A 107,053-nucleotide genomic window follows, 5' to 3' on the forward strand; every position below is an offset into this window, starting at 1 on the left:
ACTGACGTTCTTCACACCAAGCCTCCATGGACCCCACTGAATAAATGTGTTCAGGCAACACCAGGCAAAGTGGTCATACCAAGGAACCAATCCAACTGCAGTTCCCAACACGCATACCAACCATTCCCAGTGCCCCCTCCCTGGAACACCCTCCACCTGCAGGCTCTTCCTCAACAGCTCCATGCATCTGGATCATCCCCTTTTCACAGCCTTCTTGCATGCCTCAGCACTGCCCCATTCCTGTGTTGTCACTGGGCCCTAGTTCACGGTCTCAGAGACAGTGTGGGGGTCAGATTCTAGCACCACTACTTTCTAACTGGGTGGCCTGCAGTTGCTTCTCCATTTGCTTGTGAAAAAAAAAGGGTAACAGTTCTCATTTGTATGGCTGCTGTGAGAATTCTTTGGGCCGATGCCTGTAAAGCACATTCAAACACTCAAAAGCTCCCTTTTAGTTTACCTCCTCCTCCAACAGGCTACAATCATAAAAATGAACAAGATAAGCAAACTTTTCTGTAAAGAGCCAGAAGGTAGACATGTTCCACTTTGTGAACCATATAGTCTCTGTCACAGCTACTCAGCTCCTGCGTAGTGCAGCCAGGCTATGACCATATGTAAATGAATGCACAGGTTTGTGTTCCCATAAAACTCCATTGATGGACACTGAAATTTGAGTTTCATACAACTTTTACATGTTAGAAAATTTTCTTCTTTTGATTTTTACAACCATTTAGAAATGTTAAAATCGTATTAGCTCACAGGCTGTACAAAAAACAAGTGGCAGGCTGGGTTTGGCCCCCAGGCCATTGTTTGCCAACCACTGCACAAGACCAGCCTCTCTTCCTGCTTCTCCAGGCCTGCCCCTTGTTTCAGATCTTGGATGTCACCCAGACTCGAGTCCCAGCCGACCATTGGCCCATGGTCTACGTGAATTAAATTGATCTGACACTCAGAGCTTGTGATTTCTTGGTCTGCCGATCAATCTATTGATCTACACAGAATGCAGTGCCACGTCCCCCAACCAAGACTGTTCTTAGAACTCCAGAGTCTGCACAAAGATGAGCCTAATGTGTTCAGAACAAGAACTGCTTGCCCAGTTCACCCTCCTTTTGAGGGTAGGGGAAGGAAAGAGGGCAGAGGGTTGGTTGGCAGGAAGCTGGCAGAAGACAGGACTGGAGGAAATGGTGAATGAGGTTGACTGAATCCTGTTATTGTCCAGTCAGTTCTTTCTGGCTGCTTATCTGCCTCTGCTTTCTGGCTTTCCTTGTTGTTAGAAGTTCAATGCACTGTCCATTGTGCAACAGAGCCCGCCTGCTTTCTGGCTTTCCTGAAAGGCTTGTACTTAGAGGCACCAGGGATAAAGAGAGGGCGACAGTTTTGGCAGTGAATTCAGAATTTCAGTTCATTTGAGTGTCCCTTGCAGGAGTAAATCCCATAGTCAGGTCCTCTCTTAGGTTGATGACAATGTTCAGCATGCACCCAGAGTTATCACAGGTTTTTCAAATCCCTTCCAACCCCTGGAGGAAGCAGGCTGGTGGTTCCCCAGTGTACATAATCATGCCTGGCCACCGAGTGCTTGGCAGCAGGGCCTCCAGAATTCTAAGCCTTTCACACCCTACATCTCACCCCATCTCCCATGGCCACCTGTCCCACCCTCCTCTGGACCTCTCCAAAACTGGAGGGTGCCTCTTAGACCCTATGAGGCAGTTCTCACTGGGATTGGGGAGGAGGATCTGCATCTTTTGCTAAACTGCTGTGGAAGGAAATGCCAAATATTTATCTAAGAGACTAATCCATGCTAACAAAACAAGTTTCTTTTGAGGACAAGGCAGTGTGGAGGTAGATGCCTGGGAATAAAGCTTCTTTGTATTGCTGTGGATGGACAGCTCAGGAAAAGAATTTCTTTTTGCTTCAAGAAAAGCCTGCTGCCTTCCCTAACTCTGCTGCCTTACCCTGCGGCCAGTCCATACCAGGCTGAGGTCAAAGCCTGTGGCACACTGAAAAGAAAACTGCATGATTATTGACATTGCCTCCTTCCTTCAAGGGCATTTCTCTTCTGATTTTCTCCTCTTCTGAGTCAAAATCTGTGTGCCCTGAGCCTGCTGAAAGCTTTGTTGTCCTTGTTAAGGAGCACAAACTCCATGACTGGTGGGGCCTAAATTAAAATATTTTTTAAGCTTTTCTTTGAATGATGATATGTAGTTTCCTCTGCCTGCAAAGTGCTTACCTTTTGTTTATCTGAGAAATTCTTATTAAAAGCTCAGCTCAGATGGCCCCTCATCTGCACAGCTTCCCTTGGCCCCCAGAAGGCAGACGCTTTTATTTATTACATCACTAGTGATGTCAAACATGCCAGGGGCCACATATACATCAACAACTCTTTGTTTTATTTTTTCTTCACAAATGGGGTTCATGCAAAGGTAATGCATCTCTATATTCCCAATACCTAGAATAGTGTTTGACACTTAGCAGCCACTAATTCATTCAGCAGGTATTCTGAATGGCTACTGTGTGCTAGAAAGACTTAACTTCTGCTCTCAAGGAGCTTAAACAGAGTAGTACAGGACATGGGACATACACAATTGTCTGTAACACAAGAGAGAATGTGGCAAGAAAGGTGAAGGGAAATAAATTCTCCGATGATTTGGAGGAGGATGAGATGCCAGCCAGGTATGGAAGGTAGTGACATTAGAGTAGGACGCTGAGACATGGTTAGGACTTGGACATATAGGGCTGGGTGTGGGAGAAGCAGGGTGGCTCAGAGAAGGGAGGACATGAACAAACTTGCCCTTGAAGTCTAAATATCAGCTGATGATCAAAGTGATAAGTCCCTTCATGTGACTGAGGGAGAAAAGAGCCATTTCAGACCTTGTAGGAACTGTTGTAAAAAGTCAGCTAGCAAACAGCTGTGTAGAAGAGCTGGTCAGGGCAGACCATGGGGAGTCAGTTTAGGTGACTGACCCAAAGTGGGGGCCAGTTTGGGTGAATGACCAATGACAATTTCCTAAGAGGAATTCTGAAGCCAGATTTTTAAATAACAAATCTCATTATATAATTACCAGCATTTATTGAGCACACAGTTCTTCTTATTCTCATGATCATGACAGGTGCACTTGATTCCATTTTACAAATAAGAAAATAGGCTCATGAATCCAGCACAGAATAAAAAGCCTGATATTTAGAGTCAGAACATCTCAGTTGCAAGACTCACTCTTACTTTCCTATATTGATGGCAGGACTTTTAAAGAATACAATTTGCCTGACCTGTTGTGGCACAGTGGATAAAGTGTCGACCTGGAACGCTGAGGTCGCCGGTTCAAAACCCTGGGCTTGCCTGATCAAGGTACATATGGGAGTTGATGCTTCCTGCTCCTCCCTCCCCCTTCTCTCTCTCACTCTCTCTCCTCTCTAAAAATTAATAAAAGAAAAAAAAATAAAGAAAACAATTTGTTAGAAAATAAAAGAAGATAATTTGTTAGAATTTATCAAGTGTCTAAACATGTTCATATCCTTCAAACCAGTAATTCTACTGAAGAAAGCTACCTGACAAAGTTATTCTAAAAAGTTTAATTAGTACATAGAGATGATTATAAAATGTAGTTAATAGATAGCCATTTAAAATGTTTAATAATATTGGGGGAGCCCTGGCCAGTTGGCTCAGCGGTAGAGCGTCGGCCTGGCGTGCGGGGGACCCGGGTTCGATTCCCGGCCAGGGCACATAGGAGAAGCGCCCATTTGCTTCTCCACCCCACCCCCCCTTCCTCTCTGTCTCTCTCTTCCCCTCCCGCAGCGAGGCTCCACTGGAGCAAAGATGGCCCAGGCGCTGGGGATGGCTCCTTAGCCTCTGCCCCAGGCGCTAGAGTGGCTCTGGTCGCGGCAGAGCGAGCGACGCCCCGGAGGGGCAGAGCATCGCCTCCTGGTGGGCAGAGCATCGCCCCTGGTGGGCGTGCCGGGTGGATCCCGGTCGGGTGCATGCGGGAGTCTGTCTGACTGTCTCTCCCGGTTTCCAGCTTCAGAAAAATACAAATAATAATAATAATAATAATAATGGGGGAAATGTTTATATTAAAAGTGATTATGAAGAAATAACAGGCTATGTAAAAGCAAAATTGCCTAGGTGGTAAGATCTGAACAATGTTAAAAAGATGCATGGAAAATAGACTGGAAGAAAATGCAATTGCAACTGGTTTATTGGGGCATCTCATTCTCGACACACTTGGAGCTTTCTGATTTCTCTCTTTCTTTTTTTATTCAGTGAGAGGAGGGTATGCAGAGACAGACTCCCACAGGCGCCCCAATCAACCGACAGATCCACTGGAAGGCCCACTAGGGGGTGATGCTCTGCCTATTTGGGGTGTTGCTCTGTTGCATAGCAACCCAGATCTTCTTAGCACCTGAGGCAGAAGGCATGGAGCCATCCTCAGCACTTGAGGCCAACCCAACTTGCTCTAATTGAGCCATGGCTGCAGGAGAAGAGAGAGAGAGAGAGAGAGAGAGAGAGGAGGAGGAGGGAGAAAGGTGGAGAAGCACATGGGTGCTTGAGCCAACTGGTCAAGGCTTCTGATCTTTCTCAATACCTCTGATCTTACCCTCATTGACACCATGTCAAATTCCTTTTTCTCACTGTGTAACTTAATGATGGATGACATAGACTATGTCAGGGGTCCCCAAACTTTTTAGACAGGGGGCCAGTTCACTGTCCCTCAGACTGTTGGAGGGCTGCCACATACAGTGCTCCCCTCACTGACCACCAATGAAAGAGGTACCCCTTCCGGAAGTGAGGTGGGGAGCCAGATAAATGGCCTCAGGGGGCCGCATGCGGCCCGCGGGCTGTAGTTTGGGGACGCCTGCCATAGATTCTCAACTACAGTGTGTCCATAAAGTCATGGTGCACTTTTGACCAGTCACAGGAAAGCAGCAAAAGACAACAGAAATGTGAAATCTGCACCAAATAAAAGGAAAACCCTCCCAGTTTCTATAGGATGATGTGACAGCATGTGCGTATGCGCAGATGATGATGTAACACCGTGTGTACAGTGGAGCAGCCCATGGCCATGCCAGTTGAGATGTGGACGGTACACAGGAAAGTTCAGTGTGTTCTGTGGCTTGCTAAATTAGAATCTGTGACCAAAGTGAAACGTGAATATCAGCATGTTTATAATGAAGTTCCACCACATAGGAATAACATTACTCAGTGGGATAAGCAGTTGAAGGAAACTGGCAGTTTGGTGGAGAAACCCCGTTCTTGGAGGCCATCAGTCAGTGACGAGTCTATAGGCTATACGGGATAGCTACCTAAGGAGCCCTAAAAAATCTGTGTGTGAGCCCACATCGAACTGCACTGAATAGGTATGAAACTGGGAGAGTTTTCTTTTTATTTGATGCAGATTTCACATTTCTATAATCTTTTTTTTTTCTTAAGTTGGAAACGGGGAGGCAGTCAGAATGACTCCCGCATGTGCCCGACCGGGATCCACCCGGCATGCCCACCAGGGGGCGATGGTCTGCCCATCTGGGGTGTCGCTCTGCCACAATCAGAGCCATTCTAGCGCCTGAGGCAGAGGCCACAGAGCCCTCCTCAGCACCCGGGCAAACTTTGCTCCAATGGAGCCTCGGCTGCGGAAGGGGAAGAGAGAGACAGAGAGGAAGGAGAAGGGGAGGCGTGGAGAAGCAGATGGGCGCCTCTCCTGTGTGCCCTGGCCGGGAATCGAACCCGGGACTCCTGCACACCAGGCCGATGCTCTACCATCTATCATCTTTTGTTGCTTTCCTGTGACCGATCAAAAGTGCACCATGACTTTACAGACACACTGTACTTTCAGGAATTAGAATAGTCTCCTTCAGCCTAGCGTGCGGAGGACCCAGGTTCGATTCCCGGCCAGGGCACATAGGAGAAGCGCCCATTTGCTTCTCCACCCCTCTGCCACGCTTTCTGTCTCTCTCTTCCCCTCCCGCAGCCAAGGCTCCATTGGAGCAAAGATGGCCCGGGTGCTGGGCTCTGTGGCCTCTGCCTCAGGCGCTAGAGTGGCTCTGGTCGCAACATGGCGATGCCCAGGATGGGCAGAGCATCGCCCCCTGGTGGGCAGAGCGTCGCCCCTGGTGGGCATGCCAGGTGGATCCCGGTCGGGCGCATGCGGGAGTCTGACTGTCTCTCCCTGTTTCCAGCTTCAGAAAAATGAAAAGAAAAAAAAAAAAAGAACAGTCTCCTTCTGGTACTTAATATTCGTTTTAAATGTTTACACAAATAAAAACATTCATTTTTAACATGTCCATCTCAAGCTTCCCTTCAAAGCTCTTGTCCTGCCCCCTCTAGGCAGCTAGATCTGGCTGTGGCCATGGAGGTTTGAGTCAAGAGTAGGAGAATGTGGTCTGTCCTCCACCACTTCCTCACTCGTTCCTCTCTGTGGCTGAACTGGGGACAAGGCTGGGAGGTGCAGATCTTCCTACCTAACAGGTTAGGGGAAGCAGGTGTCTCTCTGTTGATTGGCTGCTACATTTCAAGACTAGCTTTTGTCTTCCTCTATGTGGCAGCATCTAACAAAAACTAGCTCTCTTGTGCAAACCTTTCTGAATTTGACCTTCCTTAACTGTAAAATGGAAAGAAAGCAAACTTCCTTAGGTGGGTGATGTGAAAATAGGAGTAAGATAATATATGCAGGGAAACCATCAACTGTAAAGCACTATGTAAACCTTATTGGCATGCTGAGGTCACCGGTTCGAAACCCTGGGCTTGCCTGGTCAAGGCACATATGGGAGTTGATGCTTCCAGCTCCTCCCCCTTTCTCTCTCTCTGTCTCTCCTCTCTGTCTCTCCCTCTCCTCTCTAAAAATTAATAATAATAAAAAAAAAAATTAAAAAAAAAAACCTTATTGGCTATTATTATATTCTTTTGAGAAGCTGATTGTTTGAAATGTCTATTATTACTTGAAGTGAATATCTCCACTTGGAGATCAAATATGGATTTCACTTAGTAGAAACAGAACTGGTGAATTTTCCATCAGACCAGCTCTTTTCCCACCTTGTAAAAGGCAACTCCATTCTTCCAGTGATGTAGGCCAAAGCCCTTGGAGGTAGTTTGGCTCACTCCTTCTCTCACATCTAACATTCAGTACATCAGCAGATCCTGCTGGCTGTACTTTTAAACTGTATCTACCCCATCCACGCCACATACACTTTGTCTAGAAACCATCCTCCAATTGGTTTCCCTTCTCCATCCTTGCCTCCCTGTGATCACTGCAGCCAAAGTGAGACTTTTCAAATATAAGTTGGTTCATGTTACTTTTGGCTCCATACCCTCCAGTGGCTTTCCATCTCACACAAAGTAAACCAAAAGCCCTTGCCTATATACATGGACAAGGCCTCATGTCATCTAGCCCCTGGTTTCCTCTCTGGCCTTGCTCCTGCCACTCTCCCTTTATCACCCAGCTCCAGCCACACTGATCTCCTCCCTGTTACTCTCACAAGCCAAGCATGCTCCTGCCTCAGGGCCTGTACAAGCTTTAGTACCACTGCCTGGAATGTCCTTTCTCCAGATAGTCACAGGGCTTGCCCCTTCACCTCAACAGAGTTGATTTCCCTGGCCAACAAATCTAAAACAATGCACTCATGCCCTATGTCTTTTCCTTGCTTTTCTTCCTTCTTAGTACTTAGTTGCCCTGATATATTATACATTTATTTGTTTATGGTCTGCTTTCTCCCACTAGAATGCAGTTCCTGCCCACTACCACATCCCCAAAACGCAGTACAGAAATAAATTCCTTCCAGCCTGACCAGGTAGTGATGCAGTGGATAGAGTGCCAGACTGGGACACAGAGGACCCAGGTTCAAAACCCCAAGGTTGCCAAAACCCCAAGATCCTTGGCTTGAGCACAGGCTCACCAGCTTGAATGCAGGGTCGCTGGCTTGAGCATGGGATCATAGACACGACCCATGGTCACTGGCTTGAACCCAAAGGTTGCTGGCTTGAGCCCAAGCTTGCTGGCTTGAGCAAGGGGTCACTCATTCTGCTGGAGACCCCTGGTCAAGCACATATGAGAAAGCAATCAATGAACAACTCAGGAGCCACAATGAAGAATTGATGCTTCTTATTTATTTCCCTTCCTGTCTGCCTATCCCTATCTGTCCCTCTCTCTGTCTCTGTCATAAAAACAAACAAACAAAAAACTAGCTCATTATGACCCCACATGGTCACAATATTCATGGTCTTCCCATGCTGCAGGCCCAAACCAGCCCTCCTGACTTGAATTGGCAGTGGCCACCTTATATCCTGCCCCTTACACAGAAAGCTACACTTCCCAGAAGTGTCCTCAACAAGCTGTTCTCTCTCTCCTCAGACCTGCCTGAACTGGTTAGGGCACTCCACAGCAATGTTCTATTTTTCCTTGGCAGAACTTGGCTCTGGCTCCAATCCTTTGCCATCAGATGCACCTATATGCAACTGCCCAGGAGAGACCAGCAGGGGGAGCCAGAAAGAAATCCAGATTCTTAAACAGACAAGAGTCAAGGATAAAAGCTACTACTTCTCAGAACGCTCAGGTAATTTTCTCCTCAGTTAAGATACACAGAACCAAATGAACAGCTGATTGCAAACACTCTGTTCAGGTGAGCAGAAAGCCAAATGAAATTCATCCATTCAGTCACCAGCGACTTTATTAAGCACCTAAAACATGCCAACTAGACTATGCATATAAAGAAGAAAAAGTCCCTAAGCTAATTCATACATTAGAGCTGATCAACTGGGATAATTAGTGAGTGGAGATCTAGCCACTTGGATCAAAGTGAAGGTGTGTGACAAGTTCATGGGACTCTGGGAGTGGGAAAAACAAAAGAATAGAGTTCGAGAACAGAAAATTCCTGTAATTCTGCCAATACAAAAAACTGCCAGGGAATAGATTTTGGGCTCAGTAAAACTGCTAAAAGCAATCTAAATGAGAGCACACATCCCAGAATCTAAGGGATATAACTTCTAGAACAAATGAAACTGAAAATGTGGTCAATATACTGACTTTTGGTTCAAAATAATCCAATGGGGACAAGGAAGGAGTAAGGGGGAGTAGAGATGAAACAAGATTGGCCATATGTTGATGACTCCACAAGCTGGGTGGCAGGTACCTGGTAATTCTATGTATTTTTGCATATGTTTGAAAATTCCCATAGGAAAAGCTTATATATAATCAACAACTTGGTCAATAATCACTATGGTCAAGTTGCATAAAAAAGACCCTATTTTTATGAGAGAAAACTGAGCATCTCTGCTCATCTAAAATTCCTAGAGTTCAGAACTCACTGAAGCAATGGAAAAGTTTTTCTTCTGTTCCCTCCTCTCACAGACCTGCTGCCAGACTCTACAATCCTGATCTTTTAAAGAGTGGTGCAATGTATGCAGTTATTTTGTTGGGGCTCTTTAAACCTCCCTTAGGAATAATATTGAGATGTAAGTTCTATCTTCTGCTGCCCAAAAGAAAGGAGTGTTTGGTAATGATGATGAGAAGGGAATCTAAGGGAGCAGAGGATAGATTCTGTTCCTAGGAACTGTGAAGTCACTAGGCAACCTTGAACAAATCCCATAATCTCTGGGAGCTCCTCCTTTCTAAAGACAGGGACATACTACATATAGAAACAGCACTTGTAAATGCTTGTTTTGGCACCATGAGAGAAGTTCAAAAGACAGGTTCTTTCCTGTGTGTCCTCTCATTAGTATAATATCTCAGGGATAATAATTTACAGAAAAGCATACAGCAGCCCTGGCTGGATGGCTCAGTTGTTTAGAGCATTGTTCCGAAGTGCAGAGGCTGTCTGTTTGGCCCCTGGTTAGGGCACATACAGGAACAGCTCGATGTTTCTGTCTCTCTCTTTCTCCCTTCCTCTCTCATTAAAATCAACAAAAAACAAAACAGAACAAAAAAACCTACAGCAGATTGTAAGGCTGGTGTCATTCTTGATCTCAGGAAACCTCTGCTTCTAAAAAAGAGGTTTTCTTGGCAGGCCTTCTACCTCAGAGGTTTAATTCATCACTGGAAGGAAGTACTGGGTCTGTGCTGAGGCAGATGGGAGTAGTTCAAGTTTTGGTGAGGGTGAACTGAAAACAGCAGCCATCATTACCTGACATCCGGGGTGGCACTTGATAGCCAATGAGTCCGGGTTCAGAAGGAACAGTGCAAACATGGCTATCTAAAATAGAAAGAAACCAACCCCAAAACAGTATAAAATAAGAGCATGACAAAACTAAGCACAGCATAGTAAAGCAATAAAACACTTTGTAATTTTAAATTATAAGGTATTGATTATATAAATGATTCACACAGAAGTGCATGCTCCAAAAAAAGTAAAAAGTGAAAAAAATGAAAATACTGATAATAATGCACAAATGTACTACAAATTAGAAGCACATCTGTTGTAATAAAAACAAACTATTCACAATGCTACAGTGATCAGAATAGTATGGTACTGGTATTAAGATAAACATAGATGTCAATGGGATAGAATTGATAATCCAGAAATTAATTCATACATCTATGGTCAACTGATTTTCCACAAGGGTACCAAGGTCATTCAGTGGGAAAAGGATGTTTTTTTTTTTTTTTTTTTTTTTTTTTTTTTTAAGGATGGTTTTTCAACAAATGGTACTGGGACAGCTGGATATACACATGTAAAATATGATACCAAAAGCACAAGTGACCAAGGAAAAAGCAGATAGACTTCATCAAAATTAAAAAATTTTGTGCATTAAAGGACTATAAAAAAAAAACTAAAACCCATAAATTGGGAGAAAATAGCTTGTATATCTGGTAAAAAAAAAAATCTAATATAAAGAATATATAGCCCTGGCTGGTTGGCTCAGTGGTAGAGCGTCGGCCTGGCATGCAGGAGTCCTGGGTTCAATTCCCGACCAGGGCACACAGGAGAAGCGCCCATCTGCTTCTCCACCTCTCCCCCTCTCCTTCCTTTCTGTCTCTCTCTTCCCCTCCCACAGCCAAGGCTCCATTGGAGCGAAGTTGGCCCAGGCGCTGAGGATGGCTCTGTGGACTCTGCCTCAGGCGCTAGAGTGGCCCTGGTCGCAACAGAGCGATGCCCCGGATGGGCAAAGCATCGCCCCCTGGTGGGCATGCTGGGTGGATCCCGGTCAGGCACATGTGGGAGTCTGTCTGACTGCCTCCCCGTTTCTGGCTTTGGCAAAAAAAAAAAAAAAAAAAAAGAATATATAAGGAACTCGCCTGACCAGGTGGTGGTACAGTGGTACAGAGCATCAACCTGGGACGCTGAAGACCCAGCTTCAAAACCTCGAGGTCACCAGCTTGAGTGTGGGATCATTTAGCTTGAGCGCAGGGTCACTGGCTTGAGCATGGGATCACAGACATGACTGCATGGTTGCTGGCTTAAAGCCTAAGGTCACTGGGTTGAGCAAGGGGTCACTGGCTTGAGTGTGAGATCATAGACATGACTGCATGGTTGCTGGCTTGAAGCCTAAGGTGGCTGGCTTGAGCCCAAGGTTACTGGCTTGAGCAAGAGGTCACTGGCTTGAGCATGAGATCATAGACATGACTCCATGGTCACTGGCTTGAAGCCCAAAGTTGCTGGCTTGAGCCCAAAGTCACTGGCTTGAGCAAGGGGTCACTGGCTTGAGTGTGAGATCATAGACATGACTGCATGGTTGCTGGCTTGAAGCCTAAGGTCGCTGGCTTGAGCCCAAGGTCACTGGCTTGAGCATGAGATCATAGACATGACTCCATGGTCACTGGCTTAAAGCCCAAGGTTGCTGGCTTGAGCCAGAGGTCGCAGGCTTGAGCAAGGGGTCACTGGCTTGGCTGGAGATCCCCAGTCAAGGCACATATGAACCTGACCAGGCGGTGGTGCAGTGGATAGAACGTCGGACTGGGATGTGGAGGACCCAGGTTTGAGACCCCAAGGTCGCCGGCTTGACCACAGGCTCATCTGGTTTGAGCAAAGTTCGCCAGCTTGGACCCAAGGTTGGTGGCTTGAGCAAGGTGTTACTTGGTCTGCTGAAGGCCCACAGTCAAGGTACATATGAGAAAGCAATCAATGAAAAACTAAGGTGTCTCAACAAAAAACTGATGATTGATGCTTCTCATCTCTCTCCATTCCTGTCTGTCCCTATCTATCCTTCTCTCTAACTCTCTGTCTCTGTAAAAAAAGAAAAAAGAAAAGGTACATATGAGAAAGCAATCAATGAACAACTAAAGTGCTGCAACAAATTGATGCTTCTCATCTCTCTCCCTTCCTGTTTGTCCCTGTCTATCTCTCTCACTAAAACACACACACACTGCTCACAAAAATTAGGGGATATTTCAAAATTAACATGAAGCTATAAAATATCCTCTAATTTTTGTGAGCAGTATATATATATATATGAAACTTTTACAACTCAACCACAATAAAGGCAAACAACCCAATTAAAAAAATAAGAAAAATATAAAAAAAAACAAAAACAAAAAAAATTAAAAAAATAAAATAAAAAAATAAGAAAAGACTGCAATAAACATTTCTCCAAAGATAAACAAGTGGCCAACAAGCACTTGAAAAGAAGGTCAACATCTTTTCATTAGTCATTAGAAAAATGCAAATCAAAACCACAAGATACCACTTTACCCCACTGGGATGGCATTAATTAAAAGGGGGAGGGTTGGATAGGAAATAGGTGTTAGTAGGATATAGAAAAATTGGAACACTCATACATCCCTGGTGGGAATGTAAAGGTTTAGCCACTGTGGAAAACAATTTGGCAGTTTCTCAAAAAATTAGAACATAGAATTCCCCAGCAATTCCACTCCTAGGTATATACTCAGAAGAAAAGGAGGTAAAGAAAAATCTGTACATGAATGTTCATAGCCACATTATTTGTAACAGCCAAAAGGCGGAAACACCTCAAATGTCAACCATCTGATGACTAGATAAATGAATGTAGTATAACCATATAAAGGGATATCATTCAGTTATAAAAAGGAATGATTCTATTGGTATGAAAATGTCCAGAATAGGCAAACTGTAGCAACAGAAGGTAAGTAGATCAAGAATTGCCAGAGGATGGAGAATGACTGCTAACAGGTGTTACGTTTCTTTCTGAGGTGATAAAAATGTTCTGCAATTAGATAGTGGTGGTGGTTGCACAACTCCGTGAATATACTAAAAATTCTGAATTGTACACTGTAAAATAGTGAATTTTATGGTATGTAAATTATAGCTCAATAAAAAGAGCATCCATAAGATTTTTATTGTTAATTACTAAAGTTCATTAAAGTTTGTTTCTAAATATGTCTATATCTTAATAGTGCAGAAATATACTAACATTTGAAGGCTTCTGTGCCCCAACTGCATACTGAACCTCCCCAGTCATTACCTGAACACAAGACTACCAAGCCCTTCAATACTTCAGCACCTATGCTCATGCTGTTCCTTCTGCCTGGAAGCATGTGCCCTCTGTCCACCTCATCCAGTCCTACTTTGTCTTTCAATTCCTAACACAAATGTCACTGGTACCTTGAAGCTTTTCTAACTTTACCCTCCCCAACTCAGAAAATGTTATTTCCTCTGTACCACTCTCTGTATTTTCCTCTATGGTGGCATTTCTTATACTATATTGTAACAGATTGGTCCCATCTTTGCCCTCTTCTTTCTTCTTCCCTCTCCATGCCACCCCACACAAGGACCCCAAGGAGGTACAACATTCCTACTCTATTTTGGGCACCAGTGTAGCACACAGAGCAGGAAGAGAAGAAACTAACATTTACTAAATACCTAATTAATTCAGGGCACATAACAATCTTCACAACCATCCTGTAAAGAATACATTAATCACCATCCCCATGTTATAGATGAGTAGGCAGGTTCAGAAAGCTTGAATAACTTTCTCAAGACCATTCAATTTGCTAAGTGACGGACTGGAGGAGTTGAGATCAGAATTGGACTTCTGCCTCTCAAATTCAGGATTCTCCCTGTTAGGATAGCAAGATAGTTATTAGCACAGCTATAGAATCAGACTGCCAGGGTATATATCCTGGCTCTTCCACTTATTATCTTTGTGGCTTTAGACAATTGTTTCTTCATTTATAAAATGAGAATAATAATAATAGTACTTACACACAGGGTGTTATGAAAAATAGATGAGATACTATATATAAAAGTATTTAGAATAGTATCTGGGATATACTAAGTGCTCACTAAATATTAGCTATGATGTTTATTACTGCCTCATATTGAGCTTTTTGATAAACACTGGAGGCTGGACAAAATGTACATCATTCTATGATGAGATTGCTGGATTATTCATCTCATTGTCAAATCAGGACTAGAATCTCCTAGGACCTTTTAAAGATTCTTTGAGCTGGTCCCAAAACTGAGAGGAAACCAAATACTATCAAGCCTATTTTCAAATAATTTTGATTTGCTTAACCAGCATAACAAGAACAAAACGAGAGGTTTAGCTAGGCTCTAGCTCAGGGGTTGGAAACCTTTTTGTCTGAGAGAGCCATGAACGCTTCATATTTTAAAATGTAATTCCATGAGAGCCATGCAACGACCCGTGTACGTTAGGCATTATCCAATAAAAATTTGGTGTTGTCCCGGAGGACAGCTGTGATTGGCTTCATCCACCCGCAACCATGAACATGAGTGGTAGGAAATGAATGGATTGTAATACATGAGAATGTTTTATATTTTTAATGTTATTATTATTTTTTATTAAAGATTTGTCTGCGAGCCTGACCAGGCGGTGACGCAGTGAATAGAACGTCGGACTGGGACGTGGAGGACCCAGGTTCGAGACCCCAAGGTCGCCAGCTTGAGCGCGGGCTCATCTGGTTTGAGCAAAGCTCACCAGCTTGGACCCAAGGTCACTGGCTTGAGCAAGGGGTTACTCAGTCTGCTGAAGGCCTGCGGTTAAGGCACATATGAGAAAGCAATCAATGAACTACTAAGGTGTCGCAATGAAGAACCGATGATTGATGCTTCTCATCTCTCTCCGTTCCTGTCTGCCTGTCCCTGTCTTTCCCTCTCTCTGACTCTCTCTCTCTGTAAAAAAAATAAAATAAAATAAAGATTTGTCTGCCAGCCAGATGCAGCCATCAAGAGAGCCACATCTGGCTTACAAGCCATAGTTTCCCGACCCCTGCTCTAGCTTCTGTTCCGAGATTGTGGCAGTAACAATTCATAGTAACAGCACAAGTTCTTAACATGTGTGAGGTACTCTTCTAAATGCTTTATATAGATTAACAATTTAATGTTTATAGGATATTTTCCTACTATATCCAAGAGATCAGAAACTCGGAGCAAAAGCAGATTACTAGCTGATGCCAGAGCCACTCTAGGAACAGAAGCTTTCTCATAAATCTGATGACTCATGAAGGTGACAAAAGGTTAGGTCACTTGGTATGCGAGAGTGTAACATCCTAGAAAGTGGAAATACTCCACCATGCCTGGGCAGCAACAGCTGGCTGCAACAGGGCAGGATTTATTATTTGTAATGTCAGGATAATAAGGAACCTGCTGCCAACACTGCACAAAACTCAAGAACACTTAGCAGTGATGGCTGACTTCCAACTGAGCCATTAACGTAAATGTAGAAGAAAGCTCCAGGTAGAAAATATCATTGGGAACTCAAAGAACAACTGAGTATTTAAAGTTGGTACTTAATCTTCTATTATTGAACTGAGAGTCTGGCCATGCTGGGACCAATCTGAGTCCATTTATGACACCAGCCATAACACTGCTCACTTCTGTTATGTAGGCTTCACAGGGTGTGAGAAAGGCCGCAATCAGATCTCAGGGCTGGGCCTCATAGTGATGTTGATTTCTCTCACTCTTGCATTTCCTTGTAGACACAATTATGATCTTGTTTGGAATTTTTTTTCTTCTCTCTCCAACTGACTACAATAGACTGAAGAATATATATTATAAAATTTATTAGTATTTCCTGGCATACAAATTCTTCAAAGTACAGTATATCTCTTAAGAGGAGACGGGTTGAAACAAACCATGGGAAAAGATGCGTGAAGAAAGTTTTGAAGAGAGTAATCCACACACAGTGCAGAATGGGAGAGACTGCCAGCATGTAGAGTCAGTAGCCGTGGCCACCATCAAAGCCGCCTTGCCCATGTAGGTTCACATGTAATTTGGACAGATAGTAAAGAAACTGTGGAGCCAAAAACCGGTGGTCCATTTTCCTTTATTCTAGACTCACACTTGACGAATGAGTAAAAACACAGTGGGGAAAACACTTCCCATTCCTTCCAGGGCTCCCAAAGCCACCGATTCATCTGAGTTTTCCTAGAATCCAAGGCTTCCACCTCACCAGTCTTATTCATCTCTGTTCCCCATCTCCTTCTCCTGCACAAACTGGCTTCTCCTTCACCATTCTGTCATTTGGGCTGCCTCCTCCATGTGGCCTCCCTGCCCTGCTACAACATGGCTCTTCCTCTCTATAAGAACGTGGTCACTCTCCCCAAAATGGTCTCCTAGCTCCTCTTTTTAAAACTTTTCCTGGACAATCCCCACCTCTAGCACACATTAGCATTACTAAGCCCCTTTCCAGGCAAGAGGGGCAATTAGCTGTATCACGTGAGGGTGGCGGCCATCTTTAACAATAAGAGTGAGAAAAACTAACTTATCTGCCCAACACAGTAGGAAACTGCGATGATGATAAAAGAGAAAAAATTCCCTGATCCAGAAGGTAGACAGGTTCAGAAAGACTGAATAACTATTTGCTGACTGAAAGCATTGACAGTAATAGTAGAATGAACTACCATGATTCTAAAGGTGAAAGAGCCCTGGACAGATGGCTCCGTTGGTTAAAGCTTATTTCTGACACACAGAGGTTGCTGGTTTGATCCCCAGAAAGGAATCAGTTGATGTTTCTGTCTCTTTCTCACTAAAATAAATCAATAAATTAAAAAAAGAAAGGTAGAAGAGATTTTCCTAGCTACTTTGTTTTCCCCCACCAGCATATATTTAATACATAAACATGTGATTTACATATTGCTTCTGTAAATATAAAAACTAACTACTATTGTGTATGGTAACTTAAAAGTAATTCACAGCAAACATCACAATCAGGGCTTGGCATACCTAAAATATACGGATAAGCATTTTTATATTAAAGATATAGCAGCCTGACCAGGCCGCGGCACAGTGGATAGAGCGTCAGACTGGGACGCAGAGGGGCCAGGTTCAAAACCGTAAAGCAGGGGTCCCCAAACTTTTTGCACAGGGGGCCAGTTCACTGTCCCTCAGACTGTTGGAGAGCCGGACTATAAAAAAAACTATGAACAAATCCCATGTGCACACTGCACATCTTATATTAAAGTAAAAAAACAAAGTGGGAATAAATACAATATTTAAAATAAAGAACAAGTAAATTTAAATCAACAAACTGGCCCTGGCTGGTTGGCTCAGCGGTAGAGCGTTGGCCTAGCGTGCGGAGGACCCGGGTTCGATTCCGGCCAGGGCACACAGGAGAAGCGCCCATTTGCTTCTCCACCCCTTCGCCGCGCTTTCCCTCTCTGTCTCTCTCTTCCCCTCCCGCAGCCAAGGCTCCATTGGAGCAAAGATGGCCCGGGCGCTGGGGATGGCTCTGTGGCCTCTGCCCCAGGCGCTAGAGTGGCTCTGGTCGCAACATGGCGACGCCCAGGATGGGCAGAGCATCGCCCCCTGGTGGGCAGAGCGTCACCCCTGGTGGGCGTGCCGGGTGGATCCCGGTCGGGCGCATGCGGGAGTCTGTCTGGCTGTCTCTCCCTGTTTCCAGCTTCAGAAAAATGAAAAAAAAAAAAAAAATCAACAAACTGACCAGTATTTCAATGGGAACTATGATCCTCTCACTGACCACCAATGAAAGAGGTGCCCCTTCCGGAAGTGCGGTGGGGGGGGGGATAAATGGCCTCAGGGGGCCTCATGCTGGGGGGGGCGTAGTTTGGGGATCCCTGCTGTAAGGTCACCAGCTTGAGCGCAGGGTCATTGGCTTGAGAGTGGGATCATAAACATGACTCCATGGTTGCAGGCTTGAAGCCCAAGGTGCTGGCTTGAGCAAGGGAGTCACTCGCTCTGCTGTAGGCCCCCCCCCCAAGCACATATGAGAAAGCAATCAATGAACAACTAAAGAGACTAAGGAGCCACAACGAAGAATTGATGCTTCTCATCTCTCTCCCTTCCTGCCTGTCTGTTCCTATCTGTCCCTCTGTTTCTCTATCTCTGTCACCACACACACAAAAAAAGTCCTCTGCTCAGTTTGTAATTATACACCAAAATACCTTTCAGCTAAATCTCAGTGGCTACTTGTAAAGCATATGATCTGAAGAGAATAGATGGAGCCAACTCTTTAGATCTTACTCCAACAATTTTTAACAACACCTTGGCCCTCTTCTGCTGATAAAAAGAATTCTCAAGCCTTTTAACAGCTTTATAGCTTCCTTAATATAGCTCTTCCACTAAGATAATGTTATCAAAATGAACTGCCCATCCTTCTTGGGAAAAGCTCTGCAGGCTATTTCCTGAGTTAACAGCATGGCTTTATCTCCCTGGATTAGCACTGATTTAATATGAGATCAATAGTCAAACTTCCCTGAAGAATTTAGTAAAATATGAGTACTATATTTCACAACAGTTTCTTCAGGGATATAAACAATCCAAAATCAGTATTTGAGTAATGTTGTATTATATTATTGTTGTAGTAATATTTCAAGAATAAATATGAAGTTTGAGGTAACTATGGGCCATAAAACATGGTCATATTGTACCAATACGTAAGCAAAGTTCAAATCTGGATCATGAGAAAAAAACCAAAACATCATCAACAATGATACCAGCCACATCTCTGAACTAAATCTGATTTCTCTGAGGAAGATAGGTATTGAATTTGTTATAATAGAATATGCCTATGAAGGACTGAGTAACAAACCCATAATTCCCCCAAAATAATCAGATTACACTGATAAATCTATTAGTTACACGGGAGAAAAAGCAGACATGATTAAAATCTCCTTTGGCCTCTCATATGTCTTTTCTAGGCAATGCTGTTCCTGATAAGACACATGGCACAAAATAGGGTTTTGCTACACACACACACACACACACACACACACACTCATGTCAAGGCACACACAAGTGTGCAATTTAAGGAAGATGGCAGTTTCTTAAATAGAAAAATCAAATGATAATAGCAACAGGTGAAGTTTTGGGCTTCTTTTTTTTTTTTAAAGGGGAAGAACCTTTTTCTTCCACCACTTCTTTTTTTTATTGTTACTATTATTATTTTTTTTACAGAGACAGAGAGTCAGAGAGAGGGATAGACAGGGACAGAGAGATGAAAAGCATCATTAGTTTTTTGTTGCACACTGCGACATCTTAATTGTCATTGATTGCTTTCTCATATGTGCCTTGACCACGGGCCTTCAGCAGACCAAGTAACCCCTTGCTGGAGCCAGCGACCTTGGGTCCAAGCTGGTGAGCTTTTGCTTAAACCAGATGATCCCGCGCTCAAGCCCACGACCTCGGGGTCTTGAACCTGGGTCCTTAGCATCCCCGTCCGACGCTCTTATCCACTGCGCCACCGCCTGGTCAGGCAATTTTGGGCTTCTGATGAAGAAATACTGGCACCTCTACATAGGCACAGCCTGAAAATGGTACAGTGCTGGCCTTTGTACAGCCTGTCTCTAACACAGCCAGAGAGAAAAATGTTATAATCTAGCAGAATTAGCCCTTCAGAGTCTAAGGTGAAGCATTTCATCAGACAATAATTGCACACTCACTGCATACAAAGGCAAAGGATTAGGTGCTAAGGGATCAATATAAAAGAACACCTCACTACTTTAGAATTAAAAACTGCATTGTCATTTTCTCAAGCCCATATGTTTTAGGATATGAAACAAAATATATATTATATATCTCTTGCAATGGTGCAGGAGTATTTAGGAACAGCAAAAAGAAATTGTGCCAAGAAACCCCTTCCCCCTCAGCCTTTGTAGAAATGCCCTACGGGTTCCGTGAAAATGATGTAAGATTTCTTTAGCAAGTTAAACACCACTCTGTTACTCTCTCCCTTAACTTTTTTTCATAACACTTAAGGCCACCTGACATTTTATATGTGTCATTTGTCTTTCCCAACTAGAATATCAGTTCCATGAAGGCAGAGATTTCAAATATTTTGTTCACAGATATATTCTCTAGTATTCCCAGCATAGACCAAGTCAGGAGTCAGAGGACCAGAAACTTGTTTGAGGAGACACGAGTGTGACTGCAAAAACAAAGCAACATATTTTATTAAAAGGACTGAAGGAATCAAATAGCTAACTTATCTTAAGAGTATATTATGCCTGACCAGGCAGTGGCGCAGTAGATAGAGCTACAGCCTGGGATGCAGAGGATCCAGGTTTGAAACCCGGAGGATGAGAGCTTGAGCGCAGGGTCACTGGCTTGAGCATGGGATCATAGATACGACTCCCTGGTCGTTGCTGGCTTGAAGCCCAAGGTCACTGGCCTAATTAGCAAGGAGTCACTGGCTTGGCCAGAGCCCCCTGGTTAAGGCACAAATGAAAAAGCAACCAATGAACTAAGGTGCCTCAATGAAGAACTGATGCTTCTCTTTTCTCTCCCTTCCTGTCTTTCTGTCCTTATCTGTCCCTCTCTTTGTCTCTCTCTCTCTCTCTCTTAAAAAAAAAGTAAACTAAATTTATCTGTCTTTTCCATGTCTGAAATCTGACCATAGACTAGTATTAGTTTTTCTTCCTTGATAAAACTTTCAAAACTTATTTAGTAAAGTTTTTTTTCTCCTGCCTACAAGATGTTAACACCTCAGATGGAAATGGTCTCCGATTTCTATTTTTAGAGTTAGCCTAGTCACAAGGTAGTCTCTACAAATCACTCTGCTCTATCTCTCAGTTTACTAAGGATGCCTGGGAACATGAATTGTCAGCCAAACAGGAAGAGGGTCCTTCTGCCTAACTCCAAAATGCCTAAGTCATATGGATGTGGTGAGGTTTAATGATGGATATAAACCACTGCAGATGGATTTCCCACAGTGTGGGGGTTAAAAAGCAAACATGTAATTTAACTTCCTCTGTATGAATTCAGGGCTGGTAGAAAGGACTGCCTATTAAATATAGCTGAGCAAATGTCCCAGTATTTGCATAACATGTTTTTAACTAAAGAGACCCCTTCTGTATTCCTGCTATAGATGACACACCACACTCCAAATATAAGCAAAGGGATGTGATTGATCTGAGTCTGGCAAAGTTATACTGTTAAAAAAAATGTCAGTTCATAAACATTTGTAACCAATAAGGCCTCCCCCCTTTTTTTCAGGAAGGGGTATAAAGAGCCCTGGCGGGAGAGCTCAGTTACCCAATACACTAAGGTTGAGGGTGCGATCCTTGGGTAGGGCACAAACAAGAATTAACCAATGAATGCATAAATAAGCAGAACAAATCAATGTTTCTCTCTCTCCCTCTCTCTCAAATCAATAAATTAAAAATAAACAATTTTAGCCTGACCTGTGGTGGCGCAGTAGATAAAGCGACGACCTGGAAATGCTGAGGTTGACGGTTTGAAACCCTGGGCTTGCCTGGTCAAGGCACATATGGAAGTTGATGCTTCCAGCTCCTCCCCCCCTTCTCTCTCTGTCTCTCTCTCCTCTCTCTCTCCCTCTCTGTCTCTCTCTCTCCCTTTCTCTCTCCTCTCTAAAATGAATAAATAAAAAATTTAAGAAAAAAAACAATTTTAAAGAAGAGGCTTAAAGAGTTATTTCCACCTGGATACTGTTATTTGTGCCTCCTCTGTGGTCTTGAGTTCCTCTTGGTTGTATATAGCTAGCATGTCCTCCCTAAGTTGTTCTACCTTAGTAACTATAATTCCAAACCTCCCTTCCCCCAGTGATGCCTCATCAGAATTATTCTTCCTGTACTCACACAAATGGAAACAACAGTTGAAAGCGCTGGGGGATGCAGCCAGTGCAGGTCTCAAACTCATTCTCTGCTAAGCACAAGCTGAATTTTTCTACCTCTCTTCACTTGGCAGAGTTTCTGTCTTGGCTCAGGGTTAGTGATCTTGCATGGCATATGAGGCTTAGGACCCAGGAGGCGCCTTTCAGCCGAAAAAACACCTCGCTGCAGCAAGCTAGCTGGGAAGCTCCCAGTTCTAAAGAGAGGCTGTTTACCAGAAGAGCAAAAACAAGGGCAGGTCTGACTGCAAGCCTGGGACCAGGAGGCAGAGCTGCTGCCAAGAGGACCCCGTTAGTCAATCACCTGCAAGATGAAAGCGGTGAGGATGCTGTTGGCTTGGGTGCAAACATTCCTCGTCAGCAACATGCTACTAGCAGAAGCCTATGAATCTGGAGGTAAGATTACTGTCTTTCTGCAGCAACTTAATGAAGCAGAGAGGGTAAAGCTTTCTATTTCCCAAGCATGGCCAGGCTACACAGAAAGATGACAGGAAAGGAAGCTCTTAGCTGGTTTCTGCTGTCCCATGGAAGCTTTTTTTTTTTTTTTCTTTTTCCTCCTTTTCACTGCCAGGGGCTTGCAGCTCCATTTTTACCATTAGGAACAAAGGCAAGTAGCTCCTTTCTTTCCGTTTCCTTGCCTGTGGTTTATGAGTGGATGGTACTTGAGGATTCACCTCCCCTACTCCCTAAAGTCCTGTTCTTTTCAGAGGCTTTGCATGTTGTGGCCAGAGCACAGCCCTCCTTCCAGCAGCCTCTTCCTGCTGAGGGGAGTGGGAGTTCGGAGTTACATCCAGGCACACGATGAGGCAGGTTCCCTCCATTTGAGGCTCTTTTGCCTGACTGAATAAGGCTTTTGTAGGATTCTCTCAGGAGGGAGTGTTCCCTATGGAAGTGTGGCCATATCTGAGGAGAAGGGAACACCAGAGTTTATGTAACATGGATTTACAACACAGGAATGAATTTCAGGCCTGACTGCCCACCGAACCAAAACACACAGGCCTCGTCGCACCCTCCTCCACGGGGGCCACAAGTTCCAGAATAGCAACGCTTTGCTTGTGCAGTGCTGACATTTAAAAAATACAAACAAAAAAATAAGTCTAAGCATTGCCGGTTTTCCACGTGAGTCAGGGATGCCCCGCAGGGTCCAGGGTCTTCCAGCCCAGGTGACGCGGGCTCCCCAGCTCGCCAATCAGTGTCTGAGGGGCTCCTTTCCTCACAGGCTGCTTCTGGGACAACGGCCACTTGTACCGGGCGGACCAGCCCTCCCCCGCTCCGGGCCTCCGCTGCCTCAACTGGTTAGATGCGCAGAGTCGCCTGGCCTCTGCCCCCGAGTCGGGTGAGTGTCCGCCCCGGGCGGCGGGCGGGCGGCGACCGCAGTCCCGGCCCCGGCCCATGGCGCCTTCTCTCCCCTCCCAGGCGCCGGCAACCACAGCTACTGCCGGAACCCGGACCAGGACCCGCGCGGGCCCTGGTGCTACGTCAGCGGCCAGGGTGGCGCCCCCGAGAAGCGGCCTTGTGAGGACCTGCGATGCCCAGGTACCCACCCGGGACCACCGTGGCCACGGCTGTGGGAGCGGCCGTTACAGCCGCCGCGCACGTGCGGCCGCACGACGGCGGCCGGCCCCGCCCCGTCCCACGCCTTCCGATTGGCCAGGACTGTCTCCAGGCCGCAGGGCCCAAAGGCCATTGGCCGCCACCGCCGCTCTCAGTGAGCTCACCCTCCGCGAGCTCCGTGTAAACAACCCAGGGCGGCGAGGCCCTGCCCACCGGCTGCTGCGAGCTCCCGCATCCGGAGCGCTACCTCCGGAAGCTCCAGCGCCCTGTCCCGGGTTCGAGGTCCTTAGAGATCCCTTCATAGTTTACTGACCAGTTGTGGAGCCCCCGTGGGAAGAAGCCCTTTCTGGGATCTGAGACCCAGAGAAGTTACAGCGGCTTACTGAGGCAGTGGCAAGGTTTAAATTTGAATCCAAGTTTCTTAGATTCCGGAGCGCAGGTTTGTTGCTCCTGAGGCAGCAAGACGGTTTTCTAGGACGACATGGAATTTGTAAACATGTAACATAGGGATTGGCACGAGGCGTGGGCTCAATAAATGTGAGCTTCCCAGAGGAGTCAGGATTGACACCTGGAGAAGATGGCAACTGAGCTGAGCCTTGGAAGACTGCAAGGCTTTGAACAGATGAAGACGTGGGAGGCAGGAGAGGCCCTTTCTTATGGGCTTTCCCTTACATTTGCCTTGCCCTAGCTATGGTGCAGCCTTCTCAAGCCTGGTCTTGCCCATAGGGCAGAGTTTGATTTCAGTGTGTATGGGTCATTTCAAGGGGGATCCTCCTTATCTCCCACAATATTAAGGACAGGTTCAGCTTGGAATTCACTCAGGCCACTCTCTGATTAGAGTTGTTTCCCACTTCACCTCCAGAGTCTATTTCCCAGGACCTGCCAACTTCCACCATAGAAAGTGAGGAGGCATCTGAAGTGCCAAGTGGAGATGAGGTGCAGGTGTTCGCTCCTGCCAATGCCCTGCCCTCTGGGAGCGAGGCAGCAGCTGTGCAGCCAGTGATTGGAATCAGCCAGCGGGTTCGAGTGAACTCCAAGGAGAAAAAGGACCTAGGAACCTTGGGTATGACTGCTCCAACCCTGTCCTTACAGGATTCATGAAGAAATATTTGCTGATTGTATGGGGTGAGGCTAATGGGGCCTTGTGTCTTGTCCTTGGCAGGCTATGTTCTAGGCATTACCATGATTGTGATCATCATTGCCATCGGAGCTGGCATCATTTTTGGATACACCTACAAGAGGTCAGTAGCATCTTTCCTGGGCTCCCTCAGAAAAGGGGAGAAAGGTACATACAGTGGAATCAGATTCCTTTGTTGTGATAGTCTTATCCAAAAAGAAAGTGAGGTGTTGCAAGGGGAAAGCAGCTCAAGATAATGGATACTTGGTTCTGGTTTTTACCAGGTGACCTTGGACAAACCCTTTCCTTTGGTGCCTTTACGCCTCACCCTAAAGCTTTGTGAGGTAGGGGTTCTTGTTCCCCATTTTACAGATGAGGAGATAGACCTTTGTTAGAGAGGTGAAGTGACTCAACTAGGTCACACTGCTTGGGAGTGGCACTGGATTCAAACCCAGCATTTTTTTTTTTTCCTGAGACAGAGAGAGGGATAGATAGAGACAGACAGACAGGAATGGAGAGAGATGAGAAGCATCAATCATTAGTTTTTCATTGTGGCACCTTACTTTTTCATTGATTGCTTTCTCATATGTGCCTTGACTATGGGGCTACAGCAGACCGAGTAACCCCTTGCTCGAGCCAGCGACCTTGGGGTCCAAGCTGGTGAGCTTTTGTTCAAGCCAGATGAGCTTGCGCTCAAGCTGGTGACCTCGGGGTCTCGAACCTGGGTCCTCCGAATCCCAGTTCGACACTATCCACTGCGCCACCACCTGGTCAGGCAAAACCCAGCTTTTTTGACACCAGATTCCCCCATGTCTAATCCAGTGTGTCTGATGTGGAAGTGAGTGGCCCCGCAAAAATCAAGTTGGGCACTCATTGCAGGGACCCTGGGAAACTCAGGGATATGCTCTGTAGCTGGAACAGAGGAGAAGGAATGCTTATTTTGAGAGGGCCCCTAATATACCATGTGACAAAGGCTATAAAAGTCAGTGACTAGTGCATGATGATAAGCCAGAGTTGCATTCATTTTTATAGGACTGTCTGACTTTGAGAAAATTGCCATTTGTGGGCAAAATCAGGGCATTTGACTTCCAGCCTGTGTGTGATATTTCTCTCCATGGTCTGAGAAGGCTTTCTGTAAAGGAAGTGACGTGATGGCCTGCATTTTCCAGTGGCGAGAGCCATGTCTGAACCCATAGCCTCAGTGGATCACCAGAATTAAATAATCTAAGGAGTCCTTAGAGGTTATATAGTCAATCTCCTCATTTTACAGATGAAAAAGAGGAAGCGTTTGGTAATAACAACAACAATAATAAAAAGAGCAGCAGTAGGGAACATTTACCATTGTTTCAAGCAGTTTGCATGCTTTAATTCAATTCTCTCAATCACTTTTAAGAGGCAGGTGTTATTATCTTCAATTTACAGATTAGGAAACTGGGGCAAGAGAGGATATGTACCTTGCATGAGGTCACACACCTAGCATTTGATAAGGGCAAGTGATAAGGGCAAGTCTTAGCCCTGCACCTAACTAGCTACCCACCTATCTTTGGGCAGGTTGTCTGTTTCCTGCTCCAGAGCATGGGTCTAAGGCATGTGACTGCTTAGCACAATGGTCATAAACAATAGCTTTTTCGGTTCTGTAAAATGTGGGTACTTTACTAGCGCCCTCCAAACCAAGCCCTCTTCCTTTTCTGATTTTCTATGATTCAGGGAGCAGAGGTACAGAGAGGAAATATTTTGACCTGAGAAGGCCTCCTGAGTCCCAGTTCAAGGTTGTTGTCCCCAGTGGGATTATTGATGTGGGATACCTGCTTTATTCATTTCAGAGGGTTAGATGAAATGATGTATTGGCCCTTGATTCTGACCTACAATTTGTCGTCAGAACCAAACCATGTTGGCTGAGTTTAGCCTTCCTTCCTTAGTCACTGGACAGCAGTTGAGTCTTCTCCAATCTTGTGACAGTGTCCAGGCCTTCAGGTGCTTGAACCAGCTAAACATTAATTCTGAGCTCAGTTCTTATGCCAATAAGGAAGCCAGGCTTTTCTTCTAGACTTGCTCCAACAGGCTGTCACGAGACTGCCCTTCCTATAAACTCAGGGGAAGGCACAAGTCACCAGACTCTTCGTCACTAACCACCAGACCACCCCTTTCCACAGCAAAAGTACTCCGAGTACAAACTATGCAACAGGAAACCACATGTGGGCTAAAGGCAAGCTCTCCCCAGAATCAGAGAATAGTGTTCTGGAAAGAGTTGTTGAGTATAGGTTCTCTGCACCTCAGTTTCTTCAATGTTAAGTGGGGATATATCCCTCTTCCACACACACCATACCTACCCCACACCCACCCACCCAGCATTATCATAAGTATTAAATGTAAACAGAACAGGAATCAGCTTAAACAATTACAGCAGCAGCCAACAGCCAACATTTTTTGCATGCTTTTTTTTCTTTATTGATTTTAGAGAAGAAAGGAGAGAGGGTGGGGAGAGCATAGATCTGTTCCTGTATGTGCCCTGACCAGGGATCAGACTGGCAACTTCTGCACTTTGGGACAATGTTCTAATCAACTGAGCTATCTGGCCAGTGCTGCATGCTTTCTTTTTTTCTTTTTTTTTTCTTTTTTTCTTTTTCTGAAGCTGGAAACGGGGAGAGACAGTCAGACAGACTCCCGCATGCGCCCGACCGGGATCCACCCGGCACGCCCACCAGGGGGCGACGCTCTGCCCACGCGACCAGAGCCACTCTAGCGCCTGGGGCAGAGGCCAAGGAGCCATCCCCAGCGTCCAGGCCATCTTTGCTCCAGTGGAGCCCTGGCTGCATGAGGGGAAGAGAGAGACAGAGAGGAAGGAGAGGGGGAGGGGTGGAGAAGCAGATGGGCGCTTCTCCTGTGTGCCCTGGCCGGGAATCGAACCTGGGACCCCTGCACGCCAGGCCGACGCTCTACCACTGAGCCAACCGGCCAGGGCCGCTGCGTGCTTTCTTAATAAGTAAAGCTGTACTGAATGCTCTTCCCTGATGATCTTGTACAGGCCTCATGACTACACTAGAAAGATCATTATTATACCGTTTTATAGTGAGGAGCTGAGACCTAGAGGAGTTGAGTGCAATGTCCAAGCTACGCAGCTATAAGGTGTGTGTAAGGATTACCAATACATCCCAAAAGTCTAGAGAGGCCCAGTAACTTCATGCAGGTTCACTCTGAATTGCAAAGGACAGTAGGAAAAATAGAAACTCTCAAAATAAGATAGCTAGGCTTAGAAGTCAAAAGAACCAGGATCTAGTTCTGGAATTGCTACTAATTCTGGGTGTGACACTGGATGAGTCATTTATCTTTTCTGGGTTTGTTAGAGTTTCCACATCTCTAAAATAGTGTAGGGGCAAGAGGTTCGCAATGATGTTCCTCCCTGCACTAATAGTTCCTAAAAAGACAATATTACCTGTTGGTGGCTGTAGACACTACTTGGTTCAAATTCTGGCCCTGGCCCTGGCCAGATAGCTCAGTTGGTTAGAATGTTGTCTTGATATGCAAAGGTTGTAGGATCCATCCTGGGTCAGAGCACATACAGAAACATATTGATGTTTCCATTTTTCTGAAAAGGAAAAATAGCTCTGCCATTTGCTTGATTAAATAATTTGAGCTCTCTGCATTTGCCTTGACCCCTCTGAAACAGCAATTCTGATACCATGTAGGTTTGTTGTGAGGATGAAATAACAGTGTAGTTTGAGCATACAGTTGGTGTTAATAACCTTAGCTGCCTTGAGGAATTGTTCCTGAGCAGCAGTGGGGCACAGCACTGCTTCTGACTAGGAAAATAGCTGTGATTCAGAGTTAAGGAATAATTTGAAGACACCTGTTGCCTGAAGGGGGTCTGAGGTGCCTCCATTCCCCCACAACTCCCCCAAAGAGGATCTTCATCCACACCTGCTCTCTCTGGGCAGCCCAGGTCCCAAACCTGGCCCTGGAGCAGTCAGGGATGGAATTACTGCAAGCCTTGAACTCTGCCAAAAGGCCATGAGGCTAATGGGATGGAGCTTTCCCCTTGTGGGGAAGGGTAGGGCAGGCATGCACCAGGCTTCCTCTCAGGGGAGGAAAGGTGGCGGGTGGGGGTGGGTTAGGGCTTAATGTGGTGGGTCTTTGTCCTGGTTCTCTACCACAGGTTCAGACTGCCAGTCTGCAACTCTCTGTTTCTGCCCCAAGCACAGTGTCTGTGCTAGCTCTGGAGAGTGCTTATTTTCTGATAAAAAAGGCAAGGGAAAAGCTGTAAGTCAACACCACTCCACCCCTTTAGGAGAGGAGCTGAGTCAGTGAATAAGCCTTTTGTTCTTTCTTGGCTGCCAGACAACAGCCTAGCTGTCCCCCCCCTGTCCTCCCCCAGAAAGCAGTGAGAATGGACTGAGCTGCCTGATGGTCAATGCAGCAGGCCTGGTGGCCTCTCAGATCTTGAAGTGAGCTGGGGGCAACTACTGCATCTCCAGGACTCATCATAGGCATTGTTAAAAGCAGGCACTTGGTGGGTTGGGTGTGTTTTGAGGCTTCTAAATGAATGAGACGGTAATCGAGATGAGTCCTAGCACCTGCTTCTTTTACCCTTGGCTGCTAGTCTAGCCCCTTTCTTCCCTATTAATATGAAATTGATTTTTTTATCCCCTAAAGACTTGTGTATGATGCAGCCTGACTCTTATCAACAGCTCAGCTGGCCACAGCCAGGTGTTTGGTAAAGGAGGTAGCTGAAGAAAGCAAGGTCTCACTTTCTTCATGCATAAAATGTGGATATTATCTTGCAAAGTTGGTGTGGAAATTAAACAGAGATGGTATATATATAAAAATGGTGGCATCCAGTAGGTGTATAGGTAGCTTTTCTCATCCTGGATGATGGGAAGGCCATTTCTTGGCACCTTAGTAGGTACTCAGGAAGTACCTTCTTCCTCCAGACCCTTCTATTTTGAAATTCAGACCTGGACAAAAGATACTTAGTTACCTGCTGTGGGAGTTGGTGGTGTCCTGTACAGATGCTGATGAGAAGGATGGGGCAAGAGCTTCAGGCTTGCACATTGAGAAACACAATGACTCAGAGAGATGAGCTCACAATATGCCTTCTGTGACCTTACAGTGAGAACTAGGAAATCAGAGTACATATCATGTGAGGGATCTTACAGAATGTTAGGGGCCTTGGGGGAGTCCAAGGCCATGTCCTTGTTTGACAGATGATGAAATTAATACTCAGAGAGGGAGGGGAGTTGCTGAGGTCCCATAAATAATACTTACCTTGACTGGTCAGTAGAAGAGTTTCCTTGGGAAAACATTAAGATAACATTGCTTAGAGAGTCAAGTCATATTTCAGAGTCAAATTATAATAACCTTCTATGAGTTTTATAGGAGTTCCATTGTTTTCAAAATGCTTTCACACTCATCTTATTTTGAGGCAGATATAGTCCCCATTTCACAGGGAACCAAGACTCAGTAAGGCTGTTGTTACCAAGGGTCACACAGCTGAGGCTGAGCTGGTACTGGAACATGAGTAAAGAGAACTGGTTGCTTTAAAAACAATTCTGAGGCACCTGTACAAACTCCTCCCCTTCCAGCCCATTATTTCCTCAGTATTTTTCACCAGTCTCTGGAAACTTGTCATTGCACCTCACATCGTAAAGGATGCGTAACCTGTCAGATCTCAGCCTTCTCTCCCATGTCTGACACAGGCCCAAATTGTTTCACCAAGTCATCATCACCTACCTGTTGCAAGGCTTCTTTGGGGGGCAGCAGGCTTCTTCCAGGAATATTACCTCTGACAGTGAGCCAATGTGTTTAGTTGCTGGTTTTGGAGGATGCTAACCTGGGTCCTGGGTGCTGGTTCTGTTGTGTAGTGTGCTAGGCACTCATTAAACCCTTTGGCCGACAATGGTGGCAGCTGGTCCAGTGGGAAGGGCCCTACACATGCAGCCAGAACACTGAATTTGAGTCCCTGCCATTTCTTGGGTTGACCCTAACCAAGTCTTAACTTGTCTCAGTCAGAGCAGCAGACACTGGTTTGAGCCCACCATGTGGTTGGAGCTGTTCCTTAATTTTCTGGGCTATTTCCTTTTCTATAAAATGAATGCTAAGACCTAATTCTTAGGGTTCAGCTGAGAATGAAGTGAGATAATGTACATAAGGTCCTTAGCAGAGTGAAGGCTCCATGTGAGTAAATGGGGCAAACATATCCTGACTGGATCACTGAGCACTGAGAATTCAAAGGCATATGAACACTAAGGAATCTGATGGTCATTGTCTTATTGTTTCCCACTGACCTAAGGAACTCTCATAGTCCTTTTTGCCTTCTGCATGGGTTGGGGACAGTCTATTTCCAGCTGGGGCTCACAGCTTCTGGGACTTCAGGATAAGACTACTGTTTCAGGAAAGGATGGACAGGTTAGTTTTTTGGACTGTATGGGTTAGGGCCAAGATAGTTCTCTGGGTCCCTTGGCATCCTGGGCTGAAAGAACAAAACTGTATCTTGCTTTTAGAGTCTTTCTTTTACATACTCTTCCTTGAGCCCCAATGCAGTTCTATGAGGTTCATATTACTATTACCCTACTTTACAGATGAGGAAACAGAGAACAAAGGTGTAGGAGCTCCTTGCTGAGTAAAGCCATGCAGGAGGCACAGCCTGAACACTTCCTTCTTTTCTTACTAGGGGAAAGGATCTGAAAGAGCAGCACGACCAGAAAATGTGTGAGAGGGAGATGCAGCGAATTACCCTGCCCTTGTCTGCCTTCAGCAACCCCTCCTGTGAGATCGTGGATGAGAAGACTGTTGTGGTCCACACCAATCAGACTCCAGTCGACCTTCAGGAGGGCAGTGCCCCCCTTATAGGCCAGGCGGGCACTCCTGGGGCCTGATCCTCCACAGTGGGCAGGAGCCCATGCAGACACTGGTACAGGATGGCCTACCCTCCTACAGCTGGGAGGATCTACACTTTTTGTTGTGGTTAAACCTTCCCCTCCCATTTTTTTGTTTTTGTTTTTGGTGAATCCTAAGACAGAAAAGCAGGTGGCGCTGTGGGCTGAGGGTGAAGCTGGGTTAGGGTCCTACCAATGTTTTCTCTATCTCTAGGAGCAGGGTTTTGCGTGTGGATGGAGACAGTGGCAGCCCCACAGCAGTGCTGCTGACAAGGGCTTCCAAACATTGCCCCGGAACTGAATCAGGGATGGACAGGGAGCTCCTCCAGGCTCCTCTGCTTTATTATCTAAGGTGGCTTCAGTCTCCGCCTTTCTGTTTGTTCTCTGTGGGCTTGAGTGGCACAGACTGTTATTCATAGTTCAGGTCAAGAAGGTTAAGAGGCAGCATTTAAAAAATATCTTTAGAAAAATATTTGGGATGCAACTCCCTACTGACCTCTGAGAACCGGAAATGACTTTGTACAAAAGTCAAAACTGCGGGTCGAGAATGGGATCTAGGCTGGGGGTGGGTGGGTGTGCTCCAGCTTGCTGGCAGTGATGTGCCTTGACAATAGCGGGCCATGTCTGGGCCCACCACTCTTCCTGTTTCAAAAGGAAAGGAAGGAAAGGATCGCACTGAACAGTCTACTTAGGAAGAGAGTAGGGAAGGATCCGTGACTGCCTTAGGTCACAGGACCTGGGGTGTCCCAGATAGTCTCTCTCCAGAGTGGACGGTGACATCTCTTCATTTTGTAGGGGTAAGACAACAGCCAGCTAACCTATAGGGATTATTCTGTGAGGCCTTATGAGCTGCTTCTGAGAGGTTAACCTGGAAACTAAACTCAGAGGCAAGGTAATGAAGTGCTTCAGGGTTTTTTCCTGCAGTGGCCTGAGTTTGCACGTGGTTCTGTAGCCTCCAGGCTAGTGCCTTCCAGTGGGAGCAATGGAGCTAGGTCACAACCCCTAACTTGTGAAAGGTATAGAACCTTGGAAGGAATCTAAGGGCTCCTCAAGGCTTTTGGATATAGGGGCCCAGAGGGGGAAAGTGACATCCAAGGTCAAAGAGAAAGCTACCAGCATGGCCAAGAAGAGAGTGCATTTCCCCACAGCACTGTGCTGCACTATGCTGCTGTCCCAGCAGTGCCTCCAAGTCCCTATCCACAGAGCTTCCTTCCCCAAAGCCCTCCCCTGCCCCATGTGGAGAGGGGGGGGTTAGTGGGGCCTATTCTCTTTAGCAGGCTATTCCCAAGGGTGGTTTGCTGAGGGGACCAAGGCCTCAGGAGGCCCCTTGGTGCCAGTGATGCTGAAGAGAACATTACTGGTTTCTACTTTTCTATAAAAGCATTTCTCTGTGTACATGTTTTATATACCTCATCTGACACCTGCATATAAAGTGCAGGAAGTTGCTCTGCATTTGACTTATATAAATAAATTTTTTAAAAATAAAGGCTTCCACATTGTCAAGTTTTTTGAGTTGTCAGGAACATGCCTCCCATAAGTTGGGAAGCTTTTGGTTACCTTGTCAACACCTGTGTGGCCCTGGCCCTATCACTGGGAGGTGGCAATAGTTGAATGGTTGGTAACTGCAGTCATCACTGGGAATCTTTCAGGTTGAAGCTGCAGGAAAGATGGGTGTACGGGCATCTCAGTGGGCAATTAGTCACTGCAAATCCTCTCCCCCCTCAGCATTCTTTCTGTGGAAGTAGTTTAAATGAACATCTGGGGAACCCTTGGATGGGGCTGGAAATGAATAGTGTGTGGTAGTTCTGTATAGCCAAAGGGGGGATGGGTATGCAGAGGAGGATGAGTCCTTGGGTTGCCATGAACAGCTCTGGGCTGAGGAAGTCTGGGGGGGGAGGGTGGTGACTCCTAGGGCACTAGAAGTAGCTACCAATGGGAGTGTTTGTTGGACTTTCAGCAACATATTCTTAGCCTCTAGGAACACTCAGGGTGATCTCTGCCCATGCCCAGACACTTCTCTATAGTTCTATCAGCAAGAGGTATCCAGAGCATCAGTTTTCCCTGGATCCAGTCCCTTAGTTGGGACTCCTCAGCTTTGGGAGAAATCACCTTTGTGTATATAAATTTATATTGTACCCTGGATACCACTAACCAGATAGCATCATCCTGCCCAATGGTCAACCCTCCACAATATCCTCCATGTGGAGAAGCAAGAACTCGGTCTTTTCTTTATAATTATTTATAATTATTTACTTATTTTAGGGAGAGAGAGCGAGAGAGAAAGAGGAGAAGGGGAGAAGCAAGAAGCATCTACTCATAGTAGTTGCTTCCTGTATGTGCCCTGACCAGGCAAGCCCAGGTTCTGAATTAGTGACCTCAGTGTTCAGGTCAACACTTTACCCACTGTGCCACTACAGACCAGGCGAACTTTGTCTTTTCTTCTCAATCCCTTGTAGGTAATCACAAGGGGTGAGGTTGCATTCATTTTTTCCCATTATGAAGGTGACACCCAGCCCTATGGAGAGAACTCCAGGAAACCCAGGCTTTAGGACTGTATGTATAGTAGAAGGTGGGAATGTAAGGCCCCAAAGGAACAACTCAGCTAGGAGGCTGGAGTCAGCCCTGCTTGAAGGACTGGGCTGCATCAGGTGGGATGTGCACGTTCTCTGGAGCAGGTTGGTGTCTGCATAAGGAGAGGGGATTAGAATTAGGGAACATGTGACCCTGGCCATTTGGTTCACTGGCCCGGCGTGTGGAAATCCTGGGTTTAATTCCTGGCCAGGGCACACAGGAGAAGCGACCATCTGCTTCTCTACCTCTCCCTCTTCTCTCTCTCTCCTTTCCTCCTGAAGCCATGGCTTGATTGGTTCAAGCACATCAGACTCAGGTGCTGAGGATGGCTCTGTGGAGCCTCTGCCTCAGGCACTAAAAATAACTCAGTTGCAAGTATGGCACCAGATGGGCAGAGCATCAGCCCCAGACAGGGGTTGCTGGGTAGATCCCAGTCATGCAGGAGTCTGTCTCTATATCTCCCCTCCTCTTACTTGGAAGAGAGCATGAGAACTCCCTACCATGGGGAGTCATGTGACCTAGACCTGAAAGTGGCCAGTAGCATTCCTTTAGAAGGGAGAGGGGAGGCCTTGAACTCTTCCTGGCAGACAGACCAGCAGACTCTCCACATGTATCTCCCTGAGCCAGGCCGCAAGTCACTTTTCACTCAGTATCGTCAGTTATGTTAATTGCTTAATTTATTTGGTCTTCTCGATGGCCCAACTTGGGCCCACCACACCCACGCTTGCTGGGGAAAGCCAAGGCACAACCAGCCATACAATGCTGACCTTGCTGCTGCTGAGAATCCAGAGCTCAACCCCACAAGCTTGCACATTCCACACATAAGTATGGTCTATATAACATAGGCAGAGATGACATCTAATCCCACAACTCATCAGGTCTATGAACACTATTTCACATATCACCCAATAGATAGAACAAGACAGTATTAACAGCAACCATTCTCCTGAATCACTCCCACCCTCCTTCTCCCTCCCACCCCCAATACAACCATCACACATCGTAGTACTATCCCAAACCCATTCCCAATTTGTTAAATATGGTGCAAGTTCATAGACACTTAGGAGGAAGCAAATCTATTTCTGTTAGAGCTCTGGGAGCCAGAGGCTGACCTCAGGGCTTTTCAGCACCCATGGCTGTAGCTTTAGGAGGCTGCAGCCAGGAGTTAGTAAGCTGGGCCAGCCAGCAGGGAAGTAGAAGCCAGATGACCCTACTCAGGGAGCTGTCTCTCCCAGTATCTAAACTCTAGGACTTTGCCACACATCTTCCCATCCAAGCTGGTGCCTGGACCAGACACAGTGAAGGGTGAGCAGTGGTTGCCACAAGGCCAAAAGATTGCTGAGATTTCCCTCCCCCAGCGTCATACACTGGGTCTGTGACAAGCCATACTACCTCCAGAACCCATCTAGCTCTAGGCAAAATGTCTCAGCCTTCTGACTGAGATGCCCACCAGGGTATGAGTGACAGCAGCCAGGATATGGGCTTTCCAGAGGGCAGGGCCTCTTCCTGCACCATGGGCGACTTCTTGTTGCAGTCAGGATGCCAACCCAGAAGTTCTCAGCCAGTCTCTGGCAGCACAGTTTGAGAATGAGGCGGAAGCTCCCCCTCATACTGATGTGGCCTGGGATGTGGACAAAAACCAGCCCTTTCCCTGACTCCTGGCCAGTGGAAGGCAGGACATAGAATGGGAGGAAGGTAGCACCACTGGCATTTCACATCCTTGGATTGCAGCCTGGCCACCAGCCTTTCTTTCATCCACACTACCACTTGAAGTCCTCCTGTCCCCAGCTGGACCAGAGACTTCAGAGCCCAGGGGCAGGTTCACCCTGGAATCCTGGCCAGCAGGTCCAGATCACGCTAATTAGTGTAAGCAAAAGCCTGGAATCCCAGGGACTTCCTGAGTGGTCATGAGTAACAGATTCCTCCTGGCCCACAGGCTAGGCTTTTTATTCTTCTTCACAGCTTTCAGGCGAGTGTTGGTTTTTCAGACAGTAACCAGGCCCCAAAACTTGTAGAGATGCATTTCCCTGGTGCTGCGCCCGCTCGCCTCCTGGGGAGGTAGTAGGGATGGCTTGTTCTGCTTCTAAACAAGCTGTCAATCCACAGGAAGCAGGAGGGTGGGCCAAGGCTAGGGAGGTGAGTCCCGTGTCAGGCCGTACTGCATGCTTACAGTGTGGTCCAGCTCCTCCAGCTCTGCAGGCAGCGGGATACCCAGATCCCCCAGGTATAGGGAGAGGGCCTCAAAGGAGTCCTCCAGTTTTGAGAATGCTGGTCTAGAAAGAAAAGGAGTAAGCTGGAGGCAGGTGAAATATGGGCAGGGTCATGGGGTGGTGTGCATGCAAGGCACCCAGGCCTGTGGCTTAACCACTTCCTAGTTGTATGACCTTGGGCAAGCAAGCCTCTTAACCTTATGGCTCTGTGGGAGATAGAGTTGTTGTAAAGATTAGAGATAACACAGTAAGAAGGCTGGCCTGGCTCTAGGGGATAGCTTTAAAAAACAGAAAGTCCAGAAGAATAAAAGTTCCTCCTCCCATGTCTTGGAAAAAATGCAATGATTGAAGTTGAGATTGGACTAAGTACCCTTTTAAACACTTCCCAGTCCTCAGACTATTTCCACATCAATGGATCTGTCTAGGATGGGGCATTTCATAGATTCAATAACTCTTCCCAAGGAGAAAGCAAACACTGGGCTCCTAGTGCCATGGAAATATGTAGCTTAGGTACTCTGGAATCCTAAGTCATCTCAAGACTTATTCCTCTGCCTCCTCTGTGTTTTTACTTAAACATTTTGTCACCTTCTCAGCCTACTCTGATCACCTTATCTAAAATGACAACTTGTATCCCAAACAATGATCTTTCCTCAGCTTGGCATTTTGTTAATAGCATTTATCACTTTCTGATACTCAATATAGTTTCTCTTTCCTTGCTAGAATGTGAGTTCCAGATGGGAGGCATTTTTGTTTTGTTCACTGGGGTATCCCAAGTACCTAGGAAAGTATCTAGCGCATGCTAGGCCTCGGTAAATGTTTATGAATGCATTAAAGAGAGACCTTTGGAATGAGTGAGAAGGGGTATTACCAAACAGTTATCATGTAGCTTCACATTTTTTCCTCATGCTCTTACTCTGATGTTACTAAAGGACTGTGGTCATTTGGCCAATGAAGAGACAAGATACAAGAGCCTTTCACCAGCCAATTCCAACTCTACAATGAACCTTTGGAAGTCATTTAAAAATAATGATTATGTGCCAACTGGTTACCTTGGGGACATGGAGTTGGGGAGAGAGGAGAATGCTGAGGAGTACACAGAGTAGGAGATTACAGAAAATGGAAAATTCCTGTGCTAGGTATTTTGGTAATGTTTGACTTTGTTTTTTAAAAGAGACATGATTTTTGATAGTGGAAAAAAACACAAAGATTCTAGTATTCTCATGCACAAACTGAAAATGCCCGGAGTAACTTTGGTAACAATGAAAGCTATAACCTGAGAAAACTAAGGTAATTTCAAAAAAAAAATTTTTTTTTTACTTTTTTTTTTTCTTTACAGAGACAGAGAGAGGGATAGATAAGGACAGACAGACAGGAACGGAGAGATGAGAAGCATCAATCATTAGTTTTTCGTTGCGCGTCGCAACAACTTAGTTGCTCATTGATTGCTTTCTCATATGTGCCTTGACCGCGGGCGGTCAGCAGACCGAGTAACCTCTTGCTTGAACCAGCGACCTTGGGCTCAAGCTGGTGAGCTTTTGCTCAGACCAGATGAGCCTGCGCTCAAGCTGGCAACCTCGGGGTCTTGAACCTGGGTCTTCAGCATCCCAGTCCAACGCTCTATCCACTGCGCCACCACCTGGTCAGGCCTCAAAAATATTTCTTTAAAGGAAGAAATTAGCTAAGTGCATGAAGATGTTCACTGCAGTACTATCTATTGTAAAGAGAAACTGAAAAAACCTGAACATCTACATTATGTATATTATAATATGTTCAGATAGTCTCTTATTTATTTTTTTTTATGACAGAGAGAGAGAGAGGGACAGATAGGGACAGACAGGAAGGGAGATGAGAAGCATCAATTCTTCATTGTGTCACCTTAGTTGTTCATTGATTGCTTTCTCATATGTGCCTTGACTGGGACACTATAGCAGACCGAGTGACCCTTGTTCAAGCCAGTGACCTTGGGTTCAAGCTGGTGAGCTGTGCTCAAACCAGGTGAGCCTGCGCTCAAGCTGGCGACCTCGGGGTTTTGAACCTGGGTCCTCTGCGTCCCAGTCTGACACTCTATCCACTGTTCCACTGCCTGGTCAGGCCCAGATAGTCTTTTTTTTTTTTTTTTTTGGTGTTTTTCTGCAGTGAGAAGCAGGGAGGCAGAGGGACAGACTCCCACATGCACCTGACCGGGATCCACCTGGCATGCCCAGTAGGGGGCAATGCTCTGTCCACCTGGGGTGTTGCTCCATTGTAACCGGAGCCATTCTAGCGTCTGAGGAGGAGGCCATGGAGCCATCCTCAGCACCCGGGCCAACTTTGCTCCAATGGAGCCTTGGCTGCGGGAGGGGAAGAGAGAGAGAAAAAGGAGGGGGAGGGGTGGAGAAGCAGATAGGTGCTTCTCCTGTGTGTCCTGACCAGGAATCAAACCTGGGACTTCCACACGCCAGGCCAACACTCTACCACTGAACCAACTGGCCAGGGCCCCAGATAGTCCCTTAATAGAATTCCATATAGTTAACAAAAATGATAAACAGGAAGAATGGGTAGTAACAAGGAAAATGCTGGGCAAAATATAAAAACTTTCTCTATTTGAGATCACAAATCTATAAAAAACATGGGTGTGTGGACATGGACAGAGGGATACGGAGTCATGAAGACATTAATTCTGTTAGGATGGTATAGGTTTGGGTGAGTTCTGTTAAAATTTCTTTTAACAGCTGTTGTTTCTGTGTTATCTCCAGGTCATTGTTTCCATGCCCTCATCCCCCCAACCCCCCACCTGGCATATCAGAGTTGTCAGGTGCCTTTAGTGGTTGACAGCTACATTCTTGAGCTCAAGGCTTTTGCCACCCCCTATGCCTGGAAAGTATTTGGGGACAGCATGGAGGCAAGCCTCCCAGGACCTTGTGAGCTGGGGTAAAGGGGTGGGATACCAACCTGCTCTCGGGTTCCAGTTTGCAGCAGATGGCGGCCAAGGGAAAGAAGGCTGGAGGGCAATCTGTAGGGACAAACTTCTCCCAGAAAAGCTTCACGTTGAGGCCAAAGTCCAGTGTTCGGGGCAGACAATCAGGATCTGCATACACCTGCCCAATGATCTGCAGGTGAGAAAAAGGCTGGTCAGAAATGACTATGGGAGGGTGTGGCCATGTAGCAGGGTAGTGGGATGCTGGTTCATAGACAGAAAGGATGGGAAGAGGAAGAAGATGAAAACTGAGGTTAAAGAGCTTCCCCCACAACCCAGCCTCTCAAAATCTTACTAATCCAGACTTGTCTCTTGACTGAGAGTCTGATTACTGAGGAGGGTTTATAAGAGGTCTTACTACAGCAGAAGCACAATGTTCCACATCTGGATGGGCAGCTTCCACACATCCCACCCTGCCCTGCAGTTTCCCCTGTGTCTGAGTTCCCTGACAAAGTTCAGGCTCTGTGAAGTGAGGTGCTGGGTCTGATTAATGTCTGAAATCCTTTGGCACCAACTTAGTGCTTTGTACATACTAAATGCTCAATCAATCTCTATTAAAAAAATAATTTTTAGTTTTTTATTTTTTGTATTTTTCCGAAGCCAGAAATGGGGAGGCAGTCAGACAGACTCCCGCATGCGCCCGACCGGGATCCACCCGGCACGCCCACCAGGGGGCGATGTTCTGCCCACCTGGGGCGTCGCTCTGTTGCGACCGGAGCCACTCTAGCGCCTGAGGCAGAGGCCACAGAGACATCCTCAGCGCCCGGGTCAACTTTGCTCCATTGGAGCCTCAGCTGTGGGAGGAGAGGAGAGAGACAGAGGGGAAGGAGAGGGGGAGGAGTGGAGAAGCAGATAGGCGCTTTTCCTGTATGCCTTGGCTGGGAATCGAACCCAGGACTCCTGCACACCAGGCCGACGCTCTACCACTGAGCCAACCGGCCAGGGCCTAAAAAAATATTTTTTAAAAGAATCTTTCTTTATTACTCCAACTGTCCTTTGTCTCTCCTCTACCACTCACTCACATTGTAAGAATTATAGAAATTTTTAAGTATGTAAGACTGCTTCAAGATAGACTGAGCTAAGCTCCTAAGGGCAGGCATGTTTCCCTCAGGCACTCTGTTAGATGGGCTGGCACTTCTGAGAGTGCCACTTCATGCTGAGGGCAGAGATACTTCTAGGACCTGGGGAAGGGGAAATGTTGCCTCTGGCAATCACATGAACAATCTCCTGCCTTCCTAGTGGAGTTCCAAGTCTCACCTGCCCTTACTGACTGTGTGACTAAGAGCAAATCACTTCCCCTTTCTAAGACTGTTTCCTCACCTGAAAAAGCTCTGCTCCATCCTTCTCATGGGACCAGTGAGACAATTGTGTCAACAGATGTGTGATAAACTAGACAACCCTACTCTCGCGTTGGTTTTGTGGTGAGCCACTCATTTTTAGAAGGAGAAGCCCCAGTTCTGAGACAGGGCAGAGCTGCTAGGCCTACGTGCAGGAGCTCACCTCACAGAGAACGATCCCAAAAGAGAAGACATCCACCGTCTCATCGTAGCTCTTTCCTTAGGGAACACAGGATAGCAGGCTGTTAGGTTTAGTCCCTTACCCACTCTGCACTGAGTCTAGGGGCCAAGCCAAGTCACAGCCAAGAAGAACCAGGACTAGAATAGGATCTATGGAGGTGCCCCAAAGGCTTCCCAGGACAGGTACTGTCTGAAAATCACCCTTCCTCAGCCCTACGTGGGCTGCCTTGGAAAGATCTTATAAAATAACACTGCCCATGATGAAACTACATGGAATAGTGAAAGAGAACTGGTTCATCTGGACTTTGCCATTAGCCAGATGTGTGCTCCTAGGCAAACCACTGAACTTCTCTGGGCCTCATATTCCAAAAAGACCACTTCTGACGCCTCACAACCCTGTGAGTTTCAAGAATCCCAGCCAGCATCTCTGACTGGTTTGAGCATTATCCACGAGAGGGCACCACACTTCAGTTCTCAGCACAGAGAGGGAAAGGCTAAAAGCTCAGGCAATAAGTAGCTGTGGTGAGGTCACAGCCACAGCCAGATCTCACCCTGAGCCTCGGATGGGGCACTGACCAGCTAGTAGGCCTGAGCTTAGAGAGGAAGGAGTTTATGAGGCTTAGTCTGGCAAGGGATAAAAATCATGCAGCCTTCAGCTCTGGGTACTTGGCCTTATACTTTACAAGCCTCCCCTGGAGCTCCCAGGGCTCTGTTGCAAGATGTGGCCCCAACTGCCCTCTGGAGGCATGTCCCCTCCAGGGCATCAGGACTCACCGTTCAGCATCTCAGGGGCCATCCAGTAGGGGTTTCCCACCACTGTGTAGCGCTTCTTGCGGTCATTTTTGCGCAGGGTACGTTTCTTGGTAGTTGCCTTCTCCACTGGAGGCTTTTTCCTCTCCTCTACTATGAGCCGTGACAACCCAAAGTCTGCCACCACCACAGTCTTGTCCTGGTTAGGCAAGGGCAAGTCAAGACTTGGTGGGGACATTACCAAGAGAAATCATTGAGAAGAGGAGAAAAGATGTGTAGCCAAGGAGAGTGAGTAACAGCTAAAGTTCTCTGACAGACAAGGCCCAACGTTTGTTTTCTAACAGTTTGGTATTTCCGCACAGCAGATTCCCCAGACCTGGGGGTGTTCACAGCAGAGCCCCTGGAGCCTGGAGGAATAAGGCTCTCTCTGAAACCTAGGGAATGGTTTTGTTTGTTCCCCATCTTGCCCTGTTGCCCAAAAGATTTAAGGCCATGGCTAGAATCAGGATAAGATGGAAAAAGACAAGGTGGAGGCAGTCAGTGGGGTACTGAGGGGAGATAAGCTCTTCAAATAGCTCTGGGGAAGTCATGTGGAAAAGGGATTAAGCTTGTTTGGTGTGAGTCCAGAGGGTGAGGCCAGAGCAAGTTACTAGACACCCAGAAAGCCAGAATGCAAGTCAACAGGAGGAATAACATTGTAACAACCCGAGTTGACTGGCCAGCAGGAGGAATGCAGGCCCAATTTGGCCTCAGACTCCAGAGCTATAAAAATGGGGTCCACAGTGAGCTGCTTTATAGGAGCATCATGGGGCAAAGCCAGGAAAAGCGACAGGGCTCTATATACAGAAACTCTTCTAACCAAAGGACTTCAAAGGCTGCTTACTGGGAGAAGGTGCAATTGTATTTGCCAGTGTCTGGGAGCCCAGAAAACAAGAGGAGGGCATGAGTGGCAGCAGGACAGGCAAGATAGGAGCCCTAGGCAATATCTCAGGTCTAAAGCAAGAAGACACAGTCAGTATTCTTTGCAACAAGGAAGCCGGGAGGGCTGGCCCTGGGGAGGCCCAGAGTGGTGAGACCTACCAGCTTGATGAGGCAGTTGTGTGAGTTCAGATCACGGTGGATGATGCACATGGAATGCAAATAGGCCTGGAAGAGAAGTATGAGCTGAGGCCAATGACCAGTAAAAAATCACACAGTGCTGACTCTGGACATAGGCCACAGAACCAGCTCTTCTTTCAGGCCATCCCCACCCAGCTTCAGAACCCAACTTGGACTCCAGGGCCCAGGCCCTCCTGCTGTCACTCCCCTGTCCCAACATCAACAGAAAGCCAAAGGCTGTCTGGGCTTCCTCTTTCCCTGCTGCCATCTCCTGTCCATCCTTTGTTCACTGACCCCTACCCAGTGGCTGCTCTAAACCCTCAATGCTTTCCCCTAAAGTCTCTTTAGTGGGCTCTGGTCCTTGCATGTCCCCATCCCGTCTACCCATTTACTTAGATGCAGGACATCGGAAGTGAGCACCCTCAGATGCACTGCTCCTGGCACCCACATCCCAATCTCTGGCTTCAGTTACCTTGGATCTTTCCTGGTAGTATAGGGGAACATGTGACCTCCTCCTGGACCAGCTGGTTCCTGACATTCCCCTCCCCTGAGACTCAGCACCCTCCTGCTGTCTATACTTTATCCTCTCTCTCTTCCTAACCAAATGTTTCCAAACAGGTATGTTTATTATTCCCCCCCTTCAGGCCTCTATCTCTGGCTCTTGTTAGCCCTGAAAGCCATGTTCTTTCCCTTCCTGTCTCTTCCCCAGCAAATGTGGAAAGAGCCACTTTCCCCCTTTTCAACCGCTTACAATACTGCTTCCATCCCCTAGGCTCCTGGAGCTGCTCACATCGAGGGAGCTCTTCCTGCATTGCTGTAGCTCATGACCTACCCATCCCCTCCTCAAAGGTCAACCATACCTCTTCACATGCCACCTGTCCTTGAGACTCCTGTTTGCCTGCTTTTTCCTTCAGTCTCAATGTCAGCCCTTCTCAAATCCATCTTCTTTTCATGTGCTGACTCTTATGAACCACACATCAGCCTCAACAGGCACCTATCATAGCTCTTCTCAAACCTGTGTCTGCCAACCCCAAACGTCTGGTAAATGATACCATAGTCACCCCAACTCCTCCTCCCTCCAACTGTTCCCTCACTGCAACTTTTTTCTCCATTCTGACTCTACCATACCTCCCAATCTCCTGTTCTTCCATTCATACCCTAATTCAGAATCTTAAATGTTTCATTAGGCACCCCCTACCCAGGTCTCCCTGCCTCAAGTTATCTCAATTTTACCCCAATCTACTGACCACATGAGACTTATGTGCAAAAAAGCACAGCTCTGGCCACAAAACTTGCTTGCTTAAAAGTCTTTTACATCTGTCTTTTTGGATTCCTAAATAAAGTCCAGACTGTTTATCTTAAGATACAGTGTGTCCGTAAAATCATGGTGCACTTTTGACAGGTCACAGGAAAGCAACAAAAGACGATAGAAATGTGAAATCTGCACCAAATAAAAGGAAAACCCTCCCAGTTTCTGTAGGATGATGTGGCAGCATGTGTGCATGTGCAGATGATGACATAAAACCGTGTGTACCGTGGAGCAGCCCACGGGCATGCCAGTCGAAATGTGGACGGTACAGAGGAAAGTTCAGTGTGTTCTGTGGCTCGCTAAATTCAAATCCGTGACCAAAGTGCAACGTGAACATCGGCATGTTTATAACGAAGCGCCACCACATAGGAATAACATTACTCAATGGGATAAGCAGTTGAAGGAAACTGGCAGTTTGGTGGAGAAACCCCGTTCTGGTAGGCCATCAGTCAGTGACGAGTCTGTAGAGGCTATACGGGATAGCTACCTAAGGAGCCCTAAAAAATCTGTGCGTGAGCCCACATCGAACTGCACTGAATAGGTATGAAACTGGGAGAGTTTTCCTTTTATTTGGTGCAGATTTCACATTTCTATCATCTTTTGTTGCTTTCTTGTGACCGGTCAAAAGTGCACCATGACTTTATGGACACACTGTATAGGGACCTTAATGTACCTTCAGACTAATACTATCTTCATGGACCCCACACGAAGAGCCGTGATTGAAATCTCATGAATGCCTGGCCTGTAGTGGCACAGTAAATAAAAGCGTCAACCTGGAATGCTGAGGTTGCAAGTTTTAAGCCCTGGGCTTGCCCAGTTAAGGCACATACAAGAAGCAACTAACACCAGGTTGATGTTCTTGTCCCCCTCTCCTTCTCTCTCTCTCTTCTCTCTAAGATCAATAAAGAAAACTTTTCAAAAAAGAAAAAATTTTTTAAAAAGTCTCAGGAATGACTAGCCCAAGCTCCTAGTTCTGTCCCTTTCTAGTCTCAGCGTCTCATTGGGAAACCAAGTTTATGCCATGAGGCATAAACAGGCACATTCATGTTAGTCCCTCAGCTTGTGTCTGGAATACAGAAAGCATTCAGCTGCCTGACCTGGCAGTGGCACAGTGGATACAGCATCAGACCAGGACATGGAGAACCCAGGTTCAAAACCCGGAGGTCACCAGCTTCAGTGTCGGCTCATCTGGCTTGAGCATAGGGTTGCTGGCTTGAGCAAGGGTTCACTCGCTCTGCTGTAAACCCCCGGTAAAGGCATATATGAGAACACAATGAACAACTAAGGAGCTGCAACAAAGAACTGATGCTTCTCATCTCTCTCCCTTCCTGTCTGTCTGTCCCTATCTGTCCCTCTTTCTGACTGTCTCTGTCAAATAAAAAAATAAATAAAAAAATAAAGCACTCAGCAATTGTTAATTATCACTATCATCACAATATCACTCTTTCCTAGGTAAAAGAGACTGCTTCCTCCTCTCTCCTAGGTCTTTGCTACTGTCATTTCCTCAATGCTGAGGCCTCTCTGACAAGAGGAACTTTTATCCAGTTCTGACTCATCCTTCAAGACTCAACTTGAACGCATTTCCCCCTTCTAGATTTCCTAGGCAGTGAGGTTTTCTGCTTGCTTCAAGGGCCCTCAGTACCTGGCACCTCTGTACCAGCAACGCCAGGGCACCTTATGCTAGTGTGCTTCTCTAGTTTTCCTTGCCCATGTTCCGTTTGCCCTTAAAGATTTTGATTCTTTGAGAGTAAGGTTGTGAGCTGAGAAGAGCCACCTGGGGTCAACTTCACTGGCACAGAGAGAAGCTCAGTACATAGCTGCCCAGCCTATGCAAGCTGCCCACAATCCTTGCATCTCTCCTGACTACCACCCCAATCAACCCCCCAACCCACTGGCAAGGTTATTGCCAAGACTCACCATCCCAGAGGCAATCCCTTTGGCAAACCTGACCTTCTGCTGCCAGGGCAACGGGTCCTGTAGGATGGGGGAATGTCCATCAGAGGCTGTTAGGCCCTGTCCCACTTGTGGCCCAAGCCCCATAGGTCAACATGGTCTGCCAGTGAACCCTCTCTGCCTGAGCACAGTCCCACCCATCATGGCCCTTTGCAGGCAAAACAGTGAGTAGTATCTCTGGCTATCATGGTTCCAGGGTAGGGGTGACATAAGTGTCCCACTGTAAACCCATCAAGGCTCTGGTGGACAATGAAGGTGTTATACTCACCACACTGCGCACAAAGTCCTTCAAAGTGCCCCCCTCAATATACTCTGTCAGCAGGTTCAGCTTCTTATCCTTGTATAGTACGCCAATGAACTTGAGCACGTTGGGGTGGTCCAGGCTGCGCATCACCTTTACCTGAGGGTGGAGGAGACCAAGGAGGGTGGGCAGTTACTTCCCACTATGCCTTCCTCACCCCTTCCCTCCAGGGGGTCAGCTTGATCAGTGTTACCTGCATCTCCTATCTTGTGTGATGGAAAAGAAGACCTCCACATGGATGGGAAAGGCGCGATGGGCCTTACACTCAGGATCCTGTCTTTCTAAGAACTGCGTGGTAGTGGGGGAGGAAAGTCGGTGTGCAGGGGGTTGGAGCAAAAGGGTCCAAGAGTGAAACAGGCCTGGAGGGAAGCGCCTGGACAACAGGTGTACCTAGCTGAATTAATGGAGCAACTGTGGAAATGCTCAAGAGGTGTCAGTTCTCTGGGTGACCCCACTCTAGGCTCCCTTAGCAGGGTGTTCAGGTGGTCATTATAGCATCTAGCTATACTAAACTGGTTTGTTCTCATGTCCATCACCCCATTATCTGAACCACACCTCATTGTTGTTGCATCCCTTGTACCCAGCTCGTGCTGTCTTTAGTACATGTTCATTGAACAAATAATGCTGTCACTGAGAGGGGCAGTTCCTCTAGTGCTCTTTTCTGCTCAGTCTTTCAGAAAACGATTCCAAAATAAGCCTGCTCTTGAAACCATTATTTAGTAAGGCCTTTCCTCTTACAACAGTAAGGCCAAACTCCTATCTCCACCCCACCTTCTTACCTCAGTCAGAAAAGTCTTCTGTGTTTCCTCATCACACCGAATTAACTCCTTCATGACCATCACTTTGCCTGTGGCTTTGTGTGTCACCTACAAGGAAGGAGATTGTTATCGGTGCAGAGATCACGGGAAGTTCTAGGAAACTGTGTGAAAATCTGTGCAACTGGCAACCCCCTCCCCTGAAAGACACTGAGCCAGATCAGATGGACAGAGTTCATGTGTAGAAGACACAGCACAGGGCAATAGGGGACTCAGAGAGGAGCACACCCCCTTCCCTGGAGAGCTGGGCATGCACAGAGGAAAGGCAAGAATCCAGAAAAGGGAAGTGTGGAATAAGGCAGGAAGGGACTGTCAAGCCAAGCAGGGGCTCTGCTCATCTGAGTCCCCTTGGGAAACGGAAGTCTTGGGGCAGGAAGGTCAATGCCATAGACATGCGCTAGGGTGCTGGGTGGGTTGGGGGTGAGCTCCAGCCCCAATGCTCTAAAAGCTGAGACACATGGCTTACCTGACCCCCCCTCCCAGCTTTCAGTAGAGAAGGAGGAGGAAGAGGAAAGAAAGAGAGAGAGGTTAGTCCCTAAAACTGTCTATCAGGGAGGCAGGAGGCACTCTCCCATGTGTTCCCTATAGCATGGCACTGAGGCCTCTGGGACCTTAAAAATACCCACTGACTAGAGGTGGGAGGGCCATGGGCACAGCTTATCCCAACCCAGGTCTCTAGGTTCACCAAGCTCACTGCAACAGCAACACTGCCCTTGGTGGCCTGGGAAGGCTGGGGTGGCAGGGGTGCACATCTCACACCATCACCTGCAGCCAGGAAGGAGACCTGGTGTCCTGGAGGGTGTAGGGTAATACCATGTGATAAGACTCCCCAAAAGAAAGTGAGAGAGGGATGGGGGCAGAGGAACAGAACAGCTGCTGCCTGTGCCTACCTTGATGGCCTGCCCAAAGAAGCCCTTTCCCAGGACCTCTCCATGAATCAGGTCACACGGCCGGAAGATCTGCTGGGAGTAGCTGCTAGAACAGCGAAGGGATTCGGAACGGCTGATGTCACGGCTAAAGAGCAGGGGTTCCTTTGGGGAGCTGGGGCCAGGGGACTTGGAAATGCTGTTACTGCGCCTGTGGATGAGGAAAGATGGTAGCAGGGATAGGGTAGTCCTCACAGACCTGCCAGGAAACCCTGTGGGCAGGAACCTCAGGGGTATCCTGACCATTCCAGTGTCTGCAGTTCAGAAGCTATGAGAGCTGGGGGAGACTCAGACAGATGTGTCATTTGCGAGCTGCGCCACTGCCCAGTCAGGCTCAATAGTTTATTTAAGCATAGTAAAAACACAGGCAGCCTGACCAGGCAGTGGTGCAGAGGATACAACGTTGAACTGGGACACAGAGGACGTAGGATCGAAACCCTGAGGTTGCAGGCTTGAGCGCGGGCTCACCAGCTTGAGTGCAGGGTCATTGGTTTGAGCATGGGATCATAGACATGACCCCATGGTCGCTGGCTTGAGCCCAAAGATCACTGCCTTAAAGCCCAAGGTTGCTGGCTTGAGCAAGGGGTCACTCACTCTGTTGTAGCCCCCCGGTCAAGGCACATATGAGAAAGCAATCAATGAACAACTAAGGAGCCACAACGAAGAATTGATGCTTCTCATCTCTCTCCTTTCCTGTCTGTCTGTCCCTATCTGTCCTTCTCTCTGTATCTCTGACACACACAGCATTCAAAGTGAGAACCCTGAGTACTTTTCACCTGGAATGACTGACATACTACTGGACTACATACAGTGTTCAATACAGGACAACACTGTAGATGGTAATCTACCTTGTCTGCTTGATTCAAAGAACTAACTGGGTTACAGTAAGACCCTACTGCCATCCAAAAAATGACCAAATGGGCCTTGGCCAGTGGCTCAGTGGATAGAACATTGTCCCAGACTGCCACAGTCACTGGCTTGAGCCCTAGTCAAGGCATGTATGAGAAGCAATCAATGAGTGTACAACTAAATGGAATAACAAGCGATTTTTCTCTCTCTCTCTTTCTCTCTCTCAAATCAACAGGGGGAAAAATGACCAAATGGGATTTTGGATAGTTTGTACATCTTTGTATCTGTATTTCCTAAATTTTAAAATAAGCATTTATAATTTTTATAGCAATAGAGCAAGTATGTTTACATTTTTAAAAGCAGTCAGTAATTGTCATGTTTGATGACTACTACTTTGACTTCCTGAAGGGACAAAATGGCTGAAGTCTTTAGCACTGAAGATGGACTGCAGCTCTACAACCCTCTCTCCAGGCATACTCCTGTTTCACTTGGGTGACCCAGAAAGGACTGCCTGTAGCTTCCCAGGCCTTGCTCTGCCTCCCGCCAAGTGTGCCCACAGAGCATACAAGGTGAGATTCCTCCTCTCTTGCATGACAGCCCTCCAGATATCTGAGCAGCTCTCTGGCCTCCTCCACCCAAATCTTCCCTCTTCCAGGCCACGTGTTCCCAGGCCTTCTCTGCCCTCTGGCACTGTGCTTCTACCAGCTCGCTCATGTTGACTGAAGCCAAGAGGGCAGCCAAGAGTGATAGGAGCCACCTGTGGGGAGGGCCCTATTGCCAATAGATGCCAGCCAAGAGGGCCCCGACTGATTTAGTCTGTTTGGTCAGGAGGGCAGACAAAGAACTTGATTCCCAGTAATACTAACAACACCTCGCATTTACTGAGTGCTGACCCTATGCCGGAACTGTGCTACTTTGCATCCTTTCCCACATTGAATACTTATATCACTGGTGAGACAGTCACCTTTATCTTACAATTCCACAGATTCAGAAAGAGGCTAGAAGAAAGTAAGTGATTTCTGAAGGGAGGGAGCTCAGCTTGAAGGTGCTGTATGGGTGTGCCTGCCTACAGAGCCAGTGCTCTTGGCAAGTAGGGAGACTGGTTGTTGGTCCCTCAAATCTAAAACTTGCCTTCATCTCATTTTATAGTTTTCAATGTCCTTATTTATACTTATTAATCCTATTTGTGCCCCTACTCCAGTCTCCAAACTCCAGGCTTTCCCACAGGCCATGTTGCCTTTCAGGGTCCAGAATCACTGCCTCCTGTCTAGCTCAGGAGTTCAGTGGACAATCTGATTCTATGGTTTCTAAGGAAACCTAGAACACAGCTGGGTCAGATCACACACAGGTCCTGGCTATGAACTGTGATCTCCATGGGGGAAAGCTGGGTCAGCACAATTCTAGCCTGTCCCTGGCCAGCTTGTTTCCTTCCTAACTTGCTGGTCTCTGAAAGCCAGCTCTGCTTCACCTGAGGGACAGGCACAGGACAACATAGAACCAGGGTGAAAGGCAGCACCTTAGAGAACGTCTCCTCAGTGTGCCTTCCAGATTCTCCTTGGTGTCCAGGGTACTGAGAGTGTGAGAGTGTCCAGCATTCTGCATGTGGGGAGAGAGCCGTACATCTGGTCGCAGCTGGTCCAGGCGCTGGGAGACGGGGTCATGTTCAATCAAGAGCTGAAGTGTCTGGCTCGTCTGGCTAATTGCATCCTCTACCTGTGGCCAAGAGTAGTGTAAGGCTGGCTTCCACAGAGTGTCTTGTCCCAGATCACCCACCATCAGCCCAGATGATCCAAGCACAGTATGGCCAATGCTCAACTTGGTTAATGGTGGCCTCCAGATGCCAGTAGCCCCACACTGCCCTCTGCCTGGCATCCTTCAGCTTCCCCATTTGTCAAGCCATCCCTACAGCTCTGGGAACATGTCAGGCTGACAGGAGGTCACCAGTGATCACAGGCTCAATGGCAAGACAAAGAGACTATAAGCAGGGAAAGGTAAAGACCATAGTTTGATCTCACAGAGGGTTTGCTTCATGTCCCACTCCCATAAGACAGACTAGACACACACTCTACCTCCTCCACTCGGAGTGTGCGGACGGGGGTCCCATTGATCTCTAGGATGCGGTCCCCAGGGTGGATGGCATTGCGGTTGTTAGGACTGATGTGCATCCGGTTGACCCTGGGCCAGACAAGAGTTGAGACAGGTTAAAGGCATCCTAGAAACATGCCTGACCAATTTTACTTGTGCAGAGAAGGCTCATAAGGCTCCAGGCCTCTGCTGGCCCCCAAGGCCCAGGCAACTCAGAGAGAGAGGGCACTCATTCAATGGCCTAAGTCAGAAATATGAATGTCATCCTCCCCATCAGAGTTCCTTTACTGCTCTCAACCATCACCATCTTGGACAATCCTGCTTTCTCTCCATTACCACAGTTACCAACATCTGTCACCTGAATCTTGCAACAGCCTCTAACTGGTCTCTACATTTCTAGGCTTGCTGCTCCTCTCCTGCCCAACTTCCACATCAGTGATCATTCTAAAAATGTTAACCTGATTGCATCACTTTGTTGCTTTAATCCCTTAATAGACCTGCTGAGTCTTCATAATCCAGGCCCTCCATGACTTAACAGCCCCCTCTCTGTTTACTATCAACTACCTGATCTATACCAGACACAACCACAGGCTGCTACCTCGGCTCTGAACATAATACTCTCCCCTCTTCATCTGATGAGCTTAGAGCAAACTTCACCTCTTCCTGACTTTTCCAACCCTAGTAATTCTCACATACTGCAAGCACCCAGTGCCTTGCACACAGAAGATGCAGTCACGATTTACGGGGTTGGCAGCCACAGGTGCCTCATTATTGCTATTGAGATGGACACAGACTCTTTCCCCATCTGCTGTCTGGCCTGGACCAAGGATGGAGTCTTAACCTCTTTCTCCTCTCTCTGTTCATTCACTCTACCAACAAAACAATAATCAACAAATACCTACTATATGCCAGGCATTGTTCCAGGCCCTGGGCATGCAGTACTGAACAAGACTAAGGTGAGTTTCAGAAGGTACTCATAAAGAGGACAAATGATAAACAAACTAATACACATAATCAAGCCAGATAATTTCAAAGAGCAAACATGATCTGAAACTTAACACGTGAAAGATGAGTGGTTCCAGCATTAAGTATCTGGTGGGAAGCAGCCTAGGCAGAGAGAACAGTAAGTGCCAAGGCCCAGGTGTGGTTACAGCATAGTGAGCGAGCGCCAGGAGAAAGATAAAAGATGAAGATGAAGGGAGATTAGAATAAGACTTTGGAGTTCTGAGCCATTTGAGGTCCATCTATGGACTCTGCTCGAGAACCCTTGCTCCAGGTTTCTCTAAATACTTACTCTTTTACTTGCACAGAGGTTGCATAGTTGGAGCAGGCACTCTCCACAGACACGGAGAAGCCCCGCCTGCCTTCAGTGGTGGCTGGCATGGAGATGTGTGTGACGGAGTAGGGCAGCTGGTCCTGAACAGACTCTGTGGAGAGCCTCTCAAACATGGGTGCCAGCACCACCTCGTTGTGGCACTTCCCACTGGGGAGAGGAGCATAAAGTGGGCTAAGATCCTGGAGCCCCACCTGGAAGTCCCCAGCAGCCACTGCATCACGTGGCTTCAAGCAAGTACCCACAGTCCCTCTATTACCGTCCTTGCAATTTTCCCAGCTGGCCACTCAGAATGAGAAGCCTGGGTTCTCTGGGGAGGGCTAGGCCTGGCAGCAAGATGGCCTGGGTTCTCTTTGTTTTGCCTTTGACTCAGTGAGAATCCAGCCTCCTTCCCCTCTCTGGGCCTCAACTTGACTTCTTTTGTCAACCAAGATAGTTGGACTGAGTGAGCTCTAAGGGGCTTTTGCCTTCAATGATCTGGGATCCTTCTCTGAGAGCACCTTCCCAGCCATTCTCTCCCTCTGGGAGGATTGCAGAGCAGAATGTTGTTATTCTTGCAGTAGGTAGGGGCAGAGGTCAGAAGGATGTTAATTGTCTTACTTACAGATTACAGAGCTGATAGAGCACTGCTGTGAAAGGAATCCAGTGCTCTAATACCCCAGTAGTCTTTCTGCCCAACTCATGCTGCCCCTGTCACTCTTTCAGTCACTCTTTTAGGGGAAGTAGACAGGGCCACCATCTTACCAATAGAGGGTGGCGTGCTGCACCAAGGCATATGCGTCCCCATCCTCGATGATCACCTTGCAACTCATGCAGGCAAAGCACTCTGGGTGGTACTTGAACTCTCCAGCCACCTGTGAGCAGGTGTGGAGAAAGGTGGACAGATGGAGAAAGTAAGTCCTCATTGTTGATAGAGTGAGGGTAGGGGTGGGTGCAGGACTTCTGATCAAGGATTTACAGATCCCGGCAAAAATGTATGTTTGTACTTCTTGCCCTAGAGCTTCCAGAGGAAGTGTCAGGTTGGTGCCTCCCTTTGATTTTGGAGATTATAAAAAACTGTTTTGGTCTCAGCCATGAGAACAAGTCCCCGAAAGTAATCATCCCTGTTAGAAAGGCTCAGTTTCTCCAACACAGAGTTGGCAAATATGTGACTAGGCTTAAAACCCTTTGCCTAGAGCAGGTAGGGTAGTCTATATTCTCAGCTAGTCTATTCCAGAGTCTCCTTTCCGATTTCCTGGACACAGCTTAGGTGTATTTTCCTCTTAACTTGTAATACTCTCCTTTAAGGCCTTCATCCCATTGTATTGTGTCTTCTCCCTGCCTTCTTACCCACCTAAGCCAACATTGGACTATTAAGTCTTTGAGGGAAGGATCTTACCTGGCACCTACTAGGTGCTTAACAAACATCTGTTAAGTAATTAAATAAAGGGAGAGGCGTTGGCTGATGGAAAGACCTGAAGATGAACGACCGGGGGAATTGGAGACACTATCAACAGGAGGCAGAAAGAAAGGGACTCACTCACCATGACAGGCCCTGTCATCAGCAGAGAGCACCCATGGCAGAATTCCCCAAACTTCCTCCAGTAGTCCTTGTGGCAGTACAGCTTCCCATCCTTCTCATAATACCAGTTGGTGAGGGACTCCTGGCATTCTGAACATCTGAAAGGCAAGATAAGAAAAAAAACTCTCTTGGATCCTTAGAATCCAGGATCTTACCTGGCACCTACTTGTTTCTTGGGTCCAGTGTTTAACCTGTTTGGGTCTTGAAACTCTGAGAATCTGATAAAAAACCAAGAAGCCTCTCCCAGAAAAATGTACATACAAGGAAAATGTGCACCTGACTAGGTGGTGGTGCAGTGGTTAGAGTGTTGAACTGGGATGCAGAGGACCCAGGTTTGAGGCCCCGAGGTCATCGGCTTGAGCACGGGCTCACCAGCTTGACCCCATGGTTTCTGGCCAAGGTCGCTGGCTTGAGCAAGGGGTCACTTGCTCTGCTGTAGCCCCCCAGTCAAGGCACATATGAGAAAGCAATCAATGAATAACTAAGGAGCTGCAACGATAAACTGATGTTTCTTATCTCTTTCCCTCCTATCTGTCTGGCCTCCCTGTCACTCTCACAAAAAAAAAAAAAAAAAAAAAAGAAAAAGAAAAAGAAAAGAAAATGTGCATATAATTTATGTATAGGGTATGTGTATGTGTCAAGGATTGAAGCCTAATTATGGCCCCAGTTAAGAACCTCTGGTCTAGACAGGGATCTTGATGAATCAAAGAAGTGCAGTCGCCTCCACTTTTCAAAATGTACCCTTCACCAACAGCATTACTGATATAGCATTCTTTTCCCCAAAATATTAAGCATAAAAAAACAATCAGGCAAATTCAGAATGTGGATTATTTGATGAGTCAATTGGTCTTGATTCTTCCAAAATATTCGTACTATGGGTGGTGGGGAGTAAACACAGAGATTTAAAAAGCCTAGAAACATAGCAACTAAATGAAGTACCTAAACCTTGGATTTGATTTGGGACTGAAAAGAAAACAGCGATGAGTGACATTTTTGGAACAGAGGAAATTAGAATTTAGACTATATATTAGATTATATTGTGAAATTACTGTCAATTTTCTTAGATGTAAAAATAATATTTTGGTTACACAGAAGAATTCTTAGAAGCATATTAAAGTTAATAGAAAATCAAGGCACCTGCAACTTACTTTTAAAAAGTTCAGCAAAAATAGAGTGTTAGTGTGTGTGTACGTGTACAAAGTAGTTTAAAGTTAAATGATGAGTCTAGATGAAGGGTACATGGGTGTTCCTTGAACTATTCTTTCAACTTTTCTATATATATGAAAACTTTCTAAATAAAATACTGGCAGGAAAAAAGCCAAAACTCCATTAGGACTGTGCACAATGTATCAGACCCATAGCTCCTTTCTTCTCCAGTCACCTGGTTGTGAAGCTCCACCTCAATCAGGTCAGGTGTGTGTTCTCAGGCCAAATCTGCAGACAAGCTACTCCTCATTTCTGAGCCTCCTATCTAAGAGCTTGCTGGCCTGCTGAGCCCATGCTATCTCTTTCTTTTTAGTTAAGAGACTCAGCCCTGGACAGTAGCTCAGTTGGTTAGAGGATCATCCCAATACAACAAGGTTGCAGGTTTTATCTCTGGTCAGGGCACATACAAGTACCAACCAATGAATGCATAAATAAGTGGAACAAATTAATGTTTCTGTCTCTCCCTTCCTCTGTAAAATCAACAAATAATTTTTAAGAGAGAGAGAGAGTGTGTGTGTGTGAGAGAGAGAGAGAGAGAGAGAGAGAAGAAAGAGAAGAGAGAGAGGAACAGAAAGGGACAGAGATGAGAAGCATTAATTCTTTTTTTTTTTTTTTGTTCTGAAGCTAGAAACCGGGAGAGACAGTCAGACAGACTCCCGCTTGCGCCCGACCGGATCCACCTGGCACGCCCACCAGGGGCAACGCTCTGCCCACCAGGGGGCGATGCTCTGCCCCTCCGGGGCATCACTCTGTTGTGACCAGAGCCACTCTAGCGCCTGGGGCAGAGGCCAAGGAGCCATCCCCAGCACCCGGGCCATCTTTGCTCCAGTGGAGCCTCAGCTGCTGGAGGGGAAGAGAGAGACAGAGAGGAAGGAGAGGGGGAAGGGTGGAGAAGCAGATGGGCGCTTCTCCTGTGTGCCCTGGCCGGGAATCAAACCCGGGACTTCTGCACGCCAGGCCGACGCTCTACCACTGAGCCAACTGGCCAGGGCCGAGAAGCATTAATTCTTCATTGCAGCACCTTAGTTGTTTGTTGATTGCTTTCTCCTGTGTGCCTTGATGGGGGTGGGAGGCTTCAGCAGGGTGAGTGACCCCTTGCTCAAGCCAGCGACCATGGGGTCATGTCTATGATCCCATGCTCAAGGCAGTGACCCTGTACTCAAGCCAGCGATTTTAGGTTTCAAACCTGGGTCCTGTGCATCCCAGTTCAATGCTCTAGCCACTGTGCCACCGCCTGATCAGGCAATAAATAATTTTTTTTTTTTTTTTTAAAAAGAGAGCCTCGGCCTGACCTGTGGTGGCGCAGTGGATAAAGCGTCGACCTGGAAATGCTGAGGTCGTTGGTTCAAAACCCTGGGCTTGCCTGGTCAAGGCACACATGGGAGTTGATGCTTCCAGCTCCTCCCCCTTCTCTCTCTGTCTCTCCTCTCTCTCCCTCTGTCTCCTCTCTAAAAATGAATAATAAAAAAAAAAGCCTTGGCCGGTTGGCTTAGTGGTAGAGCGTCGGCCTGGCGCGCAGGAGTCCCGGGTTCGATTCCTGGCCAGGGCACACAGGAGAAGCGCCCATCTGCTTCTCCACCCCTCCCCCTCTCCTTCCTCTCTGTCTCTCTCTTCCCCTCCCACAGCCAAGGCTCCATTGGAGCAAAGTTGGTCCAGGCGCTGAGGATGGCTCTGTGGCCTCTGCCTCAGGTGTTAGAATGGCTCTGGTTGCAACAGAGCAACGCCCCAGATGGGCAGAGCATCTCCCCCTGGTGGGCATGCCGGGTGGATCCCGGTTGGGTGCATGAGGGAAACTGCTTCCCCGTTTCCAACTTCAGAAAAATACAAAAAAAAAAAAAAAAAAAAAAAAAAAAAAAGAGAGCCTCTCTACTCTTGTCAAAACCTCACACCACCCACTGCTGGTCACATCTTTGCTTCTGAGAGGCGCTGCCTTTTGGTTTGAATCTTGATCCTCTACTTATATTTACATCATCTTGGGCAAATTATTTTATTTCTGTGATCTAGTTTCTTCATCTGTAAAATGGACTACTGTGAAAGTAAAATCATATTTATTTATTTATTAAAGGAAGACACAGGCACAAAGTAGTACTTTATTTATTTATTTTTACAGAGACAGAAAGAGAGAGTCAGAGAGAGAGAGAAATAGGGACAGACAGACAGGAATGGAGAGAGATCAGAAGCATCGATCATCAGTTTTTCGTTGTGACACCTTAGTTGTTCATTGATTGCTTTCTCATATGTGCCTTGACCATGGGCCTTCAGCAGACCAAGTAACCCCTTGCTCAAGCTAGAGACCTTGGGTCCAAGCTGGTGAGCTTTGCTCAAATCAGATGAGCCCGTGCTCAAGCTGGAGACCTCGGGGTCTCGAATCTAGGTCCTCTGCATCCCAGTCTGAGGCTCTATCTACTATGCCACCACCTGGTAAGACTGAAATCATATTTATTGAAGTATACATAGTACATACAAAAGACCTAGTTCAGTAGGAACTCAGTGTTAACTATGAAAAATGTAATGGTAGGTCACATTACTGGCCACTTCCTGCCACTAGCTGGATAGCTTTAGATAACCCTCAGTAGCTTTTCCTCACTGACAAAATGATACCAATAGCATCCAACTACAAAAAGCCACTGTGAAAACTAAGTATGTTAATGTTTAAGGAAAGCCTTTTGCAAACAGTGATAGGCAAGGCAAGTGTATTATTATAGTAATTTGCTTGGGACTGCAGATATAAAAGATAAATACACCCTACCTTCCAAGAACTTATAATGGTTGGAAAAGAAAATGTCTAAACAAAACTTAATTTTAACAATGCAAGGTGAGGGTACACAATGAGTGCTACTACTTTTAGGCACTGCAGAAGGTAGAGGAGGGAGATAGCAATGACTTGAAACAGCTGTAGAAAGCAAGGAAAGGGAGAAAGCTGTGGTGCTAGGGAGAGCTAGAGGAGTAGGATCCTGAGAATCCCTCTCTATGGAGTGTCCAGTTCTCCCAGGTACTCAACAAACACTGATAGCGTCTGCTATCAGCCACCCCCATTCTGTAGCACTTCCTACTTGTCAGGGTCTTGACAGCTTAGAATGACATCAAGAGTATGGGTATGAAGTGCCTAGAATGGTGCACTAAAAACCATGCATTATAAGAGATCAAGGGAAAGACCCTTTTTTGGGCTTGCAGCTCAAACTCCTCTCTGTAAAAGGCATGCTGGATGAGCTCTGAATTGGAAGGAGATCTGGGTTCAAGTTCTTATGAGCTACATGCTCTTGGATAAGCCCCTTTCTCTCTCTGGGTTCAGTTTCCTTACCTGTAAAATGAGGGGATTAAGACTATACCACCGATTCCCTCAATTCTGTGCATATCTATGTTTTCTCCTGGATGACACAAGGTTTAAACCTCAGCACTGCCACTTAACACCTAACTCATCTTGAGCCAGCTGTTTCACTTATTTGTGAAATGGCAACATCACCACCTACTTTCGGGGTAAAATTAAATGAGGTTCTGAATGACCGTGAGGTGCCTAGTAGAGGGCCAGCACTAGAAGCAGAGGCTTCCTTCTCACCTCCTCCTTCTGATTTAAAATTGCTGGGTATCTGTCACCCTCCCCCTTCCCTTCCCCTTTCTTCCTTTCTCTCTCTCTTTCTTTCTTTAGCAAAAGAGAGACAGACAGACAGAAAGACAGAAAAGGAGAGAGATAAGAAACATCAATTCTTTGTTGCAGCACCTTAACTGTTCATTGATTGTTTTCTCATATGTGCCTTGACCGAGGGATGGGGGGCAGCAGAGCAAGTGACCCCTTGCTCGAGCCAGCGACCTTGGACTCAAGGCAGTGACCATGGACTTCAAGCCAGTGACCATGGGTCATGTCTATGATCCTACGCTCAAGATGGTGACCCTGCACTTAAGCTGGTGGATCCATGCTCAAGCCAGATGAGCCCCTGCTCAAGCCGGTGACCTTGGGGTTTTGAAGCTGGGTCCTCAGCATCCCAGGCTGATGCTCTATCCACTGAGCCACCGCCTGATCAGCCCTGTCTTTCTTCTTTACTAGACTGTGAGCTTCGAGAAGATGGGAACAGTGTCCCATTTAATCTTGGTTGACTCAGCACCTAATAAAGGGCCTCGGAGAGTAAGCCCTTAGCAAATGCTTTTAAATTGAAAATGGTGGGAGTAGCAAGAACCAGGAGTCTAGGAAGAAACACAAGAGTTTCATGGCTCATGGTCACCAGGTCCTGATCTTCTCTTGGCTTTTCAGTGGAGAAAAGCTGGTACAAACATATTTGTACCCAACCGCATGCCTGGGTCCTGTTACGCCCTTACAATGGTATGTGCGCTGTAGGGCATGGGAGCACCAGAACACGTCCTTCTTTCCATTGCCAATATCCTGCTTTTGTTTGCTGCAAGTGCTCTGGTCAGGCCCAGGAGAGGGAGCAGGGAGAGAAACGAGTGTGGGCATGCAGGAGAGAGACATGCTGCCTGCTGGGAAGAACACCTGGCTGGAGAATGACATCACCAATGCACACATCTGTGTCAAGCAATGCCTTTGAAAGGCACAACCAGCAACAGGGCCGAAGTTGGTCGCCACAGGTGTCTCTGACTAACAGGAAAGTGAACAGCTGATAGGAGAGCTGTGGGTCCCTAAGCTGTTTAGCTACAGAACATAACTGCTTCTTAGGCCACTGGAGAAGTTGCCATTATATACTTACAGTCCTAGCTTAGATTATTAACAACAGCTACTGTTACCTGTTACTTGAATGTCAACTATACTGCTCACAAAAATTAGGGGGTATTTTATAGCTTCGTATTCATTTTGAAATATCCCTAATTTCTGTGAGCAGTATATATTTCAGGCACTCTATGACAGGGGTCCCCAAACTACAGCCAGCGGGCCACATGTGGCCCCCTGAGACCATTTATCCGGCCCCCGCCGCACTTCTGGAAGGGGCACCTGTTTCACTGGTGGTCAGTGAGAGGAGCATTGTTCCCATTGAAATACTGGTAAGTTTGTTGATTTAAATTTACTTGTTCTTTTATTTTAAATATTGTATTTGTTCCCGTTTTGTTTTTTTACTTTAAAATAAGATATGTGCAGTGTGCATTGGGATTTGTTCATAGTTTTTTTTATAGTCCGGCCCTCCAACGGTCTGAGGGACAGTGAACTGGCCCCCTGTGTAAAAAGTTTGGGGACCCCTGCTCTATGAGGTACCTTACTTACATACTTATTTCTAACCCTCACTGCACCCTGCAAGTTGATAGGATTTTCTGTTTTACAAGTCAGCAGACCGAAAAGCAGAGTCAAGTCACTTCTGCAGGTTGCTTAATACTTCCACGATGGGCCTGACCAGGCGGGGGCGCAGTGGATAGAGCCTTGGACTGGGATGCAGAGGACCCAGGTTCAAGACCCCAAGGTCGCCAGCTTGAGCGCGGGCTCATCTGGTTTGAGCAAAGCTCACCAGCTTGGACCCAAGGTCACTGGCTCGAGCAAAGGGTTACTCGGTCTGCTGAAGGCCCGCGGTCAAGGTACATATGAGAAAGCAATCAATGAACAACTAAGATGTCACAACGAAAAACTGATGATTGATGCTTCTCATCTCTCTCTGTTCTTGTCTGTCTGTCCCTATCTATCCTTCTCTCTGACTCTCTCTCTGTCTCTGTAAAAACAAACAAACAAACAAACAGACAAAAACTTTCACGATGAAACTAGAACCTGAACCTATGTGTGGCTGTGTAGCCATTTCCACCACATTGCTTCACTGGAGTAAGGCAGTACATCTACTAAGCTGGGCCTCAGGATTTGTATCTATGAAAAAAAGGAGGCCAGAGCCCTGAGAACTCAAGTCCCTTTAGTGCTAACATTTTGTGAAGCTTTCCCCTTAAGTCCAAGTACTAAGTATTAAATGGCAAGATTTGCCTGACCAGACAGTGATGCAGTGGATAGAATGTCGGCGTGGGACACAGAAGCAGGTTCAAAATCCCATGACCACCAGCTTGAGCGCAGGCTCACTAGCTTGAGTGCAGGGTCACCAGCTTGAGTGTGGGATCATAGCTATGACCCCACGATCGCTGGCTTGAGTCCAAAGGTCGCTGGCTTGAGCAAGGGGTCACTGGCGCTCTGCTGGAGCCCCTCAGTCAAGGCACATATGAGAAAACAATCAATGAACAACTAAAGTGCCACAACAAAGAATTGATGCTTCTCATCTCTCTCCCTTCCTGTCTGTCTGTCTGTCCCTGTGTATCCCTCTCCCTCCTTCCCTCTCCTTCGCTCTCTCTCCTTGCTAGATAAATAAATAAATAGCAAGATTCTCCTCCTTCACTTAGTCTATAGCATTCTGTTCTCCAGCAGTCTTTGCCCTTTTAAGAAAAGAATCCAAAACACACTCTGGAAATGTAATAAGGTGCCACTCAAAACAAACAAACAAACAAAAAAACCCCCACCTTGCCTGACCAGCTGGTGGTGTGGTGGATAGAGCATTGGACTGGGACACAGAGGACCCAGGTTTGAAACTCCAAGGTCACCACCGGCTTGAGCACGGCGCAGGGTTGCCTGCTTGAGCATGGAATCATAGACATGACCCCATGGTTGTTGGCTTGAGCCCAAACGTTGCTGGCTTGAAGGCTAAGGTCACTGGCTGAGCAAGGGGTCACTGGATCTGCTGGAGCCAGCCCCCACCCCAGTCAAGGCACATATGAGAAAGCAATCAATGAACAACTAAGGTGCTGCAACGAAAAACTAATATTGATGTTTCTCATCTCTCTCCGTTCCTGTCTGTCTCCATCTCTGTCTCCGTCACAAAGAAATAAAAAAACCCCCACCTCAGCCTGACCTGTGGTGGCGCAGTGGATAAAGCATCGACCTGGAAATGCTGAGGTTGCCAGTTCGAAATCCTGGGCTTGCCTGGTCAAGGCACATATGGGAGTTGATGTTTCCAGCTCCTCCCCACCTTCTCTCTCTGTCTCTCTCTCCTCTCTCTCTCCCTCTCTCTCCCTTTCTCTCTCCTCTCTAAAATGAATAAAAAAAAATATTAAAAAAAAAAACAAAAAAAACCCCACCTCAGATTCTCAGAGACCCTAGCCACACTGTATTCCCAAAGCCAAGGTGTTTTTTTAATTTTTTCTCCAGCTTTCAATTTTTGAAAGTACAAGTCAAAATCTGCCCTGGCTGCAGGCCCCAGAGCATCAAGCTAGGATGTGGTGGTACCCTGAACCCAGGGCGAAGGCACCATACTCTTCTGAGCAGCCAGAGTAAACAGAGCTGAAACCCTCCAGCCAGGGGAGATCATTGAGAGGCCCAAAGGCAATGAGTGCGATCTCCGAAACTCCTCTTCCAAAGCACCACAGGGCCTGAGTGGCATCAAGTAAATCAAACCCTGGCAAGTCAGTTCAGATCCACACTGACAGGTCTTTTGAGTCAGAGGGAACACACAGGCTTTAAAAAAATTTAATCAGTTCAGATTCTCACACACAACTCTTTCAAGACCCAGGTCCATGTTCCTTCTTTGCCGTCTACTACTGTGTCACCTAAAGCCACTTACTTCATGTTTCAGCCTCAGTTTCCTCATTTGTACACTAGTGATGATAAAATCTCATGGGGTTATGAGAATTACATTATGTACAAATGCCTAACACGATGCCTGGCTCACAGCAGGTGCCCAGTGAGTCATTTCTCTCCTCCCCTCTTCAATTTGAGAACACTAAGGGAGAAAGGAGACAGACAGACTCCGGTTTCTCCCATGCTCAAGCAATATGGATCTGCTTCTTGGCCCAGAACCAGATTTTTCAGAGTAGAGAAGATCCTAAAATAAATTATTTATATCATCAATTAGAAAAAGCAATAGCTTCTAATCAGTTCCTATCAACTAGGAAATAGTTAACTGTGCATCTTGGATGTGCAAGACCAAACAGGCAAGGTACTATGCTGGGAGATGCCAAGTGAAATAAGATAGACCTGGTCCTCAGTCACATGCAAATTTTTCAGACCAAATATTTACAGGTAAAATCTCAATCTTATGTGGTAATGGAACCCAACAGTCATTATTACTGGATTCACACTCAAGAACAAGCCCTCCCATGTTCTGGTAAAGGCCTGGCTGATGCTTAGCCTGAGAGTGTCAAGACTGGGGATGGAATGCCAACTCGACCACAGGGCCCAGAGGGGCAGATATAACAGGCTAAAGTCTCTGCTTCATCAGAGCCCTGTCTTCTACAACCAAAGATCTCATTATTACTCCTTCTTCCCACAGACCCTGTAGATTGAAATAGGCTGTCAATTACGCTGTGGTAATTATGCCATATATTGTTATCCTATTTTTAAACAATGAACCAAACACATAACAAGCCTCTGGTCAACGAGAAGTGTTACCAGAGTTCATTGATTCAGTTCCATCCAAAAGCTGAGAAGCCTGTTGTTTCAAGTAATTTGTGCAGTTAAGGCTAGAGCCTCCATTATTTGGAAAAAATGGAAAGAGCTTGTGTGGCTCCTTGGAGACACATGAGTTGCAGGGTTGGGAACCATTTACCTGACCCAAGTCCTTCATTTTTCAGATGAGAAAAAGAATCCCAGAGGATGTAAGGCAGCTGCCAAAAGTTACTGCTAAACTGGGCAGGGCTAAGAATAATTTTTCCTTTAAACATGAGTTGCTTTAGAATACAAAATTGCATTTGTTTTCTTCAAAACACAATGTGTAAACCAAACCATTTAATCGATGTTGGACATTAAGGAAATTCTATTTAAAAAATCCTCTAAAGATGTCAGACAAGAAGCATTTTTCTCAGTCTGTTGAGATCTTGCTTTCAAGTATACCCTCAGTTTGGCTCAAATGATCTCTAATAAACTCATAAAAATTAAAACAAAAAACACATCAGGCAAAAGTCACTCCTTAATTCACCTCTTTTATAAATTCCAATCTGAAGTGTATTCTTATTGGGAGAATACCTGTAATTGCATCTCACCCCTGACATGAGTGGCACTGGCAGAGGAAGACAATGCACTCTACTGAGTGTAGCCTGCCAGGGTGCAGAAATTACATTCTTCTTTATTCCCTGTTCTCTCTTCCCTCCCTTGAGGCTGTCACGCCTGATCCTGTCCCCATGGAATCTGGTTTCGTCATTCCTTGCAACCACAGCCTCACAAGTCCTGTGACTTTGTATTCCCCCAGAGGCCTGGGGTCAAGGACATAATTTGTTCCACAGAATCTGGGCAAGAGTCATGTTCAGGAGCTTAGGAAGTCCAGCCCCTATGTGGTGAAGAGGAGAAAACTGAGGCCTAGGGGGGGAAAGGCACCTGGTCAGAAATCAGGCCTTGAAGACATCCACAAGGATGAAGGAAGGGGATGACAGTAGAAACAGCTTTCTGACCAGGCAGTGGTAGTGGCGACTGATTAGATTAATGCCTGGGAGAGCAGGTCTGGGTGGTCCCTCTGTGGGGCACAGAGCTGGCCATCACTTCCAAAGTGGCTTCAGGAATGTGGCCTCCCATTTGGGGGAGGGGAGAGGGTCTCTAGTGAGTCAGTCAATGTTCCCCCCTCCCTTCCAGCTGGGCAAACAAAGCTTAGGGAGATGAGGGTTGTCAGGTTCCCCAGAGGTGCTGCAGCAGAACAAGACAAAAGGACATGAAGACCAGGGCAGCATTTGTAGCCTGGTCTCCAAAGGTCCAGGTTGAGAGTTCACTATCTGCTCTAACTGCTGAGATTTTTGGTCCTGTCCCTAGAGATTAAAAAGGGCCCAGCATTTCTGGCTCCTAAGAGAACAACCGCTCCCCCTTTTCCAGGATTAAAAAGGATTAATGAGGTATTGCCTTAAACTAGTGGCTACTTCAGACACTTGGCACCTTGATTCCACATGGTAAAACCTGCCTCCTAAACTCAAAATCAATTCCTATCAGGTCTTCAGAAAAGATTCTCTGCCATCTCTTTGATATACCAGGCAAACTCTGGGGGCTCTTTTTCTGCTCTCAGAAAGATGAACATAACTCAGGAAGACAGAAAGGCTGGCCAGAGAGACTCCACAAATTAACCCTGAGGAAATTTATTGCCTCATCTGAAAAATGGGAATACATAATGTCTTTAGGCCGTTGAGAGATCCACCGATAAATTGCCTAGCAAAGTGCCTAGCGAGATGTCTGGTAGAGTCAGCATTGAGGACCAGGTCCCTTTCCCTTCCTCCTAATCCAGAGGCTTCCCACCACTTTACCAGGGTCCAGTAATTCCATGAAACCACGTGGTGTGCTGCTTTTCTGCCCAGTGCCTGGCCACCTGACTAGTATCCCAGTAGCAAGGTCTAGACTTGGGGCTGGGTTGGGAAGCCAGAAGAGAGAAGTCACCAGGACTATTGGTGAGGGGGAGGCAGGCTTTGGAACAACAGGCTGCTCCCAAAGAATGAAAACAAGCCCCACCCAGCTAGGAATGACTCCATTCAGGAGGGACCCTGAGGGCCACTAACCCCCTGGGGAGTTTCTGTTGGAGCTGAGGTGAGGCACAGAGCAAAGAAAGACAGGTCTGAGGTGGTGAGAAAGTTTCTACACCTCCCTCTGAGAATCTCTACAGAAAGAGGGCCTGAGAGGTACTCAGGCCAGAGGAGCTGGCATGCATGGGGGCTGGCCCTGCAGTTTGGGAACATTCCAAAGCCAACTGCCCCAGTCTTGGAAGAACTTGTCTAGGTCTTACTCTAGCAACTGTACTCACCTGGGAGCTCAGAAGCCCTTAAAGGCCATAGGCAAATGTGCTAACATTAAGAATGCCTACTGTATACCAGGCTGCCCACACCCAGATCCTGTCGGTTTCCATGCTGTTTGGCAAACCTGTCCATCCTGCTTGTTGGGACAAATTCTTGGGCAGGCAGCACAGCCTGCAGGTAAGATAAGTGAGAGCTGGAAGAACACCACCCTTTTCATGCTCTTCCCCCGGAAGCAGTAACACCAAGAGCAGGCAGGTCAGCAGCATCTTTTGGAGGCTCTTTCAGGTGTGCCCGCGAAGGAAGGAGAGCCAGAGTTCTCCAGGGGCTTCTGGGAGGATCCCTCACCTCACCCTTTCGAGAACATGGTGGGAGCCTTCAGCAGGCCGGTTCTGCTTGGGAACAGATTCCACAAACTTCTGCCTGACAGAACTGATGGTCAGAGCACAAGCGAAATCTGAGAAGCAGATTCAGGGAGGGCTCTGCCTTTCCCTCAGGGACGGGGGCGAGAAGAGGAGATGAGAAGGGGCACTCAGAGCCCAACTCACCTAAAGGGGTCTCTGGAGGTGAAGTAAGCCGAAATAGACAAGTAACTCCCCATCTTCTTCCCACACCAGATAAACAAGTTCAGCTGCAAACCCGTCTGGGAGTGCCTCAGGCTGGCTGCAGACGGCCACCATGACAGGCCCGGGGCTCCTGGCACCTCTGGCTGCAGGCCGGCTGCCCAGCGCTCACCTCTCCCTCCGGAGCAGCTGAAGAGGCATGAGGACACCAGGCCACTTGGCCCCCAACAGATTCCCAAAGGGGCTCATGGCTGGAACGGCTCCTCTCCAGTTCTCAAAAGCTCAGGCGGCCCCTCAGGACTCCGGGAGAACTACCTCTCTGCGGAGACTACACACACACAGGCATTCCTGGGCAGGGGCCGGTGACTAGCTAAGAAAGAAGCGTTGCTGTCAAGTTAGCCGTCCCCTCAGCCCCACCCCTGATGAGGGAGGGAGGGAGGAAGAGGAGGGGCTCCTCGCGGAACCGAGGTGTGTGGTTGGAGCAGCTATTAGGAAACAGACCTTGCAGGCAAGGGGTGGAGCTGGGCTGGAGAGAGGCTGTAGGCAGGCGCCGCCGGAGACAATAACCAGGGCTGGCTGAGCGTCCATCCCTGAGCTCTGGGAAGTACAGGGCAGGAGAGAAAGTGAATACATCTGCCCCTAAACTTCCCCAGCCTGAGAAGCCGCCCAAATGATGGTAACTCTATTCGGAGGTGAAGAAAAAGCCCAGGATACCAGCTCTAGGCCAAGCCACACCCCCAGAAGGGGGGTGTCTCTCCCTCTGGGCTCTGGTCAGGCATGAACTTGGTCCTGGCGCTAGGTTCCCCATTCATTCATCCTTTTCTTTTGCCTGGCCTGGAGACAACTCCAAGAGCTGGCCAATGGAGCCTGCCACTCCTCTTCTGGGAAGATCTGTACTGAGGATGAGGAAATACGGACCAGAGTGTTAACTGACACTTGGTACTCCTTGTGGCAAGCACTGTATAAGCACTCTCATTTCTCTAAGATGGGAATTACCTCTACTTTATAAACAGAGAAAGTGAGGTACGGAGAGATTAGGTAACTTACCTAAGGCCAAAAATCAAGTCAGTGGTAGGACTGGGATTTAAATGTAGGCTCATGTGACTCCAGAGCCAGAGCCTACAGCCCCTAAGTTTCATTCTGCCTATTCAAAGGAAAACATCTCCCTCAAAGCCCTTCTGCAAGCAGAAGAAAGCACAGGAACTAGAGCCCAAGTCATGTTTCCTCTCTTCCATTCATTTGTTCATTCCCAGAATGCCATCCATTGACCTTAGTGGGCAATGGTGCTTCTCTCACTATGTCCATAGTAACCAGGCTTCTCAAATTGAAAATATGAGATATGATGAAGGATGAGGCCCCGGTGCCTGCAGGGATGATGGGCCTTGGGATCTGGAGCGGAGGCCTGCCTGAAGAGCCCCAGCTACAAGGATGCTCGAACCAGAGCCCACAATTGGAAAAGTCTCTTATCCCTCTGCCTACAGGACTATTGAGATTTAAAAGCAAGGCTGCTGGAGAAAACTGGAGCACTTCCAGACCTCACTGTTGAACTTGTGGGAGTGACACTAGCTCTTTCCTACCAGGCACAGACTCCTTTCCACTGAAGTCACTCTTTCACCGTGACAAAAATCTGTGGCAAACATGGTGACCAGATTACAAGGGAGCATTTTCCCATTCCTCCAATGATTGGGCACAGGAATAACAATGTGTGTGATAAAATAGTGTGTGTACCCCGTTATAAGCTACCAATTATTAAGCACTTAATATGTTCCAGTTCCTATGTTATGTTCTCTTATCTCCTTGGTGTTTTGGGATGATGCTCTGACCAGCTGAGCTAACTGGCCAGGGCTCTCTGCATCTATTTTTTTGTTTGTTTGTTTGTTTTGTATTTTTCTGAAGCTGGAAACGGGGAGGCAGTCAGACAGACTCCCGCATGCGCCCGATCGGGATCCACCCGGCACGCCCACCAGGGGGCGATGCTCTGCCCATCGGGGCATCGCTCTGTCGCGACCAGAGCCACTCTAGCACCCGGGCCATCTTTTGCTCCAATGGAGCCTCGGCTGCTGGAGGGGAAGAGAGAGACAGAGAGGGAGGAGAGGGGGAGGGGTGGAGAAGCAGATGGGCGCCTCTCCTGTGTGCCTTGGCCGGGAATCGAACCCGGGACTTCCGCATGCCAGGCCGATGCTCTACCACTGAGCCAACAGGCCAGGGCTTATTTTTAATAACATTTTTATTGTGGTAAACATATATACTGTTAAATCTGACATTATAACCATTTTTAAATGTACAATTTAGTGGCATCAGTTACATTCACAATATTGTGCAACCATCACCACTATTTCCAAACTTTTTACCTCACAGTAACCATTTATGTTTTAAAACGCACCTGGTCCTTTGACCTTCCTGGGGCAACTCCTCTACTCCACCCCAGTCCAATCCCTTGTCTGTCACAGTTCTCTTAGTCTGAACTCTAATTCATGTAGGTAACCCCTAATGGGTTTCCAGGACTCGGGGCCAGAGGCTTCAGGGTCCACAGTCTGCCCGAGTCTGGCCCGTGTTGGTCCTGCAGTGCCCTTGGGTTCGCCTTGGGTTCCAAGGTTGAGCTCTATGGTTGCAGACAGAGGGCTGTGTCCAAGGGGTGGGAAGGTGGGTGGCTGGCATAGCTAGAGGGTTAGAGGCCTGAGTAGGGCATAGTCCCAAGAGGGTAAAAATTTTAAGCAGAGGGAGAAAAAAATTGCCTAGTAGTGCTATGAAGGGACTTGAACCCTCAATTTTCTGATCTGGAATCAGACACGTTATCCATTTAGCCTCACGGCCCCTCAACGAACAGTTGCACAAGCTTGTCCAGGCCTGCATCTGTTATCTATCATACTTAAGTTGCCAATATGTGGAGTAGATGGTATTATCTCTATTTAGTAGAAGAGGAAACTGAGGTTCTGAAGGGTTATGTCACAAGTCTGAAGACAAACAGCTGGTAAGTGGTAAAACTGTGTTTGAAACCTAATAAGTGTGACTCTAGAGCAGGGGTCAGGATACTTTTTCTATAACGGGCCAGAGAGCAAATATTTTAGGCTTTGCAGGCCTACACAATACGGACTCTGTCACTGCAGCACAAAAGTATATAAAACGTAAACCGCCCTGGCCAAGTAGCTCAGTTGGTTAGAACATTGTACCTATAGGCCAAAGTTGTGGGGTTTGTTCCCCGGTCAGGGCACATATAAGAATCAACCAAAGAATGCATAAAAAGTGGAACAAATGGATGTTTTTCTCTCTCTCTCTAAAAAAAAATTTAAAAATTAAAAGAAAGTAAACAAATGCATATAGTTCCAATAAAACTTTATTTATAAACACTGAAATCTGAATTTCATGCGCTACAAAATATTCTTTTGCTCCCCCCAACCATTTAAAAATGTGAAAATCACAGGATGTATAAACACAGGCAGTGGGGCTACAATTTGCCAATCTCTGCTCTAGAGTCAGTGCTCTCAGCCACTCTGTTTATTGTCTCTAATAGTAAAGACCAGCTTTTTGCATCTGTGTCAAACTCAGCCACATCTAATTGCTGTCACACAGACATTACACTCCAGCCCCAGAATCAGTGAGAAGTGAGCACTGGACAGATGCTCAGCTGCACTAAGCACGGCTCGCAGCACATGAATGAATTTTAACCCACACTATTCAGTAGTGCTAGGACTTACCCCTATGTAGAAGAAGAAAAGGAGGTACACTGAGCTTAATTGCTTGCCTGAGGTCACCCAGCTGTGTTAGCGAGGTGAAGCCAGGATTCGAACCCAGGTTGTCTAATTGAACTCTACCATTGCTATGCCTGGGCCCAGAGCCAGACTGTCTGGGTTTGAATACGACAATGCACTGCACGTAAGCCCTTGGCATGCAGTCTGGAACACATTAAAGGTTGATAAATGTTAGCTGCTAATATCATTAAGACTATTGTTACTACCACTATGGGCTAGCTATGAGGCCTTCAGCAAGTCATTGCCTCTGTCTGGGCCTTGGCTAGGTCTCTAAATAGCTTCCAGCTTCAACATTTTTCAGCCCTCTGAGGTTACAGAGGGCTCCCTGTTTTCCTTGTGTCTCAAGTTCAGTTTAAACTTGAGCAGGCCCTGAGGTGATCAAGATACTGGCCTGGGGGCCACACAAGAGAAGAGGTAGAAGGGGGGAACAACACACAGGACACTGAAAGGGGTGCCCAGCTGGAGAGCTGGAAGCTCTCTTTCTTCCAGCCACAGAGCCAACTATTTCTCACCAAAAATCTATTATGTTCCCTGTAATTCTATCAGGCAAGAAGGGGGCCCCAAATTAAGTCTGGAACTAGCAAATTACCTTCTAATTGCACCCTCTGATTTCCATCTGATGAACCAAGTGCGGATGGAAGAAAATGCAAGCCACAAAGAGACGGAGGTCAGGGAGCCCATGAGCATAACTCCTCTTGACATTTCACACAGCTCTGCTGTTCCAGTGGTGGCGAGTGCAGTGAGTCGGTGTCTAGGAATGTGAGCAGGAGGCTGCAGGCGTTCTCTGTTCCCCCCACTCCCCTTATAAAGGACTCAGTGGGTGGGTGGGTGGGTGTGTAGGGAACTAGTGAGAGGACTTCTCAATGCCATGAAAACTGCCTCCCCCTAGAAGAGGGCCAGCCATCCCTTCCTGTTCTGAGCTGAAGCGGAAGCCTTTCATAAGTGGAATCCATCTGACTCCCATAAATCCAGACTTCAGCAGGAACCACTGAAGGACTGATCACCAGATGTGATAAGCTGCTGACCACTCAGACCCAAGTGTGTTGTGGCTCCTCAGGGCCAACTTTAAAGGCCCCAAACCACCCAAAACTGGGAAGAGAAGTGAAAGGTAGCACTGGAGGATATACTTCCCCCTCTTGTCCCTGGATACTGGTCCGATATGGAAAACTTCTCTTGTACGTCCCCCCAAAGCAGCTGGCAGAGGATTTAGCAGTTACAGCTGCCAGAGGCATCTGTAGGGATTCTTGGACTGGCAGTTAAGGACAGGATAAGATGGCATGAAAGGTGTTAATCTCCTGCACATTTCACAAGTTGGAAACCTGGCGGGGAGCCAAGCAAACTGACTCCTCAGAACCAGCTGAGACACAGGGATTGAAGGCATCTATGAGAAGCTGAAGACAACAGCCTAGAATGAGTACTCTGGGGAGGAGTGCTAAATGAATAAATAACCCCAACCTCTCCTCAGAAGAAAGCTCTGGTCAGATAAGGTGAAACCCAAGGAACTGTGTTAATGTGGGGCCTTCTATTGGCCAGGAGGACTTCAACCAGGGAAGGGAGCTCCTAAAGACACAGTAGCCTCTGAACCTTGAAAGGTGAGCATTGCCACCCCCACTTACTGACCATTTTTCCTGCCTCTGCTCTCTTCCAGCTCATTCTCCAAACTACAGCAGCCTTTGTCTTTCTAAAATGAGAGCCTCAGCAACTCTATTGCTAAAAATTTTCCATTGCCTAGAGAAATATTCTTATAGATGTGCCAAGACATGTGTCTGACACGATTTAACATAAAAAGATTAGGAACACTCCGCCTGACCAGGTGGTGGCGCAGTGGATAGAGCGTCGGACTGGGATGCGGAAGGACCCAGGTTCGAGACCCCGAGGTCGCCAGCTTGAGCGCGGGCTCATCTGGCTTGAGCAAAGAGCTCACCGGCTTAGACCCAAGGTCGCTGGCTCCAGCAGGGGGTTACTCGGTCTGCTGAAGGCCCGCGGTCAAGGCACGTGTGGGGGAGCAATCAATGAACAACTAAGAAGTCGCAACGCGCAACGAGAAACTAATGATTGATGCTTCTCATCTCTCTTCGTTCCTGTCTGTCTGTCCCTGTCTATCTCTGACTCTGTGTAAAATAAATAAATAAATAAATAAAAATTTAAAAAAAAAAATAATAAAAAAAAAAAAGATTAGGAACACTCCATGTGCCCATCAACAGAGGTGGGCTAAATACAATAACACATCCATACAAACAGCATACTATGCAGCTGCAAATTCCCAGGTGCTGAAAAAGAAACTGTTCCAGGTAAAATGTCATGTAAAAAATACAAATGTCTGGCCTGACCAGGCGGTGGCGCAGTGGGTAAAGCGTCAGACTGGGATGCGGAAGACCCAGGTTTGAGACCCCGAGGTCGCCCGCTTGAGCATGGGTTCATCTGGTTTGAGCAAAAGCTCACCAGCTTGAGCCCAAGGTCGCTGGCTCAAGCAAGGGGTTACTTGGTCTGCTGAAGGCCCGCGGTCAAGGCACATATAAGAAAGCAATCAATGAACAACTAAGGTGTTGTAATGCGCAACGAAAAACTAATGATTGATGCTTCTCATCTCTCCATTACTGTCTGTCTGTCCCTGTCTATCCCTCTCTCTGACTCTCTCCGTCTCTGTAAAAGGAAAAAAAAAAAAAATAACCCCCCCCCAAAAAAAACCCAAATGTCTGAGTCTACAGTATAATGCCATTGTTTCAAAAGTCTATGTACGGCCCTGGCTGGGTGGTCCAGTGGATAGTGTCATCCCAGCACACAATCCCTGTCACGGCACATAAGAGAAGCACTCAATGAATGCAAAGTCTATGTACATAATCCCTAGAGGCTCCCTGGAAGATTTCACCATATGGTTACCAGTTTCTCTTTAGAGTAGTGAGACAAGAAGCAAGAATGAAATAGTACTCATTTTCTATTTTGATATTGTTTAATTTTTCTTATACTTAAGTGCTACTTAAACAAATTTTTTTTTGTCTTGGCCAGTTGGTTCAGCGGTAGAGCATTGGCCTGGTGCTGAGGATAGCTCCATGGCCTCACCTCAGGCGCTGAAATAGCTCAGTTGCTGAGCAATGGAGCAGCGGCCCCAGATGGGCAGAGCATTGCCCTATAGAGGGCTTGCTGGGTGGATCCCGGTCGGGGTGGATATGGGAGTCCATCTCTCTGCCTCCCTGCCTCCCCACCTCTCACTTAAAAAAAAAAATTATTGAGGCCCTGGCCGGTTGGCTCAGTGGTAGAGCATCGGCCCGGCGTGCGGAAGTCCTGGGTTCGATTCCTGGCCAGGGCACACAGGAGAAGCGCCCATCTGCTTCTCCACCACCCCCCTCCTTCCTCTCTGTCTCTCTCTTCCCCTCCTGCAGCTGAGGCTCTATTGGAGCAAAAAGATGGCCCGGGTGCTGGGGATGGCTCCTTGGCCTTTGCCCCAGGCGCTAGAGTGGCTCTGGTCGTGATAGAGTGACGCCCCGGATGGGCAGAGCATCGCCCCCTGGTGGGCATGCCGGGTGGATCCTGGTCGGGCGCATGTGGCAGTCTGTCTGACTGCCTCCCCGTTTCCAGCCTCGGAAAAGTAAAAAAAATATATATATATATTGATTTTTAGTGCTCACGCAACAGAGATGGGAACATGGATCTATTCCTGTATGTGCCCTGACCTGGGATTGAACTGGCAACCTCTGTGCTTCGAGATGATGTTCCAACCAATTGAGCTACCTTGCCAGGGCTAGTGCTGCTTTTCAAAATTATAAATGAACAAATATAAGAAGAAATCCTATAATTTAGAACAGATGCCTCACACTTTTTTCTTAGAGCTCTTGTCTAAAGGCAAAGGCTGCCTGGGTGCACTGTACTCAGGACCCCTGACACTGTCTCTTTAGCTTCCCTACCGGGTCACTACTCTTGCCACCAACTGTCCTACTTGCTACTTCCTGACCTGTCCACATAAGTCTCCTCAACCACAAGCCTTTGTTCTCTTAGCTCCTTCTGCAGTCTCCTGTGTCTCCAGCTGGTGGCTATCTCTTCCTTTTCCTAGGCACAACTCCAACAGAGCACAAAATTTCCTCCGGGAAGGATTCCCTTGACGTGTCCCCAAACATATCACATACAGGAATGGCTCTGGTATCTGTCTACCAGCAAATCAAACTACATGAGACCCATACCTGGAGTCCATAGATGCTTAGGAAATAAACATATGATCCAAGACCCCCACCCATTATGATCAACTACAGTACTAGAATAGTGAGGGTAACTAATGTTTTCAAAACATTTTTGGTTTACAAAGGCCTTTTACACTCACCATCTAGTTTAGTCCCTGAAACAACCTATCGAGGAATAATACAGCACAGGAAGGGCAAGGCAACCCAGAGATATTAGGTAATTCATCTAAGGTAACTCCCAGGACTGTGATGAAAAGCTGGATTTGCAGACCTCAAATCTCATGGCCTTTCCTCAACTAGAGCCCTAGCAAGACATTCAGGAATCCCATCTCTCCAATATAGGGCCCCAAAATGCTGGGTTTGTTGAACTCCTGTATCTGATTTTTGTAGATATTTTGCCCATATTCTTACTGTCAGGGTATCATGAAAGATTTTATCAAATGTCTTGTAGAAATAAAGAGAGGGTCACATGACTAACAACCCAGTAAAATCATAAAGTCCAACCTAATCAGTCATGAGTAATTCACTGCTGCTGTATCCTATCCTAGTGATCAGCTTCTTTTCTAAGTACTGTGCACCTATTCCATCATCTGCAAAATTCCACAGTATTACATCAGAATTTTGTGTAGTCAGTCAAAAAGGATTATGAGCTTACTGTTTCCAGGATCTCTTTTTCCTCCTTTTTGAAAACTGGTACAGTTAGCCATCTCCATTTTTATTTCACTAATCGATCCCAGCACCTGGTATATAGTAGGTGTAGAATAAATACTCATACTTGCGGTATTGCCCCCATTCTCCATGGTTCCTCAGAAGTCACTAACAGTGGTTCCATTACTGGGCTAATATGTTGTTTGTTTGTTTTTCACTATATTAAGAAGCATTTCTTCCAGTCTGAAAATCTAAACACATTTCATATGACTGGGTACCCTCATACACCCTGGGCTTCCTATCCTCTCTTTTCTAGTTTCAATTTCATGAGCTGTAAAGAGGTTAGACTAAGTCTCTAAGGTTCTATCCAGATTTCCATACTTGAATTAAGATGAATGCCAAGGATTGTCTTTTGCCTGGTGTTTATTAACATGACACCATGTTCTAGCAATCGTGGACATGGAGCTCCCACTTCGGTAAACACTGACAGTTCCATGAGCAAAGCACTGAAGTGGGTTTGCTTACATATGCTTTCATTTAATTCTCATAACTCTTTTTGTAAAATGTATTGATTTTAGAGAGAGAGAGAAACATCAATTTGTTGTTTCACTTACTTATGAATTCATTGGTTGATTCTTTTTTTTTTTTTTTTTCTGAAGCTGGAAACGGGGAGAGACAGTCAGACAGACTCCCGCATGCGCCCGACCGGGATCCACCCGGCACGCCCACCAGGGGCCACGCTCTGCCCTACCAGGGGGTGGTACTCTGCCCCTCCGGGGCATCGCTCTACCACGACCAGAGCCACTCCAGCGCCTGGGGCAGAGGTCAAGGAGCCATCCCCAGCGCCAGGGCCATCCTTGCTCCAATGGAGCCTCGGCTGTGGGAGGGGAAGAGAGAGACAGAGAGGAAGGAGGGGGGGGGTGAAGAAGCAAATGGGTGCCTCTCCTATGTGCCCTGGCCGGGAATTGATCCCGGGTCCCCCGCACGCCAGGCCGACGCTCCACCGCTGAGTCAACTGGCCAGGGCCTTTTTTTTTTTTTTTTTTAACAGATTCAGAGAGAGAGTCAGAGAGAGGGATAGATAGGGACAGACAGGAACGGAGAGAGATGAGAAGCATCAAGCATTAGTTTTTTGTTGCAACACCTTAGTTGTTCATTGATTGCTTTCTCATATGTGCCTTGACTGTGGGCCTTCAGCAGACCGAGTAACCCCTTGCTCGAGCCAGCGACCTTGGGTCCAAGTTGTTGAGCTTTGCTCAAACCAGATCAGCCTGCGCTCAAGCTGGCAACCTCGGGGTCTCGAACCTGGGTCCTCCGCATCCCAATCCAACGCTCTATCCACTGCGCCACTGCCTGGTCAGGCCATTGGTTGATTCTTTTAGATGGCCTGACTGGGGATCAAACCCACAGCCTTGGTGTATCAGGACAACCCTTTCATCACCTGTGCCCTGAACAGCAGCTATGGGATTTCAACATGGTCTTACTTCTTTCTTCTCAAAGAACGGTGCAGGATTAAGGAACACTGAAGGTGCCCTGGCCAAGGAATTCAGTTGATTGTTCCAATACACCAATGTTGCGAGTTTGATTTCCACTCAGGGCAAATACAAGAATCAACCAAGGAATGCATAAGTGGAATAACAAATCAATATTTCTCTTTTATTAATTTTAGAGAGGAGAGGGAGGGGAGAGAGTGAGAGAGAAAAAGCCAAGAGGGAGGGAGGGGATGGAAGCATCAATTCACAGTTGCTTCTCATATGTGCCTTGACTAGGCAAGCCTGGGGCCTTGAATGGTTGACCTCAACATTCCAGGTCAACACCATATGCACTGCGCCACCATAGGTCAGGCTAAAAAACATTTTTTAAGGCACATTAAAGGTTACCTGCTGCTGCTACATACAAGAAGTCCTACTGTATGTTAATGCTGGAGTCCCTTGTGGGGGCAAAGAAAGGTCCCGGTGTCTGTCCTTCCCTTCCTCTATCAGGAAGGCCCCAGCGCCCTGTCCCATAGCTGGCCTTAGTGATCTGCTGGCTAGCTATTTCCTTAGAGATAAACTAGACAACCAAGCAAACCAGAGCCAAAGGCTAGACTCAATAAATGCAATAGCAACATCTACAGTACAACAGCAGATGGCATGGCTGCTCCATTGACTCCTGATCCAGGAGATGGAGATGCGAGAGAAATTTAACAGCACTTTTATTGACACTTGAGAATTCATGAACCAATATCCTTCAATGTCATTTGACACCCAGTGTGTGGCAGGCAGGGTGTGTTTTTACCTTGAAGTTACAGAAGAGGAAACTGAGCCTGAAAGAGATTAAATGACACACTCATATTCAAGAATGCAGAGACTTATAAGTAAAGAGTCAGAATGCCCAGGTTCAAATCCCAGCTATGCTACTTACTAGCTCTGACTGTGAGCAAGTAACCTACACTTCCCTATTTATAAAATAGGTTAAGACCAGTTCTACAGTTATTAGGTTGTTATAAGAATTAAATGAGATAATGTATCTGAAATGCTTAGGACAGTGTCTAGCACAGAGTGAACAATACATGGAACCTATTACTAGAATTATAATTCTACTGTGCTTATTTAGATGGCAGTGTGGGTGAGAAAATGAGCATGATTTCCAGCATCACACACAAACCCCCCCCCCACAAAAAACAACACTGTCATCAGCCAGCTTATTATACCACAGTCTGGTCACTACGCATATCATTTCTTCACTGGACCTTCCGGGAGTCACAATTTTAAATGGAAATGGTTTGTTTTCTGGTGACGTGATAACAGCTTTCTATCTGTATTATCCCTTTTCTAGAGCACAGGCATGAGAAATCACTTCTCAAAAGAGAAGCTCAAATAGTCTGTATTCATGATCCTGAGAAAGGAGGCTCTCAACAGTTCCCAGGAGCCTTAAGAATAGTAGCTTTTCTCCTCTGATAATGCTGTTAGGAACCAGATCAAGTAACAGAGTCCCAGGTAGGGGCCATAAAGACTAATAGAGGCAGCTTTTTCCTCCTCCCATGACCTCTCCTCTTGGGCCACACACCGCACCTCTGATGAGGGTGAGAAAACAATTGTCATAAAACTTGTCAAGGTTCTTTGGTATGCAAGCATGCCAAGAAGCCAGGTCACCATTCATAGCTCTACACTTTAATTCCAGCTACAAAATGACATACAGTCCAGATACTTTCCTGGCCTCCCCCGCTGAGAGGGAGCCAGTTCCAGACAGCTTCAGAGAGAATGGCCCCAGCTCTAGAACTAACAGGACTACTCAAGGAAAGGGAAAGCCAGAGATACTTAGAATCTAAACAGGCCTGTTGTGAAGGTTGGGGACAGGAAGCAGAGAGCTGGTTAGCCAGGCATCCACAGAGCAGAAGGATCCTGGCCAGGTGCCCAGCTGCACCAGCACAATTATAGACTGGGCTACTTCCAGGAGATCTGTCAGCTGGCCTCTACTGTACAGCCCAGGTTCAGCCAAAAGTGGCTTTTCCTATTGTCTGAGGGACCTGACAAACCAGCGGAAGGCTGTAAGAGGCAGGATTAAGGATGTGGGTGCAGATGGGGAGTAGGGTAGTAGTATAAGGAGAAGGTGAGGAAAGGAGTTTTGGGCCAAACCCATTCACTGTCCAGACCCACCCTGTGATTAGGAAAACAAAGGTGTGGGGGATGGGGAAAAGAAAAGTCATTTCCTTTATTGTAACTGTAGCCCAGCTGGTATCAGAGAATCACAGATGAGCTGGGGTGAAAGAGATCTTAAAAGACTATTAAGGCTGCCTGACCAGGTGGTGGCACAGTGGATAGAGTGTTGGACTGAGATGCAGAGGACTCAGGTTCGAAACCCCAAGGACACTACTGGCTTGAGTGCAGGGTTGCTGGCCTGAGCATGGGATCAGAGACATGACCCATGGTCGCTACCTTGAAACCCAAGGTCACTGGCTTAAGCCCAAAGTTGCTGGCTTGAGCAAGGGGTCACTTGCTCTGCCTGTAGCCCTCCCCCTGCCATTAAGGCACATATGAGAAGGCAATCAATAAACAACTAAGGTGCCGCAATGAAGAACTGATGCTTCTCATCTCTCTCCCTTCCTGTCTGTCTGTCCCTATCTGTCCCTCTCTCTGTCACCAAAAAAGACTATTAAAGCTAATGCCTTCCTCATGCTTCTCATAACCAGGTTACTTTTGGAGTCAAATAATAGTCCTCATTTGGATAAAAGTCAAACTGGCTCCAAATCAACCATTCTACCCAGGCAAATGACCAGGGTCCAAGTCATCCAGTTTGTGTGGCGAAGGCTCAGGAATCAAGGACATACGCTCGTGCAATAGTGCTAGATAGAGATTCTGTCCCTGAGACAAAGCTGTAAATAACAGACAACCTGGATGCTCTACTTTTCCCACAGGCATTATCTTTGTTTTAATTATACAAGGGTAGTTCAAAGTTAACCTTAATCCCTGAGGCTCCATATCAGATGACCAATGAGTGTATATGTGATAAGAAAAATAAATGTATGCATGTCAAGTGTATAAACACACACTCACAGTATCGAGTAATAGGTACTGATGAAGAGTTTTCTATGTATCAGGTGCTATGCACTTTATATAGGTCATCACATCTAATCTTCCCCAACAATCTTGTGGGATGAGTATATTCTTAGTGCCATTTCATAGATGAGGTGCCTGAAGTTCAGGGAAGTCACCTAAGGTCAGTTAAAAAATTGCAAAGCCAGGATTTGAAACCAGACAGTCTCATTCCATTGTCTTGCACTTGTGGTAGGCAACTAGACATGAGCAGAGCCAGGATGATGGGCAGGCCCAGGTACAGAAAGACACCGAAGCAAGGACAAAAAGGCCTGGCCTCAGTTGTGTTTCAGCTCCAGACCCAGAAAAGCAACAAAACCAGACAAATGACTCCATGGTGGACCTCAGGACCAGATGAACGAAGGAACCCCTGCCCTAGCACCAACCTATCAGTAGAGACCATGACCCTAAAAGGACACACCTGGAGAGCAGATGAATATTCTATTAAGATCCTCCCCTGGGACCTCCCCTAAAATCTCCAGCCTTAAAAGCCCTTAGGTAATAGAAAGAACAAGCAAGCAAACAAAGAAATAAAAGAGAAAAAAAACCCTTAGGTTGGAGGAACCAGTGTGATTTCCTAATACTCTGGAGACTCTCCCCCATCCAACCACATGTGTTCTCTTTACCCTTCCCTCTCCTGTCCAAGGGCCTCTTCTTTTGCCTCTGTAACTTCATTTCCTAAAGCCCATTTCTTTTTTATTTATTCACTTTAGAGAGAAGAGAGAGAGAGAGAGAGAGAGAGAGAGAGAGAGAGAGATAAAGGGGGAAGGGAGGAGCAGAACACATCAACTCCCATATGTGCCTTGACCAGGCAAGCCCAGGGTTTCGAACCGGTGACCTCAGCATTCCAGGTTGATGCTTTATCCACTGCACCACCACAGGTCAGGCCTAAAACTCATTTCTTCACCTCTGTGACTTTCTAATTAAAGTTTCTCCTATAGTTTGAGTTTTGGCTCTGAATTCTTTCCTAGCCAGAACTCAAGTACCGAGGTTGCTGAACCAAGGTCTGGTCTCACCCTACTGTTCTAATACATGGTGCCGTATTTGTTCTCACCACTGCCAACCCACTCTTATCTAACATGATAATGTGCCTTACCTCTTTATGAGCATGTATTTGTGTGTTCTGCTCTCTCTCTCTCTCTTTCTCGCTGTCTCATATATTCTCTCTCTCTCTCTCACACACACACACACACACACTCTCATACAGTGCTACATTCTCTCTCTCTCTCTCTCTCTCTCTCTCATAGTGCTAACAAGCTAGCATCTGACCAGACCTACAAATAGCCCAAGACTTCAGTTCTAATGCCAGCTTTTGTCATCCATGACATGTCTGGGAACTCATCAGGTTCTGATGCTGCTCTTTAGCCTCAGGTCTAAAATAAAGGAGTTAGCCTAAGGCTTTACCTAATTTTAAAAAATTTTTTCCATTGAGCCTGACCAGGCAGTGGTACAGTGGATACAGAATTGGACTGGGATGTGGAGAACCAGGTTCCAAACCCCGAGGTTGCCGGCTTGAGTGCAGGCTCATCCGGCTTGAGCATGGGATCACAGACGTGACCCCATGGTCACTGGCTTGAGCAAGGGGTCACTCGCTCTGCTGAAGCCCCCCACCCCCATCAAGGCACACATGAGAAAGCAATCAATGAACAACTAAGGTGCTGCAACAAAAAATTGATGCTTCTCATCTCTCTCCCTTCCTGTCTGTCCCTATCAGTCCTCTTTGTCTCTCTCTGTTTCTGTCTCTCTCGCTAAAAAACAAAATAAAATAAAATAAATTTTCCATTAGTCTGAGAGAGAGAAGCATCAACTCATTGTTTCATTTAGTTGTTCCATCTGATTGTGCACTCAGTGATTGCTTCTCATCTGTGCCCTGACTAGGGGATCAAACCCATGACTGCAGGCTCAGTCAATGTTTTATCCACTGAGCAATCTGGCCAGGGCCCAAGGCTTTGTCTATAAGGTCCTTTATAGCTCTGACTCTGTTCCTATCTTACTAAAAGGAGGATTGAAGGTAGAATCGATTTCCCTGAGAGGAAGAGGAGGAACCAAGGCAACAGAGAAGACTGGAGAGCTCTGTGTTAGAGCTGAAAGGGCAGAAAATGCTGGTTCCTCTCCAGATCTTCCAGAGGCCAGAGCAACCCCCAATGTAGTTCCCGGGTGGAGGCAAGTGCTTAAAGGTCAATTAAATTACTTGATATCAGCATGGGGGATGAGGGATGCTTTGCAGCAAGAGCTGTATGTGGGTGCTGGAATTCAGAACATGTGGTGCCTGTCTAGTCTGTCTCTTTCTCAGGATGTGAGCACAGTCCCACCACTTCAGACCACGGGGACCACACATGCCCACCCAGCCTCTCATGAGGAATGACTTCAGTCCAGACACTGTTTTATGTTCTAGAGAATGCAAAGACAAGCTCCCACTCTTGCATATTCTAATCTCATGGGGAAAAGGAACAACCATTCAGTGAGTGCCCACCATATGCTGGGCCCTCGCCATATATTATTTCATTCAATCTTAATAAGTCTGAGATAGATTCTTAATATCTGTATTTTCCTGATGAAAAAACTGAGCCTCAGACAGCAGAAACAACTTTGACTTTAGAGTCTGTGTTATTTTCAAGACACTGAGCTGCCTCTGAATAATAAGAACTATAATAAAGTTAATAACACAAAGCAGAAGAAAATAATCAGCAACCTCCCAAGTAGAAGAAATCAGTAGCCTAGACCTGACTAATGATCACAAGGTCAGACCTCTGGCAGGCTAAAGGTAACATCTTTTTTTATTATTATTTATTTATTCATGTTAGAGAGGAGAGAGAAAGAAGGGGAGGAGGAGCAGGAAACATCAACTCCCATGTGTGCCTTGACCAGGGAAACCAGGGTTTTGAACCAGCAACTTCAGAATTCCAGGTTGATGCTTTATCCATTTTTATTATTATTTAATTTTTTCCTCTTTTCTCTTTTTTTTATTTTTTTCATTTATTTTTAGAGAGAAAGGGAGAGAAAAAACAGAAACATTGATTTGTTCCACTTATTCATGCCATTATTCGTTCTTTTTCTTTTTTTTTTTAAGATTTTATGTGTTCATTTTAGAGAGAGAGAGAAAGAGAGTGAGAAGAGGGGACGGAGCAGAAAGCATCAACTCATAGTTGCTTCTTGTATGTGTCTTGACCAGGCAAGCCTGGAGTTTTGAACCAGTGACCTCAGCATTCCAGGTGAACACTTTATCCACTGCGCCACCACAGGTCAGCATCATTGGTTGATTCTTGTGTGTGCCCTGACCTGAGATTGAATTAGCAACCTCAGCATGTCAGGATGATATTCTAATCAACTAAGATATTCAGTCAGGGCCCCGGCCGGTTGGGTCAGTGGTAGAGCGTCGGCCTGGCATGCAGGAGTCCCGGGTTTGATTCCCGGCCAGGGCACACAGGAGAGGCGCCCATCTGCTTCTCCACCCCTCCCCCTCTCCTTCCTCTCTGTCTCTCTCTTCCCCTCATGCAGCCAGGGCTCCACTGGAGCAGGGTTGGCCTGGGCGCTGAGGATGGCTCCATGGCCTCTGCCTCAGGCACTAGAATGGCCCTGGTTGCAGCGAAGCAATGCCCCAGATGGGCAGAGCATCGCCCCCAGGTGGGCATGCCAGGTGGATCCCGGTTGGGTGCATGCAGGAGTCTGTCTGACTGCCTCCCCGTTTCCAACTTCAGGAAAAAAAAAAAAAAAGATATTCAGTCAGGGCCTAAAGGTAACATCTTGACCTAAGTTACATTTCAGCTCCTGAAAAACCCAACTACTTTCCCATGAGACCAGACAGAGGAACCCAGAATTGTCCTTAAGACCTGAAGAAATTATTTATTACCCATATCTCACCTCTAACCAATAAGCATCCAGCACAATCCTAACCCTTAACCCACCAGTGTCTTGTGATTTCACCCTATATAATCTATAACCCACATGCCATTAGGGAATCAGGTCTTTAGAGTATAAGTTCACTCTCTCTGTATTGGCCAATTCAATATTAAACTACTTTTTAATTTCTATATTGCAAGCTCCTGCTCATTGCTTTGGGACAGTGCTTGCAGGCATGAAAAAAAAAAAAAAAAGAGCAGGAAACCTGACCAGGCAGGTGACGCAGTGAATAGAATGTTGGACTGGAATGTAGAGGACCCAGGTTTGAAACCCTGACATAGCTGGCTTGAGTGCAGGCACATCCGGCTTGAGCACAGGCTCATCAGTTTGAGCGTGGGGTCGCTGGTTTGAGTGTAGGATCATAGACATGGCTCCATGGTCGCCGGCTTGAGCCCAAAGGTCACTGGCTTGAGCAAAGGGACTCTTGCTCTGCTGTAGCACCCCCCACACACACCTGGTCAAGGCAATCAATGAACTAAGGAGCCACAAAGAAAAAATTGATGCTTCATATCTCTCTCCCTTCCTGTCTGTCTATCCCTATCTGTCCCTCTCTCTGTCTCTATCACAAAAGAAAAAAAAAAAAGAGCAGGAAACTAGGGAGGCAGTTTGCTATGATGAAGAGCTGGCTTTGTCAACGGCACTAAAAACAAGCCTTGCCTGATCGGGCAGTGGCGCAGTGGATAGAGTGTTGGACTAAGATGCAAAGGACCCAAGTTCAAGACCCCAAGGTTGCCAGCAGGCTCATCTGGTTTGAGCAAAACTCACCAGCTTGGACTCAAGGTTGCTGGCTCGAGCAAGGGGTTACTCAGTCTGCTGCAGCCCCATGGTTAAGGCACATATGAGAAAGCAATCAATGAACAACTAAGGCGTTACAATGAAAAACTAATGATTGATGCTTCTCATCTCTCTCCGTTCCTGTCTGTCTGTCCTTATCTATCCCTCTCTCTGACTCTCTGTCACTATGAAAAAAACAAACAAAACAACAACCCTTGAGGCACTTGCACAATCAGTGGTGTAGGCATGGGGAAGTCACTCTTTCTGGGCCTGTTTCTTTTTTTCTTTTTTTTTTAATTTACCCTGTTTAATTAAGTGTACAGTTTAGTAGCATTTGGTACATTTACGTTGTTGCACAATCACCACCACCATCTGTCTTTGAAACTTTTTCTTTTTTTTTTTTAATTTTCTTTCTTTCTTTCTTTATTTTTTTTTACAGAGACAGAGAGAGAGTCAGAGAGAGGGATAGACAGGGACAGACAGACAGGAACAAGAGATGAGAAGCATCAATCATTAGTTTTTCGTTGTGCATTGCAACACCTTAATTGTTCATTGATTGCCTTCTCATACGTGCCTTGACCACATGCCTTCAGCAGACCGAGTAACCCCTTGCTTGAGCCAGCGACCTTGGGTCCAAGCTGGTGAGCTTTTGTTTTTTTTGCTCAAACCAGATGAGCCCTTGCTCAAGCTGGCGACCTCGGGGTCTTGAACCTGGGTCTTCCGCATCCCAGTCCGAGGCTCTATCCACTGCGCCACTGCCCGGTCAGGCTGGGTCTGTTTCATCTAAAAAGTGAGGGCCTGACCTGTGGTGGCACAGTGGATAAAGCATCGACCTGGAAATGCTGAGGTCGCCGGTTCAAAACCCTGGGCTTGCCTGGTCAAGGCATATATGGGAGTTGATGCTTCCAGCTCCTCCCCCTCTTCTCTCTTTCTCTGTCTCTCCTCTCTCTCTTTCTCTCTCTGTCTCTCCCTCTCCTCTCTAAAATGAATAAATAAATAAAAATTAAAAAAATAAAAAGTGAGGGAGAGCACTGGGACACTCTGGAAAGGCCTCCTTTCATCTCCCCACCCACCTCTAGCTGCACCTGACCCAACTGTGGCTCTTCCACTTTCACCTTGGCATATCCCTCCCCACCCCACACCAAAATGGAAACACTCAAGTCAAAAGCTTGTTTTTGTATTTTCCAGAAAATGAAATAGTTCCTAGCCTATAGTGTACTGGTAAAACAGGACAGACCCACTTACCGGAAGCAAGAGCTGTGCCAGGCTTCACTGACAGTTCTGTACAACCTCTGGCTTGGAGCAACATGGTCCCCACAGCCTGGACACCTCCAGGTGTCTTCACCTGCACACAAAACCAAGAGACAGTTCAGAAGTCTGAAGTACCAAGAGCAAAGGGATGGGATGCCTTCTGCGTAAAATAAGACTGAGTTAACAGACTCTCATGTTGAAAAGGTTAGTCCATCATTTGATACACAATTCCCTTCTTGCCTGACCTGTGGTGGCACAGTAGATAAAGCGTTGACCTGGAAATGCTGAGGTTGCCGGTTCGAAACCCTGGGCTTGCCTGGTCAAGGCACATATGGGAGTTGATGCTTTCCGCTCCTCCCCCCTTCTCTCTCTCCTCTCTAAAATAAAAAAAAAAAAAAAAAAAAAAAAATTCCCTTCTCCACAAGTCTTTTGGTAAGCACTCCCTGCTCGTCTCCCCAGGTAGAGGAATTCATGATCTCAAACGTAGTCTCATTCCATTTTTTAAATTTTTTTATTTTTTATTTTTCTGAAGTTGGAAATGGGGAGGCAGTCAGACAAACTCCCGCATGTGCCCGACCGGGATCCACCCGGCATGCCCACCTGGGTGAGATGCTCTGCCCATCTGGGGCGTTGCTCTGTTACAACCAGAGCCATTCTAGCACCTGAGGCAAAGGCCACAGAGTCACCATCCTCAGCGCCTGGGCCAACTTTGCTCCAATGGAGCCTTGGCTGCGGGAGGGGAAGAGAGAGACAGAGAGGAAAGAGAGGGGGATGGGTGGAGAAGCAGATGGGCGCCTCTCCTGTGTGCCCTGGCCGAAAATTGAACCCGGGACTCCCGCACGCCAGGTTGATGCTCTACTACTGAGCCAACTGGCCAGGGCCTCATTCCATTTTTTAAAAATGATTCTGATTATTACTCTTTCCACTGAAACAAAACCTGCCTTTTGTAGAAGTACCAGTCCTTGCTTATAGTTCAGAGTAGATGAAATGAACGAGGACTCCTTTTTCTGGATCAGCCTTTCCCACAACTATTTCCAACCAGCACCCAGAAATCTCTCCTCTTTAGGTTAATCATGTTATTGCCTTTCCTCTTCCTCAAAAGCCCTGGTTGTGCAGATTTTCCATCATGTCTGAGGCTCATTCATTTAACCAACATCATGGGCCATCTCATTGAACCCATAGGTCCTCTCCAAGCTCTGTGTTGGAGACTGTTGGAAAACATCATCCCTGCTCCTCAGAGAACAAATCCAGTGGAAAAGAAACATTCCTCCATATTGTAATTTTTCACTTAGATGTTCTTTCAGAAGTAGAGGCAGCCTGACCAGGTGGTGACACAGTGGATAGAGCAATGGACTGGGATGCGGAGGACCCAGGTTCAAGACCCCGAGGTCGTCAGCTTGAGCGTGGGCTCATCTGGTTTGAGCAAGGCTCACCAGCTTGAGCCCAAGGTCGCTGGCTTGAGCAAGGGGTCACTTGGTCTGCTGTAGTACCCCAGTCAAGGCACATATGAAAAATCAATCAATGAACTAAGGAACTGCAATGAAAAATTGATGTTCCTCATCTTTCTCCCTTCCTGTCTGTCTGTCCCTCTCTCTGACTCTCTGTCTCTCCCACAAAAAAGAAAAGAAGTAGAGGCAAAGTGCTATTTTAGTCCAGAGAAAGACGTTATGGGTCTAAAAGGGAAAGAATAAACATTTAATGAATGCCATCTATATGCCAAGAATTATGGTAGGCATTTTCTTATTTAATTCTCAAAAAACAATCCTGTGACAGGTCTTATTATACTCATTTAAATGGATGGAAGAATTGAAACTTGAGGCCAGAGTGACAGGCCAAGTGGCAGACCTAGTATCCTAACTCAAGTCTGGCTCGTTCTAAGGCTCACGCTCTTTCTAGTTGACCATGTTAATTCCTAGTTGGTCCACTTAGGGGAGCCAGGAAAAGTCTTTATAGGGAAAGTTGTCACTTGAGCTGAGCCTTGAAAGATGGGAAAGATTTATCAAAGGCTGAGAAAGGATGGGGAAGGGCTGTGTAGGCTGAGATATTACCATGGACAATAGCACAGAGTCAGTGCATGACCCTCCAGAAGGGAAAAAACACAATACACCTAATGTGGCTCAGATGCCAACTTCTTGAAATAAAGAGGGCAGCTGAGATCAAGCCATGGTACCTTACTCAGCCCTAGAAAGCAGGACAAGGTTGTTACAAGACTCCCTTGTGCGCTGTGTATGCAGCTTTGTTCTCTCTGGGTAACTCCAGACTGCCACAGGCACAGTGACAGTCACCGAGCCCTGCTGCACAGGCACAGGGGCCATAAATAGACAATGCACAGCTCTGGCTATTTCAAGATTGCTCAGCAGCATTCTGGGGCAACCAGGGCATGGACAGCTGCTCTCATACCCAAACAAGCTGGCAGAAGGCTTTAAAACCTTGACCCACTGCTCCTTTCCTTTAGTTCCACAGTGGTAGGATATATCTGTACATCACCTCCTGAATCTAAACTTCTCAGGTTCTCATGAGGAGCCTTTTTGGTCTGTGGGTGGTAGAGGTCAGAGAGTGCATCATCATCCTCACAAATTTTAAAGCAGAAAGTCTGAGAGACTCATTCAAATGGGTTATGGACAGAGGGCAAGAAAGTGAATCAATCAGAGGGTTTTTGATGAACAGACATCCAAATAAATCTCCCAAGTTCCGGAGGTACCAGTTTGAAATACTTTTGCAATGCTTACATGGAAGGGCTCTCAGTTTGTGAACTGCAGCCCCACCCTACCAAATCTCATTATGTTAAGCCACACCTTGTTTCTTGTTTTTTAATTTCTAACCCAAAAGTCATATTCTCTAACCTGACCACCCACTTACTCAACAATTCACTATCTTGGCTCTGAATGACTTGTTTCCAAAATGCAAAAAGGATCAGGCCTTTCAACTATGAGGATATTCAAGAGAACTTCTTATTGCTTACACCCTCCAAATCCTGCCCTATTTTCTCCAATCTTTTTTTTTTTTTTTTTTTTTTTCCATTTTTCTGAAGCTGGAAACGGGGAGAGACAGACAGGCTCCCGCATGCGCCCGACCGGGATCCACCCGGCTCGCCCACCATGGGGCGGCGCTCTGCCCACCAGGGGGCAATAATCTGCCCATCCTGGGCGTCGCCATGTTGCGACCAGAGCCACTCTAGCGCCTGAGACAGAGGCCACAGAGCCATCCCCAGCGCCCGGGCCATCTTTGCTCCAATGGAGCCTTGGCTGCGGGAGGGGAAGAGAGAGACAGAGAGGAAGGAGAGGGGGAGGGGTGGAGAAGCAGATGGGCGCCTCTCCTGTGTGCCCTGGCCGGGAATCCAACCCGGGTCCTCCACACGCTAGGCCGACGCTCTACCGCTGAGCCAACCGGCCAGGGCATTCTCCAATCTTAAGAAATGCAAAGCCATTGAACCCTATGTCAGGGGTCCCCAAACTACAGCCCCGCGGGCCACATGCGGCCTTTGCCGCACTTCTTCCGGAAGGGGCACCTTTTTCATTGGTGGTCAGTGAAAGGAGCCTAGTTCCCATTGAAATACTGGTCAGTTTGTTGATTTAAATTTACTTGGTCTTTATTTTAAATATTGTATTTGTTCCCGGTTTTTTTTGTTTTTTTTTGTTTTTTTACTTTAAAATAAGATATGTGCAGTATGCATAGGGATTTATTCATAGTTTTTTTTTTATAATCTGGCCCTCCAACGGTCTGAGGGACAGTGAACTGGCCCCCTGTGTAAAAAGTTTGGGGACCCCTGCCCTATGTAGTACCTACTCTGTGCAAGGCACTATGGGCAAAAAATCAAGATCCCTATTTCCTCCTCTCACATCCTCTGGTTCCATCTCCTAAACGTTTCTCCAATCCTTCCCTGCCCTTCGTCACAGCCCGAGTTCAGGTCTTATTTAGACTTCCCAATGTCTATAGACAAAAAAGCTCAACTCCTTAGAACAGCATTCCTGTTCTGGATTTCATCATCTTAGTCCATGTCTCAGAAGACATGCCCTTTCAGTTATTGCCACCACCACTCTCTTCTCCATTGGCTCTTTCCAATTATCACTTGGGTGCCTAAGACTTTTTTTTTTTTTTTTAAGATTTCATTTATTTTTTTAGAGAGAGAGAAAGCAGGGGAGGAGCAGGAAGCATCAACTTCCATATGTGCCTTGACCAGGCAAGCCCAGAGTTTTGAACTTGCGACCTAAGCATTTCAGGTTGATGCTTTATCCACTGCATCATCACATGTCAGGCAATTCACTTAAATAAGTTCAAATCTTTACCAAAAAATAAAAATCTGGTTCCTTATTTTTTCCTCTACCACATCTGCTTCCCTCTTCACAGCCACATGTATTAGAAAGTTGTCTACACATCACTGCCCTCATTTCCTCACTTCCCACATACCATAATCCACTGCAATCTGACTTCAACCCCATTTCTCAGAAACTGTTTCACTAAAGTCAACAGTGACTGCTTATTGCTAAATTCAATGGGCACACTTCAGTCATTCTTTTAACAAATATTTATTGCATGCCAATTATGTGTCTAACACTGTACTGAAAACAAAAGCGAGATTTAACAGCAGATACTGAACAATAACACAATAATAATTATTATTTAATTTATTCATTTTTAGAGAGGAGAGAGAAAGAGAAAGAGAGGGGGGGGGAGAGGAGCAGGAAGTATCAACTCCCATATGTGCCTTGACTAGACAAGTGCAGGGTTTTGAACTGGCGACCTCAGCGTTCCAGATCGAGCTTTATCTACTGCGCCACCACAGGTCAGGCCTAATTATTATTTTTTAATGTTTATTTTATTGATTTTAGAGAGAGAAGGGAGAGGGAGAAGGAGAGAGGGAGGGATAGAGGGAGAGAGAAAAGAACATCAATCAGTTCCTGTATGTGCCCTGATTGGGGATTGAACCAGCAACCTCTGTGCTCTCACCAACTGAGCTATCCCACCAGGGTTAACATAATTATTTTAATTACAATTGGGCAAGTGCTATGAAGACTATATCAAGTTCTTAACATGGAAAGTGGGGTTGGGGTAGGCCAGGGCAAACAAATATTCCTTAAGAAAGTAATTTCCAAGCTGAGCTATAAAGGATGAATATAAATTAATCAAGCAAAAAGGAGGAGGAAAGGATTATACTAGAGACTGGGATGGAGGGAAAACATGTGTAAGGTCCTGTGGCAGGAACACAAACTCCTCACACATCATTAAAGTTGGCTATTGTTAGCTAAGAAGAACTAGGTGAACCAAGACCTGTCTCTGGTCTACTACAGTCCCTCATTAACATTTACTGAGGGAACAAATGGCCCTCCATAAAGTAGCCCCAAAGCACATTTATCTCTCATCATCCCTTACAAAGGGATGCCCTACTTACATCTTGATCTATTGCCACTCACATTCACGTTTTTGTATCTGAACATTCACACCTCAAGCTATTCTGGTTAGAATAATTTACCAACCTTTTCCTTCAAACTTCTTCCTTGATGGTCTCCCAGAAGCAGTGTTTGTTTCACTCTGTCTATACCTGTTTTTTATCATTTGTTCTGTAATTATAGTTCATTACATCTTCTCCTTCAGTCCCTCCCTCTCTGACCTCTCCCCTCTAGTTCTAAGGGCAAAGATTGCATCTTGAAGATCTTCAAATCTCCAGGGCCTAGCACAAAGCCTGGTGCAGTACAGACAGCCATTTGTGTCATAAATCCAACTGAAAAATTGTACCCAACTGTCAACTATAAAGGTAATTTCCAAAGACAAGCTCCAACAGTCAGCAGGGATGATTCCACAGGAATCGGTGCTCTGGCTCCCAGGGTGACTACCTATAGGTAGTCACATGTAGATACACAGGCCTCAGTCTATCACAGGGGTCAGGAACCTATGGCTCGCGAGCAAGATGTGGCTCTTTTGATGGCTGCATCTGGCTCGCAGATAAATCTTTAATAATAAAAAATAATGTTAAAAATATAAAACATTCTCATGTATTATAATCCATTCATTTCCTACTGCTCATGTTCATGGTTGCTGGTGGCTAGAGCCAATCACAGCTGTCCTCCGGGACAACACCAAATTTTTATTGGATAACGCGTAAGGTACGGTAGTTGTATGGCTCTCACGGAATTACATTTTAAAATATGTGGCGTTCATGGCTCTTTCAGCCAAAAAGGTTCCTGACCCCTGGTCTATCATGAACTTGTGCAAATACATTTACCCAGAGCCTTCAGCCTCCCAAGTCTGCACATTCTTCAAAAGAATGCTCTTAGAATCTTTATCTTCCTTACAGCACTGAAACTTGATGATCCTAACTCTTTTTACAATCTTCATTTTGGGAAATATAAGATAAATAATTCAAAGTTTATGGCGACTTCTGTGAGGCGTAATGGAAGACCAATCTACAGTCCAGTCTAGTCTGCCTGGGACACTCTTCCTCTATGAAAATACCTCCTTGTACCATGTTGTTCACCCTCTCCCTCTACTGTGTTTACCTCTCATATTTGAAGACTTATCAATAGTGGTTACTGATTGTCAGAGTCCAGAAAAGCTTGATTAAGTAAATGTCCCCAGCAGCCTCAAACAATAAAGGGCCTTTATTAGGTACTTAATAATCAGACAACTGTACCTCATTATTTGAATTTGTTGCTTTTAGGAAGTGGTATATGTACAATATTAAACAAGGTAAAATTGTAACACGTCTCATTACAGAGTTTAGTTCTCACCTTCAGGATTTTTTGGACACTGATATAAAATATATTCAGTTTACATACACCCAACTTAGTAATAGTGATGAAACCCTTGAACAATCTGTAAATTCACTGGGCAGGCACTAGGTTGGCAGGATGGTAAGGTTGGAAGGGCCTTTAAAAATCATCTACTCTAATCCAATCCTTTCATTTTTCTGAAAGAAAAATGGGCTTGGAGAAGAAGAATCAAGTTTCCTAACCATCAGAAAGCTGGTCTGGGAGAGGCTCAAAAGGATTTCTGAAACTACCAGATCAGTTGCATTTTTATTACCCTATGCAGCCTCAGACAGGGTAAGACTTGCTCAAGACTTCGTGGAAACACTCAGCCTGGGACCCCAGCTCAGAGTCCATGAATTTCCCACAAGACACTAACATTCACCTTAGTCTTGGTCAAAGAGCTGGGTTTCTGATAACTAGTCCTTTTCAGACTTCAAAGTGGTGAAAAATCCCCAAGGGCTGAGAGCTCATGAGACCATAAAGCCTAGCCTGAACCAACATGCACAGATCCTATCCTTTCATTTAACAAAAATCTTTGATGCTTCTCATATTCCACTAGACAATGGGAACCAGGAACAAAACTCAGCCAATTCAGTGCAGCACAAAACAAGTACGGTAACTGCCATGCCCCCTGGGAACTGGTAGGTCAGGTGTATAAATCTCACTTGTTCCAGGATAAAGCAGGAAGCAGAAGGGCAGGGGCAAGCAACTGGTAGGGAACAGCCAAGAGAGAAAAGATCAATTTTAATGAAGTGACTACCAACAAGACTAACTAATGATTGACGTTTCTCTACTCTCCCCTGTATTCTGAATGCTTTCCCTCCTTACTACCTTAGTGAATATTACCAAAGGGAGTGTTTAAGGAAAAAAAGATTAGATGATTTTTAAAGGAGCTTCTGACCTTCTCTAGAGTCTTCTTTCATAAAAGGAAGGGGATCAAATTATTCCTTCTGACTCTGAGAGTCTGTGACATCAAACCAGGAGCCTCTCATTTTTCAGGCTAAGGCACAAACAGAGGCATCTCGGAAAGTTTCATTCTTGTACTCTTCTGCCCTTTAGTTTATTAGAGAAAATTTATAAGGGTCAAGCAGAAGAACTAGAGTTAGACCTGGGTTTGAAACTAGGTGGTATCCTTAGGTAGATTATTCAACCTCTCTGATCTTGTCTCTAAATCTTTAAAAAGAGGATAACACCAAAAGATGAATAAACAAATAAAAAGATAATTTCACTCACTTTACCAGATTAACAAAAGGATTAAAGAAAGAATATAATATCTGTGAAAATACCTCCCACAGTGTCGGCACTCAGTTGGCAACTGAATTGTAAGTAGCTTTTCTTCTATCTTTCATGTATATCTAGGGCAGGGGTCCCCAAACTTTTTACACAGGGGGCCAGTTCACTGTCCCTCAGACCATTGGAGGGCCGGACTATAAAAACAACTATGAACAAATCCCTATGCACACTGCACATATCTTATTTTAAAGTAAAAATACAAAACGGGAACAAATACAATATTTAAAATAAAGAACAAGTAAATTTAAATCAACAAACTGACCAGTATTTCAATGGGAACTATGCTCCTCTCACTGACCACCAATGAAAGAGGTGCCCCTTCCGGAAGTGCGGCAGGGGCGGATAAATGGCCTCAGGGGGTCATAGTTTGGGGACCCCTGATCTAGGGGGTAGAGCTGACTACACTAACCTCCAAAATCTAAAAGAAATGTCTCAAAACAAATTCAGCAAATGTTTTTGGTATGCCCATGTGCAAGACACAGACTAAGTCACAACTGCTGGAGACTCTTGGTGAATACTTTTAGGGTGTAAGGGGTAAAGATATACAGAAAAAACACGTCATGGAGAGACAAACCAGGTGCCGGGGACAGGGCAAGCTTGGTAGAGTAATAAGATACTGAGCAGAGAAATAAACAAGACAGACGGTGCTTGTGGCTTTCTGGCACTCAGGTTCTCACTTCCAACTAAAAGTTTACTTAGCTGTGAATGAGTTGGCAATTTCTTATCTTAAGGAAGGCCTACAAAGAAGCTATACCAGAGCACTGGTTAACCAATTCATATGTTTCCAGACAGCAGTTCTCTACCCATTATCAACGACAGGGAAAAATATCTCAACTACTTTGAGTCCTAGTTATGTGCCAGGCAGTGTCCTAAGTCCTCTTCAAGCACGAAATAATAAAATATAAAGATAGCATGAGGTAAGGACTAGTATTGCAGAACTATTATTGTTTCCATTTTACTGAAGAGGAAACTGAAATGCTCAACTAACCAGTTTTAGAGCTGAGATTAGAGCAAAGGTCTGCTAACTCTAAGGCCTATGTATTTAACATTCCTTCCTGAAAAAATAAATTATAGGCAGAAGGAAATGATAAAATAGAAACCCAGGGTGGACCCTTCAAGGTATATTTTAATAGAAGTAAGCAATATTTTCATGTTCTAGCTACTATTGGATATAAACTAAAAGGTAAAAGAATCTAATTCTTGCTACTGTATAAAGAAAGGTCAAGACCCAGAAAAAGGATAGACTTGAAAACAAAGACTGCTACAGCTGCAGGTCTTCTCACTGAAATGCTTAAGTGATGTCCCACCACTCCTAATTTGTCCCTGAAACTTAGCTCCCTCCAGGCCACACTGATCAAAAGCTAGCCCTGGCCTGAGAATCAACCCAGTCTTCAAAAGATGCAGAAATGGCCTGATCTGAGTTGGCACAGTGGGTAAAGCTTCGACCTAGAATGCTGAGGTTGCCGGTTCAAAACCCCAGGCTTGCTCAGTTAAAGCATAATGAGAAACAATGGTTGATACAGCCCTCAAACATGATAGGTTTCACTGATTGCTTTCTCGTATCTGCCTTGACCAGGGGGCTACAGCAGAGCGAGTGACTCCTTGCTCAAGTCAGCAACCTTGGGCTCAAGCCAGTGACATTGGGCTTCAAGCCAGCGACCTTTGGGCACAAGCCAGTTACCATGGGGTCATGTCTATGGATCCCATGCTCAAACTGGTGAGCCCATGCTCAAGCCGGCGACCTCAGGGTTTCAAACCTGGGTCCTCTGTGTCCCAGTCCAACACTATCCACTGCACCACTGTCTGGTCAGGCCATGATGGGTTTCTATTCAGCTTTCAGCCTACCTTGATCCCTCCATGCCTACCTAGGGCTATCCTGTCCATGACATGAGGCACTTCCTACTGGTCAGTGCCTTCTTCATCCCTATCACCACCTTAACTCAGGACCTACTGTATCCACCTGTAGACTGGTGCCCTTCCTTGCCCTTGTCTAATTCATTCTGCCCACCAGTGCCAGATTGATAGTCTAAAAACCGATCAGCCTTACCTCTTTTAAGAAGCATTCCCTAAGAAAAAAAAAAAAAAGAAGCATTCCCTGACCAAATCTGGTGGCCATCCTGGACACCTTGCTGGTCTTCAAAAATGCCAAGCATATTCCTGGCTCAGGGCCTTTTACCTTTCTAAAATGTTCCTTCCCCAGATGGCTTAATCCCTTGCTTCATTTCTCTGTTCAAATGTCATTAACCAGAGAGGTTTCCCTGACCTCCCACTGTTCCTATGCTCTTATCTTACTTTATTTCTCTTCAGAGTATTTATCCCTGACTTCAGATATTCATATATTTAATTATTGTTTATCTCTTTCCACCAAAATAAAGGGATGGGATTGGTCTATTTTGTTCCCTGAATATCCCCAGGGCCTAGAAGTGCTTGGCAGATAGCAGGAACTCAATATATATTTGTAGAATGAATGAATAGAGCTCTCTCACATCTTTGAAATTCCATGTTATCACTTAACAGTCTTTATATAGCCTGACCAGGCAGTGGCGCAGTGGATAGAGCATTGGTTGGGATGCGGAGGACCCACGTTCGAGACCCCGAGGTCGCCAGCTTGAGCATGGGCTCATCTGGTTTGAGCAAAGCTCACCAGCTTGGACCCAAGGTCGCTGGCTAGAGCAAGGGGTTACTCGGTCTGCTGAAGTCCCATGGTCAAGGCACATATGAGAAAGCAATCAGTGAACAACTAAGGTGTCGCAATGTGCAACGAAAAACTAATGATTGATGCTTCTCATCTCTCTCCATTCCTGTCTGTCTGTCCCTATCTATCCCTCTCTCGACTCTCTGTCTCTGAAAAAAAAACAAAAAAAACTCCCCCCCCCCAAAAAAAACCCCAGTCTTTATATAGTTTGTCTTTTTCTTAATTACTCTAAGCAGACAGTGAATTTCTTGAAGGCACAAACCACATATTTATTTCCACAAATATTTATTAAGGGAGTACTGTTTGCCAGACAGACTCTGTATGCCTCAAGCAGCCTGAAATATTACAAAGAGAACTGGAAGAGAAATCCTAAATTAATCCTGGCTCTACCATTAGCTGAGTGACCCTGGACAAATCCATTTTCATCTGTGGGCCTCAGGGTCTTCATACATAAAGTGAGAAGAGTTACATTATCTCAAGTCTCTCTTAGCTCTAGCATCTGTTAAAATTTATAAGAGGTAAAACTTGTCCCAGCCCAGTGCCTTAGACATCACAGGCACTCAGTAAATATTTGATTTCTTTGTAGTTGATTCTCCTGTTATACAGGAATCGGAGTTGTCTGGGAACAGAACAAGTGAAAGTTTAAGTCCCACTTCCTTCTCTGACTCGCCAAGCAAACTCATTCTGTTATTTCTGATAATAGAGAGAGTGAAGCACTATATTTGAAGTTGGAAAATAACTACAGTAATTTATTTGGCTATGGAATCTTTTTTTTTTTTTTCAGAGACAGAGAGAGTCAGAGAAAGGAATAGATAGGGACAGATAGGAACGGAGAGATAAGAAGCATCAATCATCAGTTTTTTGTTGCCACACCTTAGTTGTTCATTGATTGCTTTCTCATATGTGCCTTGACCGTGGGGCTATAGCAGACCGAGTAACTCCTTGCTCAAGCCAGCGACCTTGGGTCCAAGCTGGTGGGCTTTTGCTCAAACCAGATGAGCCTGCGCTCAAGCTGGTGACCTCGGGGTCTCGAACCTGTGTCTTCCACATCCCAGTTCAATGCACCATCCACTGCGCCACCACCTGGTCAGGCTGGCTATGGAATCTTGAAGTCATTTCTGAGCCTTAGTCTCCTCACCCATAAGTCATTCTGGCTTTCTCTCAGCTCTTCAAGGGTACTACTAGCCTTCCTACTTTAGGGCCTTTTTATGCTGTCCCCTTTGCATGGAATGTTCTTAAACCTTTTTTTTTGCTGGACTAATTTCTACTTAATAAACTTGCTTTCTAAGGAAAGTATTCCCTATTCACTCTCTTCACCTCAGTGCACTCTTCATACCTCATTGTTTAATTTCAACTATCACAGCATTTATCTCAAATGTTACCTCAATTATTTACTGTCCATCTCTAGGACTGTACTCGTTTTATTCATCACCATACTCCTCAGTGCTTGGCTAAGTGCATGGCACAAAAGTATCCAACAAATAATCTTATGGAAGAATGTATAAACCAACGCACCTAGAGGCTTTAATGCCTCTAGACAGCTTTTTGGTTCACTCAGAAAAAATCTAATAAACACTTGCACTCTAAAATCTTTTACAGGTTTCTGAGAATCAAGGTACAAGACAGGAAACCTATGTTACACAGAGGTTAGAAAAAGACATCAGAAACCTTGGTAGCTCAGTAGTTAGAGCACCATCCTGCTATGCCAAGGTTGTGGGTTCCATCCCCCATCAGGGTAGATATGAGAATCAACTGATGAATTCATAAATAAATGGAATAACAGGTCATTTTTCTCTCTCTCCCTTCCTCTCTTTTTAAAATCAATCAATAAATAAGAAACCTTTTTAAAACTTTGTTTAAAAAAAAGATAATCCGAGTTGAAGAACTCTGTATGCTAACAAGAAAAGAAAGGAACAGTGTGCATTTTTCTCCTTAGACCTCTTTCTCTAGAAGCCTATTATCAAGAATAAAGAGAAAAATCCCATGCTCCCATGGTGAGGAAGTGACCCACTGGTGGCCTGGTCCTTGTATTCAGGATGGAGGAAGTGACTGTCCACAGGATGAAAGCCAGGAAGTGGGGGCTGATATCCAGAACAAGCTCCCTCCTCCACTATTCCCTCCTGCCACCTAGAAAGCTTCTGGACGCTGACCCTGGTCGACCTAGAGGATGGGCCACCCACACAGGTGGCTGGGAAACAGGCAACAGAAAGTCCCTGGTGCTGGAGGACAGGCGAGGACCGCAGGAAGCTGCAGGGTGGTGTGTGAGGCGACTGGGAGGGGACCGCAGGCCCAGCTAACCTCACCCTGAAGCTCCTCTTCACTCTTGGACGACTCTTCCTTCCAAAGGAGAATCTTGTCTTAGGTCAAAGGAGAACCCAGAACCCCAGAGGGCCCACCTTCCCCAGGAAGAGTGCTCCAGTCTCTCCTTACCCCCAATTCGTGTCTTAAACCCCAAGGAAACCCACTATCTCCTATTTCCTGCAAAGAGCCCCAAGACACCCGAGAGCTGCCTTGGTTCCGTTTGGAAGTCATACTCCTCCATTTTAGACTGAAAACCTAGAAACCGGGGTAACTTTCTACCCTCTCATAACTGCCCGAACCCTGAGGTTCCCGTACTCCCCATATGCCACAAAACCCCCACTCCACGAGAACCCAGGCACCTCCGTTTTAATTTGGCGCCAAGTTCAGCAGAAAAGTTGGCCCCCTGGCAGCACCAGCATCCTTTCTCTCGGGGACCTCAACTCGCGGGAAGCCGCCCCATCCGCCTGCCCTTAGGAGCCCTTCGGAGCCCTCGGTCTCCAGCCCCGCAATTCCCGGAGTCCCTCAACCTCTACCTCTTTCGGAGTTATGCGCTCACTTTCCAAATTCTCCTAAGGAACCTGGACGCAGTGGTCCACTTAGCCCGAGCCCCCCAAGAAGCGGCCGGCTCCCCGCAGGCACCTTGGGGCCCGGCTTCCGAATTAACGGCACGGCCCTTTCTTACCCGCCTGTGCAGCCATGGTCCTCGAGGGCGCGGAAACTGGAAGGAAGAGGCGGGGGCCGCAGCAGCTGCTCTCAGCTCCGGCCGTCGCCTTAGGCGCGGGAGGACCTCCGCCCGGGGCGCGAGCTGGATGCACCGCCTACGGCGCCCGGGGAGGACCAAACGGCACCTGGCACCGGTGCCCGCCCGCCGATGCCCCGCCCCACGACGCCCCGCCAGGGACCCTCCTTCCTCCGGGGACCAGCTCTGAGGCGGCCCTGGCGCCCCCTAGTGTGAGCGACTTCCTCCGTGGGTGCCAGAGCTGGTAAGTATTAAGCTGCACAGACGACAGGCCTCAACACAGAGGACCTTCAGCCCATTTTACAGATGGGAACAGCTAAGGCCCAGCGAGGTGGAACTGGCTCAGCTCATTAAGAGCTCTGCGCTGGGATAGGAACCCCAGGTTTCCTTACTCTCAAAAGCTCTTTCCAATAGAGTTTGGAATCAAAAATATGAATATGGAGAAATCAGGTCGGGGAAGGAGGTTAAGAGCGGACTTTTCTTAGAAGCTTCAAGCTCAGATAAACCAGTTCTCTGCACTACTATGGATAAGTAGTATAATCACTAGGTCAAAGACGGCATGGAGGTGGTGCAGTAGGGTCAGATCCTTTTCTTTTTTAATTTTAGTGAGAGGAGAAAAGGTAGAGGGACAGACCCCAGCATGCGCCCCTACCGGGATCACCCAGCAAGCCCACTAGGGGGAGTTGCTTTGCCCATCTGAGGCATTGCTCTGTTGCTCAGCAACCTAAGCTCTTCATAGCATCTGAAGCAGAGGCCAAGGAGCCATACTCAGCACCTGGGGCCAACTTGCTCCAACTGAGCCACGGATGCAGGAGGAGAAGAGAGAGAGAGAGAGAGAGAGAGAGAGAGAGAGAGAGAGAGAGAAAGGGGTACAGAAGCAGATGGTCACTTCTGTGTGCCCTGACCGAGAATCGAACCCAGCACATCCACACTCTGGCTGATGCTCTACCACTGAGCCAACCGGGCCAGGGCCTTCAGATCCTTATCCAGACCAAATAGATATGTAAATGAACCCAGCACACCAGATCTTCCAATTTTTCAAGATAAGCCAAAAACCCAGACATTTAGGTGAAATTTTCCATGTTTTAAAATATTGAGAACATTCAAAAATTCTAAAAATGCCACGTAGGTCAAAGGAAACCATACATTTCAACTGGATTTGCCCTGCAGGTTCTCCTTTATGGAGGAGAGACCACTAGACAAGGAGTTAGGACAGCAGACTGGTTTCTGGCAGCTGGCTAAGGGGCTTTAAGAACACTTCCAGTGCCTGACCTGTGGTGGCACAGTGAATAAAGCATCGACCTGGAACACTGAGGTTACTGGTTTGAAACCCTGGGCTTGCCTGGTCAAGCCACATATGGGAATTGATGCTTCCTGCTTCTCTCTCCTTTCTCTCTCTCTCCTCTGTAAAATAAATATATTTTTAAAAAATTAAAAAAAAAAAAAAGAATCACTTCCGCTCACTGGGCTTGAAAGGAGTATTGGGGTCCTCCTTGTGACCAAAGGTCAGCCACATCATCTGGTCCCTGTGGTTCCTCCTATCTGATTCTGTTATGCTGATTCTGTTATGCTAGGTCTTTGGCAACTGTTATTTCCTTAGATCAGATTTAGGTCATGGGAAAAGTGTCAAATGACTAGGAATGGACAAAGATGAAGCCTAAAGAAATGGATCATGACGCCTCCATCAAGGACAAAGTTCAAACCTGCTTCCTCTGGTTCTAGTACTCCAGTAAGCAAAGGTGAGTGTGATTCTCTTTCTTCCCGTTCTGACCATGCAATCCAACCAGGATGCAAGTCAGATTTTTCTCCTCTGGGTGTGGCAGGAGGCTCCTGATGTCCTGAGCATGTAGAAAGTGGTGGGGATAGTGAAGGCAATGTGCCTAACTTGTTAATTCCTGGGAACCTTTCTCAATAGTCACCTTTACAGTTTCTGAGGAAATCTCTGCTATGATTATAGTAATTGCAAGATTGTGTATTGAGTTAAAAGTGACGGGGATCCAGGGAATTCTTTTGCCTTACTACCTCATGGCTAGCAAAAAGAGGGTGGGGATATTATTCACTCTGCACATGGGAAGAGGTTACACTGTATTTTCCCGGACACGCAAGCACTGGCAGGTTTGAAACAAAGACTCCTGAGTATCATCCCTGTCTCTCTGCCCCATAGCAATGTACCCGTGTCTATCTCTTCTGCCTCTTCACTTTCTCATTCCACTTCTTTTCCAACTTCATGGTTTTCATCAGCAGAGAGTGGGGGGAAACCAAGACCCCCAAGTTCCTCCTAGGGAAGTTCAGGTAACTCTGAGAAATGTTAAGTTGAAATATAAAGAGGAGCAGAAGTCTGTAGAAATGATATAACTAAGATATATCTTTTCAATATGGACCCAAAGACCCTTCCAAAATCACTTGTCAACTAAAGGGAGACTTTAGAGGGCAGAAAAGGCTCAGACAGGAGGAGGATCTATTGGGTTTCTAGCATCCAATTTACCTGTCCAGTTTGATTGCCTGACAATGGCATGGTCAGTCCTTGAGGCCAGATCCTGCTGACTCACAATCAACATTCTGGGCCTATAATGATGAGAGCCTGAGCCCTGAAAACCACCTTTAAGTTCAAGCTCTGCCATCTTGAGAAAACTGGTCTAATGGTCCCTAGCCAGATTTTCCCAATGTCATTGACACTTGCTTCAAACTGAGCCAGTCTTTGGCCTCTAGTCTCTCCCCTCCCTCAATCATCCTACCTAAAATAGACTAATCTTCCAAAATTATGTGTGTCACATCTCTGCTCAAAACCCTTCCACAGCTCTCTGTTGCCTACAATATAAAGGCCAGACCAGGCCCTCCTGTGTTAACTATATCTCATTCTCTGGCTTTTCTCCTTACTCCCTTCACTCCAGGACTTAGCCTTTTTCTGAACACATTTTGCCCTATTACCACGCTGCCATTCCTAAAACCACCAGCACCCCCATGTTCTCTGCAATTCTGTTGCCCCATTCTTCCCAAAAGTAGTCTTGTTTCTAAACTCTTAACACATTGTTATTTTAAGTTATATCATTTTGCAGCGCCTATGAATTAACCTAAATTTGCACAGTCCAATACAATTGCCGTTAGCCACATGTGGTTATTTAAATTGAAATAGAACTAAATAGCCCTGGCCAGGTGGGCTCAGTGAATAAAACATCAACTTGGTGCACCAGAGGTCGTGGGTTCAACACTTGGTCAGAACACATACAAGAAGCAATCAATGAGTAAACAACCAAGTGAAACAAGCTAATGCTTCTCTGTCTCTGTTTCTCACCCCCTCAAATCAATGGAAAAACAAATAGAACTAAATATTTGGTTCCTCAGTCCACTAGTTACATTTCATGTGCTTGATAGCCACATGAGGCTTAGTGGTTACTGTGTTGGATAGTGCAGATAGAGAACATCTCCATCATGGCAGAAAATTCTATTGGACAGTAGTACACACTATTTTAGACAATGATCAGTAAGGGGGACTACCAGATATCACAGAGGAATTAACATCACAAAGAGGGACTACCAGACACTATGTACCTCTTGATATGGTGCAAGGAGTATATACAGTGTAGCCTTACAGGTAGTGGGGGGGCAGTGGTTAGAGTGTTGACCTGGGACACTGAGGTTTCAGGTTTGAAACCCTGAGGTCTCTGGCTTGAGTGCAGGGTCTCCAGTTTGAACATGGGATCATCGACCCAAAGGTCACTTGCTTGAGCAAGGGATCACTGGCTCAGCTGGAGCCCCCTGGTCAAGGCATATAGGAGAAGCAATCAATGAACTAAAGACACAACTAGGAGTTGATGCTTCTTATTTCTATCCCTTTCTAACGCTCTCACTAAAAAAAAAGTATATAGTATCACTTACAACAGTCTTAAAAAAAAAATCAATAAATAAAAATCAAGGCCTGATCTGTGGTGGCAGTGGATAAAGCTTCAATCTAGAACGCTGAGGTTGCCAGTTCAAAACCCTGGGCTTGTCTGGTCAAGGCACATATGAAAGTTGATCCTTACTGCTCCTCTCCTCTCTCTCTCCTCTCACTAAAATGAATAGTCTTTAAAAAAATCAAGCTTGAGGCCCTGGCCGGTTGGCTCAGTGGTAGAGCATCGGCCTGGGATGCAGGAGTCCAGGGTTCGATTCCCAGCCAGGACACACAGGAGAAGCACCCATCTGCTTCTCCACCCCTCCCCCTCTCCTTCCTCTCTGTCTCTCTCTTCCCCTCCCGCAGCCAAGGCGCCATTGGAGCAAAGTTGGCCTGGGCGCTGAGGATGGCTCTGTGGCCTCTGCCTCAGGTGCTAGAATGGCTCTGGTTGCAACAGAGCAATGCCCAAGATGGGTGGAGCATCGCCCCCTGGTGGGCATGCCGGGTGGATCCCGGTCAGGTGCATGCAGGAGTCTGTCTGCCTGCCTCCCATTTCCAACTTCAGAAAAATACAAAAAAGAATGAAAAAAAAGAATCAAGCTTGAATTTGGTTAAGCCTCGAGATCTAACAACCATACAGGGGTCGACAAACTTTTTATAAAAACCGCCCACTTCTGCAGTGCTGGTCAACCTGGTCCCTACTGTGCAACCAAACAGCGCCACGATTGGCCCATCATGAAAGCTGGAACGCCCACTAGTGGACGGTAGGGACCAGGTCTACCAGCACTGCAAAAGTGGGCGGTTTTTATAAAAAGTTTGACGACCCCTGATTGCAAATAGCAAAACTGAAGCTGTGGGAAACTCAATAGGACAAATGAACTGTTTTATTTTTTGTCTGTCTGTTTGTTTGTTTGTTTTTAGCGAGCAAAAGACAGACAGGGACAGACAGGAAGGAAGAAAGATGAGAAGCATCAATTCATAATTGTGTGCTTTCTCATATGTGCCTTGACTGGGAGGCTCCAGCCAAGCCCGTGACTGCTTGCTCAAGCCAGCGAACTTTGGGCTTAAGCCAACAACCTTTGGGCTCAAGCCAGTGACCACGGGGTCAGGTCTATGATCCCACGCTCAGTTTGGCGATCCCTCACTCAAGCTGGTGAGCCCATGCTCAAGCCAGTTGAGCCCGCACTCAAGCTGTCAACCTTGGGGTTTAGAACATGGGTTCTAAGTGTCCCAGGCCGATGTTCTATCCCCACACCACCGCCTGGTCAGGCTGAACTGATGTTGTTTTCAGATAAACTACAAGGGAAAGCAGGGATGGAAGAGGAACCTATGGATGTAATAGATTTAAGAGACATCTAACAGCAATGTATGGATATGATTTGGATCTCAATTAAAATAAACTGCATAAAAAAGTTATGAGACAACTAGGAAAATTTGAACAATGACTGGATGACATTAAGGAATTATTGCTATTTTTAATTTTTATTTTATTTATTCATTTTAGAGAGGAGAGAGAGAGAGAGAGAGACAGGGGGGAGGAGCTGGAAGCATCACCTCCCATATGTGCCTTGACTAGGCAAGCCCAGGGTTTTGAACCGGCGATCTCAGCATTTCCAGGTCGACGCTTTATCCACTGTGCCACCACCACAGGTCAGGCCAGGAATTATCGCTATTTTTAAGGTACATAAATGACATGGTATTTTAGTTCTTTTAAAAAAATTATTGAGATGTATTTTGAAATAATAGATGACATATAACCAGAATTTGCTTCAAAACAGCCCATGTATAGAGGGGAAGTAGTATGAGGATAGGGATCAAACAGGACTGAACTTAAAATAATGGTTATTGGGGTTGGGCAATTGGTCCATGGAGGCTTTATTGTCCTATTTTACTTGTGTATTTTTTTTTCCACCGAAAACAAAAACCATTCTTTTGTTGGGTTTATGAGTTCCTGGAGTTCCCACTATTGTCTTGGCACTAATTAACTTGATAACTATTAGGTCAAAGTGTAAGAGGGAGAAAAGAGCTCCATTCAGAGGGATGACTTGTAGTTCTGGTGTGTTGGGGAGCCTGAAGCTGGGCCAGGTTTGTAACCTTACCATATTCCATCTCACACTCTGCTAGAGGAGATTCTGCATAGTAGTATACCACCTGCCCTGTCACAGAACGTGCACAGAGATACTGACAGTGAATAACCTGATTGCCCTCAAGGCTCTGACTGGCCATAAGCTAAGCTTCACTGTGGCAGCCTGCAAGCTTAGGAATTCCATGTACTTCTCAGGACCAGTGCTGCCTGTTAGAGATCATATCTTGGGTAGGACTATGTATGAGGCCAGGCCTCCAGCCTATACTTCTCGTCTCTAATTATCAATGGCTGTTTGAAGACTTTCATCTTCAGTGTGATATTCCCAAGGAGGCACAGGTGCTTCTCAGAGGCCAGACCAGTGTGACTACTACACAACCCATCCCCCTAACCCATGACAAGACAAGAAGTCCACAGCTCACAGTAATGTAAAACCATTTAATTCTAAATCAAATCACTTTCACAACAGTGAAAATCAGTGACTGGTCAAGGTGTGCCACTGTACATGGTGTCATTTTCTGTCTGTAGTGGATCCTGATCCACAAAGGTAGCAGGAATGGGGTAGAGGCTAAGAACATAGAACACACAAAAATAAAGGAAAACTGCCTTGGCAGGAAGGCAAGGTGGTGAGCCCACAGAAGAGTGGTGGGAACGGGGCTCCCTATCACAGCTGGGCCAGCAGTCCCAAGAAGGCTTTCGTGCCCTAGCTCCTGGCAGAGGATAAGTGGGGACCTATAAGGAACCTGGCTTTGCTAACAGGTTCCTGGGATATCTTTGCCGGCAGAGCTCTCCTGGGCTCACTCCATTTCATTAGAGTTCATATGATTGGTCTTCCTACCCACATCCCTTCTTCAACCTTTCTTCTGGAAATCCATTTCTATTGGACCCATCTGACTGAAGTCCTCTCTCCCACCATTAGGTGGATCCACTTCACTGAGGGATTCACGCAGTTCTTTCCAGATGAAAAATTCCAGGGGCACCTCCCATTTTGGGGATTTCTAGGTAATAAAAGAAGTATTCTTGTGGGCCTCCAAGATGTTTAAAATCCATCAGGCACACTGTAAAGTTGATGGCTTATTCTTACTTAATTGTTTCAGCAAATGAACCACCTATTCAATACTTGTACTTTGTCTTTTAACACTGAACTCTGGCATTGACAGGTACAAAGGAGAGGGTGGGGTCTGTGAAGAGGGGAGGAGGGCTTCCCTCATCTTGGACAAGGTCTTGGTTTCCACATGCTATGCAGAGCCATATCTGGAAAAACACTAGGTGGGTCTTTCTATCATTTGTTGGCTATTGTTGGGGGTAAGCTAGAAGCATTGTAGACTAGTGATGTGGCAGAGGCCCCAGAGGAAAATGATCTCCTCCCATTCTTGGGGTCTCTTGGAATAGACTGGATTTCTAGAAAGAGGCCTGAGAGCAGAGCAAGAATCATTCCACCATGTGAACTGTTTTCCTGCATGGCACCATACTCCCTCAATCAAATTCAGAGGAAGAAGCTTGTAAAGTTGAAAAACAAACCAAGGGCTTGGGAAGCATGATTTCCACAAAAAGACCACATCATATCACGGTGCTGAGGCTCCCCAGACCCACCACCTGGCTTTAACAAATTATCAGGGTTGCCTGCTCTGGAATTGCATGCTTCCCTGGTTTCTTTTAGCACATATACAAGGTGTTTTCAGGGGTCCTTCAAGCTGTACCAAAATTAGGGTCTTCCCCTTTCCGGAAGCTGCGTCTTTATTAAGGACAATTTGGCTTCTAACAGGATGGTATTCAACATGCAGCTGGGCTGACTTGACAAAGCCCAGTTTCCTTCGGGCAGGCCTGGGAGAAGATGCAAATGGAGCTCCTGTAGCTTTGGGGACAAGGCTGCTTGTGCGTTGTTCCTGCATCAGAGCTCTGAGTCCCACTGGAGTCCCAACTGCAGGTCTTTCCTAAAGTACAGCAGTCAGCCCCAGCTTCAGCAGCAGTCTAGGCTGTGCGCCCTCTGGCAGAGAGGCACCTGTGCACAGTTTTGGGAGGAAAGATGATAGAAAACCTGTGAGTGAAGCCATAGGTCTCCCAGGATAATCTATGCCGGAAAACAAGGAGGTCATTCAAGCCACTCTCCGGGGCCAAA

At 46.4% G+C, this 107,053-nt stretch overlaps 2 protein-coding genes across 3 annotated transcripts; one reads left to right on the forward strand and one right to left on the reverse strand.

Annotated features, from left to right (window-relative positions):
* The first annotated feature begins 21,716 nt into the window (after nucleotides 1–21,716).
* On the forward strand, nucleotides 21,717–32,548 carry PIK3IP1 (phosphoinositide-3-kinase interacting protein 1). The gene is made up of 6 exons (XM_066260113.1): nucleotides 21,717–22,330; nucleotides 23,154–23,270; nucleotides 23,351–23,470; nucleotides 24,351–24,551; nucleotides 24,651–24,729; nucleotides 31,273–32,548. The coding sequence occupies exons 1-6, from the start codon at nucleotides 22,246–22,248 to the stop codon at nucleotides 31,475–31,477; spliced, it is 807 nt and encodes a 268-aa protein (XP_066116210.1). The 5' UTR covers nucleotides 21,717–22,245; the 3' UTR covers nucleotides 31,478–32,548.
* A 2,155-nt stretch (nucleotides 32,549–34,703) lies between these two features.
* Nucleotides 34,704–99,059, reverse strand: LIMK2 (LIM domain kinase 2). 2 transcript variants are annotated; one of them, XM_066260114.1, is made up of 16 exons: nucleotides 98,924–99,059; nucleotides 85,201–85,300; nucleotides 53,674–53,809; nucleotides 52,895–53,004; nucleotides 52,112–52,300; nucleotides 50,802–50,907; nucleotides 50,249–50,445; nucleotides 47,848–48,034; nucleotides 46,922–47,008; nucleotides 46,110–46,241; nucleotides 45,806–45,862; nucleotides 42,562–42,627; nucleotides 41,506–41,680; nucleotides 40,715–40,770; nucleotides 39,190–39,347; nucleotides 34,704–36,321 (listed from the first exon to the last, which is right to left on the reverse strand). In XM_066260114.1, the coding sequence occupies exons 1-16, from the start codon at nucleotides 98,937–98,939 to the stop codon at nucleotides 36,177–36,179; spliced, it is 1,917 nt and encodes a 638-aa protein (XP_066116211.1). In that variant the 5' UTR covers nucleotides 98,940–99,059; the 3' UTR covers nucleotides 34,704–36,176. The 2 variants fall into 2 exon arrangements, with proteins under 2 accessions (XP_066116211.1, XP_066116212.1); XM_066260115.1 differs by lacking the exons at nucleotides 85,201–85,300; nucleotides 98,924–99,059 and adding an exon at nucleotides 66,125–66,542.
* Nucleotides 99,060–107,053: the final 7,994 nt, after the last annotated feature.

Source organism: Saccopteryx bilineata, chromosome 2, assembly GCF_036850765.1.
Source record: "Saccopteryx bilineata isolate mSacBil1 chromosome 2, mSacBil1_pri_phased_curated, whole genome shotgun sequence".
Lineage (NCBI taxonomy): Eukaryota > Metazoa > Chordata > Mammalia > Chiroptera > Emballonuridae > Saccopteryx > Saccopteryx bilineata.

Coding starts and splice junctions, on each gene's coding strand:
- PIK3IP1 (XM_066260113.1), top strand. CDS start 22,246: ATGAAAGCGGTGAGGATGCTGTTGGCTTGGGTGCAAACATTCCTCGTC. Junction 22,331..23,153: donor AGAAGCCTATGAATCTGGAG/GTAAGATTACTG, acceptor CTTTCCTCACAG/GCTGCTTCTGGGACAACGGC. Junction 24,730..31,272: donor TTTGGATACACCTACAAGAG/GTCAGTAGCATC, acceptor TTTTCTTACTAG/GGGAAAGGATCTGAAAGAGC.
- LIMK2 (XM_066260114.1), bottom strand. Junction 47,009..47,847: donor TCTTTGGGCAGGCCATCAAG/GTAGGCACAGGC, acceptor CCTTCCTTGTAG/GTGACACACAAAGCCACAGG. Junction 45,863..46,109: donor AGGACTTTGTGCGCAGTGTG/GTGAGTATAACA, acceptor CCCATCCTACAG/GACCCGTTGCCCTGGCAGCA.